This window comes from Gossypium hirsutum, chromosome A10 (genome assembly GCF_007990345.1).
Source record: "Gossypium hirsutum isolate 1008001.06 chromosome A10, Gossypium_hirsutum_v2.1, whole genome shotgun sequence".
NCBI classification, from domain to species: domain Eukaryota; kingdom Viridiplantae; phylum Streptophyta; class Magnoliopsida; order Malvales; family Malvaceae; genus Gossypium; species Gossypium hirsutum.
In genome coordinates this window covers 111,904,403-112,016,693 of record NC_053433.1, presented here as the reverse complement: position 1 = coordinate 112,016,693, position 112,291 = coordinate 111,904,403, and the positions used below count along the sequence as shown (strand labels likewise).

General features: G+C 33.2%; 5 protein-coding genes, 1 long non-coding RNA gene, 1 other non-coding gene and 1 pseudogene across 13 annotated transcripts; 5 read left to right on the top strand and 3 right to left on the bottom strand.

Annotated features, from left to right (window-relative positions):
- Positions 1-17,150: 17,150 nt before the first annotated feature.
- LOC107934176 (nuclear transcription factor Y subunit B-1) lies at positions 17,151-20,832 on the top strand. 4 transcript variants are annotated; one of them, XM_016866543.2, is made up of 7 exons: positions 17,151-17,453; positions 17,713-17,964; positions 18,758-18,887; positions 19,082-19,087; positions 19,197-19,277; positions 19,417-19,455; positions 20,557-20,832. In XM_016866543.2, the coding sequence occupies exons 1-7, from the start codon at positions 17,443-17,445 to the stop codon at positions 20,602-20,604; spliced, it is 567 nt and encodes a 188-aa protein (XP_016722032.1). In that variant the 5' UTR covers positions 17,151-17,442; the 3' UTR covers positions 20,605-20,832. The 4 variants fall into 4 exon arrangements, with proteins under 4 accessions (XP_016722032.1, XP_016722035.1, XP_016722037.1 ...); XM_016866546.2 differs by having other exon boundaries at positions 17,152-17,422; XM_016866548.2 differs by having other exon boundaries at positions 17,154-17,316.
- A 746-nt stretch (positions 20,833-21,578) lies between these two features.
- Positions 21,579-22,890, top strand: LOC121207741 (uncharacterized). 2 transcript variants are annotated; one of them, XR_005902851.1, is made up of 3 exons: positions 21,579-21,728; positions 21,889-22,113; positions 22,714-22,890. It is a non-coding gene; the product is annotated as an uncharacterized lncRNA (long non-coding RNA). The 2 variants fall into 2 exon arrangements; XR_005902852.1 differs by having other exon boundaries at positions 21,579-22,113.
- Positions 22,891-39,449: 16,559 nt separating this feature from the next.
- Positions 39,450-42,609, top strand: LOC107934166 (probable RNA-binding protein ARP1). Of its 3 annotated transcripts, none has more exons than XM_016866531.2 (6): positions 39,450-39,985; positions 40,082-40,223; positions 40,350-40,476; positions 40,580-40,622; positions 41,210-41,471; positions 42,202-42,609. In XM_016866531.2, exons 1-6 carry the CDS (start codon positions 39,803-39,805, stop codon positions 42,240-42,242), a joined length of 798 nt encoding a protein of 265 aa, XP_016722020.1. In that variant the 5' UTR covers positions 39,450-39,802; the 3' UTR covers positions 42,243-42,609. The 3 variants fall into 3 exon arrangements, with proteins under 3 accessions (XP_016722020.1, XP_016722021.1, XP_016722022.1); XM_016866532.2 differs by having other exon boundaries at positions 39,467-39,985; positions 42,208-42,609; XM_016866533.2 differs by having other exon boundaries at positions 39,467-39,985; positions 42,182-42,609.
- A 5,915-nt stretch (positions 42,610-48,524) lies between these two features.
- LOC107934183 (shootin-1-like) lies at positions 48,525-49,769 on the bottom strand. The gene is made up of 2 exons (XM_016866551.1): positions 49,554-49,769; positions 48,525-49,460 (listed from the first exon to the last, which is right to left on the bottom strand). Exons 1-2 carry the CDS (start codon positions 49,767-49,769, stop codon positions 48,525-48,527), a joined length of 1,152 nt encoding a protein of 383 aa, XP_016722040.1.
- Positions 49,770-54,674: 4,905 nt separating this feature from the next.
- LOC107934197 (elongation factor 1-alpha) lies at positions 54,675-57,026 on the bottom strand. The gene is made up of 3 exons (XM_041078105.1): positions 56,884-57,026; positions 55,879-56,362; positions 54,675-55,771 (listed from the first exon to the last, which is right to left on the bottom strand). Exons 2-3 carry the CDS (start codon positions 56,338-56,340, stop codon positions 54,884-54,886), a joined length of 1,350 nt encoding a protein of 449 aa, XP_040934039.1. The 5' UTR covers positions 56,341-56,362; positions 56,884-57,026; the 3' UTR covers positions 54,675-54,883.
- Positions 57,027-87,414: 30,388 nt separating this feature from the next.
- Positions 87,415-90,149, top strand: LOC121202807 (elongation factor 1-alpha-like; annotated as a pseudogene).
- A 1,360-nt stretch (positions 90,150-91,509) lies between these two features.
- On the top strand, positions 91,510-96,822 carry LOC107934174 (transcription factor GTE6). The gene is made up of 9 exons (XM_016866541.2): positions 91,510-91,690; positions 92,279-92,417; positions 92,965-93,180; positions 93,836-93,913; positions 94,257-94,481; positions 94,651-94,749; positions 94,906-94,961; positions 96,043-96,196; positions 96,318-96,822. The coding sequence occupies exons 2-9, from the start codon at positions 92,283-92,285 to the stop codon at positions 96,474-96,476; spliced, it is 1,122 nt and encodes a 373-aa protein (XP_016722030.2). The 5' UTR covers positions 91,510-91,690; positions 92,279-92,282; the 3' UTR covers positions 96,477-96,822.
- Positions 96,823-101,911: 5,089 nt separating this feature from the next.
- LOC121208713 (small nucleolar RNA R71) lies at positions 101,912-102,019 on the bottom strand. Its single transcript, XR_005903843.1, has one exon. It is a non-coding gene; the product is annotated as a small nucleolar RNA R71 (small nucleolar RNA).
- Positions 102,020-112,291: the final 10,272 nt, after the last annotated feature.

Below are 112,291 nucleotides of genomic sequence, written 5' to 3'. Positions count from 1 at the left end.
CAAAGTTTCAACACTTAAACGTAAAAAGTTAGGTGAAAGAGGAATTGATTGCATATTTATAGGATATGCTCATAATAGCAAGGCATATAGGTTCATGGTAATTAAACCAAATGATTCAATTTCAATTAATACTGTTATTGAATCAAGAGATGCTATTTTTGATGAAAATAGATTTAATTCTATATGAAGACAATTACATCTACAAAAATTGATTCATCCTTCAAATGAGAATGAGATTCCATTGGAACAAATTGATAATAATGATGAATCTTGTCAAGATTTAAGAAGAAGTAAGAGGATTAAAAAGGTCAAAGATTTTGGACCAGATTTTATTATGTTTCTTGTAGAAGGAAAAAGGTGAAAGTATATGCAATAAGATACCTTATTGTTATAATACGAAATCTGGTCCTATTACATTTGAACATTTGAAGTGGCAATGAAATCTCAAGACTCTACTTTTTGGAAAGAAGCAATTAATGATGAGATAGATTCAATAATGGGAAATCAAACTTGGATCTTAGTTGGTCTTCCACCGAGTTCCAAACCAATAGGTTGTAAATGGATCTTCAAAAAGAAAATGAAGGTCGATGAAACCATTGATAAGTTTAAAGCAAGGTTGGTAGCCAAAGGTTTTACACAAAAACAAGGTACTCATTACTTTGATACCTATGCTCCAGTAGCAAGAATTGCTACAATTAGACTCTTAATATCACTTACCTCTATATATAATTTGGTTGTTCAGCAAATGGATGTTAAAACTACATTTTTAAATGGTGAACTGGAAAAGGAAGTGTACATGGAACAACCGAAAGGATTTGTTGTTCCAGGACAAGAGCATAAGGTTTGTAAGATAAATCTTTATATGGACTTAAACAAGCACCAAAACAGTGGCACCAAAAGTTTGACAATGTTGTTTTAGCTAATGGCTATAAAATAAATGAATCTGATAAGTGTATATATAGCAAATTTGAAAATGGAAAAGGTGTCATAATTTGCTTATATATAGATGACATGCTCATTTTTGGCACAGATTTGGAACAAATAGAAAACATAAAGAAATTCTTGTCAAACAACTTTGCTATAAAGGATATGGGTGTAGCAGATGTTATTCTTGGGATTAAAATAACACGAGATGAAAGCACTATAGCTTTATCACAATCACATTACATTGAAAATGTGCTTAAAAAGTTTGATCTTTTCAACTGTATACCTGCATCTACACCCATGGATCCTCAAATAAAATTAGTATCTAATGCTGGTAGGAAAATTGATCAATTGAAATATGCAAGTCTAATTGGTTGTCTTATGTACATAATGACTTGTACAAGACCAGATATTGCATACGCTATTGGAAAATTGAGTAGGTACACAAGTAATCCAAGTAGCTTGCATTGGCAAGCTTTGAATAAAGTACTTAGGTACTTAAAGAAAAATATTAACTATGGATTGTGTTATAATGGATATCCTCCAATTTTAGAAGGGTATTCGGATGCTAGTTGGATTACAAGTTTGGAAGATCATGCATCTACTAGTGGATGAATTTTCGTTCTTGTTGGAGGAGCCATTTCTTAAGGTTCTAAGAAACAAAGATGTATTACTGATTCCACCATGGCAGCAGAATTTATTGCATTAGCCGCTGCATCTAAAGAAGAAGAATGGTTAAGAAATTTGCTTTATGATGTACTTTTATGCCTAAGCCAATTTCACCTATTTCTATCCGTTGTGATAGTGAGGCTACTCTAGCAAAGGCATATAGCCAAGTATATAATGGAAAGTCTAGACACATTGGATTAAGACATAGTTATGTCCGATAATTAATTTCTGATGAAGTGAGCACTATTAATTATGTGAGGTCAAGTGAAAATTTGGCGGATCCTTTGACAAAAAGTCTTGCTAGAGATACAGTAAAAAGGACCTCAAAAGGGATGGGACTCAAGCCCATTAATTAGAGTCACCCATGATGGAAACTCGACTCAATGCTTGGTATAACGTCAAGTCTTGAGTTCAATGAGACAAAGTACATAATTAGTATGTGACTGTTAGCACTATAAATAAATTCATCCTAAGATTAAAGTGCTAGGTACCCGTAATGATAAGGGAAGGATGAGTAATGTACTCTTAATGGACTCATAACATAAAAATGTTAGAGTGTTATAATTACGGGAACACTCTTGATGGGATCTACCTATGTGAGTGGAAGTATGGCCACTTCTAGGAGCTCAAGAGCTTGGTTCTGACAGCACTCATGAAAAGAGAACATAGACACATGGCCATAATAGTGTCCCTAGATACTATGCATTGACTGATGTTGAAATCATTGTGTGAGATGTGTTCGGTTAATCAAATGAAATAGTTGGTTCAAAGCTTAGCCTACCATGCAATTTCGATTAACTTTAACATGTTTTCACTAAGTGAAAATTCAATCGTAAGATACCTTTCATTTATGCAAACTGATTTCCAAGAATATCAAAATCTAAAATATTTTGAAAATAGGGGGAGATTGTTGGAACATTTTCAAATATTTATAGTGTTCCAATAACTATAAATGAATGGGTGTAATTAATCAAAAGATTATATTGTTTGATTTTTTGAAAAAAAATTATAACTATTTAAATAATTTTATTTGAATAGTTATAATTAAATGAATAATTATGTGTTTATTTTAAAGACATTATTATTCAGAAAAACACCTATTAATGAAAGATGTCTCTATGAAGAGACATGAAAATTCCTATAAATAGGAATGAGATTTCATTTGGAAATCATACCATCAAATTCTAATATTCTTTCTTTCCTTTCTTTGTTTTTTAATATTATTATATTATTCTATAAGTATTACTGTAGAAATCCTTTATAGAAATATAGTTTCTTGTCATACAATTGCTCAGTGTGTTGTGGGCTATTCTCGTCAGTGCAAAACGTAAATAGTTATTGGCTTCATTGTATCCTCGAGGTTAATTTGCTTGGAACTTGTTTGCACACCGAAGATAGGTGAGGGCGAATATAACCTTAAAGATAATGGCTTGATACACGCCTTGGAGCGTTGTCCTATTTCTTCTTCTGTTCGAGTTCCGTTCGTGTGTTCGAGATTTTTCTCACCGAAGATTTGTACTAACAATTGGGAGATTAACATGCAACTTCAAACACACTACAATAGAAGGGCACAATGCCAGTACTGAGAAATAGGCTTTTCAGATTCACCACAAAAGCATGCATTTGTACTGTTGTTTCTTTTACTTGCTGGCCTTTCACAGAATACGATCATGACCTGCTCTCTAAGTAATTAATGGTTTTTTTTTTGTCAGAAATGGAGAATTTTATAAATTAAAAGTTAATTTCACTAAACTATGGGTTAAATTCTAAATTAATTTCTAAATCTAATTAAGTCCCTAAAATATCACATTGTTTCAATCAAGTCTTTTCGCTAGTAATTTCATTAACTTTTCAGCTATATGTCTATAAGTGATATTTGTCATCATCACGGTACTTTTTGTCTTAATGATCTAAAAAGCTATTAATAAAATAAAAATCAATTAAACTCTTAAAAAATTCTCTTCAACTTTAGTAAAAAAAATTAGACAAAACCGTTGTTGATCAATTTAATCACTAATGAATGATAATGTGACAGATGAAAACTAACATGTGACATAACAAATGTCATACCATGTCAACATATATTTAAAAAAATAAAATAACTTAAAAAAGTAATTAAAAAATCCTAAAAACTTACATCAATAAACCTAAACAAATTAGGATCTAAATTCATTTGAATTTAATGATGCATTTATCAAAATTCATTCTGGATGTGGTTCAAACTATTATATAAATTATCAAAGGATTATAAAAAAATATAAAATAATTATTACAATTCTAAAAAATTATAAAATTATTAAAAAGTTTAAAATTTTATATATTTTTATTTTTTTTAAAAGTAATATATATTATTTTTAGGTGACGATTACAATCATAGAATGCAACATCACGAGATTACATAAATTACCTAGTTGAGGTAAAAAAAGGAAAACTTATAAATGCTAAATTGAAAGAGTATGCTAAGTTTAGGTACTGAATAAATATTTAAATTTAATACATTTTATTTCTCTAAACTCTGATTTGTTTAATTGAAAAATATTTTATTTTTTAAAATATATCTAAAATATTAAACTAATTTATATTACCACTTATCTTCACAAATAATTTTTAATAAAAAATAATTGAATATTAATTTATATAGGTAAAACCAACTTGAGTATGAGAATAAGAAAAAAAACCCTACTTGAATTATCAAAGTTTTACTTTAAATCTGAACCAATTTGAGCCAGACCAATTCAATTTAGATTTAGTTACCAGTTAGCTAGCATTAGTTGAGCAGAACCCAATTAGAGCCTACCTCAATCAATTAATACATTATATCCCATATTAATATGACTCAGACTCGAACAGATACACGAATACCAATCAACACACCAAATTTGGCACCTAGGGTCTCATCGGAAAGTCTGAAGTAAATAGATTGCGCCTAGCGCTCATCGGTATAACCGAAATAAAAGTTGTACCAGTACTCATCGACAAGTAGTCGAAGTATCTCGTACTCAATCTATCCTATGGCATGCCAACTTTATCCAATTCTACCCGAACAGTTAATAGGGTAACCAAATTTTCCGCTTCCATTATATAATTCGAATTACATTTCATCATTTCATTACATAACATTACATAACATAGTTTGGTTCAATCCAATTCAAAGCCAATTTCATAATTTCATCAAGTTGCATTATTTTCAATTCTATTCAATTTAGTCTTCTATCTCGATAGTCAATCACAATAATACCAATGCAATTCAATTAACCATTTTCAACTTACCTCAATATCATGTCATGCAAACAGTATAAATATGCAATAATTAAAATAATTCGAACAATAGAAATACAAACCGAAAATTCGAATTACTCGTCGTCGGCTCTCATCTTTTCTTTTCCTCTTGACGTCCTTGCGTTGTCTTTAGCTATAAATAATAATTCGAAAATATAAAATATTAAGTTTTTTTATCAAATTACATTTAATTATAAAATCACACATATTTTTCAATTTAGTCCCTAAAATCAGGGCTAGCATAACTTTCAATTTAAAGCCTCAGATTAAAATCCGATTTCACCAAAACTTATTAGGGACCCTCTATTTTCCATCCTTACCAATAATTCATGAAAAAATTTTCATTTTATTCAATTTGGTCCCTAATGTAAGAAACTAACAATTAAACTTTACAATTTAGTCGTTTTCTTAATTAATTTAATTTCTATTGATTTAACACCCAGAACATTCAATTATCAGCAATGGAATCTCATAAAAATTTTACTAATTGATCAAATTGATCCTTGGGTTAGCTTGATCAAGCTTCCAAGATTAAAAAACTCTATAAAAATCAAAGAAAAATTCTTAGAGACTTACTTGAAAATAAGGCCAAAAGCTTAAAGAAATCAACAATGGCATCCCCTTCTATATTTCGATGTTAGGTTGGTGGAGAAATGATTATTCTTCTCCCTTTCCACTAATTCACACACACACATGTATAGATTAGATTTTAATTAGTTTAATTAATTAGATTTTATTCTTAATTAACCTCATTTTACTTACATTAATCACAATCATCATTAACATCCACTAGCACATGATTAGTAATGGTTTGTTAACCTTTTTGGCCCTTTGGATAATTGCAATTTAAGTCCTCAAGCTATTTACCAATTAAAAATCTATAGCAACTGGACTTTACAATTTAGTCATTAGGCCTTAATTAAACATAATTTTAGCTAAATTAACTATCCAAATTTCAATTTATTTAAATATTAACTCTGTAAATATCCCTATTTAATATTTATAGATTCGATTTAAGAAAACGGAGTCGTGAAATCATATTTTCTGACACCACTAGAAATCGAGTCATTATAGTCTGAGTTCAAACCTCCAGGGGAACAAGTGCTGGGTCTCTATTTGAGTAGTTCCTTTTATAAACAGTGTGTGTATGTGATGTAGGTATGTCCCTACCATATGTGCATGTGTGATGTGTGTATATCCCTACTATGGGTGGGTAAGAATACTAACTCTCTCATTATACATTACCAAAAAATATATATATTCTAATCATAATACCATTATTATTTTATGCATCAATAAATAAACATTAGATGGGGATTTAAAAACTCAGTCTTAAGATGGATTTAATCTTTTGTGAAAGACTAATCTTTAAAAAAAAACATGTTGAACTAGGTACATAATTTAACCTATTCATGGTTTAGGTTTGGTTTAAACTATGGCATCATTTTCATTTGCCTCAACTAAGTCTTTATCTCATATTTTTCCCTTTCAATAATTAAAGCCATTTTTAGTGTTTTTTTTTATTACCAAAAACCAAATTTGGATTATGAATCAGTTGATGTAAAAAGGCAACAAACTTTAGTGAATTATGGGTTTTCTCATTCTTTTTGGTGTATATTTCTCAAGTTTTTTTTTTAAAAGTTACTAAGCTGAATAATTAATTCAATTGAAATTAACTCGCTCACACATGATTTATATAAGTGGATTTTGAACTTAGACACTTAAAATTTTAGTACTAACTTTTCTATTTTAACCAATGTCTAATTGACTACTAATGAGGGTTTTAAAGTTTTTTTTAAAATTAATTAATACACTATTTTTTGACAATATTACATTATTTTTATACATAAGAAAAATAACTACAATCACATGTGATAATTATTATAAACACTATTAGTAGAATAAAAAAAACTCCACAAATGATTTTAAGATGTTGATTTTTTTCTTTGCTCATTTTTTTTTATTTTTCATTATATTACAAATGTAATGCCACAAAAATGTATATTTATGTTTTGTAAAAATATGACATAAATATATGTTTGCTTCAGTGGTTAAGTGTTCTTAGTGTGTGTATGAGGTTTCAAGTTTAAGCCTTGACTGGGGCAAATTTTGGTATTTTTATGAATAAAACCCTATCTTTGGTAAGTAGGCTTATAGTTAAAAGTTGGTAAAAATATATTAGAATGGGTCTGTTGGTTTGGTGGCTAAGGTGTATGTTAGTGAGTGGGAGGTCTGGAATTCAAGTCTTTGCGCGCAAGCAAGAGAATTATTTTTGTTGCTTGGCCGTGTGGCATGGAGGAGTCCTAGTCAAATTGAAATTTCGAGTAGTGGAGTTGTTGTGGGAGGTTAGGGAGAGAATTAAGATTTTTGGACATTATCTTTTTATTTTTTTTTCAAATTTCGGACTCTTTTCCACCTTTCTGATGTTTTCTCTCTTCTCCCCCACTCTCAATTTTCGCTTTTCCTTTTTTTTTTCTAAATAATAAATCCTTGCTGCCGAATTTCCTTTGAATTCCCCTTCCATTTTCGTTGCCTTTCTTCATCTTTAACCCTTTGTGCAAGCGTGCAATTGTGTTGTATGGTAAGTTTTCGTTTTATTAAACTCGAATGTTACTATGGATAATGGATTAAGGGCTGTTTTGTTGACTGTTTAAAAACCGATCGTGAGGCTGGAATTATCGTCCGTCGATTTGACTCGAAGCGGTGATCGTTTGGTAGCGTATAAGGTATGGGTTTTCTTGTGTTGTTTGGGCGAGTGGTTTTCGCTTTGAATTCGTTCTTAACTTTGTTGAACTCTTCATTAATGAGGAATGATTATTTTTACAGCAGCGAATCGTTTCAGTTGCTATCTCCCTTGTGTTGAGTAGTGGTGGAGTTGTGCGAAGTTAGAAGGTAGTGATGAGCGGACAAGCTTAGACCTTTTGGTACGTGAATACAGACCGATTCTAAAGTTGGGATTGTTGATTATAGGTTTTTGGTGATCTCAGAATTGCGGAAGCAGCAAAAATGATACAGGTGTGTACCCGAAACACAGAAAATGGGATTCGACGAAAAGTCAAAATTCTTGCCGTCAAGAAATAAGAGAAAATGATGCGAAAAATTGTAGAGAAAGGAAATAAGGGTGTTATAAACTTAGAAATCAACATTCTGCACTAAAATAGTTTGGACAACAGCAATAGTCTAAATTTGAAAAATCATCAAAAATAATGAAAGTTGAGTTAGAGGTTGAATAAAATATAAAATTAAAGTTTATTGAGTCTAGTTTTTCATGGAAGAAACAGTGTAAGCAATGGAATTGTAAGTTATGAGATATAATGAATTTTGTGAGATAAGGTCAGAATGGTTTCGGGTTCCCCTATTCTAACTTTGGAAAATCATCAAAAATTGTAAAAAATAATTAGGGGCTTAAATTTACATGTTTAAATCCTTAATGAGTCTATTTTTAAGAGAAACAAATGGAAACATTATCCAAATTCCATACTAAGAGATAAATAATTTTTAGTAAGGAAAGGTTAAAGCTGTTAAATAGCAGAATCAGGATAAATTTGAAGGTTTTACTGTACTTATTTGATGAACTATAAATTCTGAAAATTTTATGTAGAAAGGTATTTGAGTCTAGTTTCAAAAACATCAAGCAGATCTTAATTTAGGATTCTGTAGCTCAAGATATAAATAATTTAGTAACAATGACTCAAGTAGACAGCTTTAAAGGAATATATTAGCAAATAGTGAAAACATATATGAATATTTAGCTAGCATGGGTTACATTAAAAATAGGTTACGCAACTCAGGCCAATTTGGGCCGAGTGGGCCACACGGGCAGGCCACATGGGTGTGTGAACCCATTTCTCTGAAAAGTTGTCTAAGGTTGCACGAGTCGCCTAAGTTGACTGTGGATCTACTGAAGGGTCGATAAGCGCTACTTAGACCCCTATATGAGTGATCTGTTTGTTTAATTTCTGTACCGAGCATGAATTATGATATCTGAATGTATGAACTACAACTGCATAAATAGCATGACATCTTTTGTATGTTGCGTTGCATCGAGGTGGGTTACTGTTATTTGGAGGAAGTGTCTGAAAGGCTATTAAGTCAGTTATTTGGCAGTTCTGCTGCAAATTTCTGATTATATGCCGTATTTCGATACAGCATGGTGCGTAGGGATTGTGTGGGTTGATTAATCCCCACATGGTGTGTAAGGATGGACGAAGATGGTGTGTAAAGGCTGATGGGTAGGATTCTGATTTCCTGCTATTACATATTGTATCTGAGATGGGCCAAGGCCCTAAATTATATCTGAGACTATACCGAATGGGCCAAGGCCCAAATTGAATCTATAATGGGCTCAGGCCCCAGACTGCAATTGATTATTTTTTGATGTGTATCTACATGTATGTTTTCTATAGGGATTACACACTAAGTTTGCGAAAACTCATCCCTTTTTTCGTTTAATCTGTACAGGTAATCCCCAGACTTAGGCGGATCGGCGCGCGGAGGGCTCGACAGTTACCCCCACTATTAAACTGCTTTACTATAGCTTTTGTTTTTATATTATTCTTGGGTATTTATTATTGTAATGTTGGGACTTGGGACCGTTTGGTTTGAATCTGGGATTTTATACTATTTTTATGGATTTTTTTTTGCAACTCAACAAAACACGATTTTACTAAAAACTAAGATTTTCAGTTTCGTAAAATAATTGGTTTCAAAAGCTTCTGCTTAAAAGACATGTTTTAAGGAAAATCAGCTAGTTCACGTTTTTCTGAATGAAATAAAAACTAATTAACTGGAACGGTTTTTACTTGTAAATTTCAATTTCAAACGCCATTCCATGTGACATCACCAGATTTGGCCATAACGTCTAGGCCGAATTTGGGGTGCTACAACAACATCTTGAATTTGCTTTTGAATTTTTTTTGTTTTATTGACCATGTATAAAATAATTACCTTAACTTTAATAAGATTTGTGTTGAGACCTTAGTTGTCTAAAACACTGAAGCTATATTCATTGTTTGAACATTTCTTTTGGATTGCCTATTGGAACACTTTGTTCATGTTCCTTGCTCTAACATCTCTTTGGACAGGCTATTGGGACAATAGTCTGGACGTCTATTCAAGACAACGTAAGTGCAATGAGTTTGTTAGCATTTTTTACTTGGTTAATCTTGGTAGTTTTCTATCATCAAATTATTCTTAGACTAAGTTAGTAAATTATTCTTACTTGGATGATGGATTTTGTTTTGAATAGGAGGAGGAGTGGTCAATTGAATGCAAACATTATCCTTATCCTTATCTTACCTGGAAGCTAAGCTAATTTTGATTTGTTGGATATAAAGGAATTTATGGAATAATTATTGGAGATAATTAAGAGAACATTTAAATTTTAACTAAGAGTTTTAAGCTTATCAAAAAGTTGTTAAAGAGCTCTTGTATCAACTTATAAATAGGTTGCATTGCTGACCATTTGGGTGTGCTTGGAAGAGTCCTTTTTTATGGTTATTTGTTTATCTTTACTTGATAATTTTTACCTTCTTGTGTTAGGCATTTATTGCAAAGTAAACCTTGTTGTAAGTGAGGTTGATTGGGGTCAGTGATTGTACCAATTGGGTTCATTATTAGTATTGTAATTACCATTGTTGTGAGCGTAGATTAGAATTTATCCAATAGGTAATCCAGACAATTATTGAACAAAACTATTCAGTGAGGCTTCGTAAACATAGGATTGTTGATCCAAACCGTGTTAATAGAGATGGCTTGCTTCTTGTTATCTTTCTCTTACTTGCTTACTACTTTCTTTTTTGCTCAGTCAGAGAAGTTATTATTAATAATTTAATAAACCCAAAGGGGTAGATTTAAATCTTTTCCAATTTATGGCTAGAAGCACACCTGGATATACTACCACCTAACTTGAGAAAAACCCAAAATACAACTACATCACACCTAAAACAACAACACTGACATTCAAATAGGCACATAATACTGCAACTTGACAATCCAAGAACCACTCCAAATGATTCAGTGAATCTTCTTTGATGAAACCATCATCTTAGTGAACTCAGCGATGCTCTGCCATCCCAATATTAATCCTTCAGCCATAGTTATCAATCATCAATCTGCATAAAAACATTTGAAATCGAACACACCCCGACATCTCCAACGAAACTGCTATAACATTAGCATCTCTTCGAACTTGCTAACTACCTTTTTTACGGAGTCTTGTTCAAACTTGTGTTCAAACATCGGTTGGGACATTAAGTTGGGACAGAGAGCAAATCGACTGGTGCTTTTTCAATTTGTAAAAATCTAAAGACCTTTTACTTAGCGACAATGGATGATATAGAAATTTTCTCTTAGCTTAACTTATCGGTTTGGATGAATTCTTTCCAAGTTCGATTTTTTGCCCTTTCATTTTAACAACTTTTATTCCTAAAGTAATGGTTAAATAATAATATTCTATAAAAACAAACTAATAATTGGTATTTGGTGAGTAAAACCATAATATATTGCCACAAGTAAAGGTGAAGAACAAGTGTTCTTCGAGGATTTGAAAATAAGTGGAAGATTCTTACAAGATATTCATATGAATATATATCTCATTAAGAGTGCTAATGAAAAAAAAATCACATAATTAGTACTTATGTAGTTATATATAAGGGCTTATATAAACAAACCATACTAATTTAAGCTTTTTTTTTTAGGATATTAACACTTTGAATTACCATATCAACACGTGTTAGTTTGGTTTTTGGCATATTCAAATTTAAGAGGGAATATGTTTCTTAGGATTTGAAGTCTTTTAACATTGATATCAATCTATGAACTACTTTTTATAAGTCATTTGTTACTAAACTAATAATTTATTGAAAGTGGTTCAATTGGTTGAGTATTCATTAGCGTATCATAAAGTATTAAATTTGTTAGTAATTACATTTTGTATAGGTTAAATAAACTCTTTTTTTTTTAAGAAATGAAATGATTATTAAACCATCGAAAGAATAGATGGATTACCAACAAAAGGACCAAACTAATACTTAAGCCAATAGCCTTACCCCACACACTCGATCCTATGCTCTAAACTCTAATTAGTTATACCAACAACAACATTTGAAACTAAAATACTAGAAATGCACTTAGGAACAAAATCTGAATAGTTATAATATGCAAAACCTAAAGCTACCCTTGCCAATGTATGGGTCGCTCTATTAGCCGATCAACTAATCCAATGAAATGATATAAACTGAAAATGATACTTTTAACGCATGACAATCCCCAACCAATAGACCAAATTTTGAATTATCATTAATGTTCTCAACCCTGACCTTAATTACCTTCGCATTATCCAAATCAATCACCACTTTATCATAGTTCAACTATTGTAACCACAATAGAGCCCCCCTAGTTACCAGCACTTCCACTAGATAGGAAGCTAAACACCCAACTCTATATCCAATACTGCAACTTAACACGAACCCATCTGCATCCCGAAATAAATCTGGAATATTATCAATGATTAATCAACCCGGAATAAATGCCAACTACATTGGCGAGATAACCCAAGAAAGCAAACTCTTTAACCTATTTGCAAGAACCTTTGCCAAAATCTTATACAAGGCATTACACAAAACAATAGGCCTTAGATCCTTCATATTACTCAAATTAGTAATATTTGGAATAAAAACTATTAAAGAATTATTAATAGAAGTAGAGAACTCACCCATCTATAACCAAGAACAACACTTAATTCATTACCAATAATTGACCAGCATCTCTGGTAAAAAACCGAATTCATTATGGAACGGAGCAATTAAATTGTCATTATCATGTGTACTAATACAAGGCTATAGATCAGAAAAAGCATCAAGATTTGAGGTAGTAGATGCAACATTTAGCTGAGTAAAATTTTAAGAACAATGGCGCACATCTCCTTTTTATTTGTATACTTATTCCTCTAGCTATCCGCAAGCATAGCAATATAATTATTTATTCTATGTTTAGAAGCCTTAGCATGGAAATATTTGGTATTCGCCTCTCCATGCTTCAACCATAACAATTTTGACCGTCGACACCAATAGACCGATTGTTGCGAAAGTAGAGAATTAAGCTCAGATTTTAAAAAGGCCAAATTCCCATCATTACACAACTATACACGGTAGCCTCGATTTGCCATTTCAGCAACCGAATTTTTAACATCATAATTGCAACCTACTCCTTAATTTATGTCAATCTAACAATTTAGCCATACAAAAATTTAGCTTATTAGTAATATTTACCTACGCGCAGCCTAACCAACGAGCATCAACAAAATCCTAAACCCTTCTTCAGCCAACTATTTATTTTCAAGCCAAAATTGAACTTTTCTCTTTATGGAAAAAGAGGTATTAGATACCAACTTAATCGAGTTATGTTGCAACGTGGCACTCACCTAGTTATAAAGTTTGTAATACAGAAAAAGAAAAGATCACTTCCAATTAATGAAAACGCAATCAAGACATTCTAAAAAACAAACTGAGGTCGTACCTCTAAAACGCAATCAAGACATTCTAAAAAAAAACTGATGAGGTCGTACCTCTTCCTTGTTCTTAAATGTAATTAAAGTCCATAAAAGGTACCTCAAAAAGGTTACAGTACATAATACATTGTCGAAAATCCTTAAACCATACAGAATAATAATCAGAACCATCCCATTTATCATCACTAGACAATAGATTGTTAAAGACCCCAATACAAACCCAAGGCAAATCATTAAGAGAAGAAAGATATCTCAAGAAATCTCAAAATGCACGCCACCAAACTGATTCTAGAAACCTTATACGCCTGTTAATCTCCACTCAACCCCTTCCACCACCATATCAATTTGATTTTTGGAATAACCTATCACATTCGCCTTTTCGTCTGAATTCCATATCATCACCAGACCACCTTCACTGCTTACTCTATCCACACAAAAGTAACAATCATACTTCAAAGCAACACGTAACTCTTCAATCCTAGTAGAATGAACAAGCGTTTCAATAAGAAATAAAAAATTAGGCTTATTAGTACGAACCAACTCCTTCAGAGCTAACTCTACTTGTGGGTTACCCAAATTGTGGAAGTTCCAAGCTAAGCAAATCGTGACTCCCGACAGGTTTTTGCGTATTGTAATTTTTTCAAATAGATTAGTAATTAATAAAATTCATAAATTACATTAATATCATTTTTATATTGTTCTCACGTAGTTTTTGCATGTAAAGAAAAATAGAAGCAAATATTGACTCATTGATTGTCTAATATTTAAACTAATATTAAGCGGTATTACGTAGTCGAATCATAATACGAAAGGATAGCTTGTATTAGTATATGAATCTAAACATGTATTTAGTCTAACCAGAGATGAACAAACCACTTGAAAGTCTAATATGTAGTCTATCAAGTCCAATTGGAGAGATGCCTTGTCTTAGACATCGGAGTGGATGACTCCTAGAAGATAGAGATATCAATGTGACTGGCTTGATTGGCAGTACATCAGACTGGACCCAAAAAGAATAGATCCTGAATCCATTTATGGATTTATTCACTTGTAACATTCAAAGTACGGCATACCTTAATCTTGAGTTGATGATAGACTATATACGCGTGACTCGTATACTTTGATGTATGTAAAAACCTGAGTTCAAATAAATAAAGAATTGAAAGCTAGTGCATTGAGTATCTTTGTCAGTATGTATAGTAATTCAAAATAGTGGAATTTATAGCCCGAGATATGGGTAAATGATATCTTCTCATTGGCAGTACATGGTAGATGAAAAGTAAACATGGTCATGAGTTGTTCGTCTTTGTGATGAATGACTTGATTGTTATTTGATAGTAATTAAATTTTCATGAAGGAAGATATAATGGTTATCATGTGATAAAATAAGATCATATTGAAAGAACAGATTTATCCCAAAGAGATAAGGATATCCTATGAGGGAAATACACTTATGACAAGGTCATTGGACACAATGTTAGCGCCTCCCCAACCCATAAACAAGAGGATAATGCGCTTTAGTGGACTTGAACCTACATCATTATTTCCACGTCTAGTTAATCCCTATATGGCAAAGAACATTTAAAAACTAACACTTTTTCAATAGATGTGTGTTCCAAGGTTCAAACTTATATTCGTGCTTTAATGAGGTGAAATGCTATAAGCTCAACTAATAACTTATTGATGTGACAATTTTCGATAAAAGTATCATAGAGGCCTTTGTACTAGAAGACGGGTTGCATTTTGCTCCCTCAACTAAGAAAATGGCAAACTAGCCCCTATACATTAGAAAAAAAAATACAAATTGGCCCTTCCATTAAAAATTTCATCCTTATGTGCGGTTAAGTGATGATTTGGCTTTTTAAATTTTTTTTTTGGTATATAAGTTACCTGGAACTAAAGGATGTATTAGGACTCAGGTTGCATTTTACTCCCTCCACTAAAAAAATGGGCATATTAGCCCCTCTACATATATCAAAAAGTAAATTGGTCCTTCTATTAAAAATTCTTTTCATTTCTACTATCAAATATCTAAGAGAATTATTTAAAATTTATTAAGAATTAAAAATTTTAAAATTATTAAATATTAATAAAAAATTAAAAATAACATCCAGAATGATCATGGGCAAATGATTGTCTAAACTCGAATGAACTTCAATTGTCAAGGATCATTCAAGGGTGGTTTCTTAAATAATTATAAAATTATTTAAAAACCATTAAGAGTTGTAAGAAATTATAAATAATGATTAAAATTTTAATTTTTTAAAAAATATATAAAAATATATATACACATTTAGCATGTTTAAAGAATTCAAATATACCCATAGACTCACATGTATCTTCTTAATCAAGTTGATATTTTAGTTAATCAAGCTAGTGAGTACTATTTTGTTAATTTCTTATAATTCTTAATATCTTTTAAATAATTTCCTATAATGATTTAATAATTATTTAAGAAACAACTCTAAAATGAATATTGACAAATAGTTGCCTAAGCTCATTTGAACTTGGACATCCATATGTCCTAGTTCATTTTGTATGTTGTTTTTAATAATTTTTAAATAATTTCAAAAAAAATATAATTACTTATAAATTTTAATAGATTTAAAATAATTCACTATAATGTTTTTATTATATTTAAAAAATCACGTCTAGGATGAACTTGGACAACCATTTGTCTAGGTTCATCTTGGATGTGAATTTTAAATAATTATTAAAATTTTTTTATTTTTAAATATTTTTTGATGTGAGAAAAATGTACCACATCAATATGAGATATACATGGCACACAACGTATCAATATTTAGTTGACCCGTTAGTCATGTCATCACTTAGAAATAGAAATGAATAGAAATTTTAATAGAGGATTAGTTTGGTTTTTTATTTAAAGTATATGAATTAATCTGCTCATTTTTTTAACAGAGGGGCAAAATACAATCCACATCTTAGTACAGGGGCTCAATGGTACTTTTATCTATAATATTCATTTGAGTATATATTTTAGTAGCTAGGTTTTCAGTGGATAGTTAATTCTTAGATGAAAATGTTTAAGTAATAATAACTAATTTGGTTATTTAACTTTACAAAAAAGTTATTTTAGTCGTCTATTTAATTTTTCATCTTTATTAGCCTTAAACTTACTCTTTTTTGTCAAATCACCATAAAATGAATGGAAAAATTAATATTTTGTAACTTTGTTGATATTGCATACATGTGAATTGCCACGTAGATGACATGTTAACATTTAATTACTTTTTTAAAATTCAAAAATTTTAAAAAACATTTTTTAAAAAATTAAAAATCATTAAATTTATTTTTAAAATATTTTTTAAAATTTTAAAAAATAATTAAATGCTTACATGTCATTTATGTGCCAATCCATGTGTGACGTCAAAAAGTTAACAAATGTTAACTTTTCCATTTATTTTGAATTGATTTGATAAAAAAATACAAGTTAAAAAGGCTACAAAAAAATTAAATTAAATTAATGTCAAAAATGATTTTTTTTTATAAATTTAGAGGGAAAAATGATACTTTTAACTTTTTGTGATATTTTGGTATTTTTATAATTTATTTATACATGAAAAGAACTTGATTTTAATAAGGGAATGGTAATATCATTAAAAAGGAAAAAGAAAAGAAAAAAGTCTGATTTGATGGGTTAACAAAATAAAGGAAGCATAAACAGCCCAAGAACGTGGGTGTGTTTGAGTTGATACAGAAATACTGATACTATAAAGATGAGAACTTCATTCTTTTCATTGAGAAACCATCAAAAAGTTTTCATTTTTAAAAGAAAAAGCCAACGGTTTTGATAAAACCCAAAACGAAAGTTTTTATACTAAATCATATAAAGCAAAAAATAAAAAAAGAATAGTCCCAATCTTCATTTGTTCCCTTTTCTTCTCCATCGTCAGATACTCTTTCCTTCATTAGTATATCTCCTCCAATCCCTTCCTCTCGCGCCAAAATAAAATAAAAATAACATTTCTCTACTTTATTTCTTTGTTTAAGTCTAGTATCTTCTTCTTTGTTCTCTCAGTGCGTAAGTTTATTTTTTTATGTATATATGGTATGGTATGGTATGGTATAGTATGTATGTAGCCTATTTTTACATATGGGTATCTGGGTTTCTCTTTGTTAAAAGAATAATTTAGTACAAAGAATTTTTTTTATTTGAGGTTTTTGTATGGATGGTGTGTGAACTGATGGATAGTTGCATTTTGGTTATGTTATATATATATATAAATATGCATTTGGTTTCACTTTACTTGCTAAAACTTTTATAAAAAATTGATGGATACTAATATGTTTCATTTTCATTTTCCCAGTGATCTAAGGTCATTCAAGGACATGGCGGATGGTATGGCAAGGGGGCCAACGAGTCCAGCAGGAGGGAGTCATGAGAGTGGAGAGCAGTGCAGTTCTCACTCAACTGTGAGGGAACAAGACCGTTACCTTCCAATTGCCAATATAAGCAGAATCATGAAGAGAGCATTGCCTACTAATGGCAAAATTGCTAAGGATGCTAAAGAAACTGTTCAAGAATGTGTTTCTGAGTTCATCAGCTTCATCACTAGCGAGTATGTAAATTCCTTAATCTGGGGTTTTATTAATATTTCTGGGAACTTTTTCTTTTCTTGGTTTCTTACTTTTTATAGTTGTGATATCCTTTGGAAAGATGTAAGCTTTACCTGGTATTTTTTTTTAATTATGGAGTGGTAAAGATTCTTGAGAGATTTGATTTGTGTTTTGAATTCCAGCATTAAGTTGGAAGTGGCTTGACTATAATTTGTTTTACTTCGGTAAAGGTTTACTTTTTTTTAGGATGTGATTTTAGTGTGTTTATGAAACATAGGGTCCTAGTGTACATTATGGTGTTTTTGTGAGCCACTCACTTTTCATTATGAACTGTACATTTGTTAGCCATATAGTGTTTCACATTTGTGCTTATTTCTATGAATTGTAAATTTGGTTATTTTTGGTGTTTCCTGACATTGGAGATGTGATTATAAGACCTTTGGCTTTATTTTCTGACATCTTCTGATTTTCTGGTGTTCACAAAAGCTGGAAGTTTGACTGGCGTTTTAAACTTTTGAATGGTGAAGGTTGTTTGGCTTATGTGGCATGCACTTTTAGATAGGAAAGTTGGGACCTAGTGTTTTTTAATTCACATTTTCAATGATATTTGAGTGGGGTAAGGTTTATAGTTTACACGAGAAGCATAGTGTTTAATGATCCCTTTTCTTTTCTCTATAGGTTTGCTTGTTGATGTTTTCAAAGCAAATGGTTATTCATTATTATTAATTATGATTGCTTTTTATTGGGATTCAGGTTTAGCCTTTGTGAAAATGGTTTGGTCTGTTTGTTTTGCAGGGCTAGCGATAAATGCCAGAAAGAGAAGAGGAAGACAATTAATGGAGATGATTTGTTGTGGGCAATGGCAACATTAGGCTTTGAAGACTATATTGAGCCACTTAAAATATATCTGGCCAGGTACAGAGAGGTATGTAAATGGAGCTTTAACTTTTGATCCATTTTTTTGATATTTCATAGCATAGAACCTGTTAGGCTAGAAGATTGAATAGAAGAGAATTTTTTTTTTATTCTTGACATTTTCATATCTGCCTGGTGTTTAATCTGACTCTTTCTTTTTGACCTTCTTGGGGTTGATGTTATTGGAATGATCATGATGCACAGTTGGAGGTAATTACACTCTCTTTTTCATGGCTAATATACGCATACATATATATATATTGTGTAGTTTGTATACTTTGACAGTGTCTCCTTTAACTGCAAACATTCCAATTGACAGGGTGATGCTAAGGGATCAATCAGGGGTGAAGTGCCTCTTAAAAGAGATGCAGTTCGAGTTCTTGCTGTCCCCAACCCACAGGTGAAACAATGATATTTACTTTAGATTCTTGTTCTTGGCCTAAATTTGATACACTTGGCTGTTTTTGTTTAAGCATTCTGTAAAGTCCTGAACTGAATTACCATGTCTCTTGTGCATTGGTGGTGAATGAATCCTGCAGTTTCCTATCGAAGGATCATTGAACTATATTAATTCCCAGGTAATTCTCTTTCTCCCTCTCTCTAATATTTGGCTTTTTTTACTACAAAATTGGCCATTTGTTGTCTTCTTTTTGCAAAGATGGAATATGTTGTTGATTAATGTTTCATAACTCATAGATTCATGTCCAACATACTTGATAATTTTCTAAGTATCTTAGTCTCTGTCCCTCAAGTCCTTTCCATTTTGGTTACTTTTGTACCATAAATTTTTCCCTGATTACTTCACCAGTGCAAAAATCTTGGAAGGTATAATTTTTGCATAAATCCTTGAAGGTTAATGCAATTTTTTGCTCCTGAATTTAGTAATTAGGTTCACTTTGATATTTATATTTTTTTTGTCTATTTTAATACCTAAATTTGACAATTAAGTCTATTTTAACTTGTAAAAATGTAAAAGTTTGATAATGTGGTACTTTGAGATTGTGCTACGTCATTATGTTCACTTTTTCAAGTGCTGATGTGGCACAATCTCCGGATGTTACTTCATCAATTTTTTCATTTTTTCAAGTTCAATGATCAAAATAAATCTAGTTGTTAAATTCAACTACCAAAGTGAAAAAAAAAACATGTATCAAAATAAGTGCCAAAAAGTATATTAACTAATCCTTGAAAAATGAGGTATTGAAATATCTAAAGCATTGCACACCATAATTTTCCCGTCAGACTACTTTCAAGGTAACTTTTTTCTCCAATGAGGATGGGACTCTGCACCTAACATAGTATAATTTTCACTAAAATTTGATTGATTGGATAGCTACTTCGCTTCGTGATTTTGCACCTAACATTACCAGAAGCTTTATTGTCATACATATGATGTGATTTTCATGTAATATTAATATTAATTCCCAGTTTCCACAATGGCATGATAGCACCTGTCCGGCCAAACTGGGAGCTAATATAGTTATGATCTGATAGATCTCGTGTCAAAAAGGCTTCAGACCAATGTGCTTAAAGCAAACATTACACCAACCATGTCCCTTGAAGATTTAAGACATTGATAAGTTTCAGTTGCATGTATGATGCATGTTTTTATGATGCATAATCAAGAACTCAAAATTGTATTTCTCACTTGTATTTCAATGGTTCGATTTCCTTTACAGGCACAAGGACATCATATGATCGTCCCCTCCATGCAAGGCAACGAGTAGCTGATTCGAGCTTCCTCTACCACTTCCATAAGTATTAGGGCTGGCTTATATTGTTTAATCCAAACACTTCTAGGATCTTTAATGGGGAATTAATCTTAATTATGCAAAGCTAAATACTTTGGGGAATTTTTTTTTTTTTGTTAGCTTGTTCTAAGGTAATATGGAGCTGTATAAGTTGCTGTAAATTTGGCTATTTATATGATAATATGGTATATTGCTTTGCATTTAGTATTTAAATCTTTCAATGATACGTTCTTGTCCATATTGCACCATTTTAATTTCTTAATTAAACTTTGTTATTCATTTCATTTCATATTTGTATTGTTTTTATAGAGGGTAAATACCAGTAGTCACTAAATTATGGGTAAGTTTTCCTTTTAATCACTTGACTAGAAAAAAGTTGCAATTTGGTCACTGAACCATTTAAAAGTTTTTATTTAAGTCACTAGACTTTTTTTTTAAATGTTTCGCCGGTGAGTTCTAAGTGACGATTTGATGATCGAGTATGGTGGATCAATATCCATTGACAAGTAGAATAACATACTTTATATCCAAGTTGATTTGATGGTCAGTGTTAGAGATTGAAGAAAAAAAGCTATTTTTATTTTGATTTGTAGATTCATAATGTATAAAGTTGTTTTATGAGAGAAAAAAAAGGGGGAATTGTAGAAGAAAAGGAGAAAAAGAACTCTAACACCCCAAAATAAGGATTAGAAGAATTAAGGTTTGTAGGATGAGTTAGTAGTTTTGGATAGGCTTTTATGTTTTTTCTTTGTGATTTAGAAATAATGTTGAGTTTAGTGGTTCAATGGTTAAGTTTTTCTATTTTTTTCGGTCTCATGTTCGAATCCCTGTGTGTATGAAAGTGAGAAATTTATTTTTAGATATTAAGATTTCTTAAATTTTATCTTTTATTTTAATTTAATTTTATTCTGATTTTATTAAAGAATTTCCAAAAATAAACTTCCCTCACATTCCCTCACTCTCTTTCACTTCTTTTTTTTTTCTTTCTCCTTTATTCTTCAGTTTTCCCTTTTTTTCCAAACCTATTATCAATTGTTGTTTCACAAGATTTCGTTTGTTCCCTGCTTATTCTTTAAATCGGGATTCCAAGAGGGAAAAAGGTAAGTATGATTATTTGCATTTTAGTCACTTGTCTTCGAATTGTTTTATCTTGTTACGATCGGGAAATCTTTGTAATCTTTGTATATTCGTGTGATCGAGTTCCAGATTGGTTTGTCGAGGTACATCTGTTGATTGTTGTGCGTTGTAATCGTCTTTCAGGTGTGTGTTCTTGAACCTTTGTATTTAGAGGTGATTTGTGGCTGAATCTCTATGTTTTGCATCAGTTTGGGGGTGGTTTTTGGATCACACGAGCGGTTGACATGGCTATGTGCCGCACACGGGCGGTTCACATGTTCATGTGCTACTTAGATATCAGGTTAAATTCATATCACACGATCTGGGGTGGGTCACATGACCGTGTGACTCCTATTAGGAAAATTGAAAGTGAGTTACATTGCTTGCTCACACAAGCATGTCCCTTAATCACAAGGTTTTGTGCCCTATTACATGGTGTATATGCATTTATAATATCTAATTTATTGTTCACATAAGTGCGTATTGCTGTGTTATACTAAATTTGTCATATAAAAATATCTGGATGTGATAATTGGAAATTATGTATGTTGTTGTTCCGTTATTTTGTATCCAAATACTAGTGTCTTCGATTCTGTATATCCGTATTGAATTTGTTATTCAAAATAATTATGTCTGATTCTGTATATCTGTATTGATTCTGTATCTGAAAATGATTGCAACTAATTCTAAATATATGTATTGTTTCGATTAATTACATTTGCATCTGTGGTTGGGATATGAATACGAAGTGAAGTAAGTTTGATCTGCCAGTTTAACTGCATTATTTGAATTGATGGTAAAACTTCCCGTCTGCTTGATAGTTTGCCAACCACATATGCAATATGTATAGATATACTGAACTGTTGATATTTCTTTGTGCTTGATCGTTCATTTAACATCATTTATTTACATTTGTTTTAGACTCACACTGAGCTTTCGTAGCTTACTCCCTCAATCTCCTCTTTTCAGGTAAAACACGAGGTTAGGTCTCAGACTCAGCAAATCAAAGAATCTCAGTATATTCAGTTCTGGTTTGTTTAAATAACTTTTCTATAGTACTTTGTTCTGACTTAGTTGGTTTTGTAAATAACTTTAGGTAAAGTACGATATGAAATTTTTGGTCTAAGTTAACTTAATTGTTTTTTATACTTTTTATGTCGTATTACTTCAACATCATAATTACCAAATCCATTTTGATTCCAAATCTATTACAGAAGTATTTTTATCTGGTTTTAAGATAAATTTACGACTTTTTGTTTTGAGTCATCTCGGTGGCCAATGTGACCTCTAGAATCTGGTCGAAACTTTTAGGCTGGGTTTTGGGGTGTTGCAAGAACTTTCGATTGGTGCAAGCAGTGCAAATAGAAAAAGCCATATAACATCAACTTTAACAGCCCAATGGTTTAAATAAAAAACTTTCGAATAGTTCACTGACAAAATTGTAACTTTTTTAGTTAAGTGACCAAAACGAAAACTTAACACTAGTATGAACTTTGCAATCTAATTGTTTAGGAGTTTTGTAATCTGAAGTTCCAAAATCAATTTTGCAACGAAAATTTTGAAATTTTACTTTAAACGAAAATCCAAAATTTATTACTAAAAAGTTGAGTGATTATTAAAGAAAATAGCATTTAGATAAACTAAAACCCATGCATGAAATCTCAATTTAGTTCAAAACTAAAAGCCCATACCACAGGTTATAAACTTATCTACAAGTCCAAATGAACATAAAATCTTATATCTTAGGAAAAACTTTATTAAAATCAAACCGAAACGAAAATATCTGAAACCTCCGATTAGCTGAGTCTGGAACCTAACCACGAGAGTTACTTGAAAAAGAGTAAACTAAGGGGGCGAGCTACGAAGCTCAATATGGGTCTAAAACAAATGTAATTAAGCAAAGTCGAATAGATGATCATAATCATAGAAAACACAATAATTCATGATAAACATACTCATCAAATAAAGTAATTTAGTTCACAATTGTTACACCATCCATATATGTAAGACATGCATAAAAGTGTGACTAGTGTAAGTAAATCCCACCTAACCATCCAACCCCACCAACTTCGCCCATCCTGTATACCAAATAGGGTTCACTAGACCCTTCCATCCACTACTCATCAATTTATGTTATGGTGGACCCATCCAATCGGTACACCTTAAAGTGGTCATTGGCCATACTTATGTTAAGCAGTCAAGTTGCTAACAATGTTGCGGATTTACTACCAAATTAAATTAATGCAGTTTAATTGCCGAATCGAACTTCCTTCTCTTCATAACCAAATCCCAACCATAAATGCAAATAATCTTACGCATACAAATATATATAATCAGATATGTTAATAATCAGTTCCAATAATCCACAAACATACTCGTAACCAAAACCAAATAACAGAATAAACAACATCCATAACTTCTAAATAACATACTTAACTAATCCCATATACATTGTTTAGACTAATAAAGTCATACTAGCAACCTACACAAATAACTGAGTTCAGAACTTATGTATACATAAATATATAAATTCGACCAGTAATGCACCCTTCATAGTCATCCAATAATAAAAAATGGTGTTCCAAATACTCTTACAGAGGCTTAAACATGCAAAAGATCACTTAGGGACTAAAACGAATAATTTGCGAAAAAAGAGTAAAAATTGTAAAACTAAGACCACAAGGCCGTGTGGGAGGGTTCAAACCATGTGATAGGAATACACAACCATGTGCCTGAGAGACACGGCCATATGGCTGAGAAACACGGCCGTATGGGTAGACTGTATAAGAGGGTTCAAACTATGTGGCAGGAATACACAATTGTGTGGCTGAGGGATACAACCATGTGGGCAGATCGTGTGGGAGGATACAGACCGTGTGACAGGAACACACAACTATGTGGCTAAGGACACGACCATGTGACTGAGGGACACGGCCGTATGGACAAACCGTGTAAATCTTTGTACTTATGTGACAAATTTTCACATTAAGGAGCAGGGGAGACACAACTGTGTCTTACGTCATGTGAAACCTCCCCAAGCCTTGTGCGATTGACAAAATCCTTAATAGAGGTCACACGACTGTGTGGCTAGCCTATGTGACTCACCCCAAACTATGTGACAGGAAAAATAACCTAATTTCTAAAACAGCACATCGCCGTGTGGATTGCCCATGTGCGGTAGACCTCGTGTGGTCAAAAACTACCCCCAAAATTGTTGCAAATCATGTAATTAGAACAACGATACCACCACTCATTACAAGAGTTAAGAACACAAACCTAGAAATGCGATTGCCAATGTAAAAGATCAACTGATTTGCCTCTATTCTACTAACTTAAAAAATCAATTACGATTATCTACTAAACATTTAAAGATCTCAATCGTACAATATTAAAGAATCGAAGAAAACCAAATCTAAAACTCAAAAGAAAACACTTACACGTTTCAAAACTTTGACGAACAAAAATGCAAATGAACGGATGATACTTTAATGAAGCGACAGAAACTAAGGCTTAAACGTAAGACAAAAATGGCACAGAACTACAAAAATTTTGATATTCTAACAATGGGACAAAAAAGAAAGAACCAAAGGAACAAGAGAATAATTGAGCAAACAAATAAAAATTAGAAAATAGGAAATGTAAGCAAGAGTGGAGGAACGTGAGAGGATTTTTGGGGATTACTCCTATATTTAAAAAATAACAAATAGAATAAATAAAATAAACAAAACCTATCAGATTTTCTAGAGTTATAGCAAAAAACAAAATAATTTCCACTTAGGATTCAAATGCAAACACCTTACCACTAAATCAGCAAACCCATTCTAACTCTAAAATGAAAAAATTGTCTTAAAAGTCCAATCACACCCACTGACTCACCCTACAAACCTTGATCCTTCTAACCTTAATTTCGGGGTGTGACAACCATTTGTTCATATTTGTTTGAATTTGGACAAACATTTATTCAGATTCATTCTATTTGCAAATTTTAATTATTTTTAAAATAAGATTTTATTTTTAAAAAAACTTATATTTTCAAAAATATATTTTTGTTGATGTGGTATGCCATGTCAGCATACTAGTAGCTTCTGGGGGTTTCCGTCAACCATGTCAGTGAGGTTAATAGTCAAACTGATCAACTGATGATTTCTATTAAAGAAAGGGGCCAATTGATTTATTTTTTTTTTGTAACCAAGAATTTAATTGGGTTCACTTTTTTCATAAAGACTCAATTGATTTTTTGTACTGAGGACTTTTATGGCACTTAAGCCTAAAATAAAAGGTAAATGGTTAAAATTTTTAAAAATATATTAATTAATTTAAAACGTGGCAAAAAAATTAGGTTGTCCACATCAAGTGGGTGCTGGGATTTTGTAAAATAATATATATATGATATATGTAATTTAAATTAAATTTTAATTAGGCATTAATTATTATTAAATTTATATAATATGCTAATTATTATAAAATACTATCTTATTATAAAGGAATAAATACTAAATTTATATATTAACTTTGATATAAGTTGCAATGTTACACGTCAATTTTAATTTGGCATGTTTGTATACATCAAACATTAATTTTGATTAATGTTCACATTTCACTAATCTAATAATTTATGTGGCACAATTTTCTATTATGTCATTTGTAAATTGCTAACATAAAATTTTATTGGGTTAAAAAACAAACAAATTTAAATTATTTCCACCTAGATTTAAAAAAAAGAAAAACAAATTTCTTGGGGAAAAGAGTTTTCCCAAGTGTGTTCATATTTTAGTCTAGACAAAAATAATTTAAATTTGTTTGTTTTATTTTAACCTAATAAAATGTCATATCAATAATTTACACAGACTTAACAAAAAAGCATGTTAAATAGATAACGGGCTTAGTGAAATGTGAAATTTGAACCAAAATTAAAGTTTGATATATGTATATGCACCAAATTAAAGCTCATGTATAACATTGCAAATTGTATCAAAATTCATATATAATTTTGATATTTATCCTTATTATAAAATATATTTCGATTATCAAAAGGAAATGCTACTATAATAATTTATAAAAAATATTTTTATGTTGTATTTGTTTCACCAAGGATAACTTTTACAAAATGATTTCAGTAAAATTTTCCAAACAACAGAAAATATTTTACGCAGAATAATTCAAACATTAGAAAATAACAGCTTTTAAACATTAGAAAATATCAGCTTTTCTAGAAAATCAATCCATTTTCTAGAAGTCATTTTTAGTGAAACAAACACAACCTTAAAATGAAAATTTTAAAGAAAAATGAATATTGTAAAAATGGATGCAAAAATATTGATTTTGAGGTTTTTAAAACTTTTACAAAAGTTGTATTGTTCACTTTCTCTTTTTTCGATTTTATTTTGTTTTTAGTTTGTACTTTAAAAAGTTATGGGGTAATATTTTAAAATTTTTTTAATCTTTATTTTAAATTATGTCACATAAGATTTGACATATCATTTAATGGTTAAATGAACAATTTTAATAATTGAAAAACTTGATTGAAATAATATCGATAATTTGATAATATAATCAGAACGATTTGAAATGTGAGAACGAATTTAGAATGAAGTTCAGAATTTAGAAATGTATGGTAAAATTAATTCTAAATTTTATCATATTAATAATTTGTATTAAATAAACTTTAAAATGTGGAGTATTTTGTGTTTATATTATATCTTGAAAAATGACTATTTGGGTCAACACATGGGGATGGGGGGATTCAGCCACAAAAATCCCATTTCACGCAGTACAGTTCAAAGTACCTAATACCATTCCCACACACATGATCAGTGCCTATCGTGCCGACAATCTTTAGGTAGTACCCATTAGCCACCCAGCCCACACCTGTTGGGCTGCGACATAAAACGTGTTTCACGCATTATGGAGCCTCCCCTAATCGACTCTCGTTGTTCTGACAGTGGTACGATTGTCAACCTGTGATCCAGATGATGGGAAACGCTCCTAAATACCCTCCAATGTGCCTACAATAATGGTTCCCATTGACATCTTCAATCTAACAAATGTGCATATAATAATTGTTTCCATTACCCTCAAATCTAATCATATTGTAGATTAGATAGGTCGCATCTCCAACATGTCAAGTATTATCTTTAGTGAAATTTTTGTCTTTAAACTTTGTTGAGAGTTTGAGTACTTAAAGAGGCATTAAATTTACAAAACAGAAGTATATTACCAAATTCTTGATGAGATGAACCATACACATTACGCTTGCTCGGGGTCAAACTCATAACCTATAGTATATAGATCACTTTTGGGTGAAAATACTACACGACATGGGCTAATTCTATGAACTCACCACCTCTTCAAGAATTTGGGTTCTCGACAAAGTTGAAAGACAAAATCCCCAACTAGAGACAATACCTAATATGTTTGACCCTCAACACATACCAAGCTCGACACTAAATCAATATTTTAAGATATTAGTGAAGTTATTAGTGAGGTCTTAGCTTAATGGTGGAGGGTAGAGTAGAGTAAAGAAGAAGATTGTTGTTATATAGTAGTCTTCATCTCATACAATCATAGCTCTCTTCACACTTGTCGTCGTACTTTGTTAATCACACATACATACATACACATACCAGCACGTGACATCAGTCTTGTGCTGAATGGTGGACACGTTAGAAACCACGTGACGCAAACGCATCGTACCAAAAATATTCATCTTTTGGTGTCTTTTATTTATTTTGTCCCACCAGTGAGCAAACCCCCAAAACTCGGCGTCAACCAAATCTTGTTGCATTAATGAAGGGCTGATAATATATTAAAAACAACCCCCTGTTGCTAACGTGACAGTGTTAATGTACTGTAAAGATTGCAGCAAAAGTGTTGGGGTTTAAATTTTAGTTGTAAGTTTTAAGATTTTAACACTATTATTTTAAGGAAACTTACAAGTGGAAAGGAGAAAGAAAAAACAAAAACGAAGGAAGGGGATATGGGGTGGTGGTGTGAGCATATATCCCCACGACGTGACCATCATTCGTTGGATGCAGGAGGCAGGGCAGGGCAGGCCAGCTCACTCACTCACTCACACACACTGCTTCACTTACCCTTTTTCGTCCCCACTTGGTTTTCTGGCACAGAAGCTGTCTCTCAATCTTCATTCTCTGTCTATGCTGTCTTTAATTCCCTTTTGGCTGCTGCTTCTTCCCACACTTGTCGCTCTCTCCTTCACCCTCCTCCCCCTCAAGTTTATCTATGGTTAACTGATGAGTTAATGCATCCGGCAAATAACTCTCTTATAACAATCAGATTAAATTATTCTTTTTATTATTCAATGGATGAATTCAGATTAGTTTAGGGTTAATGTAATTAGTACGTAGCTTTGTTATAAGGACGGGATTAAATTAATTATTTTATTATTAAATGAATCAATTTAATTTTTATACTATTAAAAAGAATCAAATAAGTTTCGCTTGAGAGCGGAAAGAGACCTCTATAAATTCTCCAAGAATATTGTGAAGAATTAGAGATTAGTTGACTAAAGCGTGGATTGTTACTGTGAAGCATACTTATCAGAAATGCAATGGAGTTGCTAATAGGTTGAGTAAGATCGAATTGCTCGGTCTAGCAGAAGTTCAGGTTTTCCATACACCAGATGAAGCTTCGAAGTGTCTACATAATGCATTTATCTTTTAATGGGCTTACAAAAAGCAAAAATTAATCATTAGGCTCACTCCAATAAATACAAACTTTAAAAGGATTAATTTTTATAAATGTAAAATATACATTAAAAATAGGAGACAAATATTATTTAAGAATTAAACACCGAATTGATGCAGACATAAATATTTTCTCATAAGGGTTTGATTGAAAATGGAGCAAAAGGGGAAGGAAAAGAGGATATTGTCTAGGATATTATAATTAAATATGACCTACAATCATGTTGATTGAGGGGGCAATGTCTTTAACTTTTGCCAACTCAGAGCCTCAAACTCTCCAACTCACACCACTATCCACCCCTAATTGACCCCTCATTTTGCAATTTTTTTTAAATTTCTTTTATGACACTTGGTGGTTGGCCAACCCCTTCATCTTCACATTCACCACCCCTTATCAAATGAGAAATTGATCTACAAGAATATTCACTTTTTAAAATATATTACTTATATTATTATTTTATATATCAAAGTTCAAGAACTTCACAAATGTCTCTCATGCATTTGCTTTAAGATTGATTGATATATTTCTACTAAAATAATTAAGTAACTTGCAATATAGGATTGCTTTGTGAAATTTTTAAATTTTACCCCTTTTCTTAAATAATTAAGATTTTCTTTTCTTTGAATGATTTTAAAAACAAACCTTTTTTAAGTAACTTTTTCCTTTTAGAAATATTTATATTAAAAAAAGTAAAAAAAAATTGTCAGAGTTATGTGATCCGAATTTCGTTTGATCTAGTATGTAAAGTTAAAGTTGCAACTCACTTGTTAAAGAAATAAAATAGAGAGACAAAATAGGGATCTGTTGCAGATCATACTGCATAAATTGAATCCGTATGGGACTATATTTCTTTTATTAGATATTAATTATATCAAGGTTGTTTAACCCTTAAAATGTATATATCAAAATCTTCTGATATTATTATTTTCCAATATTAATAAATTTCTCCTAACCTTTCTGTGATTTCTGAAAAAGTATTTTCCATTGTAATTACCAGATAGAAGAATAGAATGGCATTTGCTTTCTGCAATACAGTTGGCCACGTTTCGTGTGGAGGCAAAGAGAAAGAGAGATGAGGTTTTAGTGTATGTACATCTGTGCAATCCTCACGTGGTCTGCCATTTCATCGTTGGGTTTCAAAATTCGTATAGTGTTTCGTATTTGTTTTATGCTTATCATATAAATATAAATGTTAAAAAAAGAATATATTAAATTTCTAAATTAATCATAAATATATAAAATTTGTTATTACTATAGCACCTCCTAACCCTCATATAGAATAATAATATGTTTCAACACACTCAAATTTATATCTTCTTGTCTTGGTAATAATATTGATGTCAATCGAACTAATACTTAAATCAGTTAAATGTAATATTAATATAAAAGTATATTAAGTTTAAGAACTTTATTAGATTTAAGGGTTAATATATTATTTGATACCTAAATTTAATATCCAGACTAAATGGTATAGTGTGACCTAATAAATATTTGGCATGTGTGTTTTAATAAAAAATAAATACCTAATTAAGACAAAAAAAAAAAGCTTAGGTACCAAACACTGAAGCCTACTTAACTGGGATAAAAATGAACTCAAAGTATAAAATTGAACATTGAAATCAAACTTAAGTACCAAATTGAAACAAAATAACTGAAGTACCAAATTGAAAATTGAAACTAAATTCATATACCGGATACTATATTAACCCTATATTTAAAGTAGTTTTAAAAGTATAGTTCAAAACCTAAATACTTAATTCTCTATATGAACAGTGTATAACAATAAGCCAAGGCAAAATTTGACAACTTTTGACAAGGTTTTCTTGTGCATTTGTTTATAAATAAACAATGACGAATGATCTTAAATTGCTATATTTGCGACCATTTCTCTTATATTAAAAGCTACCTTTTTCTAGTATTCTCATGCCACGTTTGGTTATCTGGGTAATAATATTAAGAAAAAGATTTATTAGTCAGAAATAAGAGTAAAAATTCTTGTAAAAAATAAGGTATTTTCAAAATAAGTCATGCAAATGATTAAATATTACTAATTAAATTAGTTTATTGATAATCCATAGACTAGGATATGTGAAAATTTTATTACTCCTACCTAACAAAGCACCTATGTTCATTTTACAATTTATATTTGAGGTTTGCAATAGAGGCTTAGTTTAGGAATGCTTCTTAAAAGCACTTTTGAAACAAAAACATTCATTACCAAACTATGTTTTTTTAAGAGAAAAAAATACTTCTCCCAAGTCAAAAATGGGTTTAAAAGCGCTTTTTTCAGAAGCTGAAAATTATAGCTTATCCTTAAAAGTACTTTTGAGAAACATTCCTAAATTAAGCCAGAATTTTTAAAGTTCGAAACTGTATTCTTTTTTACGAAATATAATATAGTTTACCTCTATATCAAACACTTGAGATCTAATGCTTCAAACTTTGAAACATGACATATTCTAACCTAAAAACATGTTCTCATTCAATGTTAGCATTATGTCACAAACTAGATAGTTGTATTTGAACTCAATGAGCCGGTAAATTAGGTTTTGTGTGATGCATGGCTATGATTTTCCATCCCCTCCCAAGAAAAAACAAAGAACAGTCACCATTGTGTATCACATGGATTGGTAGAAAGAAATAATAGAAAAGACAAAGAAATTTCCAGTTATAAAAAAGTGGTGCAACCAATCACTTTTGGAGAAGAAAGATTCTCCCACCCTTTTCTTAAAAAAGAAACTCACACTCATCATTCATATCTAACTCCTTGATTTCATCATTCATTTTTTTTCTTTGACCATTTTTATTTATAATCAACCTTCTTGTTCTCCTACAAATCAACTAATAGATATATAGTTAATCACACAAGAAACTAAACATACAAAAACTCCAAACTCATATCCTTCTGTTTTTACAAAAGAATCCACAAAGTAAGAATAACTCATTTGCATTTTTTGTGAATGTGTTGGGGTTAGAGATGACAATAAAGCAAGACGAGTCGTTTTTCTAGTTGTTTATCTTATCTTGTTTTTATGCATATACAGGAGCGAAACTAAGGGCTGATAGGGGTCGTGGTTTCCAATAACATTGATAATTTTTTATTTAGCCTTAATAAAAGTAAAATTATAGTTTGGCCCTCCTAAAAATAATAAAAATTTGATTTAATCCTTTAAAAATTATAAAGATATAGGCTATTGTGCATTTTTTACTTTCATAAAAATTACAATTTAATTTCAACCCCCCTAAAAAAATTTTCTAACTTCGCCCCTGTGCATATATTTATATATCTAAACTTGGCTTACTTTAATTTCATCGTCTCGACCTTTAGATATTTTACTCGATTCAAATTTGACTTGTCTCCAAATTTTACATAATATTCTATATTATATTAATTTTTACAAACCTAAACTAAATATATATTATTAGATATATATTGTAAACAATAATGACATGACATATTACTATATATAATCTTTTATGACATATAATGTTCTTGCTCTCTTTTTTTAACTGTAACTACTCGATTTTCAGTGGTGTCGGAAACAGTGGTTCGAGACCACCAAATCCGACGAGTAAGCTCATAAATTTTATTATTTAGTATTTATGAGTCAAACATGATTTTAGAAAGATTTTTGAATTAGTAATTTAAGTTTATAATGAATTATTAGGCTCGGGTAACAAAATCTTAGGTCAAGTGGTTAGAAAATGAGGTATCGAGACCTCGTTTCTATAAACCGAGCCGTAAATATTTTTATAAATATTTAAGGAGTGTTATTAAGGTAATATTAAAATTTTGTTAGAAAAATTTAACATTTTGATAGTTAATTAATTAAAAAGGACTAAATTGAAAAAGGTGAAAAACTTGTTAATTGAAAGAAATAGTGATTAAATGGCTTAAATGGTAAATAAGGGGGACTTAAAGAGTAAACGAGCCAAAAGGAGATGGCTGAGGCGGCATAAGCAAAGAAAAATAATGAAATTATGTGATTTAAGGGTAAAATTGGAAATAAAATGAAATTAAAATAACCAAATTGGATTTTTAATAGTTTCTAGGCAATTCTTCTTCAAATTTCTGTCCAAAAACACCATTGAAGAGCTCTTAAAGCTGGTTTTCATATTTTAGCTTCATATGAGTTTAATTCTTGCCATTTTCTTATAATTTTTATGTTTTTGAGATTGTTACAATTAGGTCCAATTAAATCTTACCTTAGTTTTTGATTTTGTTAAAGATTTTTAAAATTACCATTAATGAATAATGGATTTTTTGATGAAATAATATGGATTTAGAGCTTTAATTTAATTGTATGATGATTTTATAATGTGATTTTGTTAGATGTTGATTTTAGGACCAAATTGTGAAAATGTTAAATATTAGGGTTTAGTATTAAATTTCTATTTATCAAAGGCTGTATTATAGCTTAGAATATTTAGATAAATTATCAATTAAGAAAAATTAGTTCATTTGATAGACTAATTAGTTAAGGGACAAAATTACAAAAGTTGTAAAAGTTGGGATAATTGTGTAATTTAAAAAATTGAAGGGTATTAATTGTGAAGTGAATTGAAACAGAAATATATGCTAATGAACGAGCAATTTTATATTTTCGATCAAAATGCCCCTGAATATTGGTATTTCTACAATTTAACCAAGTAAGTTCGTGCGGTTAGAGTTTAATATTTATAATGACTTGATGAACAGTATTATGTATTTATTCTATTGTTGAAAATAAAATATTGTTAAAGTTATAAATTTGAACTGAATATTCAAATTAAATGGAACGTGGGATTTGAGTACATTCGGCATTCAGCGAACTGATGGCAATGGAGGAAAATGACAGCAAATTACCAAGTAAACCGAGGTTCAACATTTGTTGCGAACTCTCGTGTTTTACTTTTCGTTTAGCTCTTACGAGCTTTTGTTCAAATCTTATGAGTTCGACTCTTATGAGCTTTTGTTCAACTCTTATGAGTTTCCGTTCAGCTCTTACAAGCTTCTGTTCAAACCTTATGGGTTTCTGTTTAGCTTTCGAGCTTCTGTTAACGATGTACTCAAATTCGTAAGTCGTTCTTCGAATGGTAAAATATCTGGAATTGTCTTGGATGATATATGTATATGAAAAAATGGTAAGAGATAGAAACTCAAGTATGACATATTGAGATAATAAGATTATAGATGTTGAAATTATATAAAAAAATGTTCAAGTACGCTAACAAGTGTTGTTGTTTGATGCTTAGGCAAGTGCCAAGCTTTTGGTTGAATGGTAAAATGTTTAATTATACGATGCATTGAAATGGTAAATGGTAAATGCTCAAATGAAAGTATACTTGTGCTCATGAAAGAGTGGAAAGTTTTAAGTTATACAATTTCTTATGAAATGACTTAATATGTGATTAATTTAAAAAGGGCTATGTTTGCATGCCCTAGCTTGTGGCTATGGTGGTATGATATGCTTATGACTTGTGTGTTATGCATATGGAATGAGTGTGATAAGTAGATAAATACAATTGTGAATAAAGAAATTTGGAAGAGTATAAAGTTGTTTAAAACTCTACTATACTTGGGATAATATGTATAAGAGATGCTATGGAGTTACTCATTTTGTGAGTTGTTGAATATGGTTTCTTGAATCGTGTGGCATCAGTAAATGTTTATTCTTGATAAATGTAAATTTCATAATGAAATGAATTGATATGATTAAAGTTTATACGAGCTTACTAAGCATTCATTGCTTATTTATTTGTATTTCTTTACTTTTCTGATCATCGAAAGCTTGATTGGGTTGGAAGCTTATCGAAATTATATCTCACTATCCATATTCTATCGGTACTTTCGAATGTTTTTATTTTGGTTATAATGGCATGTATAGGTATTTTGTTTAATGTTGGCCTATATGTAATTTGTTGAGATTTGCCACTTATTTTGGCTTGTTTTGGATGCCTAATTATGACTTATTGATATGTATAAAATTGATTGTAGGTTGACACAAAATTTGGTGAGAAATATGGCTTGTAAAATGGCCTATTTTAACACGGGCAGAGACATGGGCGTGTGTCTTAACCGTGTGTAACATACGGCCAAGTGACAAGGCCGTATGTCCCCTGTATCTTTTAAGAATGTAAGTCAGTATGCTCACACGGCCTATAGCACACTAGCGTGTGACTTAGCCGTGTGATTCAAGTCAGTAAGCACCTTAATTTGGACAAGGGCTGGGATATGACCGTGTGCCCCTATTTCGAATGCCCACACAGTTTGAGACACGGGCGTGTCTCTTGACCGTGTAAGCCACACTGCCTGGCCACACGGGCGTGTGTCTTCTACTCCTTTGAAAATTTTTGATATTTTTGGAAATTCTCTGAGTTCCCGATTTAGTCTCAGTTTATTTCTAATGTGTATTTTGGACCTCGAAGGCTCATATAAGGGACAATATGATTGATTATAATTAGTTTCTGTTATGAATGGTAAATGATATTAAATGTCCATAATTGATCTGTAAGTTACGTAATACTCCGTAACCTTATTTCAACGACGGATATGGGTAGGGGTATTACGTTAACATTATTAACAATAATGGTTAATTTTCAATTTCGATCCCTCAACTTTTAATTATATAAAGATTTTCAAATTTCAACTTTGGTCTTTATACTATACTCAAATTTGAGATATGATCTTTATACTTTAATTTTTGACATAATTTGATACATTGACGTTTACAATGTCATTAGTTAGTATAAATATTTTATTCTAATTAAAATGCTTACATAAATTTAAAGAATTGTTATCATCGTTAATTTTTTGTTAAATTGAAGTCCATCACAATGTCATTCTTTATGACATAATTATCGAATGAGTACTTTTTATAAAATTTTAGAATACCACACTAACAAATTTAATAAAAGAATTTTAACGGTGATGACAACTAGACATGAATTTTTAAATTTGAAAAATTAAAAAAAAAAACTAAATTCTTAAAAATAAAAATATGATGACTAAATTCTAAATATATAAATAGTTCAGAAATTTGGAGCATATTATAACATTTTAAATTTCAACTTTTTAGTCTAAAAATAACTAACCCAACATAAAGTCCCCTTAAAATAATAAAATTTTTATAAAATTACATATTAGTATAACGATAAAATTATACTTCGATCATCTCCAGTTTTCTTAAAATAATTTTCTAATTTCATCCATGACGAGAATAATGTTATCCGTAATATCTATTTTATATGGTGTATTTAATTAATTTATTCTACCGGTATTAGTCTGATATAATTGTATTTTATGCCTAAATGACAGCTAAGCTAAAGAGTTAAGTAGGGATTAAGCATTTTATTGGGGCATTTGGAAAGTGGGACTCACACCAATACTAGGAAAGATGTGGGTACCTCACGTGATCATCTGCACTGATGTTGAAGCTGCAACTCAGACGTTTTTGACTCTGACCGTTTCCTTTGAAAATAATAATAATAATTCCCATTGTAATACGGCCTTGGCCCATAGAAAATAAAACCATTTTGTGTGTGAGTTTTCTTTTTCTTTTTTTTTTCTTTTTTTTTCAATTTGATCCTAGTAAAAGGTTTTTATCGAAAATATTTATTTTTAGATTATGAAGAAATTATTTTATGAATCATTTTTACCGCATTATTTATGATCCATTTTTAATTATTTAATGGTATTTCAGTTATTTTTTTTGTCATTGATATAGAATTTTGATAATTTTTTTACTTTAAAACCTGAACTCTAAATCTCGAACCCCGAATCTTAGACCTTTTATATTGAGTTTAAGGTTTAAGAGTTATATTTTAAGATTTGGGGTTTGAGGTTTTAGATTTAGAGTTTTAGGGTTTGAATTCTAAGTTTAAGGTTCAAGATCTAAAGTAAAAAAAATTACCAAAATTATGTATTGATGACATGAAAAAAATTATTGAAATGTTATTAAATAATTAGAAATAAACGGTGAATGATATGATAAGAAGTGTCTATAAAATAATTTCTCTAAATTATAAGACATAAAAAAAATTATATAATAAATATATTTATAAAAATTGATAACAATAGGTATCACTTATTATGATGCCTTAAATAAGGATGTAGCCACAGTGAAGTAAAGGTGTTAGCTCCCTTACTAAATAGGTAAATTACTCTTTAACCTCTCTTAAAAATTAAAAAAAAAATCAATTTAGGCTATTTTTAACTTCTCATTAAATGCAAATTTTATGTTAATAATTTAATTTAAATATTTTTAATATAAAATTTAAAATTTTATCTCACCTCTCCCCAAAATAATTTTATTTTTATTTTTCTTTAGTGTTAATTTCAAATCTCATCATTAATATTTTTTTTTCGAAATTTTACATAAAATATAAAAAGGCAAAAGTTAAAATAAGTTGTAAGTCGCTATACTCTTCCTAAATCTGGAATCTAGCCCATTTATTTTTATTTCTTAGAGTTTAGTTATTATACTTTTCAATTTTCAAAATTCAAGTCTAATCGTTAAATTTTTTTGTTAAATCCACGAGCGTGACATTTTAGAATTAAAAAAAAACTCACTTCGGTAACTATGTAATAAATGAAATAACATTGTAATAAATTTAAATTTAATAGAAGAATTTTAATATTATTAACTATTAGAGTTACATTTTTAAATTTGAAAAATAAAGAGACTAAATTCCTTAAAATAAAAGCAGAGAGTCTAAATTCAAAATGTACAAAGATTAATGGACGGTACAAATATAATTACAAATGTAAACTTACTAAAATTGTTTGTTTGTTTTTTTCATTCAACGGCAATGATTAATTATTATTCCAACTTTTTTCTCGATACAACATTAGAGATAGATGATAAGTGTCACACGATTTGAATTCGTATTAAACAGTTATCTGAAAATAACTTTAATCATCGTTCTATACAAATCATAAAATTATTATTGCAATTTCTTTGAATATATAATTTGAAAATTATATAATCATACATATTATATTAAAATATTTATCATCATATAATTTGGTGAAAATAAAATAAAATAAAATCCCCTATAATCACGCCTTTAACATCGATACAATGCTTCATTTCCCCATGTCTTATAAAATACATTTTTAAATATTGTATATATATATATAAAATTTTAAATTTATTTTTAAAATAAAAAATAAAAATAAACAGTAATTATCCATTTATAAATATGAATAAAATTAGATAAAATTTATATATAAATAATTAAATATGATCAAGTCTAGATGTATGAAATTTTTTAAAATTATAAAAAAAAAGACATTTTAATTTATTTTTAGTAAAAATGTTTATTTGGGCCGGTTTATTTTTGTTTAGACCGACGTGCATGCAGATTCGATAAACCTGCCTGGAGAGAGGATCTAAATCCATCGTCCAAAACGACATTTCCTTAGGACTTCACGTTGCGTACCTCAAAATTCAGTTAACTTTGTGGGTCCCTTTCCGTTTTGTTCCACGGCTTTTAGCTGTCTCTTTAGTTTTTCTATATGTTTTCTGCCTCTTTCCTTCTACGCTCCGGCCTTACCACCTCTTCACGCGCTTCTATTTTTTTTCCCTTTTAATTGAAATATTGTTATTTTGAAGAAAAATAAAATACTTCAACTATTATAAAACAAAAAATTAATTTTTAGATAGCATACTAAAAATTATTTAAATTAATTTCATAATAATATAAAAAATTTTAGAAACTATTATTCGGGCTTCTAAGTATATCGTTATAAAAGAAGATGATTATAAAAAAAACTATTTAAATTTCGAACTAATTTCGCCAACGAGACATTGTCATCGTTGGCAAAAGCTGGACCTTTGAATTCTTTGTACTCAAATTCAAGTTCATTATGTGTAATTATCATGTATAACGTATTGAATAGTAAATTAAAGAAATCACGAGATGTGACATAATAATTATTAATCTCGTTCTTTAATTATATAGTTGGGAGTTCGATTCTTATTAATAAGAGCAGAATACATTTTATGATGAGTCGTAAAACAACTCGAGGTAAGTTTGATAAATACCCTAATATGGGATTTGGTTAACCTTGGTTAAGTGGATTACAAAAGATTTGTGTATAAATGTGTGATCACGTTGATAATGTAGTTATAAGCACAAAGTCTATCTGTCTTGCCTATCTGTCTCCTTTTTTAATTTTCTTCCATTTCTTTATTTCCTTCCCTCCCACTCTTCTTCCTCCTTATATTCTTCCTTTCCCTCCCTATTTCCTTCTTGGGTTCCTCTCGGTTTTTTCCCTTTTCTTCTCTCTATCCAAATCCAAACACCTCTTTTTTCGCAAAATTTTCTAAGTTTTAGCCATTTAGAAAAAAACTTTTTGTTGTTAAAGGCCATGACTATGAGTAACAATATTGGGCAATTTGGTGACACAACTTTAACCAAAGTTTTCGTTGGAGGGTTAGCTTGGGAAACTCCCAGAGAAGCCATGAGAGAGCACTTTGAGAAGTATGGTGAGATCCTTGAAGCTGTGATTATTTCTGATAAAGTCACTGGCAGATCCAAGGGTTATGGATTCGTAAGTTCCTTTTCACTTAAATGGACCTGGTTTCACCTGATTCGTTTCTAGAACTTAATTTGTTTTTTTTTTAACATTTTTTTGGGATTTTTTTAGGTTACGTTTAAGGAAGCTGAAGCTGCTAAGAAAGCTTGTGAGGATGCTAACCCTATCATAAACGGCCGCCGAGCTAACTGCAACCTCGCCTCACTCGGCGCTCGCCGCCCGAGGTCCGCCTCCACTGCTCCTCCACAACAAGGTATTTGCGTGTAATAATAATAGATTATCAAATATTATTAATAACATAAACTCTGGATGGTGGGTGATGGCATTTTTGTGAATATAAGCATCATGGGGGGTCTAATTTTGATCAATGAAATTGAAGGATCGAACGTTGGACCGAGGGCCACATCGGCTGCTCCTGCCAATCATGTGCAGTGGTTTTACCCAGCAGTGGGGACACCTGCGTCACCCTTTCATCATCAGCATCATCAGGCCGTTCCTTTTTTTGGGTATATATTCCCCTTTAATTTCATTAGTTTTAAATTGAAGTTGCATGGTAGTAAATGGTAGACTTTGCCTTATCTTATAATTGTCTATTTACACTTGGTTCAGATACTCTCCCACCTACATTCCCACAGATATGAGCTACAATCATGTAAGTGGTTTTTCTTTCCTGTGTAAATTGTAGTCAATGCTACAACTCCATGTGATTTTCAATGTTTTCTGGACTGGTGGTTGATCGGGTCATTTTATCAGTTGTTTAATTTAATCGATTTAATTGATTCGATTAAAAAATATTATTTTTATTGTATCAATTTTCGAATCAATCGGTTCAAAGCTCTTCGTTGGGCGGATATTTTGACAATTCTCAATTCAACCGATTGATTCGATTCGGACAACATTGGTGATTTTTCAATTAGATCTGTCCGCTGATGGTAGAATTTTGTAGTTTGAGCCAAACTTTTAGTCTTTAAATTTGATAATTAGATCTATTTTAGTTTTTAAATTTAACAAATGTAAAAGTTTAATGAGATGATATAATCTCGGAGTGTCAAGTCATTAAATCTTATTAGAATTTACGTGTAGAAATCGAAATGAATTTAGTTATCAAGTTTAAATATCAAAGTAAATAAAAAACATGTACTAAAATAAATTTAGTTATCAACTTAGGAAATAAATGTTATATTAACTTTTTTTTTAATTAAAGTGTCTAAAATTCTAGTGTATATGATGGTACAACAGAAGCTGAGCTACAGTGGAGGATCCTACATGAATGGACATTTCTCTCAAGTGTATCCAGCAGGGCAGGCTGTCGTAGGTGCAAATACATTGATGCCAATGTACCCGTTCTATCATTACCATCAATCACAAACGATGGGATTACCAGCAGCAGCCACCCACATCTACCCATCAACAACAGCTGGGCCCATCACCACAATCCCTGCAGCCGCCGCCGCTGCTGCTATCATCTCTAAACCTGCTGCAGCAATGGCTCCAAATTCAGGTAAACAACAAATCCTTTGAAACTTCATGATGGTGATTCACATGGTAACATGCTTACCTTCACCTTCACAAAAAAATCTATAATAAGTTTTATGTCTAAACGGTCTAATGAAATGACTTATGGTGTCACGTGATCCCCTGTTTGAGATTTTGGGGGGTGGGGGGATTTGGGTCCACTGCCAACTGGCTATTCCAGGAAACCATGTGCTGGGGGTTGGGATTCAGCAAGTTTTATATTGAAATCTGTTGAAGGGAGGTTGGTCTTTAATCCTCGATAGAAAATAGTGTCTCATTTGGAGGTTTTGTCTCTCATTTAAGGGAGCGTTTTGGTCAATGGTTGGTGTAAATACGACCTGCAAGGTCACGAAAGATGTCAGTATCGTTAGAAATATTAATTATACAAGTTTAAGGTCTTATAAGGCTTTAATTGATGATTTGATTTCTACAAAAACAACTTGCATAGCTAATATTTCCAATAATATTGACACTTTTCTCATGAACTTGCCGGTTGTATCTACAACAACCATCTATCAAGTTGAGGGCTCAGATCAACTTCCCCTAAACAAATCTCTTAAAATGTTTTAGTTTTATTTTTTTATATGATTAGAGAAATAAGTTTGTGATTAGGACATAAATTTCTGGTTTGTCATTTTGCTTTTATATTTTCTTTATTACTATTAAATAATAGAAAAACTGATAATAAAAAGACAGTTTGCTTGGCTGTGGAATAGGTACAGTTGGCACAGGTGAAAGCTTGAAGAAGATTGGTTAAAGAGGGGGACTTAATTAGTTGGCAAAAAATAACAATTTGGGAAGTTGGAAAAGCTGCTCAGACCAACATCATATTATCTGATCTGTAATTTCCAATGTATATTTTTTTATGAAACCAGAAAATTATTGTTTAATTAATATTTATTCTTAACTAGATGTTTCATAGCATTCTTTCATTATCTTTTATCTACATCTAAGCTGGTCTTATGGACTTTTAGGAAGAGAAAGACAAAAAAAAAGAAAAAGAAAAAAAGCTCTTTGTAACAAAGTCTAGGTGATTTTTAATTATTTGTTATCTAGTGGATTAAGAGTCAACCACCAAACCATGTTTTAATATGATGAGATTGTTTTAATTTTTTCATGGGAAAGAATAGGGATTTGTCTAGGATGGAACATATCTTGAATTTAAAATTTGATATTAAATTCGATTTTAATGTTTAATTTGGTGTTTGTATTTTTTCTTCCTGAATTTGATATTTATGTATGGTTTTAATGTTCAATTCAGCATGACAATGAATATTTTGATACATATGTTTTAGTAAAAGATTATATACTTAACTGAGACAAAAAAATTTAGATATCAAATTAAACATTAAAGCCAAATTAATGTAGTTAATTGGGGGGGATTCAAGTATCAAATCGAAAAAATTAGACATCAACTTGAACATTGAAGTCAAATTTAGCTACCAAATTTGAAAAAAAAAAAACTTAAACACCAAATTGAATATTGAAGCCAAAATTAATCTAATTAATAATCATTCTCATGCATAAAATTAGCGTTTTAGCTTTTTTTTTTCATTACAATAGATTAAAAAGTGGATTAAGTAATTGCTATAATGACAAAAGACTTGCGTTGATATCAAATATTCTGATCACAAGAGACATAGTTCAAAAGAATGCACAACAAAAAAATAAGGCTCCTAAGTCTCTTGGGGATATTTCCCCTTCTTCAATAAAGCAACGAAAACTTTCGTCTTATCATAAGAAGCCATTCTAAATACACAAGCAAGTGAGAAAAATAACAATGAAGCTCCAAAGAGAATTAAGAGGCACAAAGAAAAGAAGAGATACATATCTTATAATCACCAGCTAAAGTTGTCATCATGGATTCCATCAACAAATGTTGAATGTCAATACCCAAATATTGGGTTAAAGTACGGTAGACTTCTACCTCCACCTTCGACTTTGACATTGATGGAGTCCCTAAATATATGTGCTCCCTCTGTGGGTACTATTATAGATTCTTAGGATTGATTTTAGAATTTTAATTTATTTTTTTTATTTATTTAAAATATAGACTTGTATATAAACACACTAACTCAAGAGATGAAATACGATGAATTTCTCTCTTTTATATTTTTATATATTTTCTTTTCTCCATTTATGATAACATGATATCAGAGCCTTTTGGCTCAATTTAGTGAGTTCATGTTTGTTATTTTTGAACGCGAACTGTTAGAGTATTTTTGGGTGAGTTTTTCAAAGTGCTCATTTGGGTACATTGCTGATACAAGCGCCACCAGATCTACGATTGAATTGCAGTTCCCGACATCCAACAAGGTCACGCATAAGCATAATGCACCTCTAGAGTATTTAGATTCTTGAAAATCATTACTTTTTCAAGTACCTCATTAACGTTGTTACTTTTAACATTTCAACCTATCAACTCTTAACACGTGTCTAAAAATTTTCAATCAATTATAATTCTTTGTAATTAATTAATTTCCTTTTTTATTTTGTATTAATTAAAAATAAATTAAAAAAACCTTTACTTGATTAACTCATCTTCTTCATTTCTTCTTCTCTAGTTTCAACCAAAAATCAATAACAAGAAACTCTACCTGGTTTTCATTTCTTCTTCTCTAGTTTCAACCAAAAATCAATAACAAGAAACTCTACCTGGTTAATATAATATCCTCTCTCTTTTTTTCTTCTTCAATCTTGTCTTTGAATGTAAAATTCCTTTTGAAAAAAATACAAAAAATGAAAAGTGGGTATTAAAAAAAAAAGAACAATCAACATGAAAAAAACAAATATGAGATTGTTACGATTGATCAAGAAGAAGAAGATAACATATATGAGAGAAAAGAAACAAGAGAAATGAAAGAGAAACAGAATCCAATAACAACCTCAATATTGGCATGCCTTTCTTTCTTTTTCATTCAACTTGAAAAGGAAACTAATTAACAACCTTCATGGCCATTACAGTAAATGGCAAAACAACTAAATCAGTGTTCGCACCGTTTAGTTAAATGGCTAAACAAATTGTTTCACTAAAACAAAAACCCACTATTTTGTAACCTTAAAATCCCCCCTTAAAACACAATGTATTAAACAGTGGAACAACGACTATAACAAATTTTCAAATAATAACAAAATTACAAAAGTTTCCATATCAATTACCTCCTTCCCAAAAATATCCTTGTCCTCAAGGATCAAAGGTGGGAAACCTCTACTGAAATTTCGGGCACGATTCCCATGTAGAAACCTCAGGTAAGGTATTGGTCCACTCAATGAAGACTTTAATACTGGTTTGGCTTCCTTTTCAAACCATCCTTTTGTTAGTGATTTGAATTGGTTCTTTGGTTAAGGCTCTATCAATGCCTACCAAGAGAAGATGCTTTTGGAGAGGAACTTTCCTAATCTGTTTCTTCAACTGTGACACATGAAGTGTGGGATGGATGTAAGACCTTAGTGGAAGCTTCAGTTGATAAGCCACCTACCCAACTTTAAATTCAATCACAAAAGGTCTAAAGAATTTGGGAGCCAGCTTCTAATTCAAAATCCTTCTAGCTATAGTATTCCTGTAGGGTTGAAGTGTCAAGTAGACATAGTCCCCCACTTGAAAAGACATATCACTCCTCTTTCTATCTGCACATTGCTTCATCCGGTCTTGTACCCTCAAATGAAATTAAATAAGCTCTATTGCAGCCTCTCTTTGCTTCAAGCTTCCAACAAACTTATCCACGGTAGACAATCCAACTAAATAAGGCAAGTGGTGTGGTGGACTTTGGCCATATAAGGCCTCATACGAGGTAGTCTGGATGGCTGAATGGAAAGTAGTGTTGTACCACCACTAAGCCAAGAGCAACAACATGGCCTAATCCCCTGGCCCATCACCACACATGGCTCAAGTATCCTCCAAGCAACCATCAGACTCTAGATGATAGGTTGTAGAAAGATGTAGCTTAATCCCTAGCCTGTTGAACAATTCTTTCCAGAATTGGCTAACAAACACTTTGTCTTGATCAGAAACAATGATTTCTAAGGCCACATGTAGTTTGTAGATGCCATTCAAGTATTTTTGGGCTACTGACATGGATATAAAGGGATGTGATAGAGTAAGGAAATGTCCACATTTGGTTAGTTTGTCAACAACCAGAACGGTGTTTTTACCTTTCGAGCTAAGTTGTCCCTTGATGAAACCCATACTCATTGCTGCCCATGCTTGTTGGGAAATAGGCAATGGTTGGAGTAACCCAGGAAATGGAATTAAGTCATTCCTCAAATCACCAAGAGCCCTAATCACCAACTTCCCCTTTCTTATAAGGACTCTACCATCCTATGAGTACTTGGGATGCAATGAGGCTTGCTATTGTATATTAGAACAGATCTTTTGGAGCTTGGGATCCATCAACCAAGAATCTTGGGCCCTGCTCCAGAGGTTAGAAGTAACTTTGCTCCCAGTCAGTTGTAACAGTTGAGTTGTCTGGTTTTGAGGCCTTCTTGAAAGAGCATCAGCCACCACATTTAGTGCTCATTTCCTATATGTGACCACAAAGTCATACCCTAGCATCTTAGCAACCCACATTTGCTGGTAAGATGTAATGTTTTGTTGTTCATTCAAAAAATTGAGGCTTTGGTGATTAGTCTAGATCTAAACCTCCAAAGCACATATGGGTCCACTTCTTCACTGCCAAGAGTACTGCCAACATTTCTTTGTCATAAATAGAAAGGGCCTAATGTTTAAGCCCCAAAGCCTTGCTGAAAAAGGTCAAATGCCTCCCTTTCTAGTGTAATACAACTCCCACACCATGAGCTGTAACACCACTCCCTTGACTCAATTGTCAAGTCTAAGTTACAGGATGCTACAATTGTTGTTGAAGCAACTATCGACGAAAACATTAAAAATCAACCATTCAAACATATAAACATTTCAAAATTTCAGTCATTATATGATCAGTAGAATTTCTCGAGACTCAAACGAACATATGAAACCTTAATTGTTAATTCGTACATGGAATAGGATTCAATTGTAAAATTTTAAAATAAGTACCAATACCCCTTAAAAGGTATCGATACCAAACTTAGTTTTGATATTTGGAAAATTCATCCTTAAATCAATAAGTATTGATACTTGAATCATGGTATCGATACTCATTTACAAGTATCGATACCAAATTTTAGAATCGTTATTATTTTGTGATTTTGTTTCTTTTGTAAAAACTAATCAAGTCGTAGTGTATCGATACCCTTGTAAAGTATCGGTACCTTGATGTAGAGTATCGGTACTTTAGTCCTATATCAATACTGTTTTGCATTCTGTTTGTTTGAAAACTAAATAAAAAATGCTCAGTATCAATACTGTTAATAAGGTATCAATAAGTTAAAGGCAATGTGTCAAAAAAATTTCATTTTAGTGCCCATTTCATGCTTAAAACAATTCAAACACAATTGTTACTTAAAATCACATAACAACCCTTCACTAAACCAATTCAAGGCCTACACCAAACATCCATGTTACCATTTCCAAATACAACCAAACCATAATTTACTTCTATAAACTTAAACATTAACAATTTCATATTCAAGTATTAACCATGGTCTAAATCATTATCATCCAAAACATATCAACAATTTACTTAAACATAAACTAATCTTCCATACTTTCAATTCATTCAAACTAACATTCATTCATGCCAATTTCAAGCTCAAATAATACTTTTTCACTTTCAAATGAGCCATCCAACAAGACACAGTATAAGTCTATTATATTGCCAAATCACAATTATGCATATATGGACATTTAGCTTTCCAAAATTCAAACATTAAATAAGGTTTCAACCAAACCATCCATACACAAGATATGACATATATATAAGTACCTAAGTACATGCCACAATATCGAGTTTAAAATGAGTAAAAGTCTAACGAGTTGATAGAGGGATAGTGTGATTTTCGAGTTGATCTGATTGACGAGTTTCACAAATAGACAATCTACAGAAATAGAAAACAACTAGGTAAGCATTTCGAAGGCTTAGTAAGTTTATAGGTGTTAAAATGATATCTTACCTCGATTTACAATTAATCATAATAAACTAAATAACATGACACAATATACCTGACATAGCATATTGATTTGCTGTAATTTAATGTGGAAAATTAGGCTTTCCTAGTATACTTAAAGAGGTTATTCTTAAGCAAAGTAGCCTCATGAGAAAAAATTAAAATGAGAAATCACAACAATCATTTTGAAAGAAAGAAAATTGTTGATGAAGAAAGGAATTAATGAACCAATGATGTAAGGATTTCCTGTGCAAAAAAAAAGAAATTATATCAATCATTTGAATATCCAGCTAGCAATTAAAAATTTGTAGCTGAAGGAACGGGTATCCAACAAGTTTCATCCATTGAGTCTTTTCGACTATTCCTATCGTCTTTCAATGGCGATGCAACATAAACAGAGATAATGTCTATCAGTCATTTTGTTGGTGTTAGATACACTTTATCCGGATGAAGTAAGAACTTCAATCTAGACTTCAACAACAATGTAATTTACCCGGATGAAGAATGAAGAAAAATGCTTGAAACTCAAGCTTTGAGCTTCAAGCAGGAATAGAAACAGAATTTAGAAAGTAAAGAAAAGTGGAGCATATGGAAGGAAAATCTGATGATTTCATTCAAAAGAAACTTTGTCTCAAGGCCATTACATATACCAGACATTTGTTGGTCAAAATAAACAAATTCATCACCTAAACACTACCTAACTCCACTTGATACATTGGAACTAGATAATGTTAACTTGTACACTTGAACAAAGCTGGTAACCAGCTCTTTGACCATCAAGTTACATCAATTTGTCATCCAAACATAATTAAAAATGAACCAAATTACAAAAACATTGTTAAAAAGCAACAAAATGAAAATAAGACAAAACAGTAACATTAACATCATCAGATGCATGTATTTCACCCGGAAAACTTATGTGCATAAATTTGTATGAACTGCATATCCACCTTTTCTGGTTCAAGATGCATACTTCACCCGGTAATAATACAACAGTTTAATCTCTTTTCTTCACAGTTGCATGCATGGCTCGGGCTACTTCTTGACATGTTGGAAATTCACATGCTGCATGCAGGCTAATTTCCAACACTCCTTCTTGGCTTGCATGCTGCAAACTCTTGTTTATTAAGCATTCTCTAATGATTTGGTTCACTAAATCATTTTTCTCATCTCCTTTTGCTTCCAAATCTCTTTGAAGGTCCTCGACCATTTGCTTCAACTCTGATTTTTTATTCTCCATTTCATTCAATCTTTCGGATGACTTTTGTTTCTTTCTCTCAAACTGCAATTCTAGTTTTGCCTTCTGGATATAAAGAGATTCCAGCTGCTGCTGCAATGTGTTTGCCTCATCCATTAACCTCTGTACTTGATTTGATGCTTCATCAACTTCAAATGCCAAATTTTCTTTCAACAGAGCCTTCTCAGCTTGCAACGTCTCCTTCTCTGATAGCAGATTATTTTCCTGAGCAATCAAGTTCTTCACACTAGATAATGATTCACTGTTGTCATTCTCAAGTTTCTTCGTGAGAATAAAAAATTTTTTTTCTCTTTTTTCTAACATTATTTTGAGTTCTGAAATACGGGATTGGAGTCCTATATTTTGTTTTCCCAGTTTTTCTGCTTCACTTGCTTTGTTCTCTAACTGCTCCGCCATATTTCTGTTAGTTGTTTGCAATGATTTCAACTCAAGTTCCAAGCTAGTTACATGTGACTTTAATTCTTTTATCTGAGCAGATGATTGGTTCCCATGCATATCATGCACCTCTTTGAGTGTCAAAAGTTTCCTTTCTTTCTCAACTGAATTAGTGAAATTTTTAACCAAATCTTCTTTGGTTAGCTGAGCCATTGACATGTAGTTGGCATGGCTAAACCTCTTGTGACACAGCTTGGATTCATCTGCAGCAGCTGTGTAGGTACTATCTGGACTCTTATTCTAGTCCACAATAAAACTTTTTTCTGTCATGGCTACTATCATGAGCTTGGATCCACTAAGATCACTAATCAGGCATTCTTTTCCTTTGAATACAACTGAATAGCCCTTCTCAAGCAGTTGAGCAATGCTAAGCAAATTTCTATCAATTTCAGGCACTAACAAGACATTTGTAACAAGTTTGGTACTTGTAGGAGTGTTTATCAACACATCTCCTTTGCCTTCAACTTTGATGAAGTGTCCATTTCTGACCTTCACATTTGTTTTGAAGCTTCTGTCAATTGACTTAAAATTGTCAGCATCAAGGGTCATGTGGTTTGTGCAACCACTTTCTATCAACCATCTATTTGTGGCTTTTCCTTTTGCAGCTGAGTAAGAAACTGCAAAAACTTGTTCTTCTTAGTTATTGTCTTCTTCTACTACTTGAGCTTCAGCTCTTGGCTGCTGGGGTTGGTTTTATCTTGGTCTGCCATTGTTTTTGCAAACCATTTCTACATGACCCATCTTATTGCAGAATCTGCACTGCACATCAGGCCTGAACCAACATACTTTACCCGGGTGATTTGCCCTTTTGCAGTGTGGATAGGGTGGATATCTTCCTGCACCATCTGCTTTAGGCTCGTTTGACCAGGTATTCTTGCCTTTGTAGGCAGAGGTGCTCGAGGCAGACTTGGCTTCGGCTTGAAAGGCACCTTCTTGGTGCTCCTCCGATCTGCTGGCCCTCCTTTGCTCTTGTGCATACAGAGCATTGATCAGCTCTGTTAAAGAGATGCTGGTCAGGTCTCTTGAGTCTTCAAGGGATGATATCTTGCCTCATACCTTTCAGGCAAGGTTGAGATCACCTTCTCCACTATCATTGCTTCATTAAACTGCTCACCAATGAGCCTTATGCTGTTTACTACAACCATAATTCTGTCTGAATACTGCTTGACAGTTTCTTCTTCCTTCATCTTCAAGTTTTCGAACTCCCTTCTGAGATTCAAAAATTGTTGCTGCCTTGTTCTTTCTGTACCTTGGAACTCTTCCTTCAGTCTATCCCAGGCCTGTTTTGGTGTCTCACAAGCCATAATCCTTGTGAAGATCACATCTGACACAGAGTTTTGGATGCATGACATGGCTTTGTGCCTCTTGGTCATTTCATCAGCATGCTGCCTCATTTGAGCCACTGTTGGGTTGGCTCTGAGTGGTGCTGGTTCAACATCTGAGTTGATCACGTCCCATAGGTCGAATGCCTATAGGTAGGTCTTCATTTTAACCACCCATATGTGATAGCCTTCTACATTGAAGACTGGTGGTGCAGCTGGTGAGAAGCTTGATGTAGCCATTGTTTTGAAGGTTGAAATATGATAGGTCCACTAAGAAATGAGCTCTGATACCAATTGTTGGTGTTAGACACACTTTATCCGGATGAAGTAAGAACTTCAATCTGGATTTCAACAACAATGTAATTTACCCGGATAAAAAATGAAGAAAAATGCTTGAAATTCAAGCTTTGAGCTTCAAGCAGGAATAGAAACAGAATTTAGAAAGCAAAGAAAAGTGGAGCATATAGAAAGAAAATCTGATGATTTCATTCAAAAGAAACTTTGGCTCAAGGCCATTACATATACCAGACATTTGCTGGTCAAAATAAACAAATTCATCACCTAAACACTACCTAACTCCACTTGATACATTTGAACTAGATAATGTTAACTTGTACACTTGAACAAAGCTAGTAACTAGCTCTTTGACGATCAAGTTACATCAATTTGTCATCCAGACATAATTAAAAATGAACCAAATTACAAAAACATTGTTAAAAAGTAACAAAATGAAAATAAGACAAAACAGTAGCATTAACATCATCAGATGCATGTATTTCACCCGGAAAACTTATGTGCATAAATTTGCATGAACTGCATGTCCGCCTTTTCTGGTTCAAGATGCATACTTCACCCGGTAATAATACAACAGTTTGATCTTTTTTCTTCATAGTTGCATGCATGGCTCGGGCTACTTCTTGACATGTTGGAAATTCACATGCTGCATGCAGGCCAATTTCCAACACATTTGACAGTACTTGATTTTATACAAGAGTCTGAAATACTTTTTATAACAAAATTGCAGCTTTAGTTATGTTCTTAAGCTGTTCATAAATCATCAACAAAAGATTAAAAAAAAAAAGAACCTTATTGTTATATAGGACTTTTATGGCATTGGCTAGCAAGATAATTTGGCATGGGAGTCGCAACATGGAAAACTAACATGCCTTGCTAAGGCAAGCATTGGTAGAAAGTTTGATATGTTATGTGCTGCAACACATTTGGTCTGATTTCTTGGTGAATTTTGAAGTGAAGGGGTCTTGTTTTTGGTTCTTCGGGGTTTGATTGGCTTATTAAAAGGAGCTAATGATGCCTCCATACTAACCCGACCTCCACATATGAAGCTTCAATGGTAGAGTCATTTGATGAGTTGATGTTCAAACTTTTATATGTGTGATTGCTGTAATTTATTTTTCTGTTGTTGCTGGCTGTTATTTCCACTGTCTTTACAGCTGCTGTGCTTGTATGTTCTAAGCTTGTTCCTTTTTTCGCTTGTTGCTGCTGCTTGTGGTTCAGGTTTTTGTTCCTAGTAGGTTCGGCTAGTGTGATTCGGATATGTATTTGGTCTATAGTTGGCCATATTTTAATCAATCTGTTTACATCTAAAAGAACCCAAAATCAAAAGCTTAAACTATGTAATATAAGCTCTAAAAAAAACTGTCATATTGAAAACAAATATATACTAAAAACTATTTGAAGGACAACAATTAACCAAGTTAAAGATGTTATGAAAAAAATATCATGTGAAGAATAATAATTCACCATTCCCCGTTATTGATATTTTTGAGCCCTAAATAAAATAATAAAATAAGATTTTAAGTTCTCAAAAGTTTGAGAAAAAAAATTTGAGCCCATTAAAAATTGGTAAAATTTTTTATTTGACTTCTAAAAGTTAAAAAAATAAAACTTTGAGCCCCTTAAAAATTAGAAAATAATATTTTAGACCTCTTTTAGTCTTGGGCCTTGGACGACCGTACCTCCATACGACCCCTAAAGCCAAGCCTGTAATTCACCAGGTGAAACATAATAATTTACTTGCATTACAGTGATATTAATGCAATTAAATATTGTTTAGTGCTTAATATTCAACAAACCCTATATATTTGAGAGATGGGTTTTTTTGGAAAAAGATTTGGAATTGAACTTTTATTCATTATTTTTTTATGTTAACTGGTGATGAAGACAAAATGTGAAAGTATTATTGATTTCTAGTTATATAAGTATTTGGATATATTTTTATTGATAGTGTTATCATTTTAATTTTCTAAAATTGATAAATTTAAGTTTAGATTTATTTTTAACTTTATGATCATGGCGTTGTATTCAACGAAGGTTACTTACCATGAGAATGTTTATTGGATTATTATGTAATAGTGATAATAATTTTTTATAGTGAAAATGGTTTATTTTATCTTTAGATTTGAACTCATCATAGTTTCAATATAGAAAGGTGTATACTTTGACATAATCAAATGTATTCTGTAACTGGTTACATTAAAATGACTGTTATTAGGTATACCATAAATTGTGTAGCGGAACTTTGGTAAGTAATACAACATTTGTCCTTCCTACATAATAAGAGCGATATCTTAGGTTTCTTATTCGTGTAAGATTAGAAATACATGGTCATGTTCAAATAAGTCGATATAAGAAATCAGACTCATTTTATTATCTTTGTTTATTCAAGATTCAAGAAATAAAAGATTAAACTATACAAATAGGATTGTTCTATGACTTGTGCTCAATTTAAATATTATGGACAAAGGGATATATTGCACTACAATATTATCATATAAAGGATATGTCCAACCATGAATTTCTGCAACTCATCTCTTTATCTCCATCTCATAATCTCAAACTCAAGCTATTTCTTATATTGCTTTTTTCCCAGCATAAAAGGCATAGATTAAATTAGTGTAGAGACAATTCTTTTACTATCACTGATTCTAACTTTTAAAATGGATTCTTTTATTTACTGTAGAGTAAATGGTGTGTAATGAAGATTAATGAAGATGAGACCTTAATCCATAAGAGAAGTTGATTTGGGTTTTCTTGATTTTTTTTATTTTTTATTTTTTGAAGATTTGCATTTGAACCAAATATTGAAATTGGAAATTGGATTTCCTTTTATTGTTTTACATGTAGATTTCAAATCAATATTCTTAACGTCATCATCAAATCTAATAATCATGAAGAAGTCGTACAAAGACGAAAGCTCTTCTATCAACCCAGGAAGAAAAAAAGAAATCAAAAAGCAAAATTCAAAATAATAATAATAATAAATTATATGTTCGTAAATATATGGATATGTATAATATGTGTCACGATTATATTAGTTCATGTTACCAAAATTTTTAAAAATTTAAAGATTAATATGAAAAAATTATCAAATTCAAGAGCTATTTAATATATATAGAATCTCAGTCGACAAATTATTTCGAGATCACAAAAGTAAATGAATTATTAGGTTTAGTAGAAATATTGGTATAGGTTCTATAGTTGATGCAGAACTCTGGACTTGGATGGTTTGGATATAGTATGGAGAAGAGGTATAAAGCAATTGATGATGGAGAGTGACAACTTAGTTGCAGTAAATACAATTAGTGATCAATCTGAGGCTGAGTCGAATTTGGTGTAAATCATCAGAGAACACTAATAAGAAATTGGTATATAAAGGTATCATATACTCCATGCTCGGTGAATACAATTGCAAACTCTATGGTAGCTTTAAGTAGGAACGATCTTATTGGTTTGAAAATTTATGAGTATCTTCTAAAAACGGATTGCTATGAAAGTGTTACAAGAGAACATTGGTGACTATTACAAGATTACTCATGACTAATTGTATTTAGGTTCTTTATTTAATAAAAAAAATAATGAAAAATTTAATCCTAAAAATATTAACAATTAACTTTCAAAATCAAACTAAAATACCAAAGGGCAAATTTTTATTATTATTTACTTAATTACCCATTTATCCTCATCATTAATGTTTCCTGCAAATCCGTAGTGAATAACCATCTATGATGAAACACCCAGCGCTTTCAAATCGGCAAGAACAGCCATTTATGAAGATGAATTTTTCTTTTTAAGGATTGTTTTTCTATCACTAAAAGAAGCGAAACAAAAGCTCTGAGGCTAAAGAAGTATGCGTTCTGATAGAAGCTTGAAGTCCACTCATTTTCTTATCAGTAGTGAAAGATCAGTTGCAAGTTAACTCTCAAGTAAAAACTTCAACACACAACCATGTTGTCTGAAAACCTCATCGTCTAAAAAGCAAAAACCAAATACTCAAGGAATTAATTACGGATCTCACAAAACAAAAACTGACTAAACCAAAGTTCACTTGCCACCCTTCTTGGCGGCAGACTTGGTCACCTTGGCTCCAGATGGGTCCTTCTTCTCCACACTCTTGATCACACCAACAGCAACGGTCTGTCTCATGTCCCTAACGGCAAAACGTCCAAGTGGAGGGTATTCGGAGAAGGTTTCCACAACCATGGGCTTGGTCGGAACCATCTTAATCATACCTGCATCACCATTCTTCAAGAACTTAGGCTCCTTCTCTAGCTCCTTACCAGATCGTCTGTCAATCTTGGTCAAGAGCTCTGCAAACTTCACAGCAATGTGGGAGGTGTGGCAATCGAGGACAGGTGCATAACCATTTCCTATCTGTCCTGGATGGTTCATAATGATAACTTGGGAGGTGAAGTTGGCTGCCTCCTTGGCAGGATCATCCTTGGAGTTGGAGGCAACATATCCACGCTTGAGATCCTTGACAGCAACATTCTTCACATTGAACCCAACATTGTCACCAGGAAGAGCCTCTTGAAGAGCTTCATGATGCATCTCAACAGACTTAACTTCAGTGGTCAATCCAGAAGGTCCGAATGTAACAACCATTCCAGGCTTAAGGGTACCGGTTTCAACACGACCCACCGGGACAGTTCCAATACCACCGATCTTGTAGACATCCTGAAGTGGGAGACGGAGGGGCTTGTCAGAGGGTCTCTTGGGCTCATTGATCTGGTCAAGAGCCTCAAGGAGGGTTGGACCCTTGTACCAATCGAGGTTGGTGGACCTCTCAATCATGTTGTCACCCTCAAAACCAGATATGGGGACGAATGGAATCTTCTCAGGGTTGTAACCAACCTTCTTCAGGTAGGAAGAAACTTCCTTAACAATTTCATCATACCTTGCCTTTGAGTACTTGGGGGTTGTGGCATCCATCTATACAGAATTAACAGAATAATTTGCAACAAAACCAATCAAATTATAACTAAGCTGAAAATCAAATTATAAAACATCATATTTGGGAAAATGAAGCAAAATTCAACCTTGTTGCAGCAGCAAATCATTTGCTTGACACCAAGAGTGAAGGCAAGGAGAGCATGCTCACGGGTCTGCCCATCCTTGGAAATACCAGCTTCAAAACCTCCAGTTGTGGAGTCAATGATAAGGACAGCACAGTCAGCTTGAGAAGTACCCGTAATCATATTCTTAATGAAGTCACGATGTCCAGGAGCATCAATGACAGTGCAGTAGTACTTGGTTGTCTCAAACTTCCACAAGGCAATATCAATGGTGATACCACGCTCACGCTCAGCCTTCAACTTATCGAGCACCCAGGCATACTTGAATGACCTTTTGTTCATCTCAGCAGCTTCCTTCTCGAACCTCTCGATCACACGCTTGTCAATACCTCCAAGCTTGTAGATCAAGTGACCAGTTGTTGTTGACTTTCCAGAGTCGACATGGCCAATGACAACAATGTTGATGTGAACCTTCTCCTTACCCATAGCAACTTTTTAGCAGAAAAAACTGCATCGGGAGAGAGTAAAAGTATTAAATAAAAGAAAACGAAAATAGTTCATAAACGTATCATGCTTCATTGGCATATCACAAAAATTCAACAGGAATTAATAGTGATACATTATCTTTTCAAAAATGAAATCACCAAAACCATAATTAGGCTTATTTCCGTTGATATACATTTTCAAAATCTATTTTCGAACGGAAAATGACTTACAGAAAAATAAATTATTTTTAGGAAAAACTTCTATAAAAACAATGGTCTTTCTCAAAGTATTAAAAATAAACATTGATATACTTATCCAAAACATGTTAGATTTGAAGATTCAAATCATTGCAATGCTCTTGCTTTCATATGGTGACATCTGAATATCTAAAATCACATTGAAATAACAAGAGATGCATGAAACATGAACTGAAAAATAGCTATGCCTAAACAATAAATCATTCTCATAGTAACAATAATCATATTGAAAAGAATAATGGAATGTATTAGTATGACTACAGAAGAAGCTTAGACAAAATCGAACCTTAAATTTTGAAGAACGGAGAAATCGGCAGAGAAGAGAGAGTGAGATGTCTAAAGATGAGAAAAAATAAAGACAAACATTTCTTTCATAATATAAACCTAAACGAGCCTTAGGGTTTTCCGTTCTGCCGTTGGATTAGATTCTTCCTTTCCTATTGCAAAACCTAACGAATTTAGACCGTCGGATTTCGCTTCAAGGATGGATGGGAAAGAGAGGTTGAATTCTGATGGGCGGCTGACTGCTTTTAAGTTTAGGGTAAACTGCAAAAATAGTCACTTTTATTTGACTCAGATTACATTTTAGTTACTTATGTTTAAAATTTTACGTTTTAGTCAATTACATTATCGTTTTGTTACGAAGTGGTCACTCTACCGTTAAAATCCGTCACCTCCCTAATGTTAGTCTTACGTGGCAGTCCAAATGATTTTTAAATGCCAACTAGGATGTCCAGTTGTCAGTATGAAAATAGATTCTTAATTAAATAAAGTTAATTTAGACTGCCACATAAGACATCCAAGTTGGCATTTAAAACCTATTTGGACTGCCATGTAGGACCACTATTAGGGAGGTAAAGGAGCTTAATGGTAGAGTGACCACTTCATAACAAAACGATAACATAAGTGACTAAAATGTAACATTTCAAACATAAGTGACTAAAATATAATCTGAGTCAAACAAAAGTGACTATTTTTATAGTTTACCCTTAAGTTTAACGGTTAACACCTTCAACCCTACTAATTTCTTAAAATAGGGTAAATATACTTTTTGGCACCTAAAATTGACTTTAATGTTCAAATTAGTTATTTTTTTTTTCAAATTGGTAACTAAGTTAGGCTTGCATAGCATATTTTAATCCATTTTTGTAACCCATTAAAAGTTTAAATTTTGAGGATAGTCTCTACACTTATTGATTTTTGTGGATTTAGTTTCTCTATTTTTATTTGCTCAAAATTGATCCCTTTACTTTTTGATTTGCTCATTTTAATCCCTCCATTAACCTTTTCAATTAGCATTGTTAAAAAATTAGGAACAATCATAAATTTAACCTCTCAATCTTTACATATTTTATCAATTTAACCCTTCTTTTATTTTTGCTTTAATTATTAAAAATAAAAAAATTAGGGGGTGTTTGGTAAACAGAGTTTTAGATTTTTTTAGTTAATTTGAGCAAAATAGAGAATTGAGTAGTCAAACCCTCTAATTATAGTATTTGGTGAATAGAGGTTTGCAAGAGCTTATTGAGCTAAAACTTTCAAAACAAAAAACGTTGACATCAGCAATTTTTTTCACAGCTGATTAGAAATGAGATATGTGAAATGACATTTAATTATACTTGCTCAAAATTTACTCTTTTTGCCACATGATTGCTCAACAATTACTCTCTTCGCCACATGTATCTATTTCTTGAATACTTATATACTCTTAATTTATTTTCAATTTACTTGTGTAAAATTATTTCTTACGCAATTTTATATTAATCGAAATATGCTACTTTACAAATTTATTCAGAGTGTGACATAATTATCACTAATTACATACTAAGAACATGACATAATTATCACTAAGAATATAGTTTACAATTATATTGATACACCATTAAAATTTATCAATTTCCACAAGGTTAATATTTGTAAACAAAGAACTCAAGAAAATTATCAAACAATCAACTAATTACCAAACAGGGCGTATAAAATTTTCGATATGTGCCAACAAATTAAAAATAGAAAAGAAAAACTTACTATTAATTATAATTATTAGAGACTTTAACTTGTAATTCTCATTTAATGACAATAAGTACCGTGCATATTAAGTAATCTACATTATAAATCATTCAACTTAACCTTAACTTTTAAATAGATCATCAACTTTTGATTTAGTGAATGACAATAAAATGGTTAAATTATTTTAACGAAATAACTTAATCTACGTTCTTACTTTCGTGTTTAGTTTTGCATAAAAAATGTGAACCGATAACGGAGGGGGTGGAAAAATGAGAAAGAAAAGAATAGACTGAAGACATTGCATCTGTTTACAAATACGCAAGAGTAAGAAAGTTTATGAATCATTAATTAATTCCCCCTTCATTTTATAGACCCATTATTTAATGATTTGTATCTGTAAATGTGTTTGGTAAATGAAAATGGAAATAGTGGGAAATAATTAAATTAAAGTATAATTTGTTAAAATAATAAAAATAAAATGTAATTAAACAAAAAAGTTTAAAGGTTATAAAATTAAAAATCTAAAATCATTCGAATGAAACTTTAAAAAATCTTTTGTTTTTAATTTTTTTTCATTTTCCAAAAACATTTTTATTGAAAATAATGCTCTGATTTTTACATATTTTTATCTTCATTTTTCAAAAATTTCAAAATTCATCTAAAATAAACTTAATTGCGAGTGAAATTGCTAATTTCAAGCATGCAAAATGATGATAAAAACATTTTATATGCAATCATATATAACAAAAATCAAAGTTTTAGAGTAAAAATGAAAATTTGCAATGCAGTCCATTTCTCCAATTTAAATGTGTGATCAATAAAATTTTGACACCTCAACAATTAAACTTCCTTTAAACTTATAGTTAATATACCATAATTGCTCTAAATAGATATTCATATATTTTCACATCTACAAAATACATTTTTAAATAAATATTGTTGATAGAGAGTTTCAAGTGCCACTAACCATGTCCTAATCTTGGTTTAATAGTCATTGGTTCATTTGCCACATATTATACATTTCTTTAATTAAGTCTTACTTATGCAACCACTTTACAATTACTCTCTGTATTATAATTAATAACTTTCTCGATTTAATTACTTAATAGATAAATATTATAATTTTGTTATATTCCTATATCACTTGGACACGTGTCAGTTGGATAGTTGGTATTGACCTCCCTTTTAACTCCATTGAAGATAATATCTTGGGTGACCTGTTGTCCTGATCAGATAAATGATATCCTTTCGTTGTTGGGACCACCCGTTAGACAAGCCCTCTCACTCTCTGATGACGAGATAAGCACTTGTTTCTTAGGCTCCTACTTTTTAGGCGTGAACACACTCTCAAGACAATGAGAGACATATTTGATCATAACAACCTTTACTGATCAAATAAATAATAGAATGGGTCTCACCATGAATATCTTTACGCATTCGATGGAATAAAGCATTTACCCTGCCATGTCACGCTAGTGGACGAGAGGACCTCTTCTATAAGTACCTTTCTAGTGGTGAAGAATAGATCAACTTTTCAACTCTAATATTACAGTGAGCAATTATCCTCTTCTTTATTAATCAACCTGTTTTTTTTTTACTTTTCAACTCTCCACCTCTTTAGATGAATCAGTCTCCATAGATCCACCACTTACTCTTCGCAACCTCCTTCTTACTATCCTTTCTTGTTGTACTTTGTATCAACAATTGGTATGGTGAGTGTGGACCTTACAATGGCTTCCTCTCAAAATGATGCTACTCTCAACCCCTTTAAAGCCTGCCAACTCCTCTACTCCAGCAACTGGTAACAACCCCGCTAACACTGAGCTCCCTTCAAACTAAACTCCTCTTCTCACCACCCAAACAATAACTCATCCCATTGTCGACTCCCTTGAAGTTCTCATCCAGTTTATGACCTCTCTTAATGTTCCTCTATCCACTCTTTTGGTTAACCCCGCCACTATTGATCTACTAGTCGCCCCAGGCACTCCACCCCCTTTTAAAACTCCTCAAGATCCTAAGGACCAACTCTCGCGACGTATTCTCTCCTATTTGGTGACTCCTCCCACTCAACCTATTGTCACTGCTGCCAATGCTGACCAAGCCTCCTAATAGCAGCAAGCCTTTGGCCCTCAACACTAAGCCATTGAAATGCAGGAGAATATGCGTCTCATAAAGGAACAACTCCTGGCCTAGAATCATCAATTTCAAGAGCAACAAAAGCGCTAACACTTGTTAGATATGTAGAATGCTCATAATGAGCAATTGATTGTAGAGCTGCGAACAACGAAGGATGCTGCTGAGGACGCCAACTTACCCCTCCCTTCCATCTGGAAGCTTTGGCTTAGTCTACTGTTCGTAAGAACCAGAAGGACAATAATGATGATGAGGCTATGGAGGAAGTTCATGTTGAAAAGTCAATTAAGGGGGTGTTGAAAAGTCAAAAATGGGAGGTGCAATAGGCACCGAAAGAAAAAGTGATAGGCAAGTTGTTTAATGTTGAATGGGATAATTGCAATTTTGGTCCCTAATTTTTTAGGCCATTTGCAAGTTGGTCCATGAACCTCAACTATAAATAGGCCTAATCATTTTTCATTTCAACCATCCCAACCAATCTTTCTCTCTTAGTTTTCTCTCTTCTCCCATTTGAGAATTCTTAAGAAATTCTATTTGTTTCTAATATTTTGGAGATAGTAAAGTTATCATCTGGTGTTAGTGCCTGAGGACGTAGGTATAATTTACTGAACCTCGTTAAAACTCTTGTGTTCTTTCTTGTCCTATTTTTCTTTTAATATTTGAGGGTATAATAGTAGTATTTAATTGTGCTATTAAATTACTATAGAAGGGATATTCTGACTAAGGAAAGACTTGGTATTTAAGAGATCCTTGTGATCCACCTCTCTTCCCTGGGAATTGAACTTTGTGTGATTTTTTAGTACAATAATTTACACGCTTCCGACCCTATTGGAACAACAAGTGGTATCAAGAGTCGAAGGTTAATCGTAGTATGCTCTGTGGTTGCAGTTTAAACTGATCTTCCATATCAGAAAAGATTTCCTTAGGTATATTAAAAGATTATGGAGAAAACGGTCGGTGTAGGAGCTTCAACATCGTCCATGTGGACAAGACCGAAAATTACAAATACAAGATTGGCCGTGGAGATCTTTGATGGCACGGACCATTTTGGTATGTGGCAAAGTGAGGTTCTAGATGCCCTTTTTCAGCAGGGTCTAGACATTGCTATTGATGAAGAGAAACCAGATGATGTACAGGAGAAAGATTGGAAGGCGATCAATCGGTTGGCATGTGGCACAATTTGATCATGCCTTTCTCGAGAGCAGAGGTATGCTTTTTCAAAAGAAACTTCTGCAAATAAGTTGTGGGGGCACTTGAAGAAAATTTTTTGAAGAAAAACAGTCAAAATAAGCTCCACTTGAAGAAAAGACTGTTTCGCTTCACTTACGTATCAGGTACCACAATGAATGATCACATCACCAAATTTAATCAGTTAGTCACTGATTTACTAAATACGGATGAGACATTCAAAGATGAAGATTTGGCTTTAATGTTGTTGGGGTCACTTCCTGAGGAGTTTGAGTTCCTAGAAACTACTCTACTTCATGGCAGGAGTGATATATCTCTGAGCGAAGTCTGTGCGGCCTTATACAGTTATGAACAGAGAAAGAAGGACAAACAGAAAAACTTAATCAGAGATACATAAGCTTTAGTAGTCCGAGGTCGTTCATACACTCGGAAGAAAACTCAGAAAGGGAGATCAAAGTCAAAGTCCAGACTTGGGAAAGATGAATGTGTCTTTTGTCATGAGAAAGGCCACTGGAAGAAAAATTGTCCAAAGCTGATGTAACAGCCTAATTTTCAGTGGTGTCAGAACAGTGATTTGAGATCACTAAATCCGACAAATGAGTAGAAAATATTATTAATTTAGTGAGTATAAGTTAAATGTGAAGTTAGGAAAAAAAATTTAAAATAGTGAATAGCGTACTAAAAATAAATATTAAAATAATTAGAATCGAAAAACGAGGTATTAAGACCTCGAGAATTTTAAATCGAGCCATAAATATTTTTATAAATATTTATGGAGCGTTAATAAGTTAGTATTAAAGTTTCGTCAAGAAATTTTAAAGTTCTGATAGTTAATTGAACAAAAAGGACTAAATTGTATCAAATGTAAAATTGTGAGAAATAATTAAATAGCTTAAATGATAAAAGAAAGAGGGTTTAAAAGGCAAATAGACCCAAGGTCTCTTTGGGCTGGACGGCAAGGCATGAAATCAGCAAGAAAATAAGGAGAATTAAGGGCAAAATTGGAAAATTGCAAAATTTACTTAATAAAGCTAGGACTAAAGTGGAATTATCTAGATTTCTCTTTATTTTTCTGCATTCTCATCAGCAAAAACACCATGGAAGAGTTCCTTCAAGCTGGTTTTTCATATTTTTACTTCAAGTAAGTTCAATTCTTGATTATTTCTTGAAATTTTTGTGTTTTTGTGACTTTTACAACTAGGTCCACTTGTTGAATTCATTAGTTTTTAATTCTATGAAAGAAATTGAAAGTTGCTATGAATATGTACTGGAACTATATGATGATTTGGCATGTAATTAGAGCTTTAAATTGTTTATATACTGATTTTATTGAAAGAATTGAATAGAAAGTGAATGTTTAGGGCCTAATTGTAAAAGAGTTTGAAGTTAAAGTTTCATGTGGAAATTCTGAATTTCAATAGTTATGAAATAACTTCTAATGTCTAGGAAAAGTATTAATTGAGAAAATTATCTTAATTGAGGGGTTAATTGAGTAAGGACTGAATTGTATGAATTGTGAAATTTGGGGAAAAATGGAAATCAACACTTTGCACTAAAACTGTTTTGGACAGTAGCAGTAGTCTAACTTTTAAAAATCACCAAAAATTTTAGAAATGGAATTAGAGGATGAATAAAATATGAAATTAAAGCTTATTGAGTCTAGTTTCTTATAGAAGAAATTATGTAAGCAATGGAATTGTAAATCATGAGATATGATAAATTTTGTGAGACAAGGTCAGAATGATTTCGGGTTCCCCTATTCTGAATTTGAAAAATCATAAAAAATTGGATAAAACAATTAGGGGCTTAAATTTATATGTTTAGAATCCTGAATGAGTCTATTTTCAATAGAAACAAACGAGGACATCATTAGAATTCTGTACGAGAAGATAATTAATTTTTAGTGAAGAAGGGTCGGAACTGTCAGACAGCAGAACAGGGGAGACTTCAATGAATAAACTATATTAATTGGCCTAACCAAAAATTATGAAATTTTTATGGCAAGAAAACATATGAGTCTAGTTTCTGGGAAAATTTATGGATCTTAATTTCGAGTTCTGTAGCTCAAGATAAAAATGATTTAGTGACTATGACACGGATGGACAGCTTGAATATTCACATAAGTAAATAGTGAAAATTATGGATGATGTTACTTACAAGTGTGTTATTTATACTAAGGATGTGGATGGAGAGGAGGAGGAGGAAAAGTAAATATATATATATATGAATGACTTGATCACATGCCCGATTATAATCGATAAATGTTGAATTAGAAATGATATAATGTTTTATTTGGAATATTTATTATGAAATTATGAATATCGTTATAATACAAAAATCGTACTTGTGAGTTTGTATAACTAAATTTTAGTGACCATTTGTTAATTTTATGAATTTCATGATGTGTTATTTTATATGTATTGATGATAAAATCGCGAATAATGTAAAAACATGAAAATTGAATAAATGATCAAATTGAGCATTACAATTCTGTGACAAGATGAATTGAAGGAAAAGACCATGGTTGGACCATGGCAACAAGTGATAAGTGATAGCTTTGGCTACACTTATCTAATCAATGACAAGTGAAAGTGATAAGTGATAGCTTCGGCTACACTTATCTGATCAAGGACAAATGAAAGTGATAAGTGATAGCTTCGGCTACACTTATCTGATCAAGGACAAATGAAAGTGATAAGTGATAGCTTCGGCTACACTTATTTGATCAAGGATAAGTGAAAGTGATAAGTGATAGCTTCGGCTACACTTATCTGATCAAGGACAAATGAAAGTGATAAGTGATAGCTTCAGCTACACTTATCTGATCAATGACAAATGGCAAGTAAAAAGTGGTAGCTTCGGCTACCTGATCAAGGAAAAGTGGTAGCTTCGGCTACCTGATCATCGGCTACTTGATTAGTGAAAAATGGTAGCTCCGGCTACCTGATCAGTGAATAGTGATAGCTTCGGCTACAAGTGACAAGTGATTTCTGTGTAAGACCATATCTGGGATAAGACATCGGTGTGATATGTGTATAAAATGTAAGACCATAGCTGAGCTATGACATTCTAGTGAAAAGACCATAGCTATGCTATGGCATCAGTGATTGTCAGTGAAATTCAGTGCATACCGGTGCAGACCAATTCCGTAAGATGTTCACTAATTTGAAAAAGTTTGGTAAGTATTACATGGAATTATGTGACATAAGGAAATACGAGTTGATGAGACATGAGCATAAAACCCTATTGATGAATGAGTTCATTTGTGATTATATATTTCTACGCCTTGAGTGTATTATCCGTATGAATTGGTATTCCAAATGAGTTAATAAGAAAACTTCTAGTATGAAATAATCTGAGTTCGAAATGAAATATCATGAAAACGTACCTGAAATACATTGGTATGTCTTGTATATGCTATCTGAATTCATGAATGTGGAAAGTAAATGTATGTGGAAATAAGAGATGATGATATCTGTTCATGGAATTTATTGATGAATACGTACATCCAAATTTATATGATAGATTTTAGTGTACATTGAAATTGGGCTCAATAAGTGATTTGGCAATTTAAATCGTGATTGGCAGGAAGAGTTAGTGAATTGCATATTTATGAATTGTTACACGTATTTGTTTGAAATACGAGGAAGTGATGGTAATTGATACATGTAAATTTGAGACTATGATATATATATAAAAACATGGAATATGTTTGATAAATGTGTTCATTTATAACTACGGAATTATGTACCTCATGTGTGTTATTTGCATAAAGATGATATTTCAATGACTTTAGTGAATAAAGCTTAAATACGAAATAGTATGAAATCGAGACAAGTTGTTATGAAAATGTATTTAAATTATTTATAAGTGTTTCGTGCTTCTCGGTAATGCCTCGTACTCTATTCCAGCGACAGATACGGGTAGGGGTTGTTACAGCTGAAGAATAAGGGAAAAGCTACTGTAGATGCTTGTGTTGCAAAGCATGATACCAGTGACTCTGAACTATCACTGGTTGCATCATCATCGTCGTTCCATTCAGATGAGTGGATATTGGATTCGGGTTGTACCTATCATATGTCCCCTAACCGGGAGTGGTTCTCTGATTTAGTAGAACTAAATGGAGGAGTTGTTTATATGGGCAATGACAATGCCTGTAAAACTGTTGAGATAGTTTCAATCCAATTAAAGAATCAAGATAGATCAACCAGAGTTCTGACTAATGTTCGGTACATGCCCAGTTTGAAGAAAAATCTCATCTCATTGGGAGCCTTAGAATCCAATAGTTCAGTTGTTACTATGAGAGATGGGATTTTGAAAGTGACATCTAGCGCACTTGTGATATTGAAGGGCATCAGGAAAAATAACTTGTATTACTACCAAGGTAGTACAGTTATTGGAGCAGTCGCTGCAGCTTCCGGTAACAAATAATTAGACTCAATGCAGTTGTGGCATATGAAGTTGGGACATGCCAGCGAAAAATCCTTGCAAATTCTGGCAAAGCAAGGATTGTTGAAAGGTGCAAAGGCTTGCAAATTAAAATTTTGCGAGCATTGTATTCTGGGAAAGCAAAAGAGAGTGAAATTCAGCACTACTATCCATAATACAAAAGGTATTTTGGAATATGTTCACTCAGATGTGTGGGGGCCTTCCAAAACACCTTTGTTGGGAGGAAAACACTACTTTGTTACTTTTGTTGATGACTTTTCCAGAAGAGTTTGGGTGTATACCATGAGAACTAAGGATGAAGTGCTTAGAGTTTTTCTTAAATGGAAAACTATGATCGAAAACCAGACTGGCAAGAAAATCAAGCGACTTAGGCCGTGTAGCGACGTAAAAAAAAATTTTAGCTTTCGGTTGGTCGCTAATTGTGGCGATTTATTAAACATTTGAAAACCAACTTTCGATTTTATTAACAAAGGGAGTCGCCACCGATCCTTTTTTATAGGTGTGATCAGACACCTAATAAAATTATTTTAAAACAAAAAGAAGGCCAAATTTAGGTCTACGTGAAAGTCCAGAGAAAAATTGGGGTTCGGGAGTCAGTTACGCGCGAGGAAGGTATTAGCACCCTCGCGACGCCCAAAATTGGTATCTCATAAACATGTGTTGACTTGATTTTCAAAAATACGAGTTCAATATAATATTTAATCGTGATCCGATTGAAAAATGAGAATTTTTAGTTTTTGATTTTTTTAGAAAGGGTGTCCCGTTTTTTAACACAAGCCGACGAATTTCACCCAACATAGTGATGAAATCGATAGCTTAATATTAAATCGGTACATTGCCTTATTTTTGAAATTAATTAAAACATGAGAAAAAATATTCCTAAAGTGAGAAATTAAAAATAGATAAAGGACGCAAAAAAAATGATATCATTAATGAAAAATATTAACATGGAATACTAGAATATTAGAATAACAATAATAATGATATTTACAAAATAAAAACAAATCATGTACTAATAATAAAATAGGAAAAATGATATATTTGGTAATAATAATATAAAATAATAATATGTACATAAAAATACATATATATATATGCATATAATAAAAGTATGTAATAATAATATCTACAATAAAAGAAAATATTAGGAAACGTACATAAAAAATATATACATAAAAAATTTACAACAATAATATAAAATAATGATATGTACAAATATATATATACACATATGTACATAAAATATACACTAATATAATAATAGTTATAATAATACTAACAATAGTAATAATTTGTAATAATAATATATACACAATATGGTATTTAATATATATATGTATATATAATAGTATTTAAGAATATATACATAAGAAATATATAACTAATGGCATTAAAAAATATATACATAATATATATAAAATACCTAAAAAAAAGAAGGGGGAAAGAAGAGAGAAGGGAGGGGGGAAAGGAAATCCGGCCAAGGGGGGCCGGTCACCGGTCAATCGTCGGTCGTCGCCCGTCGCCGGCCACCGCCCACGGTGGCCGGAAAAGGTAAATTTTTTTTAACAATATATGTATATATAAAGAAAGAAAAAAAACAACACAAAAAAAAGAAAAAAAAATATTCGAAAGAAGAGGAAAAAAGAAAAAGATGCAACCTTTTTATTGATGTTTCTTTTGTGTTCAAAATTTGAAGGGATTTTTGTGTTTGTCTCCTTTTTCAATTTTTGTAAAAATCCCCTCCTTCATGATTTTTGAATGGCTTTTTATAGCCATCTTTTACATGATTTTCTATTATTTCTTTTTCTATTTTGTAGGTGGTGGTGGTAGACAATGGATATCAAAAATAGGAGGAAAAATGGGGCAAGTGGGAAAGTGGCTAGGTGGCTAGGGTTTCTTGGTTTTTTTTTTTGGGAGTTAGTTTTTTTTTGTTAGGTTTTTTTTTGGGGCTTAATGGGCTTTTGAATTGGGTTTAATATTTGGGTTTTGTAATGGGTTTGGGTAGATGTAAATGGGTCATGGGTTAAGGGTTTTAGTGGGTTTAGAAGTTTGGTTGGGTTTTGATATAATCGGGCCTGGGCAATTTGGGCTTCTACAGTTGTCCCTCTTTGCTCATTGTCGTGCAACGGGAATAGAGCAAAGACTTTCAAGGAAGACCAAATTTGCCCGGTCTTGCTTGGTCTTGACTTGCTTTGGAACTCTTCTTGTTTAGTTAGTCCCTTTTTAGTCCACCGCATCTTGTAGCTTTGGTTCACTCCACTGCATCTTATGATATACGCCTTGTAGCTTCAATTTATTCCAATGTAACTTCAAGGATATGAAATTTATGGCTTCGATCTACTTCACTGTAACTTCAAAAAGGTGAGATCTACAACTTCAATCTACTCTTCTATCGCTTCAGTGAGATAAGGTTTGTGGTCTTTTCTTCTGCGACTTCAGAAAGGCAAGATCTGATGCCCTCGATCAACTCCACTGCAACTTTAAGGAGACAGAATCTGACGTCTTCAATCAGCTTCAATCTTTATTCTATACTCGGCATGTGATCCTGAGCTCAACTCATTTTTCGTAATATGAATTGACTCTCTAAATATGTGACTGGAGGTTCAACTCACCTCTCGCAATATGAGTTGATTTTTGAAAAACAGAAATTAAAAGACTCAACTCAACTCTCGTAGAAATTAAAAAGCTCAACTCACCTCTCGCAATATGAGTTAAATTTTTTTTGAAAAAAAATAGAAATTGAAAATAGCTCAGCACGTGAGCCAAGGCTCAACTCACTTCTCGCAATATGAGTTGATTTTTGAAAACAGAATTTGAAAAACAGATTTTGAAAATACCTCGACATGTGATCCAAGGCTCAACTTACATATCGCAATGTGAGTTGATTTTTTTGAAAAATATAAATTGAAAAAATACCTCAGTGTGTGATCTGAAGCTCAACTCACCTCTCGCAATATGAGTTGATTTTTTTGAAAGATAGAAATTGAAAATAGCTCAGCGCGTGAGCCAAGGCTCAACTCACCTCTCGCAATATGAGTTGATTTTTTTTTGAAAGGCAGAAATTGAAAAACGGAAATTGAAAATACCTCGGCGTGTGACCTGAGGCTCAACTCGCCTCTCACAATACGAGTTGATTTTTTTGACAACAGAAATTGAAATTACCTCAGCGTGTCCTGAGGCTCAACTCACCTCTCGCAATATGAGTTGATTTTTTTGAAAAACAGAAATTGAAAATACCTCAGCATGTCTTGAGGCTCAACTCATTTCTCACAATATGAGTTGATTTTTTTTTTGAAAAATAGAAATTGAAAATACCTCAGCATGTCTTGAGGCTCAACTAATTTCTCGCAATATGAGTTGAATTTTGAAAACAGAAATTGAAATTACCTCAGCGTGTCTTGAGGCTCAACTCATTTTGAACAGAAATTGAAATTACCTCAATGTGTCTTGAGGCTCAACTCATTTCTCGCAATATGAGTTGAATTTTGAAAACAGAAATTGAAATTACCTCAACGTGTCTTGAGGCTCAACTCATTTCTCACAATATGAGTTGAATTTTTTTTTGAAAGACAGAAATTGAAAATACCTCAGCATGTGAACCGAGGCTCAACTCACCTCTCGCAATATGAGCTGATTTTGAAAAAGTCGAAATTAAAAGGTTCAACCCACCTCTCGCAATATGAGTTGATTCTTGAACAACATAAATTGAAAACAGAAATTGAAAATACCTCAGCGTGACCTGAGGCTCAACTCACCTCTCGCAATATGAGTTGATTCTTGAACAACATAAATTGAAAACAGAAATTGAAAATACCTCAGCGTGACCTGAGGCTCAACTCACCTCTCGCAATATGAGCTGATTTTGAAAAAGTAGAAATTAAAAGGTTCAACCCACATCTCGCAATATGAGTTGATTCTTGAACAACATAAATTGAAAACAGAAATTGAAAATACCTCAGCGTGACCTGAGGCTCAACTCACCTCTCGCAATATGAACTGATTTTGAAAAAGTAGAAATTAAAAGGTTCAACCCACCTCTCGCAATATGAGTTGATTCTTGACAAACAGAAATTGAAATTACCTCATCGTGTTCTGAGGCTCAACTCACCTCTCGCAATATGAATTGAAATTAAAACACAAAAATCGAAAATACCTCAGCGTGCCCCGAGGCTCAACTCACCTCTAGCAATATGAGTTGATTTTGAAAAACAAAAATTAAAAGGCTTAACTCACCTCTCGCAATATGAGTCAATTTAAAACTAAAAATACCTCAGCGTGCCCCGAGGCTCAACTCACTTCTCGCAATATGAGTTGATTTTGAAAACAACAATTAAAAATACATCAACGTGTCTTAAGGCTCAACTCATCTCTCGCAATATGAGTTGATTTTCCTTGAAAAGCATGAATTAAAAATATCAAAATACCAAAACCTGTCCTTTGGTAGAATTCGGGTGTCTTTTCCTTTGATTCAGTGCGACTCTCATTCAAGATTTCTTGCTCTGCTGGAGTACCTGTATATGCCATGTATGATGTTATCATGATATGCACATGTTTGTCTTAAATACTTTTATGCCTACATGATTATGCAGTGCTCCTTAAGCATGTTTGTCGTATGTCCATTTAGCCACGATTGTTGAGGATCTGTGTTTATTGCTTTGAGTCTCGACTTTCTCTTCAGGCCTTATACCTGTCTTCAAGCTTCACGAGTAATCGACGTTTCTCAGATATCACTCTTCTGCCCCCGATTGAACTTTGTCCTTACTCTGAGACTCTTGTGCTTATCAAATTTTCATCCAGGTAATGCTTAACATTTCTTTTGTTTAGAGTATGTCATTTCACCATTTATCATGTAAATAAACACATAATGAGATGCATGAAAAAGGTCAGATAGGGACAAAAATGATATTTCATATTCATCTATTTCAAATGTGGCAAACAAAGCAAGTTAAACAATGAGAGTAAAAAATGTCAAAAAGAAATAAAGGATCGTATTCAACGGATACAAATGCTCTAGATATTCAACACATGAACTCTTCCTCGTTCCTCAATCAAAAATCTTTTTGAGCGCGGCTTCTTGCGTAGAAGATTTCGAGCTTTCAGAAATGCTTCAAATACTGTAGCTTCACTGCTTGACCTATCGTTCAATCACCAGGTTTGTTTCATTAGGGCGCCCTCTCGGGTTTCATCCTAATCTTTTTGTACTAATCAAGATGCCCTTTTCGGGTTTTCGCCTTGATCCCCCCCTTTTTTTTAGATGCTCTTTTCGGGTTTTCATCTTAAGCATAATATTTCTTCACAGCATCTGAGTTCACTGGATTCGACAACTCTTTCCCATCCATCTCGGTAAGGATCAAAGCTCCTCCTGAGAATGCCTTCTTTACGACGTACGGTCCTTCCCAGTCTGGTGCCCATTTCCCTCGCAGATCTTTTTGTATTGGGAGAATTTTTCTCAGCACGAGTTCTCCTTCATGGAATTCTCTTGGTCGTACCTTCTTGTCATGGGCTGCGATCATTCTTTTTTGGTACATCTGCCCGTGACAAATTGCCCTGAGACACTTTTCTTCAATGAGGTTTAGCTGATCATATCAAGCTTGTACCCATTCTGCTTCTTCTAACTTTGATTCCATTAAGACTCGTAGAGAAGGGATCTCAACCTCGATAGGTAGCACAGCTTCCATTCCATAAACCAGAGAGAAAGGAGTTGCTCCCATAGATGTTCGTACAGATGTTCGTACAGATGTGCGATATGCAAATAAAGCAAATGGAAGCTTCTCGTGCCAATCTTTAAACGTCTCAGTCATTTTCCCAATGATCCTCTTAATATTTTTATTGGCTGCTTCAACAGCCTCGTTCATCTTTGGGCGATAGGGTGAGGAGTTATGATACTTTATTTGGAATTGCTCGCATACTTCCTTCATCATCTTGTTATTCAGATTCATGGCGTTATCTGAAATTATTCTTTCAGGCAAACCATATCGATAAATGATTTCCTTCTTCAAAAACCTGCAAACTGCAGTCTTGGTCACGTTGGAAAACGAAACGGCTTCTATCCATTTTGTGAAGTAATCAATGACCACAAAAATGAATCGATGTCCATTAGAAGCTTTCGGGAAAATAGGCCCTATGACATCCATGCCCCACATAGAAAAAGGCCACGGAGAAGTCATGACGTGAAGGGGCGAAGGGGCTACATGAATTTTATCGCCGTAGATTTGACATTTGTGGCATTTTCTGGCAAAACTAATGCAGTCGCTTTCCATCGTCAACCAGTAGTAACCGAGTCTCATAATCTTTCTGGCCATACTGAAACCATTGGCATGTGTCTCACAGATTCCCTCATGGACATCTTCAAGTATCTTTCTAGCTTCAACATCATCCACGCATCTCAAAAGTACTTGATCCTTTCCTCTTTTATACAGGATATCCCCATCAAGAACAAATCCCGCTGCCATTCTTCTGATTGTTCTTTTGTCGTTCTCATTCGCTTGTTCGGGATAGCTTTGATTCTTGATATATTCTAAGATATCATGGAACCATGGCCGTCCGTTTGCCTCTTTCTCAATGCTACAACAGTGTGCAGGGACCTCGTATATGCTCATTTTGAGGGTATTATTTCTGCTTCTTTACTTGCTTTGAACATTGAAGCCAAGGTGGCCAAGGCATCAACCAATTGGTTTTCTTCTCGCGGGAAGTAATGAAAAATTATTTCTTTGAATTCTTTGATCAATTCAGCCACTAAATCACTGTACTTAATCAATTTTGGGTCCCTCACTTCCCACTCTCCACGGATTTGGTAAACCACTAGGGCTGAGTCCCCGTACACCTCTAAGATTTCGATGTTTCGTTCAATAGCTACATGAAGTCCCATGATACAGGCCTCATATTCTGCTATGTTATTAGCACAGAAGAAATTGAGTCTTGCAGTGAACGGATAATGATTTCCGTCTGGTGATACCAGGATTGCTCCAATTCCATGCCCTAAAGCATTTGACGCACCATCAAAGCATATCTTCCATGACTTCTCTTTTGATGACTCGGATTCCATTTCTGTGATGCACATTAAGTCTTCGTCTAGGAAATCAAATTTCAAGGGCTCATATTCCTCCGTCGTTCGAGTCGCTAAGAAATCAGCTATTGCGCTCCCTTTTATCGACTTCTGACTTACATAGGCAATGTCATATTCTGATAGGAGGATCTGCCATCGTGCCATTCTTCCTGAGAGTGCCAGTGATTCCATCATGTATTTTATTGGGTCTAGCTTTGAAATTAGCCATGTCGTATGATACAACATATATTGTCTGAGTCTCCGAGCTACCCAAACCAGAGCACAACAGTATTTTTCAATGGACGAATGCTTTGCCTCATATTCAGTGAACTTTTTACTGAGGTAGTAGATCGCCTTTTCTTTCTTCCCTGACTCGTCGTGTTGCCCCAGTACGCAACCCATTGAATTTTCGAACACGGTCAAATACAATATTAATGGTCTCCCCGGAGTTGCCGGTACTAGCACTAGAGGACTAGACAAATATTACTTTATCTTATCAAATGCCACCTGACATTCCTCATTCCAATCTCCCGGGTTATGTTTTCGAAGAAGCCGAAAGATTGGGTCGCATTGGTTGGTAAGTTGAGCGATGAATCGGGAGATGTAGTTTAATCTCCCTAAAAATCCTCTAACTTCCTTTTGCGTGCGTGGAGGTGGTAACTCTTGAATGGCTTTTACTTTATCTAGATCAACCTCGATACCTCTTTTACTGACAATGAAGCCTAGCAACTTCCCCGAGGTAGCCCCAAACGTACATTTGGCTGGATTAAGCTTTAGCTGAAACTTTCTCAGCCTTTCGAACAACTTCTTGAGGTTCACTACATGCACTTCTTCTCCTCGAGATTTAGCAATCATATCATCGATGTAGACCTCTATTTCTTTATGTATCATTTCATGGAATAATGTCACCATAGCCCTCTGATATGTTGCCCCAGCATTCTTTAACCCAAATGGCATCACCTTGTAGCAGAATGTTCCCCACATTGTTACGAAGGTAGTTTTCTCCATATCCTTAGGGGCCATCTTGATCTGATTATACCTCGAGAATCCGTCCATGAAAGAAAACAATGAATGTTTTGTTGTGTTATCTACCAACGTATCAATGTGTGGTAAGGGAAAATTATCTTTAGGACTTACTCGATTCAGGTCACGATAATCCACGCACATTCATACTTTGCCATCTTTCTTTGGTACCGGGACTATGTTAGCCACCCATTCTGGATATTTGGAGGCTTTTAGGAAGCCAGCATCAAATTGCTTCTTGACTTCCTCTTTTATCTTCAACAACATCTCAGGCCTCATCCGTCTTAGCTTTTGTTGAATGGGCTTGCATTCTGGCTTTAATGGGAGCTTATGGACCGCTACATCTTCATCCAATCCTGGCATGTCCTGATATGACCATGCGAATACATCTTTGTACTCGTGGAGCAAAGCTATCAAATTATGCCTGGTGCCCCCTGAAATAGAAGTCCCAATCTTCACTTCTTGCTTTCTTTTTTCAGTTCCCAGATTTATTGTTTCAATAGATTCTTGATGAGGCAAAATCTGTTTATCCTCTTGTTTCACCATTCTTAGCAAGTCAGGGGACGAGACATAGTCTTCAGCATTTTCTTCGACTTCAAATTCTCCTAAACAAACAGCCTTCTCAAAATCGATTTCAGGACTTGTAACGGGTCTGTTCATGCTATTGATATCCGAGTACCTGAAAGTTGAATGAAAAAGGAAACTATAGAGGGGCATCCAAGTATTGCAACCAACAAACGAAATGTTATTGCATGGTATGAGGCAAATGTACAGATAGGCTATGAAATGAGGAGATGATTATGAAATTAGTGATAATGCGAAAGATCGTGATAAAATGCATATTTAAATGATAAAGAGTGAATGCAAGCTCTTACAAAAGAATTCTATTATATCTAAGGACACAATAGAATGTTAATGTTTGAGCATTACTCTGAAGACTTATAAACTACAAGAAGGTCCTCGGCAGTCCAATTGTTCAACATAAAACCCAGGGGCCAAAGGCGTATCCTTGAGACATCTTTACTTGTGTCAGCTCATTTGTCAATGACATTTATACTGATGTTCTGAAAACCCTTTTCGATCATTAACATTGTGCCTTGTGCATTATCCTGCCTCGGGTATATCATTCCCGCAGACGTAAATGTTCTTGACAAAGGAGGGAATTCCATAGGCTCCTATTCTGGTTCTTGGCCTAAGGTTCTCGCGATATTTCTTTCCTGATCTTTCTTCCACTATCTTCTTCTTTGACGCATGTCCGGCCGAGAACCCAAACCGTATCGGGCTTTGTGGTGCACTGGCTTTAAAGCCCTGACTATTCCTTGCAGATATCTCCCTAAACCTCTTCTCGTTCGAGCTCCCCTTCCTACGGTCAATTTGACACCCATTCTAGTATTTCTCGACAGTTTTGGCACCGGAATTCTGTTTCCCTCAACAACAAAAGTGGCATTGACGAATTCAAGGGATCGAAAGGAACATTCCAATGCGTCTTTGTTCACTTCCAAGTACGGTGTATCGGCAGAGACAGATGCGACAATGTCTTCTTCTCCCTCGACAGTGACCAAACAACCGTCCATGATAAATTTCACCTTTTGATGGAGGGATGATGGGACTACTCTAGCAGAATGGATCCAGGGTCTTCCCAAAAGGCAGTTATAAGAGGGTGTAATGTCCATGACTTGGAACTCGACATCATAAATGTAAGGGCCCACTTCCAAAGGGATTTCGATCTTTCCCATGACTTCGCGCCTCGTCCCGTCGAATGCCCTTATTGTGGAATGACAGGGCCTTAAGTAGGACAAATCCATCGGTATTCTGGAAAGCGTGGCCAATGGCATAACATTTAACGCTGACCCATTATCGATGAGTACGTTCGGTATTATGTAGCCCTTGCAGCGAGTCATGATATGTAGCGCTTTCACCGAGCCTCTACCATTTGGCGGTATCTCATCATCACTAAAAGAGATGAAATTGTCCGCATTTAGATTATTTACCCACCTATCAAGCTTCTCAACGGATATGTTGTTGGCCACATAAGCTTGATTTAACACATTCAATAAAGTATTCCGGTGTGGCTCTGAATTTAACAGTAGAGATAAAACTGAGATTCGTGCTGGCTGCTTACTCAACTGTTGCACCATACTATACTCGCTATGCTTGATAAATTTCAAGAATTCCTGAGCTTCTTCCTCATTCACAGGCTTTTTGGTTTCTTGTACGGGTGGAATTTCTTGCTCGACTTCGACTTCATGCATTACTGCTTTCCTTTTTTGCTTCCAATCACTATTTTTTTACTGGTTCGACTTCTTTCGAATAACAACGCCCACTGCGGGTAAAATGACCTACTTCCCCAATGTCTTCGGTTGTGGTTTCGGGCTTTTCCCCTTCAGGTGCGATGATATTGACATTGTACTTCCACGGTACTGCTTTATTTTCCTTATAAGGGAAAGGAGATGGTACTTCGGTTATCATTTTTGGTTTCACCGGCTCCTTCTTCGTGTCATAATAAATTATTAACGGTCGGTCGACGCTATACGGGAAACCTGATGATTGATTGTCAAAGGCACATATTTCTCCATTATCGACCTCTTTGGCTTTACAAAAAATCCCAATCTCCTTGTTATCCATCATATTTTGCAATAAATTTCTGAATTCCTCGCAGGACTGAATGTCGTGCCCTTCAATGCCATGGAACTCACAAAAACTGTGACCTTTTGCATCTTTTCCTTCAAATATTCCGTTAAAACGACAGAGCAACACTTTTTCAACTAGTACCTCCCAGATTCTCTGCAGAGGTGTTTTTATTTCAGTAACCCATCTTCTACTTTGTCGTTTGTCCTCCTCTCCTACTGCGCTCACATTCCCTTCGGTGTGGTTTGGGAATAGATTCCCGGCAGTACCGCCGGTACCATCAAATCGCAAAATGCTTGCATCAATGAGCCCTTGAACCCTCCTCTTGAAAGGAAGACAGTTCTCAGTAGAATGCCCCTGGTTCCCGGCATGGTATGCACAACTAGTGTTTAGATCGTACCATTTCGGGTATGGAGGTTTAAGGGGTGCCATGTAATGGGGAGAAATCAGTTGTTTCTCCAAAAGTTTTGGGTACAATTCCCCATACGACACAGGGATGGGACTAAACTGCGGTCTCTCGGGATTAGGCCTTGCTGGTCTTGGTTTATTTCTGGTTTGGCTTTGAGCGGGTACCGTGTTTTGTGGGAATGAGGTGACGGGTTTTTGATTGTTCGTGGCGTAAACGGGATAGGAATAAGGTGGTGCTTGGTAATAAGGGGTTTGAGGAGGATAATAGAAATTTAGAGGTGGATAATTTTGAGGTCGGGGTTGATTTGGATATGGATTAGGGGCATAACGGTTTCCCATTCCCACCATATGGGCTTCTGGTTCTTTCTTCTTCATAGGCGCTGCCCTTTTTGAACCTTTTGAACCTTCCATTCTACTGCTCTTGACGGCATTCTCTATGAGCTCACCAGATATTACAATATCCGCAAACTCCTTCGTGGCACTTCCCACTAGTTTGTCATAAAACGACGCCTTTAAGGTGTTGATAAAGAGAACGGTTATCTCCGTTTTCGTTAGTGGGGGTTCCACTTGGGCCGAGACGTCTCTCCATCTCTACGCATACTGTCTGAAGGTTTCTGATGGCTTTTTCTCCATCATTTGTAAGGTCATCCGGTCTGGCACCATATCCGATACATGCTTGTATTGCTCACAGAATGCTGATGCCAAGTCCTTCCAAGATCGGATCCTTTCCCTACTAAGCTGGTTGTACCACCGAAGAGTTGATCCTACTAGACTATCCTGAAAACAATGTATGAGTAGCTGGTCTTCATTCACGTAACCAGTCATTTTTCGGCAAAACATGACAAGATGCGCCTTTGGACATCTCGTGCCATTGTATTTTTCGAAATCAGGCACCTTGAACTTCGGAGGCAGAACTAGATCGGGCACCAAACTGAGTTCTTTGGCACTTAGTGCAGAGAAGGCTTCAGTACCCTCTATTGCTTTGAGTCTTTCCTCTAAGCTCCTATACTTCTCTTGAGCCTCATGATCGTCCGTTCTCAACCTGGCTATTTCTGTTGGATTGTCCAAATCTGGAACAATTGGATTCGCAGGATTAGCCCCAGAATTTGATATGAATATTCCTTGCCCTAAACGAGTGCGTAACACCGGCCATTGCTCTGGGTCTGTCGGTTCTTCTTGGGTGTACCTTCTTTGTGCTGCGGGGGCGTATGGTGAAGTGAATCCGGAGGGATAGAACAGGTCTTAATTGTGATGAATTCTTGACTAAGGTTCCATAACATCGGGGTTCTGCACGGATCCTTTTCCTTTGACTAAAGTTGTCATCATCTCCATCATTTTGGCCATATGATCTCTTTGCTCGAGTGATTCCTCTCGAGATCTCACCATTAGGTCTCTCGTTTCTTGTTGCGATTTGGCCAGTTGCTCTTGTAATTCCTTTTGAGCCCTTTCCATCCTTTCAATTCTCTCATTGAATTCAGCCTCCATTACTCTAGCTTGTCGGCGCGTTTTATACGGATGACGTGGTTCTAGTCTTGTGGTATTACAACTGCGAATTATATATTTTATCTTCAGCGACCGAGTATGGGATATGCAATGTATGAATGAATGCATGAATGAATGCATGAATGTCAAATGAATGTCAGTCATGAATGAATATGCAAAAATTTGGTGTTAATTTCAAGATAGCCCCTATTTAGGCATTTCCTTAATCAAAGGAGTATTACACAACATTTCGGTCACTCGTATAATTGACTCCTCCATTAGAAACCCGTTTTTGGCAACCAATCTCTAATCAACACCTTCCTAACAAGATGCCTTCGATGCATGATGAAAAATAAAAATACAGACAAACGACATTGGTTAGCGCAACACATATAAACAGAGAAAAACTGTGGAAAATCTAACAAATTAAACTACTTGGTCCAGTGGACTCGATTCCCTTGCTTAGAAAGCACAAATGTAAAAGAAATAGAAGGTAAGATATGCTTTTCCCGTGTACTTATTTCGGTGACTACTAAACGAGCGGAGGTTCGGCATGGCTCTAGTTAGGTGGCTCGTATGGTTCACTATATGAGGTTTTGGTTCTAGATGGGTACTCGAATCGTCTGCACTGTCATCTACTAAGATTAGTACAGAGCCTCGGTCATGGCCCATCATAGGCTTACGAGATCAATTCGAGGGATTACATTTACTTATGCCTATGCGGAGGGACAAGTTAACTCACGAAAGCATAAGTCATATGTAACCCAAAAGTATTCACTAGCCTGTGCGGAGGAACGAGTTAACTCACGAAGGCGTAGCGTTTACTTTCACTTAACAAGGACGGAGCCCGAGTATAGAGCTCATGTTATGCAACAAAAATGCACGTGCACGGTGTGTGGGGAGAAACTCGCAAACCTTTACGTTTTATTTAAAAAACTAAACCAAAACTAAAATCACAAAAAATTAAAGCTGAAAAACAACCGGATAAAACAAGTTAGAATATATACAACATGATTCAAATGCATGATTTTTTTGAAAACAAAAAATTTGAGGATCACGACTAAATGTTAATTTGAACAAGGAACTTTGAAAATTTTGACAACGCGAGTTTAATTCGACTCGACTCTCAAAAAGCATCCCCAGTGGAGTCGCCAGCTGTAGCGACGTAAAAAAATTTTTTAGCTTTCGGTTGGTCGCTAATTGTGGCGATTTATTAAACATTTGAAAACCAACTTTCGATTTTGTTAACAAAGGGAGTCGCCACCGATCCTTTTTTATAGGTGTGATCAGACACCTAATAAAATTATTTTAAAACAAAAAGAAGGCCAAATTTAGGTCTACATGAAAGTCCAGAGAAAAATTGGGGTTCGAGAGTCAGTTACGCGCGAGGAAGGTATTAGCACCCTCGCGACGCCCAAAATTGGTATCTCATAAACATGTGTTGACTTGATTTTCAAAAATACGAGTTCAATATAATATTTAATCGTGATCCAATTGAAAAATGAGAATTTTTAGTTTTTGATTTTTTTAGAAAGGGTGTCCCGTTTTTTAACACAAGCTGACGAATTTCACCTAACATAGCGATGAAATCGATAGCTTAATATTAAATCGGTACACAACATAGCGATGAAATCGATAGCTTAATATTAAATCGGTACATTGCCTTATTTTTGAAATTAATTAAAACATGAGAAAAAATATTCCTAAAGTGAGAAATTAAAAATAGATAAAGGACGCAAAAAAAATGATATCATTAATGAAAAATATTAACATGGAATACTAGAATATTAGAATAACAATAATAATGATATTTACAAAATAAAAACAAATCATGTACTAATAATAAAATAGGAAAAATGATATATTTGGTAATAATAATATAAAATAATAATATGTACATAAAAATACATATATATATATGTATATAATAAAAGTATGTAATAATAATAATATCTACAATAAAAGAAAATATTAGGAAACGTACATAAAAAATATATACATAAAAAATTTACAACAATAATATAAAATAATGATATGTACAAAAATATATATATATACATATCTACATAAAATATACACTAATATAATAATAGTTATAATAATACTAACAATAGTAATAATTTGTAATAATAATATATACACAATATGGTATTTAATATATATATGTATATATAATAGTATTTAAGAATATATACATAAGAAATATAACTAATGGAATTAAAAAATATATACATAATATATATAAAATACCTAAAAAAAAGAAGGGGGAAAGAAGAGAGAAGGGAAGGGGAAAGGAAATCCGGCCAAGGGGGGCCGGTCACCGGTCGATCGTCGGTCGCCGCCCGTCGCCGGCCACCGCCGGCCACCGTGGGCGGTGGCCGGAAAAGGGAAATTTTTTTTAACAATATATGTATATATATAAAGAAAGAAAAAAAAACAACACAAAAGAAAAAGAAAAAAAAGATTCGAAAGAAGAGGAAAAAAGAAAAAGATGCAACCTTTTTATTGATGTTTCTTTTGTGTTCAAAATTTGAAGGGATTTTTGTGTTTGTCTCCTTTTTCAATTTTTGTAAAAATCCCCTCCTTCATGATTTTTGAATGGCTTTTTATAGCCATCTTTTACATGATTTTCTATTATTTCTTTTTCTATTTTGTAGGTGGTGGTGGTAGACAATGGATATCAAAAATGGGAGGAAAAATGAGGCAAGTGCGAAAGTGGCTAGGTGGCTAGGGTTTCTTGGTTTTTTTTTTGGGGGGGAGTTAGGTTTTTCTTTTTTTTTTGGGGGTAGATTTTTTGGGGGGGCTTAATGGGCTTTTGAATTGGGTTTAATATTTGGGTTTTGTAATGGGTATGGGTAGATGTAAATGGGTCATGGGTTAAGGGTTTTAGTAGGTTTAGAGGTTTGGTTGGGTTTTGATATTATCGGGCCCGGGCAATTTGGGCTTCTACAGGCCGGACAATGGAGGGGAATATAAAAGTGATCCGTTCTTCGATGTGTGCCAAGAGTATGATATTGTTCGACACTTCACAGTTAGAGATACACCACAGCAGAATGGAGTGGCAGAGCGTATGAATCAAACATTGCTGGAGAAAGTTCGATGTATGTTGTCTAATGCTGGGTTGGGCAAGCAATTTTGGGCTGAGGCTGTGACATACGCTGGCTATCTTGTTAATCGTTTGCCATCATCTGCATTAGAAAGAAAAACTCCTATGGAGGTATGGTCTGGAAAACCGGCTACAGATTATGATTCTTTACATGTGTTTGGATCCACTGCATATTACCATGTGAAGGAGTCAAAGTTAGATCCGAGGGCAAAGAAAGCTCTCTTTATGGGAATCACTTCTAGAGTGAAGGGATTTCGTCTTTGGTGCTTAGACACAAAGAAAATGATCTGTAGCATAGATGTTACCTTTGATGAATCTACCACATTAAAAAAGGTAGCAGATGAAGATATTCAGACAAGCGATACTCCACAGCAGGTAGAGTGTACTCCAAAACAGGTGGAGTTTGAGCAGATGGGGATTTGCCCAGTTAATAAGTCTAATTCTCCAGCCACAATGGAGGAATTAGAGGTTGAAGAGGTTCGCACCCAAGAACCGTTAAGTACACCAGAACCAGTTGCAGTTGCAAGGCCACGGAGAGAAATTCGTAGACCTGCTCGATTTACTGATATGGTGGCCTACGCCCTTCCCGTTGTTGATGATGATATTCCTATCACTTATCAAGAAGTAATGCAAAACTTAGAAAGTGATAAATGGAAAAGCGCCATGGATGAAGAAATGCAGTCTTTCCGGAAGAACAATACTTGGGAGTTGGCGCAATTACCGAAAGGTAAAAGGGCAATCGGATGCAAGTGGGTATTCGCAAAGAAAGATGAATCTCCTAGCAAGAAAGATATTCGTTACAAGGCAAGATTGGTAGCTAAAGGCTACGCTCAGAAGGAGGGAATTGACTACAATGATGTATTTTCCCCTGTTGTGAAGCATTCCTCCATCAGAATTTTGTTGGCCTTGGTAGCACAGTTGAATTTGGAGCTAGCTCAACTTGATGTTAAGACGGCTTTCTTGCATGGTGAGTTAGAATAGGAGATCTACATGACTCAGCCCGAAGGATACACAGATGCTGGTGGTAGAAATTGGGTTTGTAAGCTGAACAAATCGCTATATGGATTGAAGCAATCCCCGAGGCAGTGGTACAAGCGATTTGATAGCTTTATGAGAAGGCAGAAGTACACAATAAGCAAATATGACAATTGTGTGTATTTGCAGAAGCTGCATGACGGATCTTTCATTTATCTACTCTTGTATGTTGATGATATGTTAATCGCTTCGAAGAGCTAAAAAGAGATAGATAAGCTGAAGGCTCAGTCGAATCAAGAGTTCGAGATGAAAGATCTAGGTGAGGCCAAGAAGATTCTCGGCATGGAGATAAGTAGAGATAGACAGAGAGGCAAGCTTTGTTTGAATCAGAAGCAATATCTGAAAAAGGTATTACAATGTTTTGGTGTAAATGAAAACACAAAACATGCAAGTACCCCACTTGCTTCTCATTTGAAACTTAGTGCTCAATTATCTCTGAAAACTGAAGAAGAAAGAGAATATATGGCAAAAGTCCCATATGCTAATGCAGTTGGGAGTTTGATGTATGCAATGGTGTATACGCGGCCTGACATTTCACAAGCTGTTGGAGTTGTGAGCAGGTATATGCATGATCCTGGAAAAGGACATTGGCAAGCTGTGAAATGGATTCTACGGTATCTTTAAAAAATCGTAGATGTTGGTTTAATTTTTAAACAGGATGAAGCACTTGGTCAGTTTGTAGTTGGATATGTTGATTCCGACTTTGCTGGTGATTTAGATAAACGTCGTTCAACTACGGGGTATCTGTTTACTCTTGCGAAAGCCCCAGTGAGTTGGAAGTCTACCTTACAGTCTACAGTAGCAGTGTCTACTACAGAGGCAGAATATATGGCAGTTACAGAAGCTGTTAAGGAGGCTATTTGGCTTAATGGATTGTTGAAAGACTTGGGAGTTGTTCAAAGTCACATTAGTCTATATTGTGACAGTCAGAGCGCTATTCATTTAGCGAAAAATCAAGTCTATCATTCAAGAACCAAGCATATCGACGTAAGATATCACTTTGTGCGGGAAGTCTTTGAAAAATGAAAAATTCTACTTCAGAAGATTCCGACAGCAGATAATCCCGCAGATATGATGACCAAGGTGGTAACAACAATCAAGTTTAATTATTGTTTGAACTTGATTAACATCTTGAGAATTTGAGCACTTTCAGGTGTATGGCGCTCGAGAGCGCATTTGGAGGCACTACAAAAGATAACTTTATCGAATATGGGGAGTTGAAGGAAGTGTGTGAAGATGTGATTATCCTAATCAAATCTTCAAGGTGGAGATTGTTGAAAAGTCAATTAAGGGGGTGTTGAAAAGTTAAAAATGGGAGGTGTAATTGGCACCGAAAGAAAAAGTGATAGGCAGGTTGTTTAAAGTTGAATGGGATAATTGCAATTTTGGTCCCTAATTTTTTAGGCCATTTGCAAGTTGGTCCCTGAACCTCAACTATAAATAGGCCTAATCATTTTTCATTTCAACCATCCCAACCAATCTTTCTCTCTTAGTTTTCTCTCTTCTCTCATTTGAGAATTCTTAAGGAATTCTATTTGTTTCTAATATTTTGGAGATAGTAAAGTTATCATCTGGTGTTAGTGCCTGAGGACGTAGGTATAATTTACCGAACCTCGTTAAAACTCTTGTGTTCTTTCTTGTCCTATTTTTCTTTCAATATTTGAGGGTATAATAGTAGTATTTAATTGTGCTATTAAATTACTATAGAAGGGATATTCTGACTAAGGAAAGACTTGGTATTTAAGAGATCATTGTGATCCACCTCTCTTCCCTGGGAATTGAACTTTGTGTGATTTTTTAGTACAATAATTTACACGCTTCCGACCCTATTTGAACAACAGTTCAACCTATTAACCATCCAAATCAGGGGGCCCGTAACAAAATAGCTTCCATCGAGGAGCAAATAGAAGCCTCCAAGTTAAAGTTGTTGCAAGAAGTCAAGGGTTCCAAGTCTGATGAAGCTTTGTGGAGTTATTCCAACGAGTCGTTGGCTCCATTAGTTTTGACTTCCAACATCTCTACTTCTGGGTGATCCGAATGACCATATTGCCCATTACAACAACCACATAAATATCCTTGGGGCTTCTGATGATGTCAAGTGTAAAGCCTTCTCCATGAATCTCTCTAACACCGTTCGAAAATAATTTCAAAATGGTTAATTTGACGTACTCTTGGTCTAATTACCATTCTAAACACTCCCATGATTTAAATCTAACTCTTTACAATTTCAACACAGACCCCACTACTTTAGTTACTCTTACGATGTGGCCTATAAGCTTTAAGTTCTAAATTCTTATTCTTAACAAATTAACACATCTAATTAATGAATATTAACTAACTAACTAACGAACCACAAAACCAACACATTTCTCATTCTAAAAAATCTCTCAATTTAGCTTTAATAGAATAATTCGGTTTAAGAAATTTGGCCAAAACTAAACTTCCTGAAAAGTTGGGGAATTACACGTTGAATCTTGGTTAGTAATTATATAGATTGAACAATTAAATAAAAGATAATTGATTAACTAGATTAGATGTAATTTAAGTTCTAGGTTCATAAATTTGATTGAGAAACTAAAAAGTTTTCACTTTATAATTTGCTTAGTTTATTTTTAGTAGTAATTATAATTTTTTATTGATCTAAATTAGATAAAATGAATAGTTGATACTTAGAAACTTAGAATCTAGTTTCAGCGAAAATGTTATCATCTTATCACTTTATTACTTGATCGACACGTGTACTTGCATTACAATTTTTCTTCATCAAGTCAAAGCATTACCTTCCTCATAAGATAATCTAATATCTCAAGTCAATGGACTAATTTGTATGGTGGTTACATGAGTATGTCTTCCAAGAAACTTAAGTGATTCTATCGAATGGAGTCCTTATGGTGGGTCATATTTGACGCACTTGTTTCGAAAACAAGCATCCATAGTTGTCATCAAGCATCTCACTTCAACTTATGGAATAGGTTACGTACATCTAATGTATGTAAGCTCAACATATGCTAGTCTCTAGAGCATTACCAAGGCACTATCTTGGCAATGCATTGACTAAGAACAATTTTAAGAACATGGTTTGGATGTCTAAGGATCCCATAATTGCAACTTGTTTATAGTTCCTTTGTAGGTCTTATTAGTTCCATGAGCTTCGTTCCATTAGTACTTTAAATAACTTTTTTGTTATTCTGAGTTAGCATCAAATAAAACCTTTATATTACTACTTGTTTGTATGCAATTTTGCTTTATTAACATATATATCCAAGTCAAATCACATTACAACTAGGGTATATATTATTTCACAGCAAGCAAAACCCACATCGCAAAATAATAAATTTCTCTATGTAAGATTTATTCAGATCAACTATCGAAAAGAGTCTGCATGTTTTGCTTAGTTGACCTTAAGGAAACCACAATCACATTATGTAATGTCTTATAACTTCAAGATCAACTCCTTAACTTGACAACATCAAGTCACATTCGACTATACCTTAGTAGAGCTCTTCATGGCTTTAGGCTTGACCCTAGAGAATAAGATAATCAACCAATGGGTTTGTGTGAACCTCAAGACTATATAAATAAAACCCTTCTTAGCACAAAGAGAGGACAACTAAAACTAATGGACAAAACCTCTACAAAAATCTCTCAACAACCTCATATCCACTAATGGCTCTCGACACCAACAAGATGTGAATCATTTTAAGCCCTCGTAATTGGATCTTGAATTAATAATCTCAAGTCTCACTTATTTTGGAATTATTAAAAAAATAATATTTGAATAAAGGGTTTATATAATTTTTTGCCCTTAAACTTGACAATTAAGTCTATTTTAGTTATTGAACTTAATTTTAAAAAATTAAGTGATAAATGTGTCACAAACTCAAAATGCCACATTATTGAATATTGAGAAAATCTAAATTTAAGGATTAAAATAAACTTAATTATCAAACTTAAATAGCAAAATTGATTAAAAAAATATAAATACCAAAATAGAAGAAGGTTAAAAAATGAAAATATTCCCAATTATTCTCGAGACCTCTCTTTTCTTTCTCCCCAAGCTTTGGAGAGTTGTTTAGTAAAAAAGAACTCCTTGCCTATGCCCTATTACGACATATCTGAATCATTTTTATCTAAATACAACCCGCACCTGAAATCAAAGTCAAATGCCATTCTCAACTTAAGCGCGTAAAAACACCTTACCAATAATGATGGCCTGTTTAAATCACGCGATACTTCAAGCACGTGTACATGAAGCCACCCTTAACTAAGAAATCGAAGAATTTATCTGTCAAAACAAATCTCATAAAGGGTATTTTAGGAAAGATAAAGTAGGAAAACTTGAGTATAAAATAGAACGAGAAGCTCGCTCCAAAACCTATACTCTCTGGTTATCTCCCTTCCTCCGAGCCGTTAGGTTGTACTGTTTTAGCTTCAAGTCTCTCTTTTTTGAAAGGTTTGGCATTCAGATCCTGAATTATTTAAATTCGTTTTCATTTCTGTCGTGATTGATTAATTTATTGTTCTGTGTTTTCTGATTTTGATTCATTTGCTTTAATTCCTGATTAAGGTCTTATTTCCATATTAATTATAATTTCTAAGGTCTGTTGGCTGATTTTTTTCTCGATGAAATTGTTTTTGTTTTGTTTCTTTTTTGTTGTATTTCGATTCTGAGATGTTGTTATTAGATGATAATAGATCTGCTCTTTTTATGTGAATTGTTTCGAGGTCGTTGTTTTTATTTTTATTTTGTTATAGATATATTTTTAGTATGGATTATGTATATTATATAAGTATGATTTATGTATATTATATACAATAAAATGGCTGGGTTTGTATTTCAAATAATTTTTTTAGGATTTTATTTTATTTAGAAGTAAAATAATTGCATGTATAGTAGTTTGATTTCTAAAACTGTTAATGGAAGGAACTATTAAAAAGAAAGGAAAAATCAAAAAGCACGTTCGCTTTTGCTCGATTATTGTATTTGCTACTTGTTTTTAACTTAGAAAGCGTGAAGAATATGGAACTAAGATGTTAGAACTCATGTTAATGTTTATCTTCTCTTCAGTTTTAAACTCATGATGTTAAGGGGTAGGTGATAAAAGTCTGAACTGGTTCACATGTTCTTTGCTTTTCTTGTTGCTCTTCCTGCTGGTTGTTTGTACAGGATTTGGTTTTAACCTTCTTCTTTTTTTTTATGTTCTAACTGTTCCTAGTTAATACTACACAATGGGTAAGGAGAAGGTTCACATCAACATTGTTGTCATTGGCCATGTTGACTCTGGGAAGTCAACCACAACGGGTCACTTGATCTACAAGCTTGGAGGTATTGACAAGCGTGTGATTGAGAGGTTTGAGAAGGAAGCTGCTGAGATGAACAAAAGGTCATTCAAGTATGCCTGGGTGCTCGACAAGTTGAAGGCTGAGCGTGAGCGTGGTATCACCATTGATATTGCCTTGTGGAAGTTTGAGACAACCAAGTACTACTGCACTGTCATTGATGCTCCTGGACATCGTGACTTCATTAAGAATATGATTACGGGTACTTCTCAAGCTGACTGTGCTGTCCTTATCATTGACTCCACAACTGGAGGTTTTGAAGCTGGTATTTCCAAGGATGGGCAGACCCGTGAGCATGCTCTCCTTGCCTTCACTCTTGGTGTCAAGCAAATGATTTGCTGCTGCAACAAGGTTGAATTTTGCTTCATTTTCCCAAATATGATGTTTTATAATTTGATTTTCAGCTTAGTTATAATTTGATTGGTTTTGTTGCAAATTATTCTGTTAATTCTGTATAGATGGATGCCACAACCCCAAGTACTCAAAAGCAAGGTATGATGAAATTGTTAAGGAAGTTTCTTCCTACCTGAAGAAGGTTGGTTACAACCCTGAGAAGATTCCATTCGTCCCCATATCTGGTTTTGAGGGTGACAACATGATTGAGAGGTCCACCAACCTCGATTGGTACAAGGGTCCAACCCTCCTTGAGGCTCTTGACCAGATCAATGAGCCCAAGAGACCCTCTGACAAGCCCCTCCGTCTCCCACTTCAGGATGTCTACAAGATCGGGGGTATTGGAACTGTCCCGGTGGGTCGTGTTGAAACCGGTACCCTTAAGCCTGGAATGGTTGTTACATTCGGACCTTCTGGATTGACCACTGAAGTTAAGTCTGTTGAGATGCATCATGAAGCTCTTCAAGAGGCTCTTCCTGGTGACAATGTTGGGTTCAATGTGAAGAATGTTGCTGTCAAGGATCTCAAGCGTGGATTTGTTGCCTCCAACTCCAAGGATGATCCTGCCAAGGAGGCTGCCAACTTCACCTCCCAAGTTATCATCATGAACCACCCAGGCCAGATTGGAAATGGCTATGCACCGGTCCTCGATTGCCACACCTCCCACATTGCTGTCAAGTTTGCAGAGCTCTTGACCAAGATTGACAGGCGATCTGGTAAGGAGCTTGAGAAGGAGCCTAAGTTCTTGAAGAATGGTGATGCTGGTATGATTAAGATGGTTCCGACCAAGCCCATGGTTGTGGAAACCTTCTCCGCGTACCCTCCACTTGGACGTTTTGCCGTTAGGGACATGAGACAGACTGTTGCTGTTGGTGTAATCAAGAGTGTGGAGAAGAAGGACCCAACTGGAGCCAAGGTGACCAAGTCTGCTGCCAAGAAGGGCAAGTGAACCTCAGGGGATTTTGTTGATTCAACAAAAGTTTATCATGGTTACTACAATAAAATTTTGGTTCATGTTAGTAGGTCCATCACTGGACGTTTAGTTACATGTTTTAATGGTTCACCGTCATCTCCTGGATATTGTTCCCAGAACTGGGTTCTTGATAGGCGGTGGTGAGGTTTATCTTTGGAGTCCATAGTGTGTCATCATTAATATTATTATGCCTTATTGAGCTATAAACTTGATATTTTTTGTTCCCATTTTTCGACCAAAGTGGTCCTGGAGTTTTACCTCTTTTCCTGGGCTCCTTTCCTTCACTCAATGTTCTATCTAAACCTTTTATATTATCCAAGTCTATAACCTGTTTCTGTTTTATTTTTGTCTACTATCAATTTTTATCGCTGTTTTAGCACTTAATTGTATCACCTTCCTCCTTTAAAAAAAAATTGTACCATGATGAAATTGATAAAATCTATAATTATTTGAGATTAAATATGTTATTATTTTAATTTTAAAATTATCACATCATCAATCTGTCCATTTAAAGGAAAAGGGAAAAAAATTAACCAAGTTATTTGAGTTCATTTAAAAACTTTTTATAGTTAAATAATAAAATTACTGCAATTTTTTTTATGGACATTTGTGTACTTGTTATGTTTCTTTCGCTGTTCAGTAGATTTTTATTGTTAGTACAAAACATAGATAATTATTGAGCTTCATTGTATACTTGAAATTTCATTTGCTAGAAACTCTTTTTCACACCATAATATAGATGAGGGCAAAAAGAATATTGAAAAAAGTGACATTGATACATGTCTTGAAACCTTCGTTAATTTCTCAAAAATTTATTTTTATCCTTATCCTAACAGTCATTGACCTATTGTTAACCGAGATTGATCAGTTATTGACTGAATTTTCTTTTAAATTTTTAATATTTTTAAAATTTTAAGATTTTTATAGAAATTACATATATATTGGAGTATTTTGCAACCTTTTTTTAGAATTTATTACGAAATTTCAAAAGTTATATATTTTAGTATTTGTTTGTAACTTTTTAAAGTTTAAGCACTATTTTCTTTTTTTTCTTTTTTGATTATTTTTTAGAATTTTTAAAAAATATTTTTGAGGTGTTTTGAAAAAAATAAAAATAAAACCATTATAATTTATCTAGAATTTATATATATATATTTATTTTTAAATTTTATATACCTTTGGATTTTACATTTATATATTTTAGAAAATTTTAAATTAATTTTAAATTAATTATATGTTATATATGATTTTTTTAATAATTTACCAAATATAAAAAGCCATGTGCCACATTTTAATAAGCACAGTGTGTCTATCCGAAGTAAATTGATAACAACCACTGATAAAATTATATAAGTATCATAATAAAAAAATATATTTAAATATCAAAGTAAAAAAATCGATATAAGAAAATATGAAAAAAAATATTAAAGTAAAATTCAATATTAAATATTATATACAATATTAAGAATAAAGAATAAGAGTAACATAGATTAAAATCGTATTAAATAGATATCTATAAAAAATTAATTATTTTTTTAAAAAATTATACCAATGGTTAAATGAGACATTTATTTTCGATTCTGAAATTAAATAAATTATTAAAAATTTAAAATTCTATTTAACTGTGGGAGGTAACCGTAACAGATGTCTAGCACAGTCACTGAAGTAACCATAAAAGAATACGACGTCGCTCGTTCCTCTTGTCCAGACAAAAAAAAACAAAAAAAAGAAAGGCGAAGCAGAGCATTAGACTTCAGAGCAGGCACTGGAGCAGTGAAACGGGGTGTCCGACACGTAAAAACTTCCTGTTCCTTTCAAATTATCTAACTTCTTGAACCCATTTTTCCTTTTCTCTCACTTCAACTTTTCTATTCTCTTCTCTGGTAACTTCTTTCTTCTACATTTCTACGTATTTTTATGCATAATGTATAAGTATTTGAATGTGTTTCCACCTGTTCTTTGTTTCATGCCTTCAATTTTTTTGGAAATGTTATTTTAGGCTGATTCAATCAAATGGGGTTTACTTAAAACCTTTGTTTTTCAAGTTTTTTTATTGAATTCCTTCCAGAAAAAAAAATTAATAAATTTGACCAGTTTTCTGGGTTCTTTCTTTACTTGTTTAGTCCTTCGTTACTTTTTCAGTGAAATGGAAAAATTATCACTTTTTGGGGTTTTAAGGAAGAAACATAAAAACAATGAACTTAACTGATTGAGTTCAGAAGATTCATTAGACTTAGTTGAATTTTGCTTTTTATGGAAAAAAAATCTACTATATTATCTTCATTTAACTGCTATCCCAATTTGAAACTTGTTTTCTATCAAGTTTGAATATGTAGTTCTTGAAAAATATGACAGTTTTAGTCAATTCTTCCTGCTTTCTTTAGGATTTTCTGTTTGTATATGCTTTCCCCCCCCCCCATAGCATCTTTACGGAGACATTTATTCTTACTGAATGTTTATGATCTTAACAGTTGTATGACATTCACTGTTTTTCTTTTCCACCTTCATTTCAAGAATCAAATGGAAACGGTAACGATGTCAACTCCGGATATTGCTGAAGTGGATCAGTTCAGATGTCGTGTTGATGAAATCTTTCAAAAGGTTGATAAGGTAAGTTAAACTGATAACTTACAAACTTGTAGTTAAAAAAGACTGTATAATTGTATTTATTGGTATCGCGGCTTAATGGCAAGGAAGCCCTGGTAACTTTGTTACTTTGACTCAGGGTGTAACTGTAGATTTTAAGTGTTTTTAACTTTGTTAAAAAAGACTGTATATTTTAAGTGTTTTTTTTCATTTATTTGGATGATCTATCTCCTATGCGCATGTTTGAATGTGTCAGACGTGGGATATGGTTACTTATAAGAACTACATAGAATGGTATCAATTTAACCTGTTCAATAGGATTTTAACCTTATAAATAGGACTCATACAATGAATAGGCAAGGGGTATATTCTTATATGACTCATATTAGGTCCATATTACATCCTTTGACTATTTCCAGTCCCAGAAAGGTTGTTACAAAGATACTGATCATAGTGCTTTAGTTTCAGAAAAAAGTGGATGCTTCAGTATTTATTGGATCTGTTTCAGGATTTCAGTTTCCAAATTTTTTTTGGAAAATAAGTGACAATTTTTAATGTGCTGTTCTTGTAGCTTGAGAAAAAAGTGAACGAAGTTGAACAGTTCTACTTGAATGCCAATAAAAAGAAAAAGAGCAGTTCTAAAGGTAACTCCATTCGAGAGGAACAAGACAAGGGAAGGCATGTTCCAAGCATTAAAAAGCAGCAGCAAGATGCATCCCAACGGGAATCAGCTGCTGCAAAGCGAATGCAAGAGCTTATGCGCCAGTTTGGAACAATATTGCGTCAGGTAATCACTTGTTCTCAGCAACTACACGTTTGCTTATAGATACCTTATAATGTAACTGTCATCTTAATCAGATGCTCTCGGCTTTATGCTTTCTGCCTAGCATATTCTTCTTTGGACGCTGCACTTCTTTAAGTTTTTGGCGCCTTTAACTAAGTAGAATGTTGGTATAGAATCATTTGGAAATAATAGTGGTAATTTGAAGTCAAGCATTTATGGTTAACTCAATGTTTTGGTTTAAGTCTTTAAGATTCTTGAATGGTCGCTCTCGTCTTTCATATGTACTACATGTAAACTGAGTGAGTAAGCATCTAATACATTGGGATATGATATAATAAAATATAATAATTTTCCCTATTCACGACATTATTAATTTGTCTATACATGTTTCTTTTCTTTTGTTGTTTTGAGTTTCTTTTGTGATATAGTTCAAGACTGCTGTTTTTGCTTTTATCGATTGCATAAAAATTGTCTCCGCGCTTACGTCAAAAAATTATGAAAGGAGTTAAGCCTTTTATGGAAATGTGCTTGTTAACTCTGTCATGTGATAATCTCATAATTAGAGCAATTATAGGATAAAAACAGCAATATTATCGATTCTTCTGGTAAGTGATAAGTTGCAATCATATCTTGGTAATGCATGTTTTCATTCTTCCAGATCTCACAGCACAAGTGGGCATGGCCATTTATGCAACCGGTAGATGTCAAAGGTCTTGGTTTACATGACTATTACAAGGTAACTGGTATTGAATTAATGCATTTTTCTTTTTAGTTTCCTTGCAGTTTTCCAGATATAAAGTCATAACTTTCCATTTACCTGTTATCTATCCTGTTTGAGTTGAGGAATCTGGTGGGCATAATCTAGGAATGCATACCAAATCTGATAACTTCTTGAGGTAACACTGTGATTACTTGAGCGATCACACGCAAAATTTAGCGTCCTTTTTATAGGCACAACAGGCTGTAGAATCTAACGGTAAATATTGCTGTACGTATAATTGGTGTTTATCTGAATCTTACTACACGGTTTTGGAAATGGTTTCCTACAATTTATTGATTAATTATGTTTCCTTCACTAGGTTATTGAAAAGCCAATGGACCTTGGTACAATAAAAAACCAAATGGAGGCTAAGGATGGTACTGGATATAAAAATGTTCGAGCTATATGTGCTGATGTAAGATTGGTTTTTGATAATGCAATGAAATACAACGAGGAAGGAAGTGATGTTCATCTAATGGCCAAAACTTTGCTGGAAAAATTTGAGGAGAAGTGGCAGCTTCTTGTTCCCAAAGTTACCGAAGAGGTAACACTATCTCAACATGATTCTCTCTTCTTTGGATTCATGGCTTGTATTTCATAACTTCACTGGGTTCAGTAGTATTTCTTTTGCTCAATGAGAATAGTAAATTATTTCCATCTTTTATTCCTGCGTTTTCAAGTTAAAAGAAGAACTTATAATTTTGTGCTCGTAGGAGAAAAGACGTGAAGAGGAGGAGGCAGAAGCACAGTTAAATATGCAGCTTGTACGAGAGGCTTCTCTTGCCAAAAAGGTTCAGGCAATATCTAATGAGGTATACTAAATTCCGCAACCGTTTTGAAATGCAAATAACTACATAGACATATTTGTCTCAATTGCTTGATATCTTCCAGATTGTTGTAATTGATTTTCCAATGGTCATTCAGTAGTTCAATCATCAGGATATTTACAGAGACCTAACTTTTTTCAGCTTTATGAGGTTGATACACATCTGGAACAGCTCAGAGAAACCGTTGTTCAAAAGTGAGGTGTGGTTCACTAATTTATGCATGGCAAAGTGAATATTGTTACCTTAGAAGTTGAATGCTGAATGCTATTTATTTAGTGTGATGTGTATTTATCTTATTTGAGTCTAACAACTACTTACATAGCACATGCAACTATCTTGGGTGCATGTGTTAGTTGTTTTTCTATTGACAGGTTAGATCAACAATCATTTGGATGAGTTCTATTACTTGGATTCTGGTTTGGGTATCAGATACATATATGTGTCCTACATGGATATGTTCAATTCTATATGTGTCCTACATGGATATGTTCAATTCTTTAAAGTTTTTCCATGTATTTGCAGGTCTTTGCAGAGTTGTTATCTCTACATCCATGTCTAAACATGCCTCGGATATGGGTGTTGAACATAGGTACTTCAAGAAAACTGAAGAATAGGCTAACAGTTATATCTCAAGAAAAATGAATAACATGCCTGTTGAATGGTAGAATTTGTTGTTTATGAATGTAGTCTTCTTCTTATTTTTCCTTTAAGCCTATAATTTCCATCTTTAGGTTGAGTGTTATGTACTATTAGCTAGCATACTCCATGAATATTTGATGTCATAGAGAAAACTTTGAACTCTGGAAACTCCAGTTTCATTTTGTTAGAACTTAATGCAAGCTTTGGATTGTCATTACAAGTTTGGTTTTTGAAATAAAAATTAAAGGAACCTGGTTTAGGCCTTGGGTTGAGTTTGTGGTTAAGTGTCAGATACTGTAATGTGTTCAACATGAGTATGTTTTTTGATATATTTGGAGGATAATGCCTCTATGCTCGTTTCCATATAATTCTCGAATTTGGGTGTACTGTAATGTGTTCAACATGAGTATGTTTTTTGATATATTTGGAGGATCATGCCTTTATGCTCGTTTCCATATAATTCTCAAATTTGGGTGTCATACATGAGTTTCCATATAATTCTCGAATTTGGGTGTCATACATGATTACTTCAGAAAGAATGAAGAGCTGGAGTAACATAGCCTTATGTAATTTGGTTTTCAATTTGAATGATATTTTATTCTTTCAGGAACAATGAACCTAATTTCGAAATTGCTGTTTTAGGAAAATGTCAACCAAAGATAAAAGAAATCTGGGGGCTGCCATAGCCAGATTGTCTACAGAGGATCTTAATAAGGCATTGGAGATTATTGCTCAAAGTAATCCAGGGCTTCAAGCAATGGCTGAAGAGGTGGAGATCGACATTGATGCTCAGGTTATATTTGAACTTGATAATTGCTTTCTTTTCATAATTCTCTTTTTGATTCTTATTCAATCTCTGCTCAACCAACTGCTCTAGTACTGACTTGTTTGATTGTACTTTATTCCGTATGCAGAGTGAATCCACCCTATGGAGGTTAAACTTTTTTGTAAAGGATGTTTTTGAAGGTTGTGATAAGAGTACGGCTGGCAACAACAAGAAGAAACGGAAGAAAGAGATTTGCGATGCTATTGCACAAACCGTCAAGAAAAAGAGTAAAAAGCCTTCCTCTTGATCACATCACATTGGACGAGTGCAACATAAGATTCTATCAATGGCTATATTGCGTGCATAACAATTAACTCTTAGAAAACATGTCTGAAACTAAAACTAAAAAAAAAAAAAAAAAACCAGTTAGGCAGTGAGACTATCTCTGCTTCGGCTCGATAACGGACTCTATTGCATTTAGTTTTAAAAATTGGACTGTTCGGCATAAATATAACCAGACATTAATGTTGTAGGTGGCTCTGATACCTTGCAGATTTCCCTACGATGTATGTATAGAACACTATACAAGTATTAGATATGGATGTGACATGTCTCAAATTATTTGCTATAGATATAACTTAATATTGATGTTATAGGTGGCTCTGATACTTTGTAGATCTCTCTACGATGTATGTATTGGAACACTAGACGAGTATTATATATATATAAATGGAAGTCATGGTGTTTGACACAAATGCCCACGTAACACAATGTGGCATATATGGTTGTGCGTTGTTAATCTTTATATTAGGTATCATATTATATAATTAATTTTATTATCTCATTGTAATGTTTTTTTGTCACGAATTAAGATTGATTTATTATTTCCTTATTTTTCTTGCTCAAAACAAAATAAGGTAATGTAAATTAGTTCTTTGTAAATGATAATAATATAATTCAAATACAATATGTTATAAAAAAAATTCAAATTCAATAATTCCTCATGGATGTAATGTTATGCCATTTGTCATTTATAGGGAATCAAAATATTCATTTTCTAGCTTTGCGGAAAAAAAAACTTTGCATCAACCATTTGATTTAATGATGCAATTATTTAAATTGAACTTAAATTTTGTTCTCTTGAAAAAAATCGAGGGCTAAAATACCAAATAAGCACTCTAAAAATAATTAAAAGAATTTAATTAAGTCATTCGTCGAAAAATATACTCAATTTAGTATTCCGAATCATGATTTATATCCAATTGAGCCTATTAAATTCATTAATGGCAAGCTAAGGCGATAACTAATATAGCTATTTGTCATGAAAAAATAATGACGTGAAGAGATTAATTGATTTTTTTTACAAAGGTTTAATTGATTTTTATTATTTCACAAGGGATTATTTAAGTCTAATTTTTTAAAAAATTATTAAAATAATATAAAAATCATAAAAATATTGAAACATCATTAAAATATTATAATCTATAATAAAAATATTATAAAAATTTTAGAAATTATTAAAAAGTAAAAAACACTATAAATAAGCTATAGAAAATTATTGAAATTACAAAAGATATTAAAAATTAATAAAATTTTATAAAATAAAAAATTATTAAAAAAATTTTTGTTACTTTGCTAGTTTGAAGTCTTTGGTTTCGGTAATAAAGAAATGGGGAGATTGAAATGTGATGACGATCGGACTTGTGTAGGGTGCCAATCATGTCAAGTAAAGAGTTTGAGTGTTGATTGATTCATTACTTGATGGCTTAAGGTGAGTGATTAATAGAGGTGTTCATGGGCTGATTCAAAAACAATGAAATGAATAATCAACTAAACCTTAAACCCTAATAAAATTTAAATTTTTTTCTATAATTTTTTAATATTTTTATAGATTCCTAATAATATATTTATAATTTATATTTTTTTAAATTAGAATTTTTAAATTTTTGACTTTTTTTACTTAAACAATCAACTAAGCACTCATAAAATAATAGAAAAATCAATTAAGTCCTTCATGTCTTCATTTTTCAATGTCAGCTACCATGTCCCCATTTCCAAGTCCATCGCCACATCAACTTGCCATGTCACTTGCCACACCAGTACTTAACAGATTCAATTTAGTGTAATTTTCAACAAGGTGCTTAATTGATTTTTGGTTTAAGAGTGTAAAAAGCTCTCAAACTTTAAAAAAAACACACACACAAAATTAAGTTCTTACTCTTTTTTTTTTGCATTCAATTGAGCACTTGAATATGGGTTGAACTCGGGCTTCAACATTCAAGGTCTATTTAAAATATGGGTCAGGCTTTTGACCCAAAACGTATTGAAAAAGGCCTTTGGACCTTTTTTTTTCTTTTTCTATTAATGTCATGTGACTTATGGTAGGAAATGATAAAAAAAATAGAAAACATTTAAGATTTGTTAAAAATTAGAAAAAAATATTAAAAATAGAAAATATAAAAAATTATTACAAATATATAAAAATTATTATAAAGTATAGGAAAAAAAATTATAAAAAATCATAAAATTTTTCCTTGTCCTTGTAATTTACTACATTTCATAAAATTTATAGTATAGTCTTTGCCATGTGTCACGATGTGGTTGTCACACATAGAAAAAAGATAAAAAAAATATTAAAAGCAATAAAAATGATAAAAAAATATAGAAAAAATAAAAAATATTTAATTTTTATTAAAAATTTAGAAAAAAATACAAAAGTATAAAAATATTAAAAGAATAAAAATATTATAAAATATAAAAAATTTATTAAAAATCATTAAATTATAAGATATTTATAATTTATAATTTATAATTTATAATTTAATAATTGCAAACATTAAAAACACAGTGACATCGTGTAAATAACATGTGATTACTCCCTCATTGTGACCATACTTTAAGTCGTTAAAATGATAAGACATGCTTGGTAGGCTTCAACCTAGGTCTCAAGATGCTTGTTTCCAACTTGTTCTCACTAAAGTTTTCAAAGGACCTAGACTAAAGTTTTCAAAGGACCTAGACTGAACCTTGCCAATCATGCCCTACCCTTGAATAACGGCTTAAACATATGGTCATGGGGGGCGTAATCACGAGTCATTTAGGCGATACCATTATTTTTTTATGTTTAAGATGATTAAATTATAATTTTTATGTCTTATAATTTTTATGATTTTTTTAAAAATTTTCGATTTTTTTAAAAATTTTCAATTTTTTTTATTTTTTTACAATAATTTTTATATTTTTTTCTAAAATTTAAATAAATTTTCTGTAACACACTAGACAAATTGTTACAATCCGGTTTTGACCTTAGTCGGGATAGTGGTTTCGGGACCACAAATTCGAGTTAGAAAAATATTTTTAATATTAATTTCTGTGTCTATGATACGTAAATTGATATGTGTGAAAATTTCGTGCGAAAATTTAACTGTTTGTGTGCTTAATTTGCAAAAAGGACCTAATCACATAAAATATAAAAACTGTGTGCTAGATGTTTAAGTGCTTATTTGAGTTGGCTTTCTAGAGGAAAGGTCCTTATATGGTTATTTGACTGTTGGAAGTTTGAATAGACATATAAGGCACGTGTTAGGTGAATTTATAATTGTTTATAAAAGGGCAAAATGGGAAAATGTTTATTTAAGCAATTTATATGAAAACAAATTAGAAAATCATGTCATATATGTGTTTATTGATAAAATGTAATTTATACATATTTTTACCCCATGTTTAATGCATTTTATGGATGATTTCCCATTAGAATTGGTGAATTCGATGCTCCTAATGCTTTAAATTCATGTTTTATACTTAGGAGAGCATAGGAGAGCAAAAGGAACGAGAAACGGGCCAAAAAACGGAGAAAATGGGCCAAAGTACGAAATCAACACGGCCTGGACCTCCTCACATGGGCAGACCACATGACCGTGTTAATTTGGCAGGCTCGAGCACGGCCTGAAGTAATCGAACACGGGCGTGTCGCACGGGCGTGTCCCTGCTGAGCCCAAGTTGAGTCCAATTCAGAAAAGGCTAATTTTGAGGGCTTTTAAGCATTCCAAATCCTATAAATACACTCTATAGGAGGAAGGAAACACACACAGAGAGGAGGGAGTAAGGAATTACTCCAAGGAAGCCGATTGATCCATCTCAGAAGCCGGATTCATCATCAAGACTGAAGATCTCTCCTCAATTCCCCTTCAAGAGTTTTGGGTTTTTCTTTATGTTTTGTATTCTTTATTATTCTGAGATATTTTCTTATTTAGTTATGAACTAAATCCCCTAAATACCTAAGGGGAATGAAACCTAAGACAAATCTTGTTATTATTTTCTGAATCGTATGATAAATATTTAACTTGTTCTTAATTATGTGTTCTTAATTCTTGTTTTGATATCCCAGGATACTGATTCAAGATAAACTCTTATTCAGAGGAGTAATAGACCCTGTCTAAGAGTACATTTTTCATGATTAAGCGGAGTTGATTGCGCGCCTAGACATAGGGTGACAAGATTTTGCCGGATTAGGGTGAAACCTAATAAGAGGATCTATAAATCAAGTTAATGCAACCCTAGAATGTTAATTAGAGAAAAGTCTTGGTTATTCAATCTAGAGATTAGACGTTATTAGTCTTGAATAGGGATAATAACATAACTTAGGGATCTCTACGGAACAAGCTAAATGAGTAAATCGTCCGATTCGGAGCCAGAATAACAAGTAAAGTCTAGGTGGATTTTTCCTTAAGTATTGTCTTAAGTCAATCGATTTTCTCCCAAAAGCAATTCTTCAATTCTTTTCTCTGTGAGTTCTTAGTTTAGACAATTAGTTAATTAAAACAAAAAAACCTATTTATTCTTAGGCTAGATAATAAAAAGACAGTCATTCCTAGTACTTTTAGTTCCTTTGGGTTCGACAATCCGGTCTTGCTAAAACTATATTACTGTTCGATAGGTATGCTTGCCTTTATCGCGATAATAGTTAGGTCAGGAATGAGTAATTATAAATATTTAAAATCTATCACGAAATCACGCGATCAAGTTTTTGGAGCCGTTGCCGGGGAACTAAAATATTAGGAACACTCAATTTTTATTACTTTAGCCATTTATTTTTCTTACAATTTAATTTTATTTTTTATTATTTTTTATTAATTTACTTTTTCCTTCTCTTGGCAGGTTTTTATAGTTTATGACTAGAAGAAACCCGTCAGGACCATTACTTTTTGACGAAAAAATCGATCGTACAGTTCGCAGAAATCAAAGAGAAATAAGGCGAAGCTTACGATATACAAAAAACGAGCAAGAAGACAATACTCAACCCCCAACCGAAGAGATGGCTGAAAACCAAGACAATCAGTTACTTCCTGCAATTGTAGCTAGTCAAAATCCTGCTCCACGCACTATGTATGATTATGCTAAACCTTCTTTAACAGGAACTGAATCAACCATAGTTAAACCTATTGTACTGCAAATACTTTTGAATTAAAACCTAACACTATTCAAATGATATAACAATTTGTTCAGTTTAATGGTTTGCAGGATGAGGATCCTAACGCTCATTTAGCCAACTTCTTGGAACTATACGATACATTTAAAATTAATGGTGTTTTTGATGATGCCATTCGCATTCGGCTATTCCCTTTTTTATTGAAGAACAAAGCTAAACAATGGTTGAACTCCTTACCACGAGGGTCAATTACTACTTGGGAACAAATGACCTAAAAATTCTTACTAAAATATTTTTCGCTGGCTAAGACGGCTAAATTACGTAATGATATCTCTTCTTTTGTGACAAATGGATTTAGAAACACTCTACGATGTATGGGAGAGATACAAGGACTTACTGAGAAGGTGCCCTCACCATGGGTTACCGCTTTGGCTCCAAGTACAAACATTCCACAATGGTTTAAATCCTTCGACTCGGCAAATGGTTGACGTAGCTGTTGGCAGAACCATCAATAATAAAACACCTGAAGATGCTTATGAGTTTATAGAGGAGATGTCACTGAATAACTATCAGTGGCAAGTCATGAGGACAAAGCCAACGAAAACAGCCGGCGTGTATAACATCGATTCGGTCACCATGCTCTCTAATCAGGTAGAACTCTTAAATAAAAAGATTAATGATTTTCTTAGTTCTTCACAAGTTCACCTAGTGATGCAATGCGAAGCAAGTGGAAGTGGAACAAGCCATTCAAAATACCAACCTTATGGCCACAACATGGATAACGGGTAATAATCCTCGATCTCAAAACAATCTATATAGTAACACTTACAATGCAGGTTAGAGGAACCATCCCAATTTCTCGTGGGGAGGCCAAGCAAATCAAATACCACAGCAGCCTCTTGGCTACCAGCAACCACCTTACCAACAGGAAAAGAAGCTAAACCTTGAAGAGATGCTCTCAAAGTTTATATCGATGTTAGAAACTCATTTTTAGAATATCAAGATAGCACTTCAAAATCAACAAGCGTCGATCCAAAGGCTCGAAAGTTAGATAGGCCAGCTTTCCAAATTAATCTCCGAACGACCACAAGGTAGTTTGCCAAGTAATACTGAACTTAACCCAAGAAAACAACTCAACGTGATTAATATTCTAGATGAAGAAGGATTTGTTGAGCCTGAACTAGAACCGAGGAAAGAAACTATGGTAAGAAAAGGTCAAGATGAGGTAGATCAAAATACAAACAAATTGGTGAATGTGGAATATAAACCTCGTGTGCCATACCCCAACGTGACAATGAAAGATCATTTAGATGAACAATTTGGTAAATTCCTTAAACTCTTAAAAAAATTACATATCAACTTACCGTTTATTGAAGTCCTATCGCAGATGCTAAACGCAATGAAATTCTTAAAAGAGCTTTTAGCAAATAAGCGAAAGTTGGACAAGGCGTTGTATGTGGAGCTAAACGTAGTGTGCTCAGCTATACTGAAAAATAAGCTACCGAACAAACTAAAAGATCCAGGGAGTTTTACGATTCCTTGCTTAATTGGTAGTTTAGATGTTAATAATGCATTAGCTGATTTAGGGGCTAGTATCAACGTCATGCCTTATAAAATGTTTAAGCAACTAGGTCTTGAGAAACCCAAACAGACTAGGATGAGCATTCAACTAGCAGATAAAAATATAAGATTTCCTAGGGGTATTATTGAATATGTGCTAGTAAAAATCAATAAATTTATATTTCCCGTTGACTTTATTGTTTTAGACATAGAGGAGGATAGCAACACTCCTTTAATTCTAGGAAGACCCTTTTTAGCAACTGCTAAAACAATTATTGATGTTGGCACAGGTGAGCTCACGCTTCGCGTAGGAGACGAAACACTCACCCTTCAAGCTCGCAATTCTGACAACACATCGAAAATTGAAGGTGATCGTCTAAACCATTCTATTAAAACTGACCACATGATACACCCACTTTGCAGGAGATAAGTTTGAAGGAAGTACATGAGCCACTCTCAAACAATAGTAAAGGATCTATTCATGAAGAACGAAGGCTGCAAATAGAGGAGCTAGATGAATGGCGAACACATAAACCGATAACAAACGATAAACCAAAACTACGCCAGAACAAGCCCAATACCCCTCCAAATCAACTTAAGGTTAGTGATAAAGTCTTATTAAATGCCGCAGATCCCCACATTGTCACTACCACACCGAATGAAGAAATCCCTCTTACGGTACTCAGCATTTTCCCATTCGGTACGGTTGAGGTGAGTCATCCTAAGTTCGGCACTTTTACGGTAAACAACACCCGTTTAAAACCTTATTTTGATGAGATTGATAGCAGGAATGAGGAGAATAAACTCCTCAAACCACCATGATTATTCAACGGAGAGGTAAGTCGAGCTTAGACTATAAACAAGTGCTTATCGGGAAGCAACCCGAGTACTAACAATTTTAAATTATTTAAATTTCAAGTTTTAAACATTTCGGTCACTAACAGAGTACTTGAAGCACAGGTTTCCAACTCCACACGGCCGAGCACACGGCCGTGCGAAACAGGGTAAAAGATTTCCCAAAACACGGGCGGCAATAAAATGCCACGGTCATGGAACAAGGTCGTGGTTGAATCTGCCAAATAAACACGGGCGTACGACACGCTCGTGTCTAGTACATGTGGACAACACTGTCAAAATAACACGGGCGTGCACAGAGCTACACGACCGTGGGCGAACCGAACCATATCATACACGATCGTGTAACATAATCATGTAGCAACACGGCCTATACACACGGGCATGCTAGAAGGCCGTGTGACGACATCTTAATTCGCGACAAACACGGTCGAGCCACGACCCACACGGGCATGTGCACCGGTCGTGCCATTTGAGAAATTAGAATAATCCTTTTATTTTCCTCCCATTAAGTTTTTAAGATTCATTTGTTTCCCTTTTTAAACATGGCTTATCTTTGTGACCACTATTAGAATATTCCCTTCACTCTCTTTTTATCATTCAGAATCATGCTTGACATCCAGATTTATTTCAAATACTCAATCTCATCGATCCAAGAATATCATCCATTCTTAATACAGGAAGTTTCACTTCTCCCCCTCTCTTATTCTTATACTCTAAATATCTATCTTTGTACATTGAGGGCAATGTACATCTTAAGTGTGGGGGGATATTTATTTCATTATCAGAAAAATCCCTGAATGATTGCCTTGTTCTCTTGAAAAGCTCTCATATCATATTTAGGATAAATTTTGATTGATTTATGATTTTGATTGATATATCTTAAATTAAAACGTAGGCAATTATGCATTGATTATTTAAACTTTAAGACATTCGAGAATCAAGCATGATTAGTTGATTTTTAAGGAATTTAAAATCTTAGGTTGTTCCTCCAAAGTTTAGGTATTACTTTGAATTGGAATTCACAAGTTTTTAACATAAAAAAAGCCATAATTTTTGTGAGATTTTTGAACCTTTTGAGCATCTATTAATTCTTTCATGCTCACTTTTATTATTGTTTTGAGTGCGTCAGTATTAAACTGTTATTCTAGAACTTGCTTGATTATGCATGTCGAGACCACACCATTTGATTTGACATGTCAAAACGATTAAGGCACTTAGGATTAACCCACTCATGCCATGAAAAGCCTACCTCCATGATTAACCCTTAGTGAACCCCATTGAGCCAACAAGCCATTTCTTGTATTACCCTTAATATTAACCCTTAACCCATTATTGCTGAAATCCCCTAAATTAATTTGATCCCTATTTTTGTTGAGAATCTGAGTTGGAATAATTGCTTAGCTATGTTTTATTATATTTTGTATCTAGTTAACTTGTTCTTAAAAAAAACACTATGTAAGTCTATATTCTGAAACGAAGCCCTATTGTACGCAAATAATGATTAACTCTTTTTCTAGTTAAGCAACTTTTTAATTCAATCCCGATTCTAACCCTTTCTTTCAACTTGTGACCACACCCCCAAACCAAGCCTCATTACAACCCTCTAAAGACCTTTTGATTGATGTATCATCTTAAATTACAGTGGTGGAGATTTGATTTTCATACAAGCCTATGGTAATGACTTTTCATTCTTGACTATTGAGTGCTTCATTTATTGTCCTTAAACACCTCGAGTGATTTTGAGTGAATCTTTAGTAAGGATGTAAAACTCTGTGATATTTTGAGTCGAAGGTAATTACTTAGATGAGGGGAAATACCTATGTTTTCAGAATAAAATGCTCAACTTAGAATGTTTGAAACTTTTATGTTCTTTTAGTTGAATTCTCAATGTATGATTACCTATGAATTATTTTGAGATATTATCGATAGAAATTATAAGTTGAGAAGAATTTATTTTGATTATGAGTTGAGAATTTTGCTTGAGGACAAGCAAATGCTTAAACGTGGGGGTATTTGATAAACTGTAATTTATACATAATTTTACCCCATGTTTAATGTATTTTATGGATGATTTCCCATTAGAATTGGTGAATTCGATGCTCCTAATGCTTTAAATTCATGTTTTATACTTAGGAGAGCGAAATGAACGAGAAACGGGCCAAAAAACGGAGAAAATAGGCCAAAGTACGAAATCAACACGGCCTGGGCCTCCTCACATGGGCAGACCACACGGCCGTGTCAATTTGGCAAGCTCGAGCATGGCCTGAAGTAATCGAACACGGGCGTGTCCCTGCCAAGCCCAAGTTGAGTCCAATTCAGAAAAGGCTAATTTTGAGGGCTTTTAGGCATTCCAAAGCCTATAAATACACCCTAGAGGAGGAAGGAAACACACACAGAGTGGAGGGAATAAAGAATTACTCCAGGGAAGCTGATTGATCCATCTCAGAAGCCGGATTCATCATTAAGACTGAAAATCTCTCCTCAATTCCCCTTCAGGAGTTTTGGGTTTTTCTTTATGTTTTGTATTCTTTATTATTCTGAGATGTTTTCTTATTTAGTTATGAACAAAATCCCCTAAATACCTAAGGGGAATGAAACCTAAGACAAATCTTGTTATTATTTTCTGAATCATATGATAAATATTTAAGTTGTTCTTAATTATGTGTTCTTAATTCTTATTTTGATATCCCAGGATACTGATTCAAGATAAACTACCCTGTCTAAGAGTACATTTGTCATAATTAAGCAGAGTTGATTGTGTGCCTAGACATAGGGTGACAAGATTTTACCGGATTAGGGTAAATCTAATAAGGGGATCCATAAATCGAGTTAATGCAACCCTAGAGTGTTAATTAGAGAAAATTATCGGTTATTCAATCTAGGGATTAGACGTTATTAGTCTTGAATAGGGATAATAACATAACTTAGGGATCTCTACGGAACAAGCTGAATGAATAAATCGTCCGATTAGAGCCAGAATAACAAGTAAAGTCTAGGTGGATTTTTCCTTAGGTATTGTCTTAAGTCAATCGATTTTCTCCCAAAAAAAATTCCTTAATTCTTTTCCCTGTGAGTTCTTAGTTTAGACAATTAATTAATTAAAACAAAAACCTCTTTATTCTTAGGCTAGATAATAAAAAAGACAGTCATTACTAGTACTTTTAGTTCCTTTGGGTTCGACAATCTGGTCTTGCTAAAACTATACTACTATTCGATAGGCACGCTTGCCTTCATCGCGATAATAGTTAGTTCAAGAACGAGTAATTATAAATATTTAAAACCTATCACGAAATCATGCGATCAAGTTTTTGGCACTGTTGTCGGGGAACTAAAATATTAGGAACACTCAATTTTTATTACTTTAGCCATTTATTTTTCTTGAAATTTAATTTAATTTTATTATTATTATTTATTAATTTACTTTTTCCTTCTCTTGGCAGGTTTTTATAGTTTATGACTAGAAGAAACCCGTCAGGACCATTACTTTTTGACGAAAAAATCGAGCGTACAGTTCGCAGAAATCAAAGAGAAATAAGGTGAAACTTACAATACGCAGAAAACGAGCAAGAAGACAATACTCAACCCCCAACCGATGAGATGGTTGAAAACCAAGAGAATCAGCTACTTCCTGCAATTGCGGCTAATCAAAATCCTACTCCACGCACTATGTATGATTGTGCTAAACCTTTTTTAACAGGAACTGAATCAAGCATAGTTAGACTTGTTGTAGCTGCTATAGCTGAATCAAGCCCATGCCTCAATTTCTGATTTTGTTGATGATTTAAAAATGTGTCATGGATGAATTCATGAGTTTTGTGTTGTTAAATGGTGAAATATGAAAGCTTGATGTTGAGTTTACATGTTTTGTCTTTGGATTGTAGTTGGATTTGAGTAAATTGGGCTAATTTGTGAAAATGTTATTTTGAGGGACTAAAATGTGAAATAAATGAAATGTGTGGACTAGTATGAGTACTAGGAGAATTCGGCCAAACATAAGTATATGCAAATTATGTGTATTTTGTGATTTTGTGAATTAGGGACTAAAGTGTTAAAATATGAAAATATGAGGGATAAATTGTAAAATACCCAAAAATATGTGTTTATAGATTGAATTGAATTAATTGGTGAATAAAAGGGTTAAATTTGAAAACCTATAGATCAAAAAATGAAGAATTCGGACTTAGACCGAGAAAAGTCGAAGGTTATCGAGTAGATAGTTCGAGTCGACAAATTTCGAGTACGAGGTAAGTTCGTACTTAAAATATGATCTTAAGTATGTTTTGATGTCTTTATTATACATAAGTTGTATATAATTGAATTGGATAATATGGTGATGAAACAGAAGTTTTGGCACTAAGTGTGCGATTTAAACTAGCTTTGGCACTAAGTGTGCGATTTAAACTAGCTTTGGCACTAAGTGTGTGATTTAACTAGCTTCGGCTACTTGAGGCACTAAGTGTGGGATACCGACTTAGTCTCAGTTATTTGAGATAGCACTAAGTGTGTGGAAATAATTAGCTTCGGCTAACCTAATAGCACTAAGTGTGCTGATGTATAAAATATGAATAACTTATGGAAAGTCTCATAACATTCAACATGAGGTAAGTACAAAAGTGAATAAGTATGGGAAGCTTCAGGTATGTATAATGCCTAAGTGGTAAATGATATTATGTATATGAACCTCATTGAGTTGATATAGTTATATGGATTGAAATAGTACAAATACTCATAGGTGATCATTTTATGTTCTTATACTATGAATGTTTTGAGTACGAGCTTACTAAGCTTTTGAAAGCTTACTCTGTGTGATTACTGTCTGTTTTACAATTATCGTAGCTACTGAAGGCTCGGGGATAGTCGAGGATCGTCACCATACTATCGATCTTAATTTTTGGTACTATTAAAAATGTACATATTTGAAGTATGGCATGTATAGGCTAGTAGTTGTGAAGTATGTTTTGTGATGTATATAGTTAGCCTTGAGATTTGGCTAAATTGCGTTTGAACTCATATTTGATAATGGCTTATGATATGTGATGTTAATTTGCAACTATGGCATGAATGATGTATGTTTTAGCATAAAGAATGGTTGATTGGTTTGTACATATATATATGTTTGTTTCCTTGTTGTAGGTTGACCCATAATGGGTGGCGAGTTGGCTTAAACCAAGCCTGCATTATGCTACACGGTCAGAGGACACGGGCGTGCCTTGTGGCTGTGTAAGAAAAGCAGTATTCTCTTAAAAATTACACGGCCTTGACTCACAAGGGTGTCATATGGTCGTGGGCTAAAGTCAGAAGCTAGCTAAGTATCACACGGCCATAGCACACGGGCGTGTCTATTGGCCGTGGGGAAAAGTCAGTATGCATGCTCTGTTATGGCACGATTGGATTACATGGTGTATCTAGTGCCCGTGTAAGGCACACGGCCTAGTCACACGGACGTGTGACCCTATCAGAATAGAAAAATTATCTAAATTCCAAAATTTACGAGTGTGATCGGTTTAGTCCCAACCTCTTCTTAATGCATGTTTATGGTCTTATTGACCTAAGTAAAAGACTTTATGCTTATGTTTGAATTTTGATTGTAAATTGATTATGAAATGTTCCAATATGTCCAGTAATGCCCCATAGCCCTAGTCCAGGGATGAATGCGGGTTAGGGGTGTAACACAAATCCCATATCGACAAAGCATGATAGAGACATGAGCTATATAGAGGGGTAGCAATAGTTAAGTGGTAAAAGGCTTTTTGAGGGTGTATAGGCACTCCTAAGAATAAAGTCATAAAGGCCTTGTGCACCCAAAGCGGACAATACCTTACCGAAATAGGTGTTGGCTATGACATTTATTGATATTAGAGCCACTCGCTGTGCCTCTTGAGTGATGGTGGGGCAAACCTCAGTAAGGACACTAAGTCCCTAATGGTGTGAATGTAACACCCTAGAAAAATCCCACATCGGCAAAGCACAGGAGAGACCTGAATCCGTTTATGGATTTATTCACTTGTAATGTTCATAGTGTGGCTTATCCAAATCTTGAGTGGATGGCAGGCTATGTATGTGTGACTCGTACACTTTGATGTAAGTAAAAGCTTGAGTTCGAATAGATAAGGAACCGAAAGTTGGTGCGTTGGGTGTACGACTTATGTAGTACGTAGCTTTATTCACAATAGTAGAATTCAAAGCCCGAGACAATAGTATGTTACCTTCATAGGATATCATTGATATCTTTGGGATAATTCCCCTAATATGATCCTATTTCATCTCATGGTAACAATTACATCTTCATTCATGAAAAATCAATCACTATTAAATAGTAATCAAGTCATTAATCACAAAGACGAAAAACCCATGGCCACGCTTACCTTTCATCAACCATGTAACGACAATGAGAGGATATCATTTACCCATGTCTCAGGCTATGAATTCCACTATTGTGAATGACACTACGTATTGCAGAAGTTGTACACTCAATACACCAGCTTTCAATTTCTTATCTATTCAAACTCAGGCTTTTACTTTATCAAAGTGTACGAGTCACACATACATACTCTACCATTCACTTAGGATTTAGGTATGTCACACTATGAACGTCACAAGTGAATAAATCCATAAACGAATTCAGGATCTATTCTGTTTGGGTCATGTTCAATGTACTGTCAGTCCAATCAGTCATATCTATGCCTCTATCTTTTAAAAGTCGTCTGCTCCGATATCCAAGACAAAACATCTCCCCAATTGGACTTGAATAGACGATATATTAGTCTTTCAATTGGTTTTCTCGTTTCCGATTAGACTAAGGATATGTTTAGATTCGTCTACTAATACACGTTGTCTTTTCGTATTATAGTTCGACCACGTAATACCGCTTAGTATTAGTTAAACATTAGACAACTAGTGAGCAACATTTGCTTTCATTTTGCTTTGCGTGTAAAAATCATGTGAGGAAAATATACAAAGTATTAATGTAATTCATGAATAATTTTATTAACCAATTTGTTTGAAAAAAGTTCTAGTGTACTTAGACAAAAATACTACACTTATGGCACCGGATCCAATATGTCCAGACTCAACCAACTTAATATTTTGGCCTTCCAAAACAATCTAAGCATTTACCAAAATTTCTAAGGTTATACCAAAATATCTAAAGATTTACCAAAGATTTTAAGGCTTCATTAAAATTTCTAATGTTTAACAAACATCTTAAATTTTATCAAAATTTCTATGGTTATATCTAAGGATTTACCAAAATTCCTAAGGTTATACCAAAATATCTAAAGATTTACCTGAATTTTAGGGCTTTACCAAAATTTTTAAGGATTTAAAAATATTTCTAAAAGTTTACCAATATTTCTAAAGATTTCCATAGTGTCCCAGACTTAATTAACTCAACATTTTGACATACCAAAAAAAAAAATCTAAGGATCTACCAAAATTTATTAGGTTATACCAAAACATCTAAGGTTATGCCAAATTATCTTTAGATATTCTGGTAAATCCATAAAATTTTTGGTATAACCTTAGAAATGTTGGTAAATCCTTATAAATTTTGGTAAATCCTTAGAAATAGTGATAAACCTTTAAAAATTTTGGTATGTCAAAATGTTAAGTGAATCGGGTTTAGGACACTAAGGAAATCTTTAGAAATACCTATAGACTAAAAAAAATAGGTATTTCCTCAAAAGTTTTGGTATGTACCAAAATTTGAATATATACAAAAAAAATTAGTTTCCAATCCCACGTAATTTTTAATTATGAATTAAAAATATTTTATTTCATTAATCATATATTAATTACCATGAAATCTTATTTTTATTGTGTTAAGAAAATGAATCTAAATATAACAAAAACCAATTCCGATTACCAATTTAAATAAAAAAAAACTTTAGTTACAAATTTGAAAATTTTAACAAAACTTAGATGCTAAGAAAAATATAATTTCCTTTTATTTTTTCTTTTACCCCAACATTTAACAGGATCTCACAGAAAGCTGCTTGTAACTAGCGCTCCCTAGTCCCAAGAACTTCCGTCCAACTAATATCTCTTAAGCCAATAGATTTTTTTAATATATGGTATAAATAAAATAAGAATAAGACTCTGTTTATTTCACAAAAAATGACTTTCGGTAAATGATTTTTGGAAAATGATTTATTTTTCTGGAAAAGATAATATTTTCAGGTGTTTTGATGAATCTGTGTAAAATAATTTCTGTTGTTTGGTAGATTTCTTAAAAATATTTTATAAAAGTTGTTTTCAATTAAACAAATATACATTTG

What these genes read in the sequence shown, in the direction of transcription:
- LOC107934166 (XM_016866531.2), top strand. Translation starts at nt 39,803, where the DNA reads ATGACTATGAGTAACAATATTGGGCAATTTGGTGACACAACTTTAACC. An exon ending in GATCCAAGGGTTATGGATTC is followed by an intron (nt 39,986 to 40,081) that starts GTAAGTTCCTTT and finishes GGATTTTTTTAG; the next exon opens with GTTACGTTTAAGGAAGCTGA. An exon ending in CACTGCTCCTCCACAACAAG is followed by an intron (nt 40,224 to 40,349) that starts GTATTTGCGTGT and finishes ATGAAATTGAAG; the next exon opens with GATCGAACGTTGGACCGAGG.
- LOC107934176 (XM_016866543.2), top strand. An exon ending in ATCAGCTTCATCACTAGCGA is followed by an intron (nt 17,965 to 18,757) that starts GTATGTAAATTC and finishes TTTGTTTTGCAG; the next exon opens with GGCTAGCGATAAATGCCAGA. An exon ending in TTGCTGTCCCCAACCCACAG is followed by an intron (nt 19,278 to 19,416) that starts GTGAAACAATGA and finishes TGAATCCTGCAG; the next exon opens with TTTCCTATCGAAGGATCATT.
- LOC107934197 (XM_041078105.1), bottom strand. Translation starts at nt 56,340, where the DNA reads ATGGGTAAGGAGAAGGTTCACATCAACATTGTTGTCATTGGCCATGTC. An exon ending in TGATTTGCTGCTGCAACAAG is followed by an intron (nt 55,772 to 55,878) that starts GTTGAATTTTGC and finishes AATTCTGTATAG; the next exon opens with ATGGATGCCACAACCCCCAA.
- LOC107934183 (XM_016866551.1), bottom strand. Translation starts at nt 49,769, where the DNA reads ATGACCCTTGATGCTGACAATTTTAAGTCAATTGACAGAAGCTTCAAA. An exon ending in TTGAGAAGGGCTATTCAGTT is followed by an intron (nt 49,461 to 49,553) that starts GTATTCAAAGGA and finishes ATTGTGGACTAG; the next exon opens with AATAAGAGTCCAGATAGTAC.
- LOC107934174 (XM_016866541.2), top strand. Translation starts at nt 92,283, where the DNA reads ATGACATTCACTGTTTTTCTTTTCCACCTTCATTTCAAGAATCAAATG. An exon ending in TCTTTCAAAAGGTTGATAAG is followed by an intron (nt 92,418 to 92,964) that starts GTAAGTTAAACT and finishes CTGTTCTTGTAG; the next exon opens with CTTGAGAAAAAAGTGAACGA. An exon ending in TTCAGGCAATATCTAATGAG is followed by an intron (nt 94,750 to 94,905) that starts GTATACTAAATT and finishes AACTTTTTTCAG; the next exon opens with CTTTATGAGGTTGATACACA.